Genomic DNA, 101,931 nt, shown 5'->3' with positions numbered 1-101,931 from the left:
GCAGATACCCCCAACTTATGCACATCGAGAGTGCAGCTCTCGGGCTTCCCTGGTGGCGCAGTGGTTGAGAGTCCGCCTGCCGATGCAGGGGACACGGGTTCGTGCCCCAGTCTGGGAGGATCCCACATGCCGTGGAGCGGCTGGGCCCGTGAGCCATGGCCGCTGAGCCTGCGCGTCCGGAGCCTGTGCTCCGCAACGGGAGAGGCCACAGTGGTGAGAGGCCCGCGTACCGCAAAAAAAAAAAAGAGTGCAGCTCTCCCCTCCAAGATCCACCCCGGCTAAAGTTCCCCACATGTGCTCTGCTTCTGCCAGTCCCAGAATTGGATTGAATCTGGGGAATCCAATCACCTGATCACAACAGAGCACCAGAAGGCCTGTGGCAGCATCAACACAACGTGATTTCTACCCAGAGATCTGAGTGTCAAAAGGAAAATTTTCCTGAAGTTCAAGGAAGTGGCTGTAGTAACAGTGATGAAGACAACGCCTGGTCACCTACCTAGTGGTCATGACGGTGGACAAGGTTGTCCCACCCTTATGTTACTAGCTGACCATCAGTGGTCAGCTTTTCCCACTGAGTAACTTATTTTCAGGAAAACCATTTTGTAAGGGAGTGGCCAAGATGGCGGAGTAGGAAGACCCTGAGCTCACCTCCTCCAACAGGCACACCAAATAGAGCGACTATCAATGAGAATGACCTGCAGACTAGCAGAAAAGGTCTTCCACAGCTAAGATACAGAGAAGGAAACACAATATGAGAGGACGGACAGAGAAGACCCACACCCCCTTTGTAGGTGACCCACAAATGGGAGGATAATCACAGTTGAAGAGGTTCTCCCCAAGGAGTGAGGAGTCTGAGCCCCGTATCAGGCCCCCCAACCTGGGGAATCTGCACGAGGAAGACCAGCCCCCAGAATCTCTGGCTTTGAAGGCCAGCATACAGGAGAGCTGGAGGGCTGTGGGAAAGGGTGCACATAAAATATCACATACTCCTAGACCCAGCACAGAGGCAGTAACTTGAAAGGAGCCTGGATCTGACCCACTAGCTAATCTTGGAGAGCCTCCTGAAGAGGCAGGAGGCAACAGGGATTCCCCTACAGAAAAAGATGACAGCGTAAGCCATTTACGGGAGCTTGTTCTACCACAAGGACCCGGGCGCTGGCAAGTGCCGTTTTGGAGCACTTCCTCTAGTCTATTAGCACTGAATCTTAACTGGCCCCTAGTCCAAGGACCCCCTAGGCTGAGCCGCCAGCCACTCTGGGACATAGCCCTGACCATCAGCAGGCCGAGGACCCAGCCTCACCCACCAACAGGACAGCACCAGCCATGAAACCACCCAGCCTCAGCAGCCAGCCACACTAGCACATGGCCCTGCCACCAATGGGCTGGGACCAGCCCTGGGACGGCTCTGCCCCCAGGACCCACTGGCAGCCACCGGGGCCAGGGACCAGCCCCACCTACCCGTGGACTCACAGTAGTTGGCCCTGCCAAAATAGAAGGACCCATGCACCCACCACAGGTGGCACCACTAGAGCCTATAATTTTGGTGATCAGAGGGGAGTGTGCTGCTGGGCCCCATAGGACAACCCCTACATGAGGCCACTCCTCCAAGATTGGGAAATGTAACGGACCTATCCAATACACAGAAATAAAAACTGAGTTAGGCAAAATAAGGCAATGGAAAAATATGTCACAATGAAGGAACAAGATAAAACCCTGGAAGAAGAACTAAGCAAAGTGGAGACAAGCAATCTACTCAATAAAGACTTCAAGGTAATGAATATAAAGATGCTCAACAAACTCAGGAGAGGAATGGATGAACACAGTGAGAAGTATAACAAAGAGTTAGAAAATATAAAGAAAAGCAGAACTGAAGAATATAATAACTGAAATTAAAAATACCCTAGAAGGAATCAGCAGTAAAATAGGTGATACAGAGGAACAAATCAGTGAACCGCAGGACAGAGCAGTGGGGCTCATTGAAGCACAACAGGAAAAAAAAAGAATTAAAAAAAATTACAATAGTTTTAAAGACCTCTGGGACAGCATCAAGTATACTAACATTTGCAATACAGGGGTCCCAGAAGGAAAAGAGAGAGAGAAAGGGGCAGAAAACTTATTTGAAGAAATGATAGCTGAAAACTTTCCTAACATGGGAAAGGAAACAGACATCCGGGTCTAGGAAGTACAGAGTGTCCCAAACAAGATCAAATCAAAGTGGTCCACACCAAGACACACTGTAATTAAAATTGCAAAAGTTAATGATAGAGACTATTAAAAGCACCAAGGATAAAGCAACTAGTTATGTACAAGGAAATTTCCATAAGTCTATCAGCTGACTTTTCAGCAGAAACTCTGCATGCCAGAAGGGAGTGGCATGATATATTTAACGTCATGAAAGGAAGAACCTACAGTCAAGAATACTCTACCTGGCAAGGCTATCATTCAGGTTTGAAGGCAAGACAAAGAGTTTTATAGATAAGCAAAACCTAAAAGAGTTCAGCACCAGAAAACTGGCTTTACAATAAATGCTAAAGGGACTTCTCTAAGAAGAAATGAAAAGACCACAGCTAGAGATATAAAAATTACAAAAGAAAAAATCTCACTGCTAAAGGTAAATATATACTCACAGTAGTAGATCAGCTCCTCCACAACAAAGGGTCACATTGAGATGGGTAGGAGAGGCAGAGTTGCAGTCTTCCCCAAACCCCATCCCCAGTATGGTGGCCCACAAGCAGGAGGGATCTCACAAATGTACTGCTTATCCCTGAGGCGTCAGGGGTTTGTGCCCCACATCAGGCATGCTAACTCTTGGGACCTGCACTGGAGAGACAGCTCCCAGGATGCCTGGTTTTGAAAACCAACAGGGCTTATGTTCAGGAGAACCACAGGCCTATAGGGAATGGAGATTTCTTTCTTTAAGAGCTTGTACACAGACTCATTTGCCCTGGGACCAAGCACAAAAGCAGCAGTTTGAAAACTGCCTAGACCATATGTGAAGAAGATTTATTTGTTAATCCTAAAGCATCTGCTGGAGGGGCAGGAACCTATTAGGACACTCTCTGGGGACACCGGCACTGGTGGGCACCCTTTCTGCTTCTCCTTCTACCTTGCTAGCACGGGCTTGGCAGACACCTTTTTTGCACTCTCCCTCTGACCTGTTAGCACCAGGGGGCATGTCTGGCATCTGAGACTCTCCCTTGGCCCCAATCAAAGCTGGCCAAGCAAGTACCTCAGCCCTACCACTTCTACAGCTCCACCAAAGCCAGTTGGGTGAGTGCCCTGCACCTGTACTGTTCCCACGGTCTCACCAAACCTGACCAGGCAAATACACTGCCCCTGCATTACTCCTGTGGCCCCACCAAAGCCAGCACACACATGCAGCCCATAATGGGGATACCCACTGAGTGGTTCACTCTGGTGGCAAGGGGTATTATATTTCTGGATCCCAGGGATCCAAAAAAATCAGAAAGTTCTTGACACCCTCAAAAACTGGGACCTAGCTAGAAAAAATCAGGCTGCTTAGACAATCACAAATGATTAAGAGATGACCAAGAGCTAGGTCAAGGTTAATGATAAGTCTTGATCTCCTACTCAAGTCTGCTCCTTCAAGACTGTTTTGCCTAATACATAGAAACAAACACAGAGAGCCAAGCAAAATGAGGAGACAGAAGAATATTTTCCAAATGAAAGAATAAGATAAAACCCCAGAAAAAACCTTAATGAAACAGAGATGGGTAATTTACCTGATAAAAATGTAGAAGTAATGATCATGAAGATGCTCATGAAACTTGGGAGAGGATGGATGAACACAGCAGAACTTCAACAAAGAGTAAATAGGAGAAAGTACCACACAAATCACAGAGCTGCAGAATACAATAACTGAACTGAAAAATACACTGGAGGGGTTCAACAGCAGAATAGAAGAAGCACTGAAAAGAATCAGTGATCTGGAAGACAGGGCAGTGGAACTCAACAAAACAGAGCAGCAAAGAGAAAAAGAGAACTTTAAAAAGTGAAGATAGGGGCTTCCCTGGTGGCTTGAGTTGAGAGTCCGCCTGCTGATGCGGGGGACACGGGTTTGTGCCCCGGTCTGGGAAGATCCCACATGCTGCAGAGCGGCTGGGCCCGTGAGCCACGGCCACTGGGCCTGCGTGTCTGGAGCCTGCGCTCCGCAACGGGAGAGGCCACAACAGTGAGAGCCTCGTGTACCATAAAAACATTAAAAAATTAAAAAAAGTGAAGATAACTTAAGGGACCTATAGGACAACAGCATGCATAATAACATCCACATTATAGGGGTGAAGAGAAAAAGAGACTCACTTCACATCTAAAGATGCACACAGACTGAAAGTGAGGAGATGGGCAATCTCTGTATTTTTTGGTTTCCCACCACATGGAGATCAGCTCGGTGCTTTGTGACTGCCTGGAGGGGTGGGATAGGGAGAGTGGGAGGGAGGGAGATGCAAGAGGGAAGAGATATGGGGACATATGTGTATGTATAAGTGATTCACTTTGTTATAAAGCAGAAACTAACACACCATTGTAAAGCAATTATACTCTAATAAAGATGTTTAAAAAAAAGTTATATTTACATCTTACAACAGTCTATTAAGTCTTCAATAGCATTATGTCTAGAAAACCAATGTATATACCTTAATTTAAAAATGCTTTATTGCTAAAAATGCACTAACAATCATCTGAGCCTTCAGCAAGTCATAACCTTTTTGCTGGTGGAGCGTCTTCCCTCGATGTTGATGGCTGCTGACTGATCAGGGTGGTGGTTGCTGAACGCTGGATTGACTACAGCAATTTTTAAAGATAAGACAACAATGCAGTCTGTGTACTGACTGATCGAATGATTTCTCTGTAGCGTGCAATTCTGTTTGATGGCATTTTACCCACAGTTTGACTTCTTTCAAAATTGGAGTCAATTCTCCTAAACCCTGCTGCTGCTTTACCAATTAAATTTATGTACAATAGTATCATAAATCCTTGTTGTCATTTTAACAGTCTTCACAACATCTTTACCAGGAGTAGAGTCCATCTCAAGAAGTCACTCTTTTGCTCATCCATAAGAAGCAACTCCTCATCTGTTAAAGTTCTATCACGAGATGGCAGCAATTCAGTCACATCTTAAGTCTTCACTTCTAATTCTAGCTTCTTGCTATTTCCATCACATCTGCAGTTACTTCCTCCAGTGAAGTCTTGAGCCCTTCAAAGTCATCCATGAGGGCTGGAATCAACTTCTAAACTGTTGCTGGTGTTGATATTTTGACCTCTTCCCATGAATCATGAATGTTCTTAATGGCATCTAGAATGATGAATACTTTCCAGAAGGTTTTCAAGGTGCTTTGCCCAGATCCATCAGAGGAATCACCACTATCTGTGGCAGCTATAGCCTTATGAAATGTATTTCTTAAATAACAAGACCTGAAAGTTGAAATTAGTCCTTGATCCATGGGCTGCAGAATGGATGTTGTGTTAGCAGCATGAAAACAGTAACAATCTTGTACATCTCCATCAGAGCTCTTGGGTGACCAGGTGCACTGTCAATGAGCAGTAATGTTTTGAAAGGAATCTTTTTTTCCTGAGCAATAGGTCTGAACAATGGGCTTAAAATATTCAGCAAACCATGTTGCAAACAAATGTGTTGTCATCCAGGCCTTGTTGTTCCATTTATAGAGCACAGGCAGAGTAGATTTAGAATAATCCTTAAGGGCCCTAGGATTTTCAGTATGGTAAATGAGCATTGACTTCAGCTGAAAGTCACCAGCTGCTTTAGCCCCTAACAAGAGAGTCAGCCTGTCCTTTGAAGCTTTGAAGCCAGACATTGACTTCTCCTCTCTATCTATGAAAATTCTAGAATGGCATCTTCTTCCAATATAAGGCTGTTTAATCGACATTGAAAATCTGTTGTTTAGTGTAGCCACCTTCACTAATGATTTTAGCTAGATAATCTGGATGATTTGCTGCAGTTTCTACTTTGGCACTTGCTGTATCACCTTGTACTTCTATGTTATGGTGACAGCTTCTTTCCTTAAACCTCATGAACCAAGCTCAGCTAGCTTCAAACTTTTCTTCTGCAGCTTCCTCACCTCTCTCAGCTGTCACAGAATTAAAGGAAGTCAGGGCCTTGCTCTAGATTAGATTTTATTTTATTTTTTGCAGTACGTGGGCCTCTCACTGTTGTGGTCTCTCCCATTGCAGAGTACAGGCTCCAGACGCGCAGGCTCAGCGGCCATGGCTCACGGGCCTAGCTGCCCCGTGGCATGTGGGATCTTCCCGGACCGGGGCACGAACCCATGTCCCCTGCATCGGCAGGCGGACTCTCAACCACTGCGCCACCAGGGAAGCCCTAGACTAGATTTTGGCTTAAGAGAATGTTGTGACTGGTTTGATCTTCTATCTGACCACTAAAACTTTCTCCATATCAGCAATAAGGCTGTTTTGCTTTCTTATCATTAGTGTGTTCGCTGGAGCAGCACTTCTAATTTCCTTCAAGAACTTTCCCTTTGCACTCACAATGAGGCTAACCGTTTGGCACAAGAGGCCTAAGCTTTCAGTCTATCTCAGCTTTCAACATGCCTTCCTTAGTAAGCTTACTCATTTCTAGCTTTTGATTTGAAATAAGGGACGTGCAACTCTTTCTTTCTCTCGAATATTGAGAGGCCATTGTAGGGTTTTTAACTGGCCAAATTTCAATATAGTTTTGTCCTGGGGAATAGGGAGGCCTGAGGAGACGGAGAGTCAGAGGGGAATGGTCCATAGATGGAGTAGTCAGAACACACAAAACATTTATTAAGTTTGCCATCTTATATGAGCATGATTTCTGGCACCACAAAACAATTACAATAGATCAAAGATCACTCATCACAGATCACCATAACACATATAATAATGAAGAATGTTTGAAATATTGTGAGAATTACCAAAATGTGACATAGAGACACAAAGTGAGCAAATTCTTTTGGAAAAATAGCACCGATAGTTTTGCTCCACACAGGGTTGCCACAGACTTTTAATTTGTAAAAAATGCCATATCTGTAAAGCATAATAAAGTCAAGTGAAATAAAATGAGGTATGCCTATAAAGGAGCCCAGATAGATAGATAGATAGATAGATATAGATGATAGATAGTGGATGAATGGATGGATGGGTAGATAAATTCACCTCTTATCAATCATCCCACTTTAAACAAAGAAATCTGTTTCCTAAAGGTCAAGGTATAAAAGCTGTTCCCTAAGCCTCAAAGTTGTGCTCTAGCAACTGTGACAATACCAGCCATGCTGCCGACTGGGCTGGCCCTCTCCCGGCCCTGCACATTTTTTTTTTTTTACATCTTTATTGGAGTATAATTGCTTTACAATGGTGTGTTAGTTTCTGCTTTATAACAAAGTGAATCAGTTATACATATACATATGTTCCCATATCTCTTCCCTCTTACATCTCTCTCCCTCCCACCCTCCCTATCCCACCCCTCTAGGTGGTCACAAAGCACCGAGCTGATCTCCCTGTGCTATGCGGCTGCTTCCCACTAGCTATCTATTTTACGTTTGGTAGTGTATATATGTCCGCCCTGCACATTTATGGTCGAGCTTCCACACACCTTTGCTGGCCTTTATCCCCCCATCCATTCTTTAGGTCCCAATTTGAGACCCAACCCATCCATGGAGCACAGCAACTTCTTTGCCCAGGAATTCCTTTGTATTTGGACATAATCAAGTGACAGGTTTTTCTCTCCCCACTCCTCCCTTCCCAGGGAATAAAATGAGGTGCACACTTACAAACTTTTAGCAGAGCAGAAGGGCTATGGCAGGCTGGGTCAGTCTCAGCTGTGGGAAGGGGGTTCATCTTGTAGATTTGTTACCTGGGGCAGTGCCAGGCATGGCAGCTTCCCAGGTACAGGTCCTGAGCCCACCTTGCACCTTGTTCCACCTCTGCCAGGAGGGAAAACCCGTGACTTTCAGCCAAGACCAGAGGCTGAGAGGGAGAAGAATCGGGCTTTGAGGGTCACGCAGAAAGGTCCAGAGCCCAAAGGGCCACTGAGGCAAGAGTAGAAAGAACAGGTACACACAGGGGAAGGAACTACTTTCTGCCCATCTGAGGCAGGCTCCTAGGGACTTGATGGGAAAGTAGAAAAAACAGGAAAGAAAAAAACTGCTGGCCCCAAACTCTTTTCCGCCTGTGAGTCATTTCAGTCTTTTGAGGTAATGAACTGTACTTTTCCCCTTTCCAAATCTTACAGGGAAAAGGGACAATGATTAATGGTATAGGTTTGTAACTTAACTATTTTGTATGGTTTTCTTTTCCTTCTAAGTTCTAGGGTATCATATCACCTGCATCCCAGGATCCCTGAGGGAAGGGAATTTTTTTTCCCCTTTTACATTACTGACCTCTGCTGGATGAGAGGAAATTCACAGGCGAAGGCTGATTTGTCTCTAAAGTTTTGTTTGGGTTTGATTTAATTCAAATTCAAGATTGTTTGAAAAAAATAAAGGATTTTTCTGTAAATAAATAATTTTTAAAATTTACAACAAGAAAGTGTTAAATATTTTATGTTTTTACAATGATGAAAAAGCAGAAGTGATTGTGAAATACATGTACCTGTATTGTTGATGAGTGTGAAGTGATGTGACCCTATGGAATTGAATTTGTAGAACGTAAGGAGAGTAATTTTAAAAGGGCCCTTGGGGTGTCCCTGGTGGCGCAGTGGTTAAGAATCTGCCTGCCAATGCAGGGGACACAGGTTCGAGACCTGGTCCGGGAAGATCCCACATGCCATGGAGCAACTAAACCCTGTGCGCCACAACAACTCAGCCTGTGCTCTGGAGCCTGCGATCCACAACTACTGAAGCCCACGTGCCTAGAGTCCGTGCTCTGCAATAAGAGAAGCCACCGCAGTGAAAAGCCCACCCACTGCAATGAAGAGCAGCCCCCGCTCTCCGTAACTAGAGAAAGCCCAGGCACAGCAACGAAGACCCAACGCAGCCCAAAATAAATAAATTTATAAAAAATTAAAAAATCAAATCAAATCAAAGGGCCTTTGATCCAGTTGATCTTCTGCAAATCCAGAAGCCATAAGTAATTTTAAAAAGTAAAAGTACTCACCTTTTGGCCGGAACTGCCATCTTCCAGTAATTCTCCAAAATGACCAACACAAAGGGAAAGAGGAGGAACACCTGCTACGTGTTCTCTAGGCCTTTTAGAAAACATGGAGTTGTTCCTTTGGCCACATACATGCGAATCTACAAGAAAGGTGATACTGTAGATATCAAGGGAATGGGCACTGTTCAAAAAGGAATGCCCCACAAACGTTACCATGGTAAAACTGAGAGAGTCTACAATGTTACCCAGCATGCTGTTGGCATCATTATAAACAAACAAGTTAAGGGCAAGATTCTTACCAAGAGAATTAATGTGCCTATCGAGCATATTAAGCACTCTAAGAGCCGAGATAGCTTCCTGAAACCGGTGAAGGAAAATGGTCAGAAAAAGAAGGAAGCCAAAGAGAAAGGTACTTGGGGTCAACTGAAGCGCCAGCCTGCTCCACCCAGAGAAGCACACTTCATGAGAACCAACGGAAAGGAGCCTGAACTGTTGCAGCCCATTCCCTATGAATTCATGGCATGATGGGTGTGAAGAAAATAAAAGACCTGGACTGTAAAAAAAAAAAAAAAAGTAAAAAAGTAAAAGTACTCATTCCCAAAGTTACTCATCAAATTATGCCCATAAATATCCAGGAGCACACTATTGGCTAAAGAGATTGTGATATACCCACATCAGTCAGATATGAAAGCTGATTTTTTTCTTCTAGTTTTGTTGAGATACAATTGACATATAGCACTGCGTAAGTTGAAGGTGTACAGCATAATGATTTGACTTATATGTACCATGAAATGATGACCACAGTAAGTTTAGTGAACAGCCATCATCTCATACAGATACAAAATTAAAGAAACAGAAAACCTTTTTCTCCTTGTGATGAAAACTCTTAGAATTTACTCTCCTAACAACTTTCTTTGTAACATATGGCAGTGTTAATTATAGTTATTATGCTGTACATTATATCTCTAGTACTTATTTATCTGATAACTGGAAGTTTGTACCTTTTGACAACATTCATACAATTTCCCCTCCCTCACCCCTGCCTCTAGTAACCACAAATACAATCTCTTTTTATATAAGTTTGCTAGTTTTTGTTCACTCGTTTGTTTGTTTTTGAAGTATAATTGCCCTGCAACACTGTTAGCTCCTGTTACACAACATAGTGATCTGTTATCTCTATATATTTCAAAAAAAGCACCATGATAAGTCTAGTTACCATCTCTCACCATACAATAACACATAATTATTGACTATATTCCACACACTGGGTATTTCACATCATGACTCATTTTTTTACAGCTGGAAGTTTGTATTTCTTAATCTCCCTCCCCTATTTTTCTCTTCTCCCCAACCCCCTCTCCTCTGACAACCACCTGTTTGTTCTCTGCATCTACGACTATGTTCCTGTTTCATTGTTTGTTCATTTGTTTTGTGTTTTAGATTCCACATATAAGTGAAATCATGATATTTGTCTTTCTTTGTCTGACTTATTTTGCTTAGCGTAATAACCTCTAGGTCCATCCATATTGTCAAAAATGGCAAGATTTTATTCTTTTTTTATGGCTGAGTGTGTGTGTGTATATATATATATATATATATATATATATATATATATATATATATACACACACACACTCAGCCATACACACACACACACACACACACCCCCCACATCTTCTATGTCCATCTATTGATGGGCACTTAGATTGCTTCCATATCTTACCTATTGTAAATAATTCTGCAATGGACATAGGGATACATATACCTTTTCAAATTAATGTTTAGGTCTCCTTTGGAAAAATACCCAGGAGTAAAACTGGTGGATCATATGGCAGTTCTATTTTCATTTTTTTGAGAATTCTCCATACTGTTTTGCATAGTAACTGCACCAAATTTACATTCCCACCAACAATGCCAAGGGTTCCCTTTCCTCCACATCCCCAACACTTGCTATTTGTTGTCTTTTTGATGACAGCCATTCTAACAGGTGTGAGTGATATCTCATTGTGGTTTTGATTTTCATTTCCCTGATGATTAGTGATGCTGAACATCTTTTCATGTGCCTGTTGGCCTTTGTATATCTTCTTTGGAAAAATGTCTGTTCAGGTCCTCTGACCATTTTAAAATCAGGTTGTTTGTTTTATCGATGTTGAGTTCTGAGTTCTTTGTATATTTTGGATGTTAACCCCTTATCATATATATCATTTGCAAATATCTTCGCCCATTCAATAGATGGCCTTTTTGTTTTGTTGATAGCGTCCTTTGCTGTGTAAAACCTTTTTAGTTTGATGTAGCCCCATTTGTTTGTTTTGGCTTTTGTTTCCCTTACCTGGGGAGACAGATCCAAGAAAAAATATTGCTAAGACTGATGTCAAATACTGTACTGGCTATGTTTTCTTCTACAAATTTTATGGTTTCAGGTCCTACATTCAAGTCTTTAATCCATTTTGAATGTATTTTTGTATATGGTGTGAGAAAGCAGTCGTTTGATTCTTTTGCATGTTGCTGTCCAGTTTTCCCAGCACCATTTATTGAAGAGGCTGTCTTTACCCCATTAGATACTCTTGCTAACTTTGTCCTACATTAATTGGCCATATAAGTGTGAGTTCACTTCTGGACTCTCTCTTCTATTCCACTGATCTATGTGTCTTTGTGTGTGTGTGTGTGCGTGTGTGTATGCCAGTATCATACTGTTTCGATTACTGTGGCTTTGTACCAGAGTTTGAAATCAAGAAACATGATACCTCCAGTTTTGTTCTTCTTTCTCAATATTGTTTTGGCTATTCTGGGTCTTTTGTATTTCCATACAAATTTTGGAAATACTAGTTCTAGTTCTGTGAAAAATTCCATAGGTATATTGATAGGAATTGTGTTGAATCTGTAGATTGCCTTGGGTAGTAGGGTCATTTTAACAATGTCAATTTTTCCAATCCATGAACATGGTATATCTTTCCATTTGTTTGTGTAATGTTCAATTTTTTCATCAGTGTCTTACAGTTTTCTGAGTACACGTCTTTTATCACCTTAGTTAGACTTATTTCTAGGTATTTTATTCTTTTTGATGTGATTGTGAATGGAATCGTTTTCTAAATTTCTCTTTCTGGTAGCTCATTGCTAGTGTATAAAAACACAACAGATTTCTGTATATTAATTTTGTATCCTGCAATTTTACTGAATTCATTGATGAGTTCTAATTTTTTTTCAGTGGTGTCTTTAGGATTTTCTATATATAGTATCATGTCATCTGCAAACAGTAACAGTTTTACTTCTTTCTTCCAATCTGGATTCCTTTAATTTCTTTTTCTTTTCAAAGTTCTGTGGCTAAGACTTCCAGTACTAAGTTGAATAAAAGTGGTGAAAGTGGGCATCCTTATCTTGTTCCTGACCTTAGAGGAAATGCTTTCAGCTTTTCACTATTGAGTATGATGTTACCTGTGGGTTTGTCATATATGGCCTATATTATGTTGAGATTTGTTCCCTCTACATCCACTTTTTTGAGAGTTTTTATCATAAATGGATGTCCAAATTTGTCAAAAGATTTTTCTATATCTATTGAGATTATCATATGATTTTTAGTCTTCAATTTGTTGATGTGGTGTTTCACAGTGATCAATTTGCAGATATTGAACTATCCTTGCATGTCTGGCATAAATTCTGCTTGATCATGGTATATGTTCCTTTTAATGCATTGTTGAATTCAATTTGCTAATATTTTGTTAAGGAATTTGCACCTATGTTCATTAGTGATATTGACCTGCGATTTTCTTTTTTGTGATATCTTTGCCTGGTTTCAGTATCAGGGTGATGTTTGCCTTCTGTAATGAGTCTGACCCAGGTCATTTCAAATTCCTCCTTCTGCCCTGGTTCTCCAAGCATGTGAAATTTTGTGTGTGCCCTTAAGAACGGAGACTCTATTTTCTACAGCCCTCTGTCTCTCATGAAAGTTAGACCCACTGGCCTTCCAAGCCAAATGTTCTGGGGGCTCATCTTCCCAGTGCAGGACCCCTGGACTGGGGAGCCCAGTGTGGGGCTTTGACCCCTCCCTCTTGAGGGGAACCTCTGCAATTGTAATTATAATCCTGTTTGTGGGTTGCCTATGCAGGGGTATGGATCTTGACTATATGACATCTCTGCGCCTCCTACCCATCTCATTGTAGTTCCTTTTAAAATTATTATCTTTAATTATACAAGATCTTTTCTGCTAGTCTTCAGGACATTCTCATTGATAGTTTGTCTGTAAATAGGTGTAATTTAGGTGTGCCCATGAAAATAGGTGAAATTGGGATCTTCCTACTCTGCCATCTTGGCCATGCCCCATAAAAGCTGATTTTTTAAAGACCCTCTGGCAACTTGGAAAATACATATGACACATGCTTAAGGCTCAGCAGTTCTTATTCAGGGTGTGCACTGAACACGTAAAAACTGAAAATACAGAGTCCCAAGTCCTAGCCAAGAAGATTATGCCTAAGTTGGACTGGGTGTGGAAGGGCACTGGATTTTGGAAAAACCCTCCAAGTGTATCTTCTACTTATACCCCATATAAAATTCTAAATTAAATGAAAAAAACCTGGATGTCAACTGTCATTTTTTTTTTTTTTTTTTTTTTTGCGGTACATGGGCCTCTCACTGTTGTGGCCTCTCCCGTTGTGGAGCACAGGCTCCAGACGCACAGGCTCAGCGGCCATGGCTCACGGGCTTAGCCGCTCCATGGCATGTGGGATCTTCCCGGACCAGGGCATGAATCCGTGTCCTCTGCATCGGCAGGCAGACTCTCAACCATTGCGCCACCAGGGAAGCCCTCCAACTGTCATTTATATTTCAACTTTAATTTGATAAAACATTTAATTGCATGTGGACAGGAACAAGGAAGGAAGAGGGCCCTGTATCTGGATGAAGTGGATATATGCTCCCTCCTGCAAGGTACCAACCAAAATAAGAACCATATTTGATGACACTAGGACTGCAAGCAGTATATAAATAATGTGTAATTTCATTTAATATAATAATATTTAAAAATATGAGTTGAGTGATATTTTTCTAGCTGTTAGTTTTGCCAAATACCAATGTAGAAATTAGCCTTCTGCAGCTGCAGAGGCAACTGAATTTCCAGCTTGCTTGTATGCGGCTCAGTCCCTCTTTTAACAACCATAAAATGACCCGAACATCACTGACCCACAACTCTCAAAATCACCTAAACTAGAGATAATCCAACAGCTTTGGACCATCTGCTGAGGGAGGCAGGCAGCATGGCAGGAAGAGTCTTGTGCTGGAGAGACAAGAGACTCAAGGCCTGGTGTTGACTTGCTGCTAACTCACAAGTCATCTTGGGTGAGTCCCTTCCCCCTTGCAGATTACTGTAAAATGAGAGGTAAGGGGTCCAAACTTAAACACCTTCAGGGGGCAGGTAATACCAGTGAGTGAAATGGGCCAGGACAAAGACAATGGAGAATAGTGAAGACTGGGGAAAGTTGAGAGTTCATGCCTTTGTAAAGGGATAGCCACTCCTCAGCTCCTGCAGATTGTTTTATCAGGGTTGCTGAGAACAGTTATGAAGGTTGTGCACTGCACAAGGACACTATTTCAGAGGACATGTCATTCATATCATAGATGTAGATATTTTCTGTAGAGGGTTTTGAGGAAAGGATACCTTATAATTTGCACGAAGGTGTTATATGGGCTTTCAGAAGCCCTAGTTACCATGTGGGAATACAGTTCTAATGTTGCCGGATCTGTTGTTGTTGTTTTTGAGAAGCTGGAAATATGGCTTTTAATGTAAAATGTCCCTAATTTAAAATTAGGTGGAAACTAATTCCAAAACATATTTGACATTGTGTGAGCTAACCAAAACTCTTCTGGAGGTCAGATTCAGGCTATAAGTTGAAGATCTCTGACCCAGAAGAACTGTAAGTTACTGACACTTCAGAGACCCTCCTATTCTATGTACCTCGTGTAATTTTGAAGGAATCAGAAATAAATAGTAATTACCTGGGTAAATTGTATGGATGTAACAGGAATTATATGGATATAAAAAGTAAAAGTGCATCCTTTGAATGATGGTATGTATAACATTCTCCCTACTTATCATCTGGTTAACTTTAATTCATCCTTTCTTATTACAAATGTTATTTCTCCAGAGAGAGCTTCCTAAGACTTTCACCTCAATGAGGTTCCCCTCTTACACTTTCTTAAAACACCTTCCTTTACTAAATGAATTCTTCAACTTTGTATCTTAAGATAGTCACTTGTGTGAATGTTTGCTTACTGTCTGTTTGCTCACCATTTGATGGAGAGTATGTCTTTGTTAACTGTTGTAACCCCAGTAGGGCTATTGCTGTTACATATCAGGCACCCAATGTAGATTTATTGAATGATGGATTAGTCTCCACCCCATCAGTAAAACATCCCTTCTTCTTGGAAATCTCTGACTGAACTTGCTGCCTGGTGTTTGACTTCTGCATTCCAGAAATGGAGGACGTCTGTTTTCCATTTCTGAGCAGGGTCTCTGGTGTGTCCCTCTCCCCGACATAACTCCTGAGCCAGAGAAGAGAGCCAGTTCAAGGCAGTGATGTTCAGGACATCCATGCTTGGTTCGTGGCTAAAACCCACCTAGATGGGGGTTGGAGGACACATAATTCAGGTAACACACACCAAGACATGTTAGAAAGTTCACTTCATCTTGGATGCTGGGGTAGAGGGGGAGAGTTTTCAGCCCATAATTAAATTCTGCTCCCTGTACATATTTTGCATTCTTATTTTATTTTATATGAGTAACAAGATCATTATGATGCCAACTAATAGGCCAGCCCTCCTGCAGATTTATTGAAGAAATCTGGTAGCTTTCCAAGGCAAATTGCGTTGTTTTTTTTTTTTTGGGCCTCTCAGTGTTGTGGCCTCTCCCGTTGTGGAGCACAGGCTCCGGATGCGCAGGCTCAGCGGCCATGGCTCACGGGCTCAGCCGCTCCGCGGCATGTGGGATCTTCCCGGACCGGGGCATGAACCCATGTACCCTGCATAGGCAGGCGGACTCTCAACCACTGCGCCACAGGGAAGCCCCAAATTGCATTTTTTGACGTTGAAAATAATTCTTTAAGGATCATCCCCAAGTTCCCAAAACATCAGCTAAAGCAGTTGACTCCGTAAAGTAGCTAAACACAGATGAAGCTAATGATTGTGGGAGAAACCGCAGAAGGAGAAGGAAAACCAGAATCACACAAAGATAGGAGCAAAAGAGAAAATGAAAGGCAGGAGCAGAGAAAGGAAGGTTAAGAAAGAAAGAGAAGCAAGGAGCGTTCTGGAAGAGGACATCATCAGGGGGAGGGTGTCCGTCCAAAACTCCAGCTCCAGCTCTTTCAGTCTCTGTCCCACGCTCATGTTCAAGTCCAGCTGTAAGTATTCCTCGGTCTGATCGTAGGCCGGCCACAGGGGCAGGCCTTCCCCATTAGGATTCCTGGAAGTGAGAGATTTTCAGCCTCAAACACCTGGTTACGGAGGATGCTGGGAGGTTCACTTACCCATTCTGAGCAAAGTTAGCCCAATATAGCATCATGTTCCTGCTCAGCTGTTTCACCGCACTCATTGCGTATTTGCAGATACTGACTTGCCTGAAGAATCATGGTTCCAAATGGTGGAGGCTGAACACACATCTTCCCTGACCATCCAACACTCTTCCTGCCCTTTCCACGGCACTGCAAGTTCCTTGGGGACAGAGACACCTCTCTCTCTCGATCAATCAATCAATTATTGTACTTCTTTATTTGAAAATGTAACACTGCTTAAAGCACAAAGTTCAAAATGCAGGAAGTATATCTAATGAAAGTAAGTTTCTCCATCTCTTCCCTCTAGTCACCCAGTTACCAGCCTCAGAGGCAACCATTGTTACCACATTCTTGAGGGAACTTCCGAAGGAGTCTAGACGTGCATGAGGGTTTAAGCAGACACTTTTAACACACTTGATGCTACAGTGGACACACATTATACATCTTTCTCTTTCACTAAAATTGTATCCAGGAGTTAGTTCCATATTGCTGCCTATAAACCTTCCATTTACTGTTCTTTGTTGCTCTATAAATATACAATACATAAATATATATATGTAAGTATATAATTCATGTATCCAGTACTGTATTGATGGGTCTTGACATTTTTTTCAATCTTTTGCTCGTAAAAGCAATGTTTTAGTGTGTGTTTGTGTGTGTATATTTTTGCACATGTGGAAGTCTAATTGCATAAAAAATTCCAGAAGTTGAATTGCTGGGCTAAAAACTACACGCATTTTAAATTTTGATAGAGTTTTCCATTGACATATGAGGTTATCAATTTTCCCCCACCTGCTCAAATACATTATGTAAAATGTTCTTCTCAACCTTGATCTATGAAAAATGAGTCCTTGGTCAAGGTTAGTTTTTAATCCTCTTTGCTCTGAGCGAGGTTGAATGGATTTTTATGTTTAAAAGCCACATGTTTCCCTTTCCATAAACTATTTATATCTGTTAACCAGTTTTTGACTGGGTTGTGTTTTTCTCATTGATTTTATGAGTTCTTTAGATACCAAGGAATTTAACCCTTTGATACATACATATGTTGTTCATTTTTTCCATTTTTGAGAGTCCATGTGCCCATCACATAGTACAGGTTCAGTGATGGTTACTGAGTAATAATAATAGTAATATTTCTTAAGCACTCACCATATGATTTATGAGAATTGTTTCATTTAATCCTTATGACAACCTAGGAGGTAGTTCTGTTAGTATTGGCATTATAAGATAAGAAAGAATAAATAAAACAATGAACAAACCGCACTGCACAGACACACTCTAGAGGAGAGGTTCTGTCCTTTTCACGGAGAGGCTAGCATGAACTGGTTAAGAGCCTACACTGTGCAATTTTTTAACTAAATAGTTTAGTCATAACTCCTGTGTGTAGTTCTTATGGTTTTTTAAATTTTGATCACCTCATCTGATTGGCTTATTATTTTAGGCACTGAACAGGTCATAAATTCAGGAATAAATGAGCTAACCTCACCAGAAACAGTTCACAAGCATTTACATTAGATCACCTGGATCCAGACAACTTTCAGCTGCAATTATGAAAAATGTGGTTCTTGCCTTTGAAAGCCCTGAGTGGTAGCCTCACGGGAGCTCTGGGAAGGGCAGGGAGGGTGAGACCAGATGTCAAAGAGAAGGAAGTAAGTGGGTTTTTTTTTTTTTCAAAAAAAATCAGATTGCATGAGTGCCCCCAAGTGCCCACCCCTATAGGCTTTAGTCCAGAGAAAAACACTCATCAAGCAAATGTTGGCCCCTCTTTTTCATGGCCTCTTTTTCTAAAACTACGAGTGGAGACATTCTCCAGCGAAAGGTTGTGTCTGTAAACCACCATGCCGGTCCTCCCAGCCCCTGCATAGTGTTGCGGTTGGTGAGGCTTCGCGCTAACAATGGAGATTCTCATCTTCTCCCCAACTCGTCCCAAGCTCGTGCTCCTGCAAGAGCAGGAGCCCCTGAAGCCAGTTTCTTACCAGACATGACAATGTCGCCCTTCAGGAAGGCACGTCCAAAGACAAAGCGGATTTCATCAGTGTGATCAGCTTTGACAAAAGGTGGCTTCTTATCCTTTAAGCACTGGGGCCGATGCTGAAACTCATAGAAGTAGACAGGTGCACCAGCATCTGCAGAAAGGTAGGAAGGGTTTGTGGCAGGCATGCATGCAGGGGGCAGTAGGGGCTGGCCCTGCATTTCCGTCCATCTAGTCTGGGATCCACAGACTCGTGGGTGGAACAGCCCAGAGACAATGTGAGGCTAGTGTTTCCTGCTACAGTGGCCCTCGTGCCCCTGGAGACAGAACTCACTACCCCTCAGGGTGGCCTGAGAGGGCAACAGTACTACATCTCAAAAAAAAACCCTTTATACTGATCCGAGATCTACCTCCTTGTGACTTCCTTTGTTTGACCCTGGTTCAACTGTCTGGGGAAAACAGAACAAAATTATTTCCTGCTACCAAGATGCTCTGCTGCATCCTATGTTTCTTCACCTCTCTTCTAAAGGTCTTTGCTCTGTAATTTCCCCTCTTTCTCTGCATCATCAGTTTTTCTCTATTGGATCATCACCATCAGTAGCAAACATGCTTACAAAGTCTCTCATTAAAGCACACACACGTGTGCACACACATATGCACACACATATGGGCACACACACACAGAAGCACACACAAACATATCAATACATACTCTTGGTCTCAACTTCCCCTCCAGTTACTGCCTTATTTCTCTAAATTCCTTCTAGCAAGCCTTACAGTGAAGTTGCCTTATTATCTCTGCTTCCTTTCCTCTCATTTTCTCTTTTAATAGAAGTATCATGTATGGACCATAAAAAGCACAGATTTTAAGTGTACATTTTGATGAGTTTTTACAAATGCATGCACGTTCATGTAAACACCACCCCAAGCAGGATACAGAGCATTTCCATCACCCCAGAAGTTCCCTTGTATCTCCTTCTAGTCACTCTACCAAGAGAAAACCAAAGTTTTTATTCCTATCACAATTGATTAATTTTGCTTGTTCTTGAACTCTGTATGGAATAACACAAAATGTACTCTTTTGTATCCGGCTTCTTTTGCTCAGCATAATGCTTTTGAGGTTCATCCATGTTTTGCCTGTATCAGTAATTGACTCCTAATCACCAAGTAGTAAGCTACTGCATGAATATACCATAAATTACTTATCCATTCATCTGACGATAGACATTTTGGGCTCTTTCCAATTTTGGGCTATTAGGATTAAAGCTGCTGTGGATATCCATATACAAGTCTTTTCTGTGGTTGAGTAACAGGGTAGGTCTATAAGAAACTTACAGTTTTCCAGGGTGATTGTAACCACTTCACATTCCCACCAGAAGTTCTGAACATTCCACATCCTTGGCAATACTTTTTGGTATATGGTTTGAGTTTTTAATATTAGCCATTTTAGCAGGTGTAAATGGTTGCCTCATTTTGGTTTCATTTTGCATTTCCCTGATGACAATGTCAAGCACCTTTTCATGTGCATTTTGCTTTCATTCATCCTCTTTAGTGAAGTGTCTTTTCAAGCCTTTTACACATTTGTAATTGGATTATTTGTCTTTTCACTACTGAACTGTAAGAGTTCTTCTATTCTGGATATGATTTTTTGGTCAGATTTGTATTGTGAATATTTTCTTCCAGTTTGTGGCTTGCTTTTGCATTTTCTTCACAGTAATTTTTAAAAATCCACCAACATAAAAGTCAGCATTTTAACAATTTCAAAGTGTATAATTCAGTGGCTTTTAGTACGTGCAGAATTTTGTGCAACCATCACCACTATCTAGGTCCAGAACATTTTCATCACCTCAGACAGAAACCCAGACCCATTCAAGCAGTCATTCCCTCACTCACCCCTCCCCTTACCCTTGGGAATTTTATGGTGCTATAGATTTGCCTACTCTGGACATTTCACATAAATAGAATCACACAACATATAGCCTTTTATGGGCTTCTTCCACTTAGCAGTTTTTCCAGGGTTCATCCGTATTGTAGCACGTATCAATATTTCATGGCTAAATTATAATCCATTGTATATATATATACCACCTTTTGTTTATCTATTCACCAATTATGGACATTTGGGTTGTTACTTCTTTTTGGTTACAATAAGGCTGCTATGAACACTCATGTAAGATTTTTGTTTGACCACCTATTTTAAAAAAATTTTTATTGGAGTATAGTTGCTTAGGAGTGTATTTGCTGGGTTGTTGATACTTCTACGTTTAACTTTTTGAGGAACAGCCGAACTGTTTTCTACAACGGGTGCACCATTTTACATTCCCATCAGCAGTATATGAGTGTTCCAATTTCTCCACATTCTCAACAACATGTTATTTTCTGGATTTGTTGTTGTTGATTTTTGTTTGTTTGCTTATTGTAGCTACTCTAGTGGATGTGAAGTGGTATCTCGTAGTTATGATGTTCATTTCTTTAATAACAAATGATGTTGATCATCTTTTCATGTGCTTATTAGCCATTTGTATATCTTCTTTGGAAAAATGTCCATTCAATCCTTTGCCCACTTTTTATTTGAGTTGTTTGGGCCTTTTGTTTGTTTGTTTGTTTACTTGTAAGAGTTCTTTATATATTCTGAATAATAGACCCTTATCAGATATATGATTTGCAAATATTTTCTCCCATTCTGTGGGTTGTCTTTTCACTTTCTTTATATTGTCCTTTAATGCACAATAATTTTTAATTTTGATAAAGTCCAATTTTTTTCTTTTTTGTTTATATTTTTGGTGTTATATCTAAGAATCCATTGCCAAATCTGAGGTCATAGAAATGTACCCTGTTTTCTTCTAAGAGGTTTACAGTTTCACCTCTTACATTTAGGTCTCTGATCCATTTTGAGTTAATTATTTTTTTAACATCTTTATTGGAGTATAATTGCTTTACAATGGTGTGTTAGTTTCTGCTTTATAACAAAGTGAATCAGCTATACATACACATATATTCCCATATCTCCTTCCTCTTGTGTCTCCCTCCCACCCTCCCTATCCCACCGTTCTAGATGGTCACAAAGCACCGAGCTGATCTCCCTGTGCTATGCTGCTGCTTCCCACTAGCTATCTATTTTACATTTTGTAGTATATATAAGTCCATGCCATACTCTCACTTCGTCCCAGCTTACCCTTCCCCCTCCCCATGTCCTCAAGTCCATTCTCTATGTCTGTGTCTTTATTCCTGTCCTGCCCCTAGGTTCTTCAGAACCATTTTTTTTAGATTCCATATATATGTTTTAGCATACGGTATTTGTTTTTCTCTTTCTGACTTAACTTCACTCTGTATGACAGTCTCTACGTCCATCCACCTCACTACAAATAACCATTTTGAGTTAATTTTTGATTATGGTGTGAGGGTAGGGTTCAATTTCCTTCTTTTGCATGTGTTATTCAGTTGTCCCAGCAGAATTTGTTGAAAAGACTATTTTTTCCCCATTGAATAGTCTTGGCAGCCTTGTGTAAATCAATTGACCATAGATATATATAGGTTTATTTCTGGACATTGATCTGTTTGTCTATTCTTATGCCAGTAGCACACCACCTTGACTACCATTGCCTTGTAGTGAGTTTTAAAATCAGTAAATATGAGTCTTCCAGCTTTGTTCTTTTTCTAGATTATTTTGGCTATTCTGGGTCCCCTGAAATTCCATATGAATTTTAGGATCAGCTTGTCCATTTCTGCAAAAAAGGAAGTCAGAATTTTGATGGGAATTGCATTAAATTTGGGAGTATTGCCATCTTAAATCTAAATCTTCCAAACCATTTATTCTTTCATTTCTTTCAGCAATGTTTTATAATTTTCAGTGCATGTATCTTGTACCTCCTTGGTTATATTAATTTCTAAGTAATTTATTCTTTTTGATGCTAATGCTATTCTAAATGAAGTTGTTCTCTTAATTTCATTTTTTGATTGTTCACTGCTAGTGTGTAGAAATAAAACTGACTTTTGTATGCTGATCTTGTATCCTGAAACTTTGAATTTATTAACTCTCATGTTTTTTTGTAGATTCTTTAGAATTTTCTACACATAATATCATGCCATCTGTGAATAGAGACAGTTTTGCTTCTTTCTTTCCAATTTAGATTCCTTTTAATTTGTCCTCGCTAGAACTTGAATAGAAATGGTGGGAGGAAACATCTTTATCTTGTTCCTGATCTTAGGGAAAGATTTCAGTCTTTCACCATTAAGTAAGATATCAGCTGTGGGTTTTTCACATAAGTCCTTTATCAGTTTGAACAAGGTCCTGTGTATTCTTAGTTTGTTGAGTGTCTTTATCATGAATTTGTGTTGAATTTTGTCAAATGCTTTTTCTGCATCTAATAAGATAATTGTGTGTTTTTTCCTGTATTCTATTAATAAGGTATATTATATTGATTGATTTTCATATATTGAACCATGCTTATATTCCTGGGATAAATCCCAATTGATTATGGTATACAATCCTTTTAATATGCTAGATTCAGTAGCTAGGATTTTGTTGAGGATTTTTGCAACTAGGCTCATATGGGATATTGGTCTATAGTTTTCTTTTCTTGTGATGTCTTTGTCTGGCTTTACTATCAGGGTACTACTGGTCTCACAGGACGAGTTACGAAGTATTCCCTCCTCTTTCACTTTTTTGAAAGGGTTGAGAAGGATTGGTTTTAATTCTTCTTTAAATGTTTGCTAGAATTCACCAGTGAAGACAACTGGTCCTGGGATTTCCTTTGTTGGTAGGGTTTTGCTTACTGATTCAATAATTTCTTTTGTCATAGGTATATTCAGACTTTCTATTTCTTCTTGAATTGGTTTTTGTAGTTTTTGTGTTTCTAGGAATTTCTCAATTTCATCTACCTAATTTGTTGCCATACACCTGTTCATAATAATCCTTTTTATTTCTGTAACGTCTGTAGTAATGCATCCACTTTCATTTCTAATTTGAGTCTTCTTTCTTTCTTGGTCAGTCTGATTAAAAGTTTGTCAATTTCGTTGTTTTTCTTTTTTTTCAGTAAACACTCTTTTATTCTTATTTTTTAAATTAATTAACTTACTTTTATCTTTGGCTACATTGGGTCTTTATTGCTGCACGCAGGCTTTCTCTAGCTGTGGCAGCGAGCAAGGGATACTCTTCGTTGTGGTGCGTGGGCTTTTCATTGTGGTGGCTTCTCATTGCAGAGCATGGGCTCCAGGTGTGCAGGCTTCAGTAGTTGTGGCACATGGGCTTAGCTGCTCCACAGCACGTGGGATCTTCCTGGACCAGGGATCAAACCTGTGTCCCCTGCATTGGCAGGCAGATTCTTAACCACTGTGCCACCAGGGAAGTCTCTGTTGTTTTTCAAAGAACCAAATTTTATATTCATCCATTCTCTCTATTGATTTTATACTCTATTTCATTTATCTCTGCTCTTATCTTTATTATATTCTTCCTTCTGGTTGGATTTACTTTGCTCTTATTTTTCTAGTTACTTAAGTTGGAAGGTTGGGTTATTGATTTGAGATCGTTTTTGCTTTTTTTTTTTTTTAAGATGTTAGGGGTAGGAGTTTATTATTTATTTATTTTTATTTTTGCAGTGTTGGGTCTTCATTTCTGTGCGAGGGCTATCTCTAGTTGTGGCAAGCGGGGGCCACTCTTCATCGTGGTGCGCAGGCCTCTCACTATCGTGGCCTCTCTTGTTGGGGAGCACAGGCTCCAGACACGCAGGCTCAGTAGTTGTGGCTCATGGGCCCAGTTGCTCCATGGCACGTGGGATCCTCCCAGACCAGGGCTCGAACCCGTGTCCCCTGCATTAGCAGGCATATTCTCAACCACTGTGCCACCAGGGAACCCCTTTTTTGCTTTTTAATGTATGCACTTACAGCTATAAATTTCTCTCTAAGCACTGCTTTCACCATGCCCCATAAGTTTCAGAATCTTGTGGTTTTGTTTTCATTCATCTCAAAGTATGTTCTGATTTTCCCTGTGATTTCTTCTTTGACCTATTGATTATTTAAGAGTTTGTTGTTTAAAAACTATTTTGTAGCAAAGCACACTATCAACAAAATAATAAGGCAATCCACAGAATGGGAGAAAATGTTTGCAAATCATTTATCTGATAAAAGATTAATATATCTAGAGTATGTAAAGAACTCCTAAAACTCAGTAACAACAACACAAAAACCAGCTAAATTCAAAAATAGGCAAAGAACTTGAATAAACATTTCTCCAAAGAATATATACAAATGGGTAATAAGCACATTAAAAGATATTCGATATCAACATCACTAATTCTTAGGGAAATGCAAATCATAACCACAATAAGATACCATTTCACACCTATTACAATGGCTATTACTTAAAAATGATAATAACAAGTGTTGGTAAAAATGTGGAAAACTTGGAACCCTGTGCATTATAAATGCACAATGTAAAATGGTGCAGCCACTGTGGAAAACAATAGGACAGTTCCTCAAAAAATTAAACATAGAATAACCATATGATCCAGCAATTACACCTCTGGGTATGCACCCCAAGAAGTGAAAGCCACAACTTGAACAGATATTTGTATACCAATGTTCATGGAAGCATTATTCACAACAACCAAAGGTGGAAACAGCCCAAATGTCCATTGATGGCCAATGGATAAACAAAATGTGTTATATACATACCATAAATATTATTCAGTCTTAGAAAAGAATGAAATTCTGATACATGATACAACATGGATGAACTTTAAAGGCATTACGCCAAGTGAATTAAGCCAGATACAGAAGGACAAATATTATATGATTCAACTTATATGAAGTGCCTAGAATAGTCAAATTCATAGAGACAGAAGGAGTGGGGAGTTATTTTTTAATGGGTACAGAGTTTCAATTTGGGATGATGAAAATGTTCTGGAGATGGATGGACAGTGGTATGGTTGCACAATAATGTGAATGAACTTTAATTCCACTGAACTGTACACTTAAAAATTATTAAAATGGTAAAAATTTTTGTTATGCATATTTTGCCACAATTTTCTAAACTATAAAAAAGTGCCGTTTAATTTATAAACATTTGTGAATTTTCCAGATTTCCTTTCGTTATTGATTTCTAACTTCATTCCACTGTGGTTGGAAAAGACACTCTGTATGATTTACATCTTTTTAAAAGTTACTGAGACTTGTTTTGTGGTCCAGTATATGGTCTATAGCTGAGGATGTTCCATGTGTGCTTGAGAAGAATATGCAATCTGCTGTTGTTAGGTGAAGTGTTCTTTATGTTTCTGTTTGATGTAGTTGGTTTATAGTATTGTTCAAGTTTTCTATTTCCTTGCCTATCTTTTGTATAGTTGTTCTCGTATTGAAAGTAGGGTTGAAGTCTCCAACTATTAATGTAAAACTGTCTGTTTCTCCCTTTGATTCTGTCATTTTTTGCTTCATATATTTTGGGGCTCTGTTGTAAGGTACATCTGGGTTTTTAATTGCTATATCTTCTTGATGGATTCACTATTTTATCCTTATATAATGTGCTTCTCTGTCTCTTTTAGTCTGTAACAATTTCTCTGTAACTATTTAGCCTTAAAGTCTATTTTGTCTGATTTAAGTATTGCCACTACAACTCTCTTTTGGTTACTGTTTGCATGGAATGTATCTTTTGCCATCCTTTCACTTCCAACCTATTTGTATCTTTGATTCTAAAGTGAGTGTCTTGTAGAAAGCATACAGTTGGATTACTTTTTTTTAATCCATTCGTTCTGCAATCCCTGCATTCTGAGATCTTAAAGACAGTCTCTTCAGCAAGTGGCATTGAGAAAGCTGGACAGCCACACGTAAATCAAAGAAGTTAGAACACACCCTCACACCATACAAAAAAATAAACTCAAAATGCCTTAAAGATTTAAATATAAGACATGACACCATAAAACTTCTAGAAGACAACACAGGCAAAACATTCTCTGACATAAATTGAAACAATGTTTTCTTAGGTCAGTCTCCCAAGGGAATGGAAATAAAAGCAAAAATAAATGAATGGGACCTAATCAAACTTACAAGCTTTTGTACAGCAAAGGAAACCATAAACAAAACAAGAAGACAACCTATGGACTTGGATAAAATGTTTGCAAATGATGCGACTGACAAGGGCTTAATTTCCAAAATAAACAAACAGTTAATATAACTCAACAACAACAACAACAAAAACAAACAACCCAATCAAAAAATGGGCAGAAGACCTAAATAGACATTTCTCCAAAAAGACATACTCATGGCCAACAGGCACATGAAAAGATGCTCAGCATCACTAATTATTAGAGAAATGCAAATCAAAACTACAATTGGATACCATTTCACACCGGTCAGAATGGCCATCATTAAAAAGTCTACAAATAACAAATGCTGGAGACGGTGTGGAGAAAAGGGAACCCTCCTACACTGTTGGTGAGAATATAAGTTGGTGCAGCCACTATGGAAAACAGTATGGAATTTCCTCAAAAAACTAAAAATAGGTCTTCCCTGGTGGCGCAGTGGTTGAGAGTCCGCCTGCCGATGCAGGGGACGCAGGTTCGTGTTCCGGTCCAGGAGGATCCCACATGCCATGAAGCGGGTGGGCCCGTGAACCATGGCTGCTGAGCCTGCGCGTCCGGAGCCTGTGCTCCACAACGGGAGAGGCCACAACAGTGAGAGGCACGTGTACCGCAACAAAACAAAACAAAACAAAACCTAAAAATAAAGTTGGCATATGATCCAGCAATCCCACACCTGGGCTTATATCTGGACAAAACTATAATTCAAACAGATACATGCACCCCTATGTTCATAGCAGCACTATTCACAATAGCCAAAACATGGAAACAACCTAAATGTCCATCGACAGATGAATGGATAAACAAGATGTAGGGTGTGTATATATATATATATATTATTCAGCCATAAAAAGAATGAAATAATGCCATTTTCAGCAACATGAATGGACCTAGATATTATCATACTAAGTGAAGAAAGTCAGAAAGAGAAAGACAAATACCATATGAGATTCTACTTATATGTGGTATCTAAAATATGACAACAAATGAACTTATCTATGAAACAGACTCAGACATAGAGAATAGACATGTGGTTGCCAAGCGGGAGGTGGGTGGGGAGGGATGGAGTGGGAGTTTGGGGTTAGCAGATGCAAACTATTATATATAGAATAGATAAACAACAAGGTCCTACTGTATAGCACAGGGAAGTATATTCAATACCCTGTGATAAACCATAATGGAAGAGAATATTAAAAAGAATATATATATACACATATATATATCCGAATATACAGCAGAAATTTGCTGTACAGCAGAAATTTGCACAACTTTGTAAATCAACTACACTTCAATTTAAAAAATAAATAAAAATAAAAATTGTTTAAAAAGAAAGAAGGGCAGGTTTGCTTCCCCACGAGTAATCTTCTCTTTCTGATTGCTCCACTACTGCTTAGAGTTAAGATATTTGGGAAGACACTTCCGAAGAGGAAGGAAAGTGGGGTCCAGGCCCCAGAAAATATGGAGGGGTAGAACTTTTCTACATGGTCCTGAAGAAGGGGAAGGAATATAAACAACCAGGACTGATCAACATTCCTGAACTCTGAAAGGCAGGGGAACTGCAAAGGTCAGCATGCAGGGCTATATCCCAGACAGCCTTGGGAACTCCCTCTCATCAAAGGAACAGAAGGGCAGAGCAGGTAGACAGTCAGCAGGCAACAGGGATCCCTGCAGCCACCAGCCTTGCAGGAGGAGCGGTGCTAGGAGACTCACCTCTGTGATATTGAGCTGTGACCAGCTCAGGGATCACAAAGAACACATCTCCAAGCAAAACCAGGAAGCGATTTCGTATATCAATCAGAGAGTGTTTGTTGTAGAAATATTCATTAGCCACAAGGTATAAATACTGGACAGGGATGTGCTGTAAAACATCATGGTTGCAAGAGATCTAGGTCAACAGCAACAGCCAACACACAGTAACAACAGTCAAACATTTGCCTTTGCAGGCAAAATTCTAAGTGCTTTACATGCATTGTCTCATTTAATCCATGCAGTGACCCTATGATGCAAGTATCAAAATCAGCCCCATTTGACAGGTGAGGGAACTGAGGTTTAGAGAGGTTAAGTGGTTTGTCCAAAGTGGTGGAACCATGATTCCTTCACAAGTCTATCTGCATCCAAATCTCATTCTCTAATCACAGTATGCACGCCTCTCTGAAATATTTCAGAAACAGCCACCCCTGGGCAGATCTGGCTAAGTTGTTTGTGCGGCCCAGTGCAAAGTGAAAAATGTGAGGTCCTTGTTCAAAAACTCTAAGAATTTCAAGGTAGTGACAACAGAACATTCAACCAAGTATAGGACTCTTCTAAGCATGAGGCCCTTTGAACTACACAGGTTGCACACTCCTGAGGCTGGCCCTGCTCCTGGTACCAGCACTGTCTCCAGACCTTTACTCTTTGATCTAAGTGAGTTGGTCTCTTGGAGTTACCTCTTCTATGAAAAAAAAAATTGTTGTTTATTTATTGTTGTTGTTGTTCAACAACAATTGTTGTTCAGAGGATCACACAAGATACAAAAAGAAAAGCATGCTGCCTGGCACAGAGCAGGCCTTCAGTTCTGTTCTGAAACCCATTGCCAAGTCCTTTAACAGAGCATCCCATGCTTTTTTTTTTTTTTTTGCGGTACGTGGGCTTCTCACCATTGTGGCCTCTCCCGTTGCGGAGCACAGGCTCCAGACGCGCAGGCTCAGTGGCCATGGCTCACGGGCCCAGCCGCTCCGCGGCATGTGGGTGGGATCTTCCCGGACCGGGGCACGAACCCACGTCCCCTGCATCGGCAGGTGGACTCTCAACCACTGCGCGACCAGGGAAGCCCCATCCCATGCTTTTTTGACCTGACACCAGGCTGCCTCCCAGTCTTCAGTCCTTCAATGTGGCCCCAGCACAAATGCCAGAGGATGGAAGGGAAACATCATAAAGGTTCAAGGTCTGCCACATTGGTGATGTTCTTGGGAGTCTGGTGCTCTGGGGAACACTGGGAAAAGTTACTGCACCTCAATCCCCTAACACTAAGACAGAGGCACAGCCCTTCGTAGGTTTCTTTGGGATTTGGAGGCAGCGTATACCACGCCAGGGAATGCTGCTGGGACACATTCACTGGGTCCTCTGAAGGCCGACTGCTTTTAATCAGGCCCAGAGCAAGTGAGGGCTCTGCAGCAGGTCCAGGTTCTGGTGCAAGTTCCCCTGCGTGGCCCATAGGACCAGCAGACACCTTGGTGCTTGAGGTATCCAAGGGGGGTACATATGCCATGTGGAGCCTCTGGCGAGCCCCACCTGGGCAGTCACAGTGCAGACCCCTAGGGTTCTGGAGCAAAACTATGGCTTCTGCATGAGAAAACTACTTACCATTTGGAAAGTACTTCCTGCCTTGCTACTGGGAGGAAGAGAGACTGCGTGCCCTTCTGGTCCTCCTGCAGCTTCCCACACACCCTACTTCCCACCTGCTGGGACCTAGCTCAAGATACCTTCTCCTCTTGAAATGCCCTCCTGCTCAAATGTTCCCCTTCGCTAAGGCCCAAATCAATGGCCTCCTCCTCCATGAGGCCATCTCCAATCCAGCCTGAGAAATTCCTCTGTCTAACATATTTTAAATATCTGAAATCTTCATCTCAACTCTCATCACCAGACAACCAAGACTCACCAAACATCCCCTCTAAGTCTTAGTACCTGATGGATCCCTTGCCTTCAGTCTGGGCCACTCTGCAGCCATAGGGCTATTTCTAAAGTGGAAGTCAAAGCATGCTTCTCTTTTTCTGTTCCCAGCCCCCAGAATAAACTTTCTATTCCTTCCATAGCATGAAACAGCTGCCAGCATCCTCCCCTGCTGCAGCCAGCCTCTTCCACTGATCTCCTTACACTTCTCTGCTCCTAACTGGTCCTCTCAGCTTCTCTGGCTCCCCTCAGTCCTGCTCCTCCATTAACCAGACAAACTTAATTCATCCTCCAAAGCCTTCCTCCCCGAGGAAGCCACCTGCTCCCTCCTGCGGACACCACAGGGCCTCGAACACATCTCTGCTCTGGTGTGTACAGTACCGTACCAAAGTGCCTGGTCATGTCCATCCACCGCAACAGTCTCTAAGTCCCTCAAGTGCAGGGGGAGTGCCTGCTTATCACTGCACCCAGTGCCTCGGGAAGTTCTGGGGCATGTGGATGCATAAGAAACATTTGTTCAATAAAAAATGAATGAAATGAATCTGCCACAAAATACACACTGAATAAATGTTTATGGAAAGAAGAAAGGAAGGAAGGAAAGAAATCCATCTCTATATCCTAATGTCTAGGATAAATATATCTCTATATCCCTAGTGCAGGGAGTGAGTGAGTAATGGTCCTTGGTATTGCTAGAACCTAGTACAGTGCCTGGCTGGTATGCAGGTATGTAGTGAATATGGGTCCCTAGTCCCAGGTGGTTTTCAGAATTCAGAGCTTTTCCGTTCGTAGACAGATAATTCAGTACATATGCTGCATACTATGTGATATGTTCAGGGGTGGGGGGACGGGGCAGCACCCCAGCCCCCACATTAATATGCCCACAGAGAAACATATGGTGGGATAAAGTGAATGAACGTATAGCAACAATAAAGACCAATGGCTACGTATCCGTCTAGGTCAATTTTGGCTGCCATGTGAGTTACAAGAAACCTTTGGGTTGTCAGCGCGATTTGGATGTTGAGATTGTGGATAAGGGATTGCAGAACTCTGCTTAGTAAAGATCTACTAAATGAACGAATGAGGAAGATCTGTACCCGCAGAGCTACCCCCGTGTGTGACCCAAGGAGGTTTGTGAAATGAATGGATCTTGGAGAGTCAGGCTCACTTACCAGGATTGAGTGTATCAACTGCAGGGCGAGGGACTTGTTGGAGCCCCCGAGGATCTCAGGAAACTCCTTCTGTGGAAAGAAGCAGGTGCCCCCTCTGTGAGCACAGCAGGTCATCAGAAGGGAAACTGGTCTCCCTGAGGGCCCAGACACCCGCCTTTCAGAGGGGAGGCTGGCAAGAGCAGGAACCCTTTCAGCCCCCAGGGGTCCATGTGTAAGGAGCAGCCTCAGTGGGTTGGTTGAGCAGCGAAGTTTCTTCTCCTCACATTTGATAAGAGGCAGCCATTCCCTGTCATACCTGCAGTCTTGTGGGAGCTGAGTGGCTGCCCTGTGGAAGGCCATGTTATGGACTGAGTGCGTCCCCTACCAAATTCCTATGTTGAACACCCAGAATGTGACTGTATATGGAGAGAGGGTCTTTAAAGAGGTCTTTAAGCTAAAATGAGGACGGTAGGGTAGGCCCTAATCCAGTCCGATTGATGTCCTTATAAGAAGAGGAAATTTGGACGTGCAGAGACTCCAGGGCTGAGCACGCATAGGAAAGACCTTGTGAGGACACAGCAAGAAGGCGGCCACCCGCAAGCCAAGGAGGGCGGCCTCAGAGGAAACCAAACCTGCTAGCACCTTGATCTTGGACTTCTAGCCTCTAGAACATTGAGAAAATAAATTTCTGTCATTTAAGCCACTAGTCTGTGTTATTTTGTTATGGCAGCCCTAGGAAACTAATACAGGCCACCACTTGGCTTCAATAGCAAGTTAAAAGAGAGGTTGAAAATCTCAAAACTAGTGGTTTATTTATTGCTCTCTTTCTAAAGACCTCTGTCATTAGAGTCTCAGAAGCCAGCAGTTGTCAGGGGCAGGCAGCTTAGTGAGGCTGCAGAGAGGATGGTTAAAACCACAGGGGCTGCTTGGTACAGAGTAAGAGCTACGAGCAATTGTTTTTAAAATGACCCTTCCCTAGCCAATATCACAGCTTAAAAACATGAGGGGGTAGAAGTAGTATTCACTTGTCAAATGAATTTCTCTGGTATATTTTCTGCTGAAAATCTTGGGGTAACGAGTCATGACAGATATTTAAACATATCTGTCTTCTCCCAGAGTCACTGAAATAATCCACAAGTACATTTTAACTACAAGAACCCTCTATGTACGTTCAGGAGCTAGGATTGGTTTTTGGAGATTTCCTATGGTCTCAAACAACCAGCAATGGTCACACAGAATGACAGTACCCATGCAGCCTCTTGTGCATGCAGACCTGGGCACCAAGTTCTGGTCTCCCACTTGAATAATTCCAATATCTAACATTTACTGAGCACTTAGACTATATGCCAGGCTACCTGATGTGTACCTGTGAGGTGGGTAATAACATTAGCCCTATTTCATAGATGAGGGAACAGAGGTTTAGAGAGGTTAGGGAGCTCCCTAAAGGTCACACAGCAGATAAACAGAGAACTCAGCATTTACAGGCAGAGCCTAAATACACAAAATCTATACACTGCTGTCTCCTCTCTAGCTAAGAGTCACATTAGTCTCAGTTTCTTTAGCTGCAAAATGGGGATAATAATGCCTGTTTGCAAGTTGCACAGACAACATGCACTTGGCTTATGGAAGGCACTCAGTCACAGTGGTTATGGTGGCGTGGCTATTATCAGTAGCAGCTGCCTTCCTTTTTCTAGCACAGATCCAGAAAGCATTAAAAGACCTAACTTAAGCCACAGCCTGTGACTCAGTTGCCTCATTTACAACAAGGGAAAAAATCCCCAACCCTATTTACCCCAAAACATTGCTCTATGTGTCAAATTAATAATTACCAGAACATGCCTTTAACAGCTCAGTGAACTCAGGGTTCTGATTCTGATTCTAACGTGTTACCAACTAGCCTTGTAACTCGACAAACTTCTGTATTTCATAACCGCACTTCCCCCAGCTTGCAAGGTAGAGGTTGGTCTGCAGAAATGAGCTTTGATATATTAAGAATTGAGCACTCTGCTCTTCTGAGGACAGATGAAAAGCTTATTTTGAAAGGGGAGGGTCTTCTCAAACTACAGGGTCAAGAAATCATGGCTCCTACTCAGCATTCAGGCCTCAGCTCAAATGATCCCTCCTCAGAGAAGCCTTTCCTGACCCCTGCTTCCCCCTAAAGAAGCCTCCTCTTCCCAGTCTATGTCCTTCCTAGCACTTAGACTCTCTGAAACCAACCTTTCAATCTTACATGTCACCCGTCTCTCCCCTTGAGAATGTAAGCTGGAAAAAAGCAGGAACCATGTGACTTGCTCACTGCCGAATGCTGGTTTTTTATGAGTGCAGGGCACACAGTAAATGCTTGGTTCATACTTGTTGAATGAATGAAACAATTCAATAATTTTGCAACTTGCACTGTCTTAGAGAGCGTTCTTGGAAATCAAATACCAGAACCAAGGTTGGACATGAGAGTGTAAAGGACTGAAGTTTTCTAAACCTGTATGAGTTTCACCTTTGAGGTAGTAGCAGTGCTTATTTGAAATAATCATTTGTAAGGTTTTGAACAAAGTTCAAATGGGTCCAATCCTCTCTTATTTTTTTGTAGAGTTGTTTCTTTAAACCTATACGAGGAGCAGGGTGGACACTTGCTACGGCTGCCCCCAATCCACAGTTCTCTTCCTTCAGAGAGAGGAAAGATGAGAAGGACACCCAAGCTGCGTACTTGGGTGATGGGCTCCAGCCCTCATAACTGGGTGAAATCTCTGGGAGTACCCAGTGTGAAGCAAACAGCTGCCTCACTGCTGAGGGAGCAGAAGGAGGCACAGCAGGAATTCTTACCATGGGCAGCAGGAAGCCACACTCGGGGTTATTGACTCCGATGATAGAAGGAACTGGCTTAAATGATTTTTGAGCCAATAGGTCTAAAGGGTCATGAGGAAAGAAAAAGCCATCAACCACTCGAGTGAAAGACTTGGTTTTCTGAAATAAGGAAGAAGAGAAAAATCGGCAGCTGTTTCTCTTCACGAAATCTGCTATCCCCAAACCCTAGCCTAGCTGGGCCAACCCACCATAGCAAAGGGCATTAAGAAGGGAAAAATAAGCCACTCTTGGCCCATCCCAACGCATCAGTGCTGCCTGGCCAGCTCTGCTATTCATTTAGGCAAAGGGGCTCACCTTTTCTGGGCCTTAATTTCCTCATCTGCTAAATAGGGATAATAACAGTAATAACCTAAGAAATGTAACACCCCTGCACAACGGTTCTCAGAGCATGGCTCCTGGACCAGCAGCGTCAGCATCTCCTGGGAACTTGTTAGAAATGCAAATTCTCATGCCCCATCCCAGACCTGCTGAATACAAAACTCTGGGGGGTGCAGCCCAGCAAACAGCCCTCCAGGAGAGTCTGATGCATGCTCAAGTGTGGAACCACGGGCCAAATGCAATGGGCAGAGTGGTGAGGGGAGGGGATGGCCAGGGTAGTGTGGGTTGGTGTGAGCATCTTCCTGAGGCGTCTTCCTCAGCCCTGGGCCTTGGATCTGGATGGATATTTCTTGGGTCTTAGGAAGCAACACCTGGCTCTATTCATGATTTCTTTTTAGGTCTCTGTTCTGGGACTGGGGGTAGAAGGGAGCACACAAGAGAGCTTTCACACTACACTGGGTCAAGAACTTATTACCCATTTCCTGGACCCTAGTAAAACTCACAGCAGATTCTCAATCCATGCCAAATAACTATCTAACAAATGTTAGAATCGAACAGGTAAGGACCTCATTCTCTCAAGGACTACCAGAGGGTCTCAAGATTGGAAGATTAGACATAAAAGATCATCCAGTCCAATGAATCATCCAGTGATTGAAATTTGTCAGCAGTCATGGAGACCCTGCTTGCGTACCTACAGAGGTGGGTATCTCACTGCCTTCTAAAGGAGCCGGTCCTTTTTCAGACAGCTGAGTTTTTAGAAAGTTCTTGGTCATCTCAAGCCAAAATGGCTTCCCAGCTTCCAGCTCTTGATCTGGACTTTAGTTTCTAGTGGCCTGTGGAGCAACTGTGGTCTCTCTTCCCAGTGAGATGCCTTCAATGATATAGAGACCACCTTTGTATTTTGTTGGGTCTTATCCAAGCTAAGCAGCACCCTGGCTTGTCAATGTCCTTAAATTACCTATAAGGATTCTATATGCCACATTGCTTTTTTACAGCCGTTATTATGAATCCCCATCTGTCCAAAGTCCCAAATCAAAATAAATAAGAGAGTGGTAGGATTTGTCTACCACTCCATTCAAAGGGTAACACTGTCCCCAAACTCTCCCCTCCCTCTTCACCTGGTTGATGCTCAGCAACTCCTTGGAGGATTTTGCCCACAGGCACTGTAGCAGGGCCACGGAGTCTGACACGTTGCAAGCACAAATATCTGCAACCATCTGCAACTATTTCCAGAGAAGGAACAGGTCAGCGCACAGGACTGAAAGCCTCCAGGAAAATGAAAGTTGGAAAATGTCCTCAATCCAGCCCCAGGCTGGTGCTTTCTATATGAAGTCCAGCCTGCTGCCTCTCCCCACCCCCATGTGCCCATAATGGAATGCACACACTGAGGACAGGTTGGCACTGCATCATCCTTATGCTCTTGCCTGACCCTCCTTGTCATCTTTAGCAATCACCAGAGCTGGATGGATCTCAGCTTATCAGCTCTGCTCCAGCCCCACCCCAGCCTGGAACATCTGAACATGCCCTGAGCATCCTTTTTCTATCTCTACACCAATCCCATTCATTCTTTGAGGCCCAAGTCCCATCTTTTCCAGGATATTCTTTTAGACGATTGCAGCCCCCATGAGCCCCTTCCTCTTCTAATCTCCTGTTACTCCAAGTGTCCTCACCTCCTCTACCCAGCTCTTCGCTAAACTCCTTCTTGCCCTGTCATTGGACTTCCCACATGTGTAGAGCTTGTCCCTTGAGAGTGGTGGTCCTTACTCTTCTGGGAGTCACGGATGCTCTGAGAATCCAATGGAAGCTACAGACCTTCTCTCTGGAAAATGCACAAACATAGAGTCTCCATACAACTGTAGGAGTTCTAGGACCACCTCTCCAACTCTCCATGGATTCCAGGTTAAAAATCCTTGCCATAAAAAGATTATAGTCTTCTCAAGTTAGTATATGTCTTCTCCACTTATAAACCCATGGGTCTTAAAATAGAGCAGGGAAAACAATGAACACTCAATATGTGTGTGGCGAATGCACAAACTAAAAAAAGCTTGATATATCATGTTACCAAAATCAATATTCCCTGTGTTTTGAGGGTATTTTTTTTTTTACCATATTATAACTCCATGTTCCCACTCTTGGTGTAAGTTGTTATTTTCTACAAGGTGTTTAAGAAAATGCACCACTAAAGTGAATAATACCCAGGAGATGGCTCCACAGTCCAGGGCTTAATTAATATTCATTGAATGAATCAGCTCATTCGTGAACTCATTCATTCAGCAAACATTTATAATCACCTAATATACACCAGACATTATGCTGGGACATGAAAGATATAGAGACCTTGGTCTCTAGGTCCTCTTATCTGGTACAGCACTAAGACAAGATGATAGATGACAAATATCTAGGGCATATGCCTCACTTCCCCCTCACAATCTCATGCCAGACAGCATTTATCAGTCACAGCATTATTTCACACTGAGCTGGAAACAACCTCAGAATCTTTCTTAACATAGTACTCTAGGTGGAGTAGATTTAGTACAGGAGAAAAGCCGTACATAATACAGAGGACTGAATTATATATCACAAGCAAAGAGTAATGGATAAGATGTAAGAACTATTACACATATGCTTATACACACACACATGCACACACACATACACACTCATGCACACCAGCAGTAGTGAATTGCGTACCTGGACCCATTTCCTATTGAACCAGCCCTTCCATGGAGCAACAAGGGTCACCTTGGGCCAACATCAGATCCTTTGGTCATGGTCAGTAAGGACAGCCAAGCACATGGTCTATGGACACCTGAGCACATTTCTCTCCTGACCAAGGAGAGGAAGCTGGAGAAGAGTTAACAATATACCTACTTCATCATTCCTCTCGTAATCAGGGGGCTTCAGGTAAGGGATGATGGCCACCCCACTCTCCATGATGGCTCTGTGGAATAAGCCTTTGGCCATGGGGGACAGAATTTGGAGAGAGAACACAGGAGACCCAGGAAAAGTTATTCAGGGGGCTCCCCACCTATCACACACAAAACCCAGCCCTTCTTTAAAGAAAACTTCACAGGAAGCCTTCTTAAGAGCTCTAAACTTAGAGGGGAAAAAGTCCTGGTTTGGGGGTTTCAAGGACTAGCTGCGAATGTTTGGGCAAGTTTTCTAACCTCTCCGAGCCCCAGGTTCCTCATGAACTTGGAGGTCAAGCATTCTGCCATGGGAGTGCTAGCTCCTTTGTGCCCCCGTCCTTGAAATGAGACTGAGCCCCTAACTCACGATGTATTTGTGAGCCTCGAGGGAGGCAATGTGTTTATAAGTGTTTGTTCAACATGAAAGCAGCCATTAGATGTGAATGACTCATTGTCCTCATTTTTGTCACCTCAAAAATGAGGTGACACCAAGGTTCCTTCAAGTCCCAAAGAGAAGAACTCACAAGGCTGGAAACACTTATAGCTCCTGCTGACTCGCCGAACATGGTCACGCAGTGTGGGTCCCCACCAAAGAACCCGATGTTCTCCTGGACCCAGGTCAGGGCAGCCACCTGGTCCATGAAGGCCCAGTTCCTCGGTGTGTGCTGTGGACAAGAGGCAGGGTGAGAATGCTCAGTTGGCTGCTGTCTGCTTCTCACAGCCCAGGGAGTGGGTTGCAGAGGCCGTGGGCTGGTGTCAGGGCATCGCCACCTCAGCTGGAAAGGAGCTGAGAGTCAGAGGCCTGGGGCAGCTGGGAAAACCAGGCTTAATTCTCACCCTCTGCTGGGATTTGGGTTTCTTTGAGAATCTGATGATAGCTCCACACCCCAGAAAAATGCACAGACGATCTTATATGTGCAATTCAGGGTAGTCATAGGCTCCCCTGAATCCATGGATTCCAGAAAAGTCCTGCTCCTGAGAGTTGGTCTGCACCAGGAAGCAAGACCTCCCTGGGCACAGGGGTTCCAATGAATGACTAAATGAATAATAATGATAATAAGAGCAGCTGCTGCAGCATCGTGCACAATGCTGTCCCAAGGGCTTTACAGCTGATGCTCCTATAATCCTCCCACACTGTGAGGTAGGTGGTGCTGGTCTTTCTCTTTTATCCCTCTGGGTCCTCTCTTCACCCTTCTCCACGCTGTTCTCAAAAGACTGACCTTTATGAACTGCAGCCAGTGGGAGACACCAGCGGGGGTTCAGGGTGGGATACGGAGGGACTGGGAAGTTTATTCTGGCACCCCATGCCCCACCACCCTCTGCTGGGAAGTGGTTTGGGCACTGGCTGCATTTCTCTGCAGCCACAGCTCACGTCACTCCCACACCCATCAATGATATCTGCAAGCATGTTCTAAGGATATTGATGGATTCATCGTTTCCTTCTCACAGACAGGAAATGAGGCACAGAGAGGTTAAATCCCTTGCCCAGGAGCTAGAAAGTTGCAGATTTGGACCATGCTCCTAACCATGTTCCATGCTGCTGTCCCTGCAGAATAGCCTGTTTCCCAGGATGAGTGGACAATTAATGGGGAAACAGGGGAAAAACACAGAATCAAAGAAACGCCTAGACCAAAACATTTGTGTGGTACCCACCATGTATGAGAGTAACCCCGGGATCATAGTCTACTCCTCCTCTGTCCTCCAGTCCCCCACACCGCTCCTCCCCTTGGTTCTCTTCCTCTGTCCATGACCCCTGGGCTGGCCCTAACTCCGCCTTCTCTCTCCCACAGCCTCTGCATCTGCTCCGCATCTGGTCAGGAGCCACGTATGCCCTGCCAATTTTACCTCCATTCCATCATAGGCCCCACATTGGTCCCCATTCCTCCATTTCTGTTTATCCTGATTCATAATCTGGTCACTTACGATCTGGGTGACCTTGAGCAAGTCACTTAACTTGCTCTGCCTCAATGTTCTCATGTCTGAATGGGGCTAATAACGGTGCCTGCTTCACACGGTTGTGAAGACTGACGGTGCAGGCACACAGCAAGTGCCATGTACATGTTAGCAATCCTCCGGCCTGCTTCACCCCATGACCCGCACCTATGCTGTACAGCAGCCTCCCTACCGGACTCCCCATCTGAAGGCCAGGCGCCCCTAGCCCAGCCTGCGCTCTGCTCTGGAGTGACCTTCCTATTATACTGCTCTGCAGGGCACTCCTGGGTCCCTCCTTCTTTAAAAAAGTTTTTTTTTAATTTATTTATTTATTTATTTTTGGCTGCGTTGGGTCTTCATTGCTGCACGTGGGCTTTCTTTAGTTGCAGCAAGCGGGGGCTACTGTTCGCTGTGGTGCGCGGGCTTCTCATTGTGGTGGCTTCTCTTGTTGCAGCGCATGGGCTCTAGGAATGTAGGCTTCAGTAGTTATGGCACGTGGGCTCAGCAGTTGTGGCGCACGGGCTTAGTTGCTCCGCGGCATGTGGGATCTTCCCGGACCAGGGCTCGAACCCATCTCCCCTGCACTGGCAGGCAGATTCTTAACCACTGTGCCACCAGGGAAGTCGCTTGTCCCTCCTTCTTTATCCAATAAAAACCAGTCACTGTGCACAACCGAATATTCAAGGTCTTTCCCAATCAGGCCTGTCCCTACCTTTTCACATCCATCTCCGGTTATATCCTCACCTACCTGTCTACTAGAACCCAGACGTTATAAGCAATTTTTGGAAAACTTTCTGTCGAAGGAATCTTAGGCAGAATCCCAATGTACAGACCTGCTAAAAGTGCAATCAGGGCACCCCTCTCAGGCCTTCTTGCCTCCACCGCAGCCCCATAGCCACCTCCCCGTTCTATGTGCTCAAAGCCCAGTTTGCAAATATTGCTCCAGGCCCAGGTGCTGCTAAATTTCTTTCCAACTTCCCAGCCTTTGCTCAGACAGCTCCTTTTGCCAAGTGTGCTTTCTCCCAACCCCTCCTCCCCAAACCCAACCTCATCTTTAAGGTGCAATTCAAATTCCACCTCTCTCAGGAAGCCTTGCTGGTTTCTGGCAGCTCCCTCTGTTTGTACAGCTCCGTCGCCTCTCACCCTCAGAGCATTACTCATGTCCTGCCTGGTAGGGTATTTGTGTCCCTGTGTTATCTCCCCCATGACACTGAGAGTCTCTTGAGGGTAGGATTCACGGTGGACTCCTTGCCACCTTCCCCGTAGTTTCTGACCGTGGCCTCTCACTACTCCTTTGGCTCACACTGCATCCTGGCCAGGGCTTAGGTTCTGCCATGTTCTAAGTAGGATAATGAAAGTAGCCAAGAGCCCCAGCTCTATTCTGTGACCTCTGGGAAGTTGCTTCACCTCTCTGTGCCTCTATTTTTCAACTGTAAAATGGGAATAACAACAGTATGTTTCTCATAGAATTATTCTGAGGGTGAGCTATAATGGATGCATAGCAAGTGCACAACACCATGACTGGCTCGTAGTGAGCACCTGAAACGTGTTCGATGTTACTGGGGGAAGGGAAGCCATGCAATGGAGTGATTACTCACGGGTGAGCACCTGAGGAGCCTTGATATGGGCCCTACGGCAGAGACTACGAACTGCTCACACACCCTGTTTCCTCACCTTCTAGGGCACACATCCCCCTTGCAGTTGGGTGTGGCTATTATGACTGAGTTCTACCAGTTGTATGTGAACACAGTGATAATCGCCACCTCCAGGCTGGCCCAGAAAGACCATCCTCTTCATGCTCTTTCTCCATCTGCTGTCCAAGTACAGCAGATCCAAGAGGATCTGGGGCCCTTGAGGAGGGCAGAGCCACAAGATGGAAGGAGCCTGGGTCCCTGACTGACCACACAGAAGAACATCTGTCAGTCAGAAACATTTGATTGGATTTTAGTTGAGTAAGAAGGAGATTTTTATTGTTTTAAGCCACTAAGACTTGGGGGTTTACATGTTATAGCCGCTAACATTACCTAACTAATTTGGGCCAAATTTGTTCAATGTCATTAAAGGTTCGTTTCTCCTTAGGTTGCTGGGTACTGAACCCCCTGTGGCTGCTATCCAGCTGCCCCTTGAGGATCAGGGGTGTCAATCACTTGGGGAGACTCACTTGAAGAAGCCGAATATTCCTAGCCGGTACTGGATAGCCACAACAAGCACGTCCTTGTAGGAAGCCAGGGCAGACCCAGCGAAGATGGATGCTGAGCCAGTCTCGAAGGCACCCCCAGGGAGCCACACCATGACCTAAGGAGGGGAGAGGAGCTCTCCAGTCAGCCCACCAGGCACCCATATCCGCTCCCCATGCATTTGGGACATTCTTTCTTTAGGGAAATATGAATGTCTCACTTTCCTTTCCAAACAGCATCAGAGGTTTTTGTCTTTTGAAGAAGGCCCAGGATTAAGCATGTGGCTTCTGGCATACGAGTGCCTGGGTTTGATTCCCAGCTCTGCCACTGACTAGCTGTGTGACTTTGAGCAGCTTCCTTAACCTCTCTGAGGTTTGTTTTTCTCATCTGTAAGATGTGAAGAATGAAAGTATCTCGTTTATGAGGTTATCATTAGGTTTAAATAAAATTCTTCATCCAAAGTCCATAGAACAATGTTGGTATATTTCAAGTGCTCAGAAAATGTTAACTAAATGTCTTTGAACTTGTTGACCCACAGGAGGATGGAAATCACTGTAAGCCATATATGAGAGGAAAAGCTGCTTTTCTAAGACTTTTCCCTACTTACAGAGAAAAGAGAAGAGAGGAGGGAAAAATGGGAAGAGAAGTATGGAAGCTTTACTATACTGATTAGAAAAACTGGGACCAGGAAACATCAAACATTCAAATGGTATTATCACAATTTATATACTTAATAATAAATCCCTCCCCTTCTCTTTTTTAAGGTCATATTAGTGACTACAACTCTTGGGGCAGGAAAAGAGAAGAAAGCCACGGAGGAAAAAGGAGAGCTGGACAAAGCATTGGCTTTGACACCCGGATCTGCCACTTACTGTGTATATAACATGGACCAAGTCACTTATGCCCTTCCTGTGCCTCAGCTTCTTCATCTGTAGAATAGGTCCAATAATCCTCACCCACTGGGTTATTGTGGGGGTTAGATGAGATAATGAACTGTGCCTGGCACATAGTCAGCCCTCAATAGGTGTTGCTGTTACGATACAATAGAGCGAGTCTCCATTGCAGTGGCAAGGGGAGAGAGGGTGATAGAGGTTGTGGTTCAAAATTAGATGGTAGAATTACCTTCTCCACACTTGTACAGTGATCTTTCACATTCTTAAGTGAAACATTTCACATTCTTACCTGACTTTCTTCATTGAAAACAGAAAATTTGAAAAAGGCGTTTCTCCTCTTTAAAAGAGGATTTCCCAAGCTGAAAAATCAGAGTCCTTTGAAGCAGAGTCTTTTCTACATGTTTACAGACCATTAAATACCCAACAGAGGGGAAAAACAAAACAAAACAAAATCAAAGATCAAGTCACTGCCAATAAGGAAGCAATCAGAAAAGGAGATAAAGTAAATCTGTCATTAGAATGATTTTTTAAGAAAGTTATTGACATGTCAAGTGATTGCATTTCCCTTTTACCCAGTGGGGGCCTAGATCTGATTCCAGACATCCTGCCACTCTGCCTGGGTCCCAGGCCCAGAACCTGCCAACTGGAGCCCCCAGCAAGGCAGGTCTCCTTACAGGGAACTTGGAGCCAGTGTCCGCATGGGCCAGTGCATAGATGTTAAGGTACAGGCAGTCTTCCGACACGCTGAGTTTGGGATAATGCACCTTGAGAATGTGTTGATCTGAGAACAGCCACGCTGAGTTCTGGAGGCACCTTGAAAAAGGGAAGGAGAAACCCCCAGAGTTGCTGTCAGCAAACTTCCCTGGGAGGGACCAGTTCTTGTGACACACATCAGATTTACCTTTTACCATCAATGACCAGCTTAGAGCCTGACAGAGCAAGTCTTTAATAAATGTTAAGTTTAAAATTATGAATGTGCTTTTCTATCTAATTTGATAGTTAAAGGGGAGTTTTACTCAAATGTGGCCTGGAATAATCCAAACCCAGAAGAAATATTTGAAGTGATATTGGTTGAAAAACTGATGAAAAACATCAACCCACATATCTAAGAATCCCAACATATCCAAAACAGGATAAACACATGCACAAAAATTACACCTTAGCACATCACAATCAATTGCTAAAAACCAAAGCTTAAAAAAATCTTGCCAGCAGCCAAAGAATAAAATACATATTGGATTCCAGATGAAAACAATAAGAATGATGGCTAGTTTCATCAGAAAGAATGGAAGGCAAAAGATAACAAAATGATGGAAAAAAAAGCATTGTCACTGTAAAATTCTTTACATAGGGAAAATATCCTTCAAGAATGAAGAAGAAATAAGTACATATTCAGGAGAGAATACGCTACTGGCAGACCCACACTGCAAGAAGGACTGAAGGATGTTCTTCAGGAGATATGGAGTGACATCAGAGAAAACGGACTAGGGAATTCCAAGGGCCCATCCCTTAACAAAAAACATATATAGCAAATTCTACGTAACACAGCAGAATGCACATTCTTCTCAAGTGCCCATGGTACATTCTCCAAGGTATACCATTTGTTAGGCCACAAAACAAGTCTCAATAAAATAAAAAGGTTTGAAGTCATACAAAGTATCTTCTCCTACCACAATGAAATGAACGTAGAAATCAATAACAAAAGGAAATTCAGAAAATTCACAAATATGTGAAATCTAAACAAGATACTCTTAAACAACCAATAGGTCAAAGAAGAAATCACAAGGGAATTAAAAAATATTTTGAGATGAATGAAACCAAAGTACAACATATCACAACTTATAGGGTGCAGTGAAAGCAGTTTTCAGAGGGAAATTTATAGCTATAAATGCCTACATCAAAAAAGAAGAAAGATCCAAAATAGATCATTTAATATTCCACTTTAAGGGACTAGAAAAAGAAGAGCAAACTAAATCTAAAGCAAGCAGAGGAAGAAAGTAACAAATATCAGGGTGGAGATAAACAAAATAGAGAATAGAAAAGCAATAAAGAGAATCAATGAAACCAAAAGCTAGTTGTTTGAAAAGACCAAGCAAATTGAAAACTAATAAACAAAACAAAACAAGAAAAACCTTTTCCTAGATTAATCAAGACAAAAAGAGAAAAGACTCAAAATACTAAAATTGGTAATGAAAGTGGAAACATTACTACCAACCTTACAGTATATTATTCAGGCTGAAAGAAATGGATAAATCAAATATAATGCAAATGTATTATGGAGTTCTAAGAGGTACAAAAGTAAAAGATGTGACAAAATAGCACAAATGGGGGAGGTAAAGATAATTATGTTATATTAAGTTTCTTATACAGTGTAGTTAAAAAACTCAATAGCAGAGACCAAATAAATAAATAAATAAATAAGAATCATAGAAAATACTCAATTAATCTAAAAGAAAATAGGAAAGGGGAAACCACAAAAACAGCAAAAGAACTGATAGGAAAAAAATATATAGAAAACCAATAGTCAGATGATAGACTTCAGCCTACCCATATTAGTAAACATGCTTAATGAAAAGAGACTAAGCACTGCAATTTAAGACTGATTTTCAGTACATTCAGTACAGTAGATTTCAAGATGAGAATATCACCAGAGATAAAGAATATCATTTTTTTAGTGGATGAAAAAAAAAATACAGTGATCAGAAAGATATAAAAATCCTAATTGTGTATGTACCTAACAACAGAGTCTCAACATACATAAAGAAAAAATTGAACTAAAGGAAGAAATGGAAAAATGTTACAATCATAATTAGAAGTTTTAACACAGCTCTATCTATATAATTAATAAAATAATCAGAAAAAATCAGTAAAGATATAGATTTGAACAACAGTATTAAGCAATTTGACCTAATTGACATATATTAGATGGACAACCACAGATTATTATTTTCAGGTGCACATGGAACATTTACCAACATAGACCACATGCTGGGCCCAAAAGCAAGTCTTAATAAATTGCAAAGTGTTAAAATAATACAGAATACATTCCCTGACCATAATGCAGAAATCAATAACAAAAATATAATTAGAAAATTCCCAAACACTTGGAAATCAAGGAATACACTTCCAAATTACCCATGGGTCAAAAGAAAAAATCACAAGGACCAATTAGACAATGGAGCTCAGGGGTTGGTGGGTTTTAGATAACATAAGTGTATTGACATCATCTATAGGAGCATGCTTACTTGAGTGAGACTGTTGCTGATTGGTTGGCACTCAGAAGTGTGTTTATTAAAGTAAGTTTGCCCCTGATGGGCTGATTTTCAGAAGCTAGGAGCTAACAACAATTTGTTGATTTGCAAAAGCACGTTCCCTGAAGCAAGTTGTCATTGATCAATTGAACAAGTTTAAAACCAGTTCTGGTGGTGACTTGTTACCATAGCTACACAAAAATCAGTCTGTTAGTAAGTCTGTTAGAACATGTTCATTTTCAATATGAAAAATCAATCTTTTTCTACTAATGAAAATCAGAAAATGAAAACTTAAAATGCTAATTATAATAGCATCAAAAAAATCAAATACTCAAGAATATATTTAATGGAAGATTTGAAAGACATCTGACTTAAAACTACAAAACATTGCTAAGAGGAATTAAAGATTTAAAGAAATGGAGAGGTAAATCATATTCATGAATTCAAGGATTCAATATTATTAAGATGTCATTTCTCCCCAAACTGATCTATAGAGTGAATTCAATCTAAGTGAAAACTCCAGCAGTCTTTTTTTTTTTTTTTTTTGGTGTAAATTGAAAAGCTAATTCTAAAACTTATATGTAAAACCAAAGGACCTTTAAAAATGTTGGAGGACTTACACTACTAGAAATCAAGACTTACTATAAAGTTAACTTGGTCCCTACCTCATCACACACAAAAATTAATTTAGGACAGATCAAAACGTAAATGTGAAAACTAAACTATAAAGCTTCTAGAAGAAAATGTAGGAGAATAGTCTTATGGTCTTAGAATAGGCAAAACGTTCCTGAGAGAGGATACAAAAAGGTACACATCAGAAAAGAAAAAAGTGGACAAATTGGACTTCATCAAAATTTAAAACTTCTGCTCATCAAGAGATACCATTAAGAAAGTGAGAAGACAACCCACAGACTGGAAGAAAATATTCACTATATATATCTGACAAAGAAATAATATCTGGAATGTATAAAAATTCCCACACCTCAATGAGAAAAAGAAAGATTACCTAATTAAAAATAGACAAAAGACTTGAACAGTCTTCTTCTTTCATTTCATGAAAGAATCTATCCAGATAGTTAATAAGCACATGAAAGGGCACTCAATATCATTAGCCATCAGAGTAATGTGATTAAAACCACAGTATCATTACTTACCACCAAAAAGGTTAAAAATAAAAAATCCAACTATACAAAGTATTGGCAAGAATGCCAAGTATACATTGCTGGGAGGAGTTAAAATGGTAAAAACCATTTTGTAAAACTGCATGGCAGTTTCTAATAAAGTTAAATGATTGTACTCATAGTTGTTGGACCAATGGCTTCAACAGGGAAGGGAGCAGGGAGCTCGCAGCCCCTAGTCTGATATTCCCCTAGCCTTGAGAGTGGGTACTTTCCGTCTTATGCTCCCACTTTGAGCTTCAAACCATGACATCTAACCCCAGGAAGTTGCAGAGCCATGTCAAGGGAGAATAAGTGTTTCAGCCCCTATCAGAAGGAGGGGGTAAGGATCAGGAAGGAGCCCTTGGTAGATTTTGTCCATACCTACCTATATCCACAACTTTGGCATTAACTGTTCTTCTACAGTGAATCGGAACTTGGCAATGTGATTTGCTTTGGGCAACGAAACAACAGCAAATATAACACAAGCAGAGATTTGAAAAGTGTTTATATATTGGGATTTTCCTTTTCTTGCTGCCCTTTGAGACCCTGCCATCCCCATGTGTGAAACAGTCAGGCTAGCCTGCTGGACAATAAGCCTCACAGGCCCAGAGTCCCCATTGCGCCAACTGACAGCCACCCAACCCACACAGTCAGAGTCTCCTAGATGACTGGCAGTTGAACACAGATGCATGAGTTACGTCTAGCTAAAACCAGCAGAACTGCCTCAGTAAGCCCAGCCCAAATTGCTGACCCACAGAAACACGAGCTGAAAAAATGGTTATTTTTTTAAGCCACTATGTTCTGGGATGGTTTGTCACACAAAAATATATAACTGAGACATAAGTTTTTATGTAGAAGTTGGAGGCTACCATAACCAAAACCTAAAATTCATGAGACAGAATGTTGTGTCATTAGCATGCTCTTATTGTGTATGATAAGATAAAGGAAGTATGTGGCAAGGCAGAAAAAGAATCGATTCCTGCCAAGCATTTCAGTTCCAGACTATTGTTTCCAGAAGGCCAGGCCTCAGAGGAAGCAGAGAAGAGTGGAGAAGAGTGGAGAGGAGAAATCTATAAGTCCTAAACAGAGGGGGTCTGCATCGTGCTTCCCAGCTGGAGGCAGTGACTTGGGCCCCAAGGTGGAATGGTAATGTGCACCCAGGCACAAGACCCCACAAACCGAATCCCATGCCCCAAATATAACCCACAGAGGTCATGGATCTTCTGGGCCTGTAGGGCCACTGGATGATGGATGTTGAACCCTATGTGAACCAATGATTGAGAAGTAGATGGCCCTGCAAGTCTCTTACCGCAACCCATTCCCTGGCACTGAATTCCAGGGATTATCACCCAATCTCCAGAACTGGGTAGGGGGTTAGGGAACCGAGAAACAGTTCAGGCTAAATTCTCTCACCATTTGTGTAGAGTAAGGTCTCTGCATGCTAACTTAGCATTATAAACAATAAAGAACATTATATTTTTGTACTAAGTGTGAGGTAGTTACATAGCAACATTCTCTTTTACTCTCAATGACTGCTGTGGAAGTCAAACTTTAGAAGTTCAGCTTCTTGCCACTGGAGGAAATTAATTATTCAAATTATTTATCAGTGATCATATTAATATTATACAACCATTATGTAATATTTACTGGTTTTGTTATTATCATGGCTTTCACTGTGTAAAGTGTTTTACATACATTGCTTTATTTAATATTCCTACAATTATATGAAATGGGTATTATTACTTCCATTTTATACAGGAGAGAATTAAGGCTTAGGGGAGCTAAGTATTTAGTTCCCTGACTTCTAAGCCTGGGTTTCACCCCCTATCTTACATTGCAATTTGGTTTTGGAGGCAATGACTATGGCTGCACAGATTCCAAGAGAATTACAACTAGAAGGGATCTAGAGATGACCAAAGCCAACCTTCTCAACAGAGCAATGGGGCCACACAGGATTATAGGGGGTAGGCTGAGACCAGAACCCAGGTTCCTGACTGCTGACCACTGTTCTCCATGCAGATCCAGGGTGCCAATCTTACAATATGCAAGCACTGTGGACCAAAAGGGTGGCATGCATTGTCTCATTTAATACTCACGACAACCCTGGGAGATAGGGTTTATCTTCATTTTAAATCTGACAAAACTGTGGTTTCAAAAAGTTATTATCTTGCCCAAGGTCCTGGATGCTGAATGGCAGAGCCAGCATTTGAAAGTAAAACTCTATTCGAAAGCTTGTGTTTCAATTCCTAATCTGCCTGCCCAGGGTGGGTGGTACCCATCCCAAGGGATGGATTCACAGAGGTGGGTTTTCTGTGGGTTGGGGTCACGGGAGCATTCCCACATCCCTGTGTAAGGCCCGGCCTGCTCACTCATGTGCAAAGAGCTCTCATTCTGCTCTTCTCCAGCTTGTGTCTCCAGGGGACTGCTAAGTGTTCTGCTTGTCTGAAGCCCATGCCGAGAGCATCTACCTGCCACAGACTACTCCCTGCTGTCCTCTGTGGGAAACAAAGCACTTTGCTTGGAAGCAGGGGAGGGGAGAACCAGCAGGAAGTGGGACACAGAGGAAGTGATCTCTTCTTTATTCTGACCAAAGGCCAAGACACCTCCAAGGCTGGGGGGGGGGCAGGAGTTTTCAGGGAAGCGGAAGAAATGGTCCTGGGACCCTTTAGGTGACTCAGGGTCTTAGAGGGGGTCCAAGATGAAGGTTTGCTTTGTCTTTCTTAGGAGATGTCCATCAACACTCAAACTGAAGGGATGTGTCCTATGGAAGCCAGCTGTGATGATTAATTTTACGTGTCAGCTTGCCTGGGGTAAAGGATACCCGGATAAGCTGGTAAGACATTATTTCTGGGTGTGTCTGTGAGGGTGTTTCTGGAAGAGATTAGCATATGCATCGGTAGACTAAGTAGAGATGATCACCCTCACCAGTGTGGGTGGGCATCTTAGAAGTGGAGAAAGGTCAAATTTACTTTTTGTATGAGCTAAGACATCCATTTTCTCTTGCCCTCAGACATCTGAGCTTCTGGCCTTTGGACTAGAACTGGGACTTATGCCATCAGCTCCCCTGGTTCTCAGACCTTCAGACCCAGACTGAATTACACCACCAGCAGACAGCAGATCGTGGGACTTCTTGTCCTCCATAACCATGTGAACCAATTCTTACAATTACTCTCCTCTTATATATCTCTCTACATCTATCCTATTGTTTCTGTTTCTTTGGAGAACTGTGACTAATACATCTGCCTTAAACTGAAGAGGGACCAGGCAGGTCTTGGATGTAGCGATGCGCTCCCGGAATCCTCTCATTTCCCTGATGGAAGGATCCTAACAGAGCATTTCCTCTGAGCCTCTCAATGTACAACAGGGGAATCAAGACCCAGCATGGGGTAGTTACCTCTGTGTTTCCTTTTGGTTTAAGAGGTACTTACAGATGATAATGTGTCTTTACCATTAGGCTTTAGAAAGTTAATTTACTGTGCATAGCAGCATTATTTGTAAAAGTAAAAAGCTGAAATCAACTCAAAATTCTGACATGAGTAGAATAAATAAATGTATTAGTAGGATAAATAAATGTGGTCTAGCCATACAATGGAATACCATACAGCAATAAAAAAGAGTGAACTGCTACTATATGCCACGAAATAAATCTCTCCCAATGTCAAACTTAAAAAGTCAGACACAAAAGATTACACACTGCAGTAGTCCCATGATGTAAAGTTCAAATACAGTCAAGCTAATCAATCTATGGTGGCAGAAGTCAGAATAGTGGTTGCCTTGGTGAGATGGGCAATGACTGCAAGGCTTTGGGGTGCTAGGGATGCTCTATATTTTGATCTGTGTGATGTGGTTGCATGAGCAAAAATTTGTCAAAGTTTGATTTGTATACTTAGGATTTGTGCACTTTTCCACATACATGTTATAGGTTATACGTCAATAAAAATGTAAAAGCAAATAGTGGATATTTCCTGAGTGCATGCATGTAAAATCATGTGTAGATACATCCAGGAACTCTGAAAGGTGGGCCACAAGATGTTGAAAGTGGGTAGACCTTCAAAACAGGAATTGGAGTAGTTTTTATTCATACTTTTCTGTATTGTTTGAAACTTTATTTGTAATGAGCAGGTAGTATTTTTATAATCAGAAAAAAATGGTTATTTTTATTTGGGGAAAGACATAATTGAAGCAAAATAATGGCAAATAACACTTGAGAATAAAGGAAGAAGCCTCCAAATAAAGTATAATGGCTCATGGTAAACACTCAAAAAAAAAAAATCAGTGGAATGAATGTATAACCCCAGGAGGTTGTTTCAATAGACCAGCAAATTGAAATTCAGTGAGAAGTTCTCTGAAGCCTCGTCTCTAATTATGGAGGAAAGGTTTTACCCTCATAATGAGATATGTCCTTGGGGGGTACCCAGGGCCCAGGAGCCCCTGCCCCAGTCTAGCCAGGTCTCCACCACCATGGGAGAGGCTGGGGGCTTCCTGGGAAGAGGGTCTGAGCAAAGAGACTGGGGGCAGGGTGCCAACACTGAAATCGTCACACTCATAACCACGTTCCAAGAGAACACTGTGCACCTGGCACTGTGTAGGTACTTAAGTAGGTAATCTAATTTCCTCTTCTCAGCCATCCTGTAAGGACATCTTAATGGCTGCATTTTGTAAATGAGGAAGTAGAGGTTTGACCAAGGTCCCATAACTGGTGTGACAGAACCAGATGAAGGCTGAGACGGAGGTTCTGTGGTGAGGGCCTTGGAGGCACCTCATATGACTCAGTGTGGATCCAAATACACCAGATTTACTTCCTGCCAAGCCCCAAGGCTGGTCAAGCACAGAACAGGCTTGGCCTGCCTTTCTGAAGATCCTCATACTCAAGTACCCGCCCTAGGTCCAGACGCCAGCATCTCAAAGAGCCTGAGCGCCTGAGCCTGTTGTAGGGAAAAGACCGCTCAGTTAGGCGGAACAGAATAGGCAGGTCCTTTTCAGAACAGATACAGGAGTTGAGAGTATGTTCTTTCGTTGGCATTATGATGGAAGGTTTCCTGGAGAAGGTGTCCAAATGAGGATGCCTAGAAAAAGCAGCTTGTACTGCTACACATCCTTATGAAATGGGAGCTGGGAGCACTGAGAAAGTTGCTGACTAGCCCCCTCCTCTGCCTTTCCAATTAAAAATCTGACTTGGAAAGGGGACCCTGGACTCACATAGTGGTTTTGAGCTAAGAGACAATCAGGACTCTGAGTCTGTAAGTTTTTAAACTGTGTCTCCTGAAACACTGGTGTGTCAGAAGAGCCTCTGGGGCCACAGAGAATGTATCTATGTCACACTCCCTCCCATTCCCCTTCAACAGAGACTCTCACTTTTTAATTGTTTTATTAGATTAAAGCAGTGGGTCTCAACCAGGGGCAATTCTGCCCCTCTCCCCAGGGGACATGTGAAAATATCTGAAGAGGTTTTTGGTGGTCACAACTTGAGGAGTGCTACTGGCATCCGGTGAGTAGAGGCCAGTGATGCTGCTATCCAACCTGCAAGACAGCCTCACACAATTATCCTCCCCCAAGGTCAATAGTGTGGAGGTTGAGAAAGCCTGAACCAAACCACATGATATAGCCTATAGCGATTTCACATGATTCATATTGGGTTTCTATAGATTTAAATTTAAGAGAGAATTCCAAAGTATTCTTAAGTATTGCAAATCATTAATCAAATCCAAACTCCTGATTGCACAGATGGCAAGAATGTGGCCCAGAGAGGATAAGGGGATTTTCCAAGGTCACACAGCAAGTAAGCATGGATCCAGACCTGAAACACAGACCCCCTGCGTCCCTATAACCTTTCCTGTCAACACAGGAGCCTCCAACCAGACTCATTTCTCCAACCACAGGAAATGGCTTCTTTCCTATTTACTGCTCTAATGCCCTGCTCCAGGAGAATGTTTTAGAGAGAGCTGCTTCCCACCGAAAACTTGGAATGACATTCATCCAGAACTCAAAAGAAAATCTGTTTGCTTAAAAAGAAAGAAAAGGGGGAAAAAAAATAACCTTATTACCAACCTAAATGTCCACTGACAGATGAATGGATAAAGAAGATGTGGCACATATATACAGTGGAATACTACTCAGCCATAAAAAGAAACGATATTGAGTTATTTGTAGTGAGGTGGATGGACCTAGAGTCTGTCATACAGAGTGAAGTAGGTCAGAAAGAGAAAAACAAATACTGTATGCTAATGCATATATATGGAATCTAAAAAAAAAAAAATGGTACTGATGCACCTAGTTGCAGGGCAGGAATAAAGATGCAGACATAGAGAATGGACTTGAGGACACAGGGTGGGAGGGGGAAGCTGGGGAGAAGTGAGAATAGCATCAACATATATACACTACCGAATGTAAAATAGCTAGTGGGAAGCAGCAGCGTAGCACAGGGAGATCAGCTCAGTGCTTTGTGACCACCTAGAGGGGTGGGATAGGGAGGGTGGGAGGGAGGCACAAGAGGGAGGGGATATGGGGACACATGTATGCACATGGCTGATTCGCTTTGGTGCACAACAGAAACGAACACAGTATTGTGAAGCAATTATACTCCAATAAAGATCTATTTAAAAAATTTAAAAAAGAGCCTTATTCCCAAACAGCCATGCAAAGTAAGGCCAGCTGCAGGGAATTAAGTGAGATTAATACTCACTCACATTGATCAAGAGAGAAAAGGCGGATACGAAGCACATTGGGAGGGACAAGGCTTTGCTCTTAAGGAATAAGAACGTTGCCTCAGATGGACAAGGAGGCTTTCACTCTGAAAGAAGGAGCCCAGCGCCATTCCATAATAAAGCCTGTGCAGCGGTCTGCAATAGTCCAGGGGAACTTGTCCTCCAGGAAAAATGAAATTGCAATGCCACAGCTACCTCTGAGGGCTGAGGACACATAGCCTACAGCAGCGCTCTCCCTGTCAGAGCTGGGAAGAACCTTGGAGAACATCCAGGGGGGAAGAAGCAAGCCAAGTTGTGCAGATTTGGGGTGAGGAACAGGAGTCAAGCTTGCCCTCACTCTGCAGCCAAAAGCCGAGGCAGTTTGCACGCCAACTTGAATTTAACCTGCACACAGTCATCTTAGTACTAGGACACTTAAATCCCATCCGCCCAATACCTCACCCAAGTTTTGTTCAAACACTTCTCTAAAAAGTGCATCTGGGAAGTGCTCATTTAATCTCACATCCTCACTGTGTGATGGGGAAATTGAGGCACAAAGAAAGGAAGGGGTTTGCTTGAGTCAGGGGAAGTGCTGCTCACCTCTCCATCCAGGCAGGGAGGGAAATAAAGCCAGCAAGCAAATACCTTGTGGGCACCCTATTCAAAGTTTTGTTAAAAAAAAAAAAAAAAAAGCTTCACCACAGAGCTAAAATAAACTCCTACAGACACAAAATACACAAAGTTGCTGACCATACAGTTTGGAAAGCAGATTCCCCATCCTCAGTGAGGAAGCCTTCCCCTTACAAAATACATTGAGCCTAGGCTCTGGCCTCTCCAGATTTCCTATTTACTGAGGCCTCAGTTATTTCCCCTGGTGTGCTGTGTGCCAGCAACAACGGCTGCAATCACCTGCCAAGACCTGGATTCCCTCAGCTTCCCTCTGATGGTTTCCATGGCAAACACTTCCACCACCCATTTTATATGTAGGATTTAGGCCAACCCAAGGGCTTTCGGAATTGGTTCTTCTGACCCCACTAGTGTTGACCCTGTTTTCCTCTTATAAATCAATGGATTTTATTTTAATTTCAAGGCTTACAATGACATTGCAGCTGTTCCAGGATTGTCTGTCAGCACGTGGCTTCAGCAGCCAGCCGCAGCCCAAATTCCTCATCCTTGTTCCTTGCGGCAGAGGACGATAGGAGCCTTGGTGAGGACTGTAATGAGGAACAGGAGAGTTCACTTTCAGATGCAGCCCGTGCCCTTTGATCTTAACCTTTTTGATTGTGCCTGTGGCTGCCAAGCACCACTTTGATCCTTCACCTGCCAGAAGCCATGGAAGATTTTCAACATCCTCTGCTCTATTTAGAATGAAACAGAAGCTTCATCACCTGGCAGGCCAGGGCACCAGTGGCAGGGAATGAGAAATGTGAGCTCTACAATGGTGACTGGACACTTTGGGAGGTGAGGATCAACGGGACATGGAATGGGCAGTAGAAAATTTTCTTACATGCTGCCTTCTGTCCAGTTTGGCCAAGTCCCCAGGGGGGCTGTCTTCCACCCTCAGGTGGGAAGTGATGGCACAACTTCACTGGCCATCAGAACTGACCTCCTGAGGAACTTTCCATAGGACACATGAAGGCAAATGAAAGAAGAGATCACTTTGGTTTTACCTCTTAGTTCTGACTAACATCCTATGAAATCATTGTTTATTTAAACCTTCCTGAGAAGATATTCACAATGGAGTGGGGTTATCAGAGGCACCATCCACAGATGTCAGAGGCCTGGACTCAGTGGGGTTTGAAGGGGACTCAGGAGAAAAAAGTGTGGTCCTTGCCAGATACAACCTCACACCCTCTGATTTACAGGAAAACATAGAGGGCATCAACCAAAACTCCATCTTTACCTGTTCCTGAAATGCCACCCTTGGTGATTCCTTCTTTACAACACAAATGTGCCAGAGAGGGTAAGCGGTGGTAAAGCTCAAGACCCGCAGATGAGGAGACAGGTTTTTCAGACCAGAAGAATCCAGGTCAAGATGGAAGTAGTGGGAGGAGAGGGAAAGATGGGAGAGGAGCGATGAAAGAAAGATAAGGAAGAGAATGCAACAAAGACTAACTCTGCCTCTTTCACAATTATGACAGGGTCAGCCTGGGGAAGGGTCATTTTACATCTATCTAGTCATCAGTCTGAACTAAGACCCCTTAGGACACAGAGCCCTAGACCAGGACCTGTTTTAAAGGTACACAGAGAAGTTGCAGACCTACTGTACTTTCAGACCTGAAGCAAGAACCAAGTTCAACTCCTGAAGCCTAGAAGGGTCAGTGAACTCCTCATGCAGGTAGGAGACCAAAGTCAGGCTCCCAGACCTGAATCTGAGCTAAGGAAAGCTGTTCTCCTGTCTGGGGCTGTGGCCCATCCTAAACTGCTTATCTGAGATGGGTCTGGACAGGCATGGGACACTCTGGCAACCAGGACTTGTGATCTGCTAACTCAGTCACTTAAATTTGCAATATCCATACAGAATGAAACTTCACACAGACACAGACAAACATAAGGTCCGGATATGAACTGGGGGCCCAGGGAGCTGAATAAAAGCAGCACATACACACATACACAGACACACGTCAACTAAAGAGTGATGAGCACAGAGAGAAAAAAACCAAAAACTCACACACACACAAACAGCATCACAGAAAGGTAGCCAACAACCTCACCAAATCTGAGAATACATATTAACAGAAGAAAGAAGAAGGGGAGAACAAAGAAAACACTGACAATCAAACCAAAGGCAGTAAAAGAGGGGGAAAAAGGAAAAGCATGTAAAGTAGGAAATATAAAATAAGACTGCAGAAATAAAACCAATTTAACAGTAATCTTAATAAATGGAAATGGCTTAAACCCACTTATTAAAAGTTGGGGGTTATCAGATTGGACTTAAATCTAGCTATATGTAGTTTATAAAAGACATGCCTGAAACAAAATTTTAAAAGAATGAAAATGAAAGTGTAGAGAAATATGGCATTTATGCTGAAAACCATGAAAGGGATAAGGATGGATGCTCTATGATTAAAAAATCCAGCAAGAAGTTAATGTAACCATGAACTTGTACACACCCAATAACATAGCTTCAAAATATATAAAGTACAACCTGACAGAAAAATCAGGGGGAAACAAGTTTTCTGATAGAAAACTATGGGGAAATTGAAAAATCTATACTCATAGTGAGATGATTTGAACACAGCACCTGCTAAATAAGGAACCCAGACTCACTCACCCCAGAGTGAGGCCTCTCATGGCTGAGACTGAGGAGAATTAAAAAAACAAAACAAACCCTGGAGAATAGGAGGTTTCGGTCTTTAATTTCTCTATGGAGATGAAGGATTGACTTGATCATGAGAAGGGTCCAATCCAACTCACTGTGGTTTCATTGAAATTTGAAGCCAAAGTCCAAGCTAGCAATGAAATGTGGCTGTGCTTGTGTTTTCTCTCTGTTAACCTATTTCCTACCAGTCCTGGAAGAGGAAGGGCACCAGGATGAGTGAAGAACTGAATTGGAGTCTGGTAGAACCAGTCTTTCCTGATGGCAGAGTGGGGAGGGAATTTATGAGCTTTGTAGAAGATGTGAGAAGGCCAAGAGACGAGGATCACAAAGCACCAAGTGTATATTCACTCTGAGATGATAACTCCTCCATTCCCAGGCCTCTTAGAGTAAATTAATTATGCTCTCACCACCAACAGCTACTAGAGGATTACACAGGCACTGTGTAAGTGTGCTATATGCATTGTCTCTCTTAATCTTCACAAAAAACCATTTCAAGTAGAAGTTTTTATCACTATTCCTATTATACAGAAAAGGAAACTGAGGCTCAGAAAAATTCAGTGACTTTCCTACAGTAACACAGCTAATAAGTGACAGAGTTGGGATTGAACCCAGGTATGTCTGACTGTCCTTAACCATTACATGACACTCTCTTGGCTGTTAAAGTGAAAATACTCACCTGACACAACATAATAGCAACAAATCCCTCATCCTTCAAGTCTCAAGTCAGGCCTCCCTTTGGTCCTAAGCGGAAGTTAGCACCCCATGTTTCTAGTTCATACCTCCCCATACATCATTCTAGAAACAGTGAGCACTGCAAGAGTGGCAATTTATCTTGTCCTTCCCTGGATCCCCACTGCTACCACTACATCTGACCTAAAGAGGGATATTTTATTAAACTGAATTGAATGGACTGGCCAAAAACGCCAAATTCTATCATACCTAAGCTCCACGCAAATGGAGGCACCTGGTCACTTGAGTCTGAAGTTTCATAAGCTTTCTTTCTAAACAGTTTGCCAAGTGAGCCAGTTGCCCTGGACAAGAAGTTCTTCTTACTACAGCAGCAAAGTTCTGCCCTGCCCATGCATGGCAGTCCCCAAGCCCCGCATCCAGGCCTCCATCACACAGGCAACTTCCCCTGCAGACAAATCATGGATGGTTCCCAAGGTGGTGTCATAAAGCAAGGGGAGTTTTGTGGTTGGGGGCTTCTAATTCCCACTTTTCCTTTTCTCCAGGATACCTTAGTGCCCCACAAAAGATCTGAAAATCTGATGTTAAATGTGATTCTTCCTCCTGTGCCCAGACCAAGCCTCAATTCTCCAGGAAAGCTTCTCTATACTGGTTCCTCTGTGCTCTGCAAGAGGCTTCAAACTGTAGGTAAGGTTGGGATTTACCATCTAGCTGCTGATACAAAGCTTTGTGATTACAAACTATACCCTCAATACAGAGGAGAGAACGCAACAATTAATTGAGAAGTAAGAGGAAAGGGAAGTTTTTATATATTAATTGCCTGGGAAATCTTTTGACACTTTAAATGTGCTATTTCATTTAATCATTGCAACAACACCCCCGAGAAGTATTATTGATTCCATGTGACCTATGAGAACATTGAAATTCAGTGAAGTTAAGACCCTTGTCCAAGTTCACAGAGAGAAGAAGTGACAGTCTGGATTTGAATTCAGGACTGTCTGCCTCTAGGGGCGTACAGCCTCAGACTATACAGACTCTGTTATAGACGGTCAATGGTGGGGTCCCTCCAAGGATCACACACTCCCTAGGCACCAAAAAAGACACTTGGGCTTAAACAAGACAGCGTCTTACTGAGATCATTCTTGTTTCCTCGTGAGAGCATTTGAGGAGAGATATGTTGATTGATGCAGTTGTAGTAATACTTATTTGTCTATAGTTGCTCCTTGAATTCCAGCCAAAATGGGACACACTGAGCTGCAACTGTACAAGATGTCTGGATTCTCCCACACAGCAAAGAGTCGGGAAGTGGGTGGTCCGGAAAAAGGCTGAGTGGGGCCAGAAAGACATCTCCATTTAATGAATATTAATTGCACCTCTGCTCCATACCAGACCTGGGGGGGTGGGAGGGGAGGAAGAGGAAAGGCATGAAGTTGAACAAAATGTATTTCCTTTAGTTCCTCTGTATGTCAATTAAACGTTTCCTTAAAAATGCAAACATTTTTAAAAAGAGTAGTCTCTTCCTTTGAGGGAAATAACAGGCACATGAACAAAAACCAGAAGCATGATTTGATTGACATCATAATCAGGGTGTGCTGGGGAGGCCTAGAGAAAATTGCTCCCCAGGGAGCTGGAGAAGAGTTTCCACAGAGGTGACTTTTAAGCTAGGTCTTGCAGGTAGGTCTTGTGTGGCTGTCCATCAGGTGCAGAGAAGCTGAGGGGTGGGGAGGCAGTCCAGGCCGGGCGGGACAGCCTGGGGAAAGGCTGCTGGGCACGGGCAAGCATGGAACACAAGAAGTTCGGTGTCTGATGCCTCCACTGTCCAGCCACATGCTGGTGGAGAGACCTTAGGTCAAGTCATTTCTTTGTGCCTCATCTGCCTCTTCTGTGAGATGGACAGAATAATAGTTTCTACCCAGATGGTTGTGGAAAAGATGAAATGTTATTACATTTTTAATGCCTAGAAGAACTCCTGGCACATATAGATGCTTAATAAAAGCTAGTTAATTTTAATTACTCATGTGATGATGACAACAATGATGATACAGAACAATGATGAGAAATGAGAATAGGATATTAGGTCAGGGCCAAGTTATTGAGAGCTTCAAATGCTATGGGAAGGAATGGAGAATTCCATCCCGTGGGCAAGAGGTAATTCTGTTTCAGAATGAAACTGCAGGAGACAGAAGATTTCTGCACAAAGTGCTTTCACAATTGTTACTTTCAGGTGAGGCTGCTGCCATCACTTTGACAAGGACACTCCCCCGGAATGTGGCAAGGCTGGCTCGTTCATCCCATGGATTCCTAGGGTGGGGGCAGGGGGAGAGATGACACGACAAGCCTCCCTCCCTGCCCCTGCCATCTAGCCCTGTTCTTCATGGATGTGCTGTGTAGAAGGTCTGCGGGATTTGTGAGGACATCTCCAGGCCTCCTGGGGTTTGAGATATATCACACTCCACAAGAACTGCCCCTCCTCCCTCTTTCTGCTCCACTCACTGAGCATCCCCACCCACCATCCCCGAACAGCTCTTGGAAAATGGTCACGGATGTTCCACTGTCCCATGAAACCTTCCCAGGTCATCAGAGGTCTGGTGCTGACTAGCTGGCCTCCTGTCTGGACTTGGCTTTGGATAAACGTCCCTCCTTCACCCTGCCCTGCCTGGTTCTTTGCCAGTTTGCCCCCTCCCACAGCCCTTGTCCATCTACCCCTGAAATTACCCTAACTCTCCAGCCTTGTTCCTACTCCTTCAAGCACGGGGCCCCTGCTTTCTTCCCCTTTCCCCCTGAACACTGGCGCTTCCCGTTCCTGCTTCTCTTCTCATCTTGCCCAAATCCTATCTGTCAGCCTCCCATTGGAGACTTCTTGTTCCAATAATGCCCTCTCTAACTACTAGAGTCCACACTGATCTTTCCCTTCTTGCTATGTGTATATTCAGGATGCCCCCCCCCATACACACACACACAGTTTAGTCCATCTTATATCTTGTATTGGCCATAAGCACCTTGACTTGTAGTCTGATTTCCCCAAATCCACAGGGCGCCCCACAGAGGCCTCTCCACCTCCCCACCCACATGGGGCACAGGCACTTAGCACTGGCTACAGAGAGATTCCCCTTCTCCCTTGAGGGACGAAGGCTACACCCGTTCTTCTCTTTCTCTCCATTCCAGACACAAACTGCTCAAAGAGAACAAAGAAAGATGCTCATATTTTCCCAAAGCGAATGAAATGCAAAGAGAATCTAGAACAGGGAAAAAAATGTTCCACATTTATAGATATGAGGAGGGAGGAGAGGTGATGGGATTTGTAACAAAGCAGCAAAGGGCGATTTTCATTTGCCTGGGTTTGGGTCAAGGCTGTATAGCCCACTGCCCTCTGAAGGACACTGCATTCACTCTTCCCTCCAGAGCCTTGGGGTTGACTAGGACTTGGGGAGTCTGGGTAGACAGTCTCATTCTCATGTACTTGTCCTCAATCCATGGGGGTGGGGGGTGGAGGGCTGGAGCCTTCCCTCCACCCCCTTTCCCATAGAAATAGGACAGAGAATGAGGGCGAATTCACTGATTCCAACCCACTCCTCACCGTCATAATGCATAATGCAGCAAAGCCAACCTGTATCTAGAGGTTAAAATAAATCAAACCAAATGTGAAACAGGAATGACTGCAGTAAGACACCAGGGAGAACTGGCAGACCACTGTGGTGGAACACACAGAGGTGGCAGAGAGGAGCTCTGGTGTCTGAAGGGCAGAGAAAGGTGACCTCAAGCCAGCTGCTATAGCTGAGGATGCACACATGCCTGGAGACTGAGGGACCTGATCTGATCATCTCTTGAGTTCTCTTCTAGTTCTGAGATTCATGAATAAGTAAAAGGGTCTTACAGGTGGAGCAAATGGCTCAGAGGTGGCTGGCAGCAGATTTGAGGCATGCACCCTCTATCTTTATGTCAGCTGCATTCCCCCATCCTGGGAAGTCAAGAAATCTGGATTCAGGTTACTCTGCTGGCCTTGGAAGTTCATTCCCTTCTCTGGGCTCAGTGCCATCATCCTCAAAATGAGAGGCTACAATAGATGATCTCTAAGGGGCCCCCAGCTCTGCCTTCCAAGACAGTTTGAGGGCTTGCTGTGTGCTGAGATGGTGGGACACGCTGCCCACATGAGTGCCCAGCCTCCGCTGGTCACCCAGTGCACTACAGGACCCTCACATCTGCTCCCTCACTGTGGGCAGGCCACAGCCTCAGTGAGCTCTGACACACCAGCTGGACAGCAGTGGCATCAGGCGTGGGATGGGGGGCACCTGCCACCAGCTTCCCCACCTCAGAATACAGGGAGCAATAGCCATGTGCCCTGCAGCTGGGCCCCCTCTACCAAGTCACTCTCAGCTAAAAGGCACCCTGCAGCCCACTCCTCTAAATGCACAATGCAACTAAATCCAACATCTACCAGCCCAAGACCACACACTACAGTCACGTGAGCCAAGGTACCTGCTTACCCCACACCTGCCAGAGGAGCTACCCCATGCCTCAGTGAGGAAGCCCTCCACCTCATCTCTCCAAGTCGTCTCTGGCAGATAAAGTTTCAGCTTCTCTGACTATGCCTGTCCACACTCATCTGTCCCTTCTCTGAGGGCCTACACCATGTAGTACCTGAGCCCCAGAAATACCAAGTGATGTATGCTCTGTCGAGACACGTCTGCTCCTTAGCATGAACTTTGTTTCCTCAACCATGACATAACCTCCATGAGTATCACATGGAGTCCAGGAGCTTGGAGAGATTACATAAAACCAAAACTTCCCATATACATAGCATTCAGAAATTAAATTAGGGTAAAAGTTATGCTGCAAAAGAATCCTCAATATATAGTGACTTGAAGAACACAGGAGTTTATTTCTCTTTCTGAAGAACCATAGCTGATGCTGCTGGTGCTGGGCTCACATTCCCTCAGGTCCCTTTACCGGGCCCATGCCCAACAGCTTGGCTTCCAATGCCAGCACCTGCATCTTTGACAGAGGGCTGCTTTCGGGCTGCTGACATTCACTCTACCCACCAACACAGAGAAGACTGGGAAGTGCCTGGGAACTAATCCCCCCCTCTCCACCACCCTGAGACTGAGGTGTGGGGATAAACATTGTCCAGTTCCCTTACGCTTGGCTAGCTCTGAAGGCTGAGTTTTACACTGTTCTTCAGAACTTCCCCATGGAATTAAGCCCTGGTCATCCACTGTGGTAGTTGGCCTTTATTGGCTGCCTTCTCTTCCCTTTGTCACCTCCCTACTCACCTGCAGTGCTCTGAGCCCTCCGAAGCAAACCACATGCATTCAGTCCTATTCTTAACACAGGGATCCAGGTTCCTTCCAATTTATTGTTCTGCCACCCCTCCCCAACCCCAGCATGTTGTCCTGCTCTGCATAGTCAAAGAGGTGTCACGGGCATATCCATGCCCTGGCTTGTAGGAAGGAAAAGAGAGGACAACCAGGGAAGCAATTTGCTACAAGTGAGTGAGGTAGAAGTTGTACCCATCCCTTCTTTTCATGTGTCCTTAGTGACAACTTAGCTGCAAGGGAGGCTGGAAATGTGCCCAGTTTAAAATATTACTCTGGATAGGAGAAATGGTTGCAGTGGGCACCTTATATAGTCTCTGCTACAGAAATGAAAAAATACCTAACCATTTACTGGACTCCAAAATAAAGGTGCTCTGCTTATCTTCCATGTGCTGCTTTGTTGAATCTGTACAATACAATGAGTGTCACTGTTGTCATTTACAGATTGAGAAACTGAGGAGTTCAGTATCTTACCTGAAGTCACACAGGAGCAGTAAGGGGCAAAGTCAGGATCTGAACCCAGGTCTGACTGGCTTTTTTCTCCTCTGTGGTTATTCTGCTTTTTATCCCTAGAAATGCATTTTATTTGGTTCCATATCATTACTTTGAAGGTGACAAAATTGGGGGCCAGAAAAAGGCAGAGACCACAAATCACCTAGAGAGCAAAAAGCAGAATTGAGCCAGAACCAAGGGGTCCTGGCTACCAGCTGGCTGCCTTATCCATAGAGCCTGCTCTGGGCTGGCAACTTCCAAACAGCTCCTGCTCTGATTCAGACCAGTGCCTATGGGGCTGCTGGGGAGAGGGATGTGTATCCTTTGGACTCACTGAGTCCAGAGCCCAGCCTTAAACCACAGTAGTATCTAAAGTTTCTAAATAGAAAATTTACCAATCAAGGTGGCAGTGATGGCCCAGTATCCCTTGTTACATGAACAGCATCCTCTGTGCTCAACTCACAGGCCTTAAACCAGCTCCCTGCCCTCTCCCAGAAGGAGGGATGCTGGTTCCCTTGGGTCTCGCTGTCGGCATGCAGGAATTAGACAGTGGAGAGGGATTGGGCCATAAGGGTCCCCAGATCCTCCATGAAGTCATCCCCTTGCTGTCGTCAGTATCAGTTGCCTAGCAACTGCCTTTGGCAGATGGTGGCACTGAGAGCATGCCAATCTCTCCCACAGCTAAAAATACATTCCGACGACAACGGGTCTATTTTAAAAGATACAATGTGCTCCCAACATCTTCCCTTGTCTGCAAAGAACTGTGCTGTGCTGGGTCTCTCTGGGCTTCTGATTTGGTCTGACGGTGTGGAAGGGAGTATTCTAGGAAGGAACTCAAGGCCAGGCACCACAGGGGTGCTTAGAAAATTGTCATGGAGGAGGATGAGGGAGAGGAAGAAGAGGAGCACGAGGAAATAGTGGTGTGGGAGGTAGATACCATAGTTGAGAGCAAACCCTGTAATTTGGTCATATTCTTTCCCTGCTCAGGAGGGTGGAGTTAGGAAGAAAAACCATAGAATCACAGAAGCTTAGCGCTGCAAGGGACCCAATCCCATTTCCCAGTTGGGAAGGCAGAGGCCCTGAGAGATTGAAATGAGAAGAGTTGGCTCTTTGCCCTTGCTCGGGGTGCAAGGGCTGGGGTTCCCAGGTGTGGACATGAGACCTCGGACCCTCGAACTCCTCTTGCATTCCTGTTGGCAAGTTTGTCACCCCACCCCTCACCAGCTTAGCCTTTCCATTTAATCACCATCATTTGCAGCTTTCTTTTGTACAAAGAGAGTAGTAAGTGCATTTGTGCATTCATTAATTCAACAAATATTTATTAAGCACCTACTGCCATATTGTGCCAAGCCCTGTAGATAAGCAGGGGACCTATACACATGGTCCCCACCTCCTGTTGCTTGTGGTCCAGCAGGTGAGGCTGGCACCGAGCAGGTAGGCACAGGGTATGCCATGCTACAGACATCGAGGCAGATTTGGGTCGAGGCCTACTTACCAGCTCTGCAACCAAAGCATATCACTTAGGGTTGCAAGATAAAATACAGGGGACCCAGTGAAATACGAATTTCAGATGAACAATAATTATTTTTTAAGATTAGTGTGTCACCGGTATTGTATTATCTGAGGTTCAACTTTAACTGGGCCTCCTATAATTTTATGTGCTATACCTGGCAACCCTACACTGAATATCACTAGTGTTAAGTTTTCTCATCTATACAATGGGAAAAATAGTATCTACTTACAGGGGTTATTTTGCAAATTAAATGAGAAAACATATATACATCTGTGACTGACAGATAAAAGTTATTTCCTCTCCTCTCCAAGCAGGGCTTCCCTGGGGTTTTGCCCTGGCCAGCTTATTAGCCCAGCTCTCCTCCCCCTCAGGATCTGGCAATAAGTGATGGGTAGGGGTAACCCTGCTCTGTCCTAGGGCTGAGCTGGGATGAGGGAAACCTGCTGGTGGACAATGACTTGCCAAAGAACTAGGAACCCACCCGGCTTTGCTTGGAGTGCTGGTCAGGGCCAGCAGTTCTCCATTGCCTGGGGTGCTTGTTAAAAATACAGATGCCAGGGTTCTACCCAAGTTTTACTGAATCAAGATTCTAGGGAAGAATGTGCCTTTTAAGCAAAATCCCTGGTAACACTCTGGACTCTAAAGTTTGAGAACCACTGGTCTGGGGTGTGGGGAGAGATGCTGTCCCTGTAGAGGCAAGGCCACAGCAGCCTGTTTTGCGATTGGGATCCTTGATTGGATCCTAGAACAGAAAAAGGACATTAGTAGGAAATTGGCTGAAATCCGAAAAACATCAGTAGTTTAGTTAATGGTATTGTACCCATGTTAATTTCTTAGTTTTGATCATTATACCATAGTTACATAAGATGTTAACATTAGGGAAATCTCAGTGAAGGGTATATGGGAACTCTCTGTACTATCGTCACAACTCCTGTGTAAATCTCAAATTATTTCCAAATAAAAGGTTAAAAAAAAACTGCTTTAGCTCAAAGCCTGCTGTGGACTCTTCCCCAGACCGGTGGTGCAGCAGAAGGCCCAGCCCGCATGCTAAACCGGCTCGAGTTAAGCAAGTGCAGGTAGCTGAGAGCCCCTACCCCAAGGTTCTGGGAGAGCACTGCTTTTCTTCCCTGCCATTCACACTGGGGCTTAAATGTCAACCTCAATGAATTACATTTTAATCTGTCTCTGTTATCAACCTGGCCAGGTCCTAATTGGATGCCAGGCACACTGCTGAAGGGCATGCATAATTCATCAGCTGGGAGGCCAGGAAGGCCTTTCATCATGGGCCAGGGAAGGAGGAGGGGGAGAAGGCAAGAAAGAGGGGAAGGGGGAGGAGTTAGAAAAGGAAAGAGAGCAAGTAGGGCTGGAGGGGAGGAGAGAGAAGGGACCTGGCACACTACTAGCCACTCAGTCTTTCAGGCTCTGCTTCAGGGCCACCTCCTCCAGGAGGTCTTCATTTGCAAGACTCAGGCCCTCCTTCCCTTGGTTGCCCATAGCACAGGACACATCTCTGTTACACTTAACTAATTGGAAGGTCCTATGATGTTTACTTAAAAGTCTGCCTCCCCTAGACCTTGAATCCTCTCCCTTTGGGGTGATATCTGACCTGATGACAGGTCACCCCAGTCTGGCAGAGTCCTGGCACACAGTGAGTGTTTGTTGAATGACTGAAAGGTAGATTCTAGCTCAGGACATACAAAGAAACTGTCTTAACTTGAGCTCCTTGGCTCTGCCACCAAACTTGCCCCAGCCGTGTCCTGTTCCCGAAAGCCACCCTTCATTCTGTCCGGCCTCCTTCTCCTGCCAGCCACCTCCGAAGGCCAGGGACCACATAGAAAAGCAAACACTGTTATACTGGAACTGAAAGGGAAAGTCCGTATTTCTCTGGGCATGCCTCACGCTACACAGTCAAGCGCACAAATCACCTCCCCTCCACGCTTTCCTCAGTCCTCTCCAGGTGGGCTTCCACTTGGCTCAAACTGCTCTTGTCCAGGTCACCAACCAACTCCATGTGGTCAAAGCCAAAGGGCACTCCTATCTTCACCCTGACTGACCTATCAGCAGCCTTGACCCCAACCACCCCCTTGACACATGACCTTATCTTGACTCTCAACACCACACACTTCTGCCTTTCCTCTTTCACCTTAGCCACTTTGTGCCCACTTGCTTTGCTGAATCTCTCTCATTTACTCAACCTCTGAATGTTGGGAAGCCCCAAGGTTCACTCTTCAGAACTTTGCTCTTCTCGGGCTACTGTTTCTACTTAAATAATATTACTCAGTTCCATGGCTTCAAATGCCATCAAACGCTAATGGTTCCTAAATATATATGTCCACCCTTGACCTCTCCCTTAAGCTCTAAGCACAAGTATCCACTTGAGTGTATTAGTTCTCTATTGCCAAGTAACAAACCTATCCCCAAATTTAGCAGCATAAAACAATAAAGATGTATTGCCTCAGAGTTTCTGTGAGTGAGGAATCCGTGTGCCACTTATCTGGGTGCCTCTGGCTCGGGTTCTCTCATGAGGTTGTAGTCAGGCTGTTGGCTGGGGCTGTGGTCTCATCTGAAGGTGTGATTAAGAGAGGATCTTCTTCCAAGCTCACTCTTGTGGCTGTGGGCAGGATTCAGTTCCTTGCAGGTCACTGGACTGAGAGCCCCTGTCTCTCACTGGCTGTTGACCAGGTGTCTCCCTCAGTTCCTTGCCATGAGAACCTCTCTGTAGACTGCCCACAGCACGGTGGCTGCCTTGCTTCACAGAAAGTGAGCAGGAGAATAAGAAAGAGTACCCAACACAGAAACCATGGTCTTTTTGTAATCAATCACAGAAGGGACCTTCCACCACCTCTCCCCAATTCTGTTTGCTGGAAGTGAGTCACTAAATTCAGACCACACTCAAGGGGAAAGGATTACTCAGGGCATGAACAGAAGGACACAGGAATATTGGGGGCCATTTTAAACAGGCATCTCAAATTAAACATGTCCATGAGAGAACTCCTGATTTTTCCCATCCCAAACTTTCTCATCTCCAGGTTTTCTCTATCTTGTAACGAGTGCAGCAGCATTGGAATGGAATGTACTATCAACTGGGATAAGCTGGGACTACATCTCCCAGAATCTCCCTATTGCATGGTTCTGGGAAAGAGTTGGCCAGACTGGGAGCTTGAACCAGATGTGGAAGGAGGAAATGAAGCATCAGCCATTATTTTCAAAAGATCATGGCAGTCAGATATGCTGATGGGCAGACACAGAGGTAGCTGGAGCATCCCAGGTTGTCCTCACTCTGCTCTCTGTCCAGATTATCTTCCCAACTGCTGGCCTTGCTGACCAACAGCTACCCAAGGCCCACCTCCAGATGTGTGGCTGCAAGCCCAGAGAGGCAGAAGAGGAACAGAGACAACAGTACCTCAAAGCCCTCTCCATGAACTCCCCTCATGGCCTCACCTTGCTTGTTGGATGTGCTTGATTTCTTGGGTGTGCTTCAACTTATCCACCTACACCAGGCCTGCAGGACTGTTACTGGCTCTTTCTCTGATCCTCCAACTCCCCTTCCCCTTCCAGACTTCACTTCCCTGGTTCCTCTCACTATAAGACTACAATGAATTCCTGTAATGAATCCCTTATCCCTTAATGCTCATAATGCTGCCTCCCTTTTATCTCAATTGAAGTATCACCTCCTCAGAGGGGACCTTCCTGAATTCACCACCCTGTCCATGTTAATCCCCTTAGACCTTTAGGTTCTAAATGAACTAATAAGCAATAATAATAAAAGTAATAATCTTTACTTCCTTCCTATGTCCCATGTACTGCTCTATGTATCAATACTTTAATTGTGCTACCATGGATCATTTTAACATCAGTCCTTCAAAAAAGGTGTATTTATCCCTATCTTTTGATAAGGAAATGAATGCACAAAGAGGTGATTTGCCCATGATCTCACAGAGAACTAACAAAACACATAGTACGAGGGGAATCGGAACCCAGTTCTGCTTGACTTTCAGTCTGTTCTCTCCTTCACCTCTCCTTACCTGAAGCCAGAGTTGGGAGTTTCTCCATCTCTCAATCTCAGTATCTTCGTTTATAATCCACAGATCATACTTCAGAGACTGACTGTGAGCACTAAAGATATCTAGGAAACTTTTATCCCTTCCCACTTCCCCTGCTACAGATCTCAAAAGCCAAGGTCAGTCTCTACCCCAGAGTGGATTCCCAGAGTGGAATCAAGGATGCCCAGGATTCCAAGACAAGGTGGAAGACTTCATTCTGGAGCCTTGGCAGCACCCTGCCGGAGCCCCTTCCTACCCCACTCTTACCTCAGCTAATGGTCTCTGTTGGACTGGTAGCTCAACTCTCAGCCACACACAGAATCAATAACAGAAGTCCCCAGACCTCGAATCAAATGTCCCACTGGGCTGTGTTTATCTGCAGAGGCTGAGTGACTCCCAGGTGGCAGGGCTCCCCTCCTTCATGGCCTTTGCCAGCTTCCGGCAATTCCACCCTGTGTTCCCCTACAGAGGATCTGGGCTGTATCAGGCTTTCAAGCCCCACTTGGAGCTCTTCTGAGGTTTGTTCAACAAGTGAAGCCACAGAGTTGGAGAAACAGTCTTGTACTCCAGCAGGTCAAAGGGCTACAGAGAAGCCAGTGTCACTATTTGTTTCATCATGGACAAAGCTCAGAGTGGTTTTATCTGGGCTCTGTCTTCAGCCAGGACTCCCTGCCCAACTGCTCTGATCCTCCCTCTCCCTGTAAGACAAGGCCCTTTTGACCCTTTGACTCTCAGCTCAGAGCACTGCCCCCTCTTGGTGACCTCACTTTGCCTCTTCACCTGGTGTACAGGTCAAAACCAACCAACTACTAACCACACGCAGTTGAAACAACCCCTGTGAATGGCTTTATTTAAAATTTGGAAAAATCACTACTTTTTCATTAATTTAAACATTCCCAAAATGTTTTCTCATCTGTTGTCTCATTCTGTCTATCAGAAGTTATTAGGTGGGTTTAACATACAGCAGCCCCACTGTAGAATTGTGGAAATAATCATAGCTGGTGCATTTTGAGCCCTTCCTCTTTGCCAAGCACTTTCCATGAGTTAAATACACTGATTTCCTTTCAAAAGCAGTGGGAGGTAGTTACTGTTATTACCCCTGTTCTCCAGAAGAGAAACTGAGGCTCAGAGATATTTAAAAACACAACTGTCATTACCCTTCCACTCGTAAGTAATGAAGCCAGAATTTGAACCCTGGTCCCAACTCCAGTCAACTGCTAACCTGTACCCAGTCACAAAGGAGGGGGTGGGGGAGGCTTGTCCTGATCCCCAACACAAATGCTTCTCAAATTTTAATGTACAAATGAAGAGAGCTCTAGTTAAAATGTATGAAAATGAATAGTTTGATTCTGAAGATCTGGGGGCGGGGGCCCAAGATTCTGCATCTCTAATAAGCCTCTAAGTGATGCTAATACTGCTGATGCAAAGACCACACTTTGAGCAGCAAGGCTCCGCATCACACTGTGCCCGGGAAGTACCTGCCACCCTCCCTCCCACGTGAGATCCTCTTGGGTAGGCAAGCTCTTATATTAAGCCCAGCCCACTCATGCTGTTGCAAGTGGCAGAAAACCCAATTTGAATGTTGGTTTAAAACAAAAAAGGAATTTATTGATTCATGTAACTGAGAAGGCATGGCTTCGAGTATGGCTGCATCTAGGGGTTCTGATGATATTTCAGGACCTGGTCCCTTAAAGTTTCTCAGTTTTGTACTTGCTGTTGGCTTCATTCCCAAGCTCCACAGTGTGATACAAAGACTGCCAGGGGAATGAAGGCACAGCGGCATGGTCTTAACAAGCTGAAGCTCAGGCTGGTGAGCTCACATCCCTGCTGGAATAAACAAAAGAGCCAGTTAAAGGCAGCTGCTGAGTCCCTCTTAGTGCTCTCGCCAATATGGGAAGCTCCAAGGACCCCATCACCCCACACCTGACCTGGGTGTCCTTGAAGTCTGAGCTGGCTAGTGATGCCAGTGCCACTGGGCAGATTGGAGACTCACAGCTAAGGAGCAGGTAGAGGTGGACTGGCCACACCCTGATGTGTAGCACCTTTTCATATTCCCTGGGTTACTCTTGTCTTCCCCAACTGTGCCAGGTGGATTATTGGTCGCAATCCTTCACTCTCCTGTGGTAGTATTATACATCCACACCTTTGCCATAGCTGGGTGGGTAAGTAAACTTCCCTACCTCTTGATTTGGGGATTGGCCATGTGACTTGCTTTGGTCAATGGACATTAGAAGATGTGAATTGAGCAGAGGCTGGATACCTGCTTGCCCAGTTTGGCTTACTGTCTGTGTCATGGTGACCATGGAGTACCTGCTGGCCCATGGAGGAGGAGAGTTACGTGGAATAAACCTGTACCCAACCTGCAGCCTAGAGTCCAGGGTCCAGCTAGCCCAGCTGAGTGGCAGCTGACCTGCAGAACTGAGAGCATGAGGATAAATAACTGTTGTGTTAAGGCACTGAGGCTGAGCGTGGGGTGGACTTGTCACACAGCATCATTGTGGTGATAGCTGATATACCAGCTTAATGATTTACCCTCAAGAACAGGACCATAAATTCCTCTTGAGCTCCCCCACAGTACCTAGTACATGCTCAGGTAACAGAAACACCGGGGCCCCTCTAGTCTAATTTCCTAATCTGTCAGACCGGGAAGCTGAGGCTCAAAGAGACAAAAGGATTAGTTTAAGGTCACACTAAGTAGGTAGCCCAGCAGCCAGTACTAGAACCCAGGTATGCTGACTTCTGAGCCAGTGCCTTTCCCCCATACCCTCTGCCCCTCTTATTTCTTTATTCAGAGCCTGAGACAACATGGTCCTGACCTGACAATGTCTTGACAATCATGTCTCAAGACTCAGAGGTCCCACTTGACTACAACTTTACATCATGGGATGGCCTTAGAGCTTGAGGCCCTTAATGGATATCCAGGATCTACTTCCCAGCCACAGCCTGCAGAAGCACAGAGGTAGGTTATGATCAAGGTCTGGGCACAATCTGAGACATAAGTGACACAGGCAGGCCAACAAGCTCATGGGGTCAGTCTCAGGTCATGTGGCTGGTGGTCTCTGTACAGACCACACGAGAGAAATCACAGCTGGGACCAGGGCTCACGGAGGTTGTAATTGAAGAGGGGAGTGGCTCAGAGTGGGCACTGGAAGGGAGCAGATAGGGGTCCATCAACTCCTGGGGACCATCGTGGATCAGACCCAAAGCAAGGCCTAGTTCAACCGTAAGTTACTTTCCACCTCCTGGGAAAATGGTTTTCCAGCAGACTCACTGAGGGAAGTGGGTGCCTAGCCCATAAGCCTGGTTGGTAGGCATGTAGGACAGATGGGCTGCTGACAGCATCCCCCTCTTGCCCCCTCCTCAGAATACTCCGAAGGGGGAGTGAGCAGCAGGCCTGCCCGCACATCTCCTCCGGCCCACATTCACACAATCTGGCTGCATCTCTCACGTGAACCCCACCTCAACTCATCTCCCCCACCCACCCTAGCCCTACAGGCCTCCACTCCCCACAAGCCCAAGTTATCACCTCAAAGTCAGGGCTGGGACTAGGGTGAGGCAGGTGAGGCACAATATTTATGGCGGCATCAAAATTACTCAGCAATCAAGATAAATAATACTTTTGTGTGATATTTTTAAAAATCCAAATTAATGCAAAAAAAGTCCACAATGAGCAAAATATCAAAAATTTACATAAAGACAGTCTCTGACAGGGCGAGGATTGGACTGAGGTGAAGGAAGTCACATTGTATAAATACAGCGTTAGATGTCTTTATTAACAATTTTGGTATTTCATGTACAGTAGATATTTTGCATTACCTTTAAATTTTAAAATATTGCATTATTAGTTACCTTAGTTACTGATTTTTGGCCTCCACTTAAATTCTGTGCCCATGGCAATGCCTCACTACCCTCACCCAGGTCCTGGTAAAACCCACTTGTGTCCTGTCCCTCAGCCCCAGCAGTGGCTCCCCAATATTGTCAGGATGCAAGCAAAACTCTCTGTGTGCCCTCTAAGTCCTCCTGGTTGGGCCCCTGCCTGTCTCCACCCTAACCCTGTAGTCAGCTGGAACATACCTGCATGGCCATAAAGCTTGTTTAAATATTGGAATACTTCCTCATCCCGAGCACCAGCATCCGCACCCCAAGCGTCCCCTGCCATCCTGGCTCCTCCCCCAGGACACTATCAGAATTCCCCACAATCCAGCAACCAAAGGACCAATGTCTGACCAACTGGGGTCCCCCAGATCCTGCCCAAGCAATGTTTTCAATAGTCGCCTCTCCAGCCTCATCCTACACCAAGCTCTCCTGTGCTCGGCTCCAGACACACTGCCTTCTCCCTGTCTCTCTGCACGTGTGTTCCCTCTGCCTGGCACCTGCTACCCTCCCTTCTTTGCCCATTTCTCTCTGACACATCCTTCAGGTCTCACCCCAAGTGTCACTTCTGCAGGGAAGCTGTCCCAGACCTTTCTGACCCCCTACAACAGACTCTCTTCATGCTGTGTGTTACTTCCATGGACTTATTCAAGATATATTTTGGAGAGTGATCCAACTTGCTGATGGATCACATATAGGGTTTGGGGGTGGTAAGGGAATGGGAGGAGTCAGGGATAATTCCCGGGTTTCTGGCATTGGCAACTGTAGATTTAACTGGCATTGGCAACTGTAGATTTAACACATCCCAAACTAAACTACTGCTCTCCCTCCACTGTAATAGATGCCAATTCCATGTTTCCAGTTGCCCAGTTCAAAAACCTTGTCTTTCTTGAATCGTACACTTTAAATGGGTAAATTAAATGGTATATGAATTATATTGATATCTCAATAAACCTGTTTATATACATATATTACCTATACACTTATGGGATATAGACATATATCAAGAATCTGATCATTTCCTTCACCTCCACTGCTACTACCCTGGTCCAAGCCACCACCATGTCTCACCTGAACCACTGCAACACAGCGGCCAGAGGGATTCTGTTACAATGTCAAGCAGATTAGGTGATTCTTCTGCTCAAAGCCCCGCAAGGGCTCCTATCTCCTCATTAAAACCACATTCTTTCTTTCTTTCTTTTCTTTCTTTCTTTCTTCCTTCCTTCCTTCCTTCCTTTCTTTTTGTCTGCGTTGGGTCTTCGTTGCTGCGCGCGGGCTTTCTCTAGCTGCGGCGAGCGGCGGCTACTCTTCGTTGCGGTGCGTGGGCTTCTCACTGTGGTGGCTTCTCTTGTTGCAGAGCATGGGCTCTAGGTGCATGGGTTTCAGTAGTTGTGGCTCACGGGCTCTAGAGCGCAGGCTCAGTAGTTGTGGTGCACTGGCTTAGTTGCTCCGCGGCTTGTGGGATCTTCCCAGACCAGGGCTCGAACTCGTGTCCTCTGCATTGGCAGGCAGATTCTTAACCACTGCACCACCAGGGAAGCCCAAAACCACATTCTTTTGATCAGAGTATTTAGTCCATTGACAGTTAAAGTAATTATTGATAGGTATGTACTTATTGCCATTTTAATCCTCATTTTCCAGTTGTTTTTCTGGCTCTTCTTTGTTCCTATCCTCTTTTTTTGGTTTTTCCTTTGGTGGTTTGGTGATTTTCTTTTGTAGTATTCTTGAGTGTCTTTCTTTTTGGGTTTTGTGAATCTATTGTAAGTTTTTGATTTGTAAAGCTACATTCTTTACAATGGCTACAAAGCCCTACACACTCTGACCTCTCCTTCTTTACCCTTGGCCTCACCACCTCTACCCTCCTCCTCACTCACTCGTAGCCAGCCATACCAGCCTCCTTACCATTCTTCACATGTACCAGACATGTTCTCACCTCAGGGCCTTTGCACTAGCTACTCCTCCTGCCTGGTTTGTAATCCGTCAGATATCTGCAGGGCTCACTCCTTCACCAGGCATCACTGACTATCCTATGTAAAATTGCAGACTAACCCCAGTATGTTTAATCCTTTTTTCAATATTCAACATTTTATAGCATTTATCATCTTCTAATATACTATATTACTCACTTATTTGCCATATCTATTGTTTATTGTTCTGCCTCACCCCCTACTAAAAAGTAAATTTCAAGAGGATATGAATCATTATTTTGTTCTCTGATGTGTTCCAAGCATTTAGTGGACACTAAGTAAATATTTGTTGATTAAATAAGTGAATATGCAAAATGTGTCATTATTACGTGGTATGGAGAAAACTCTCGCCCCATAGTAGGTGCTCAATAAATATTTGTGAATTAAATATTGGTACCATATTGATCCACAGGCCAGACTTAGAAATGTGTCCCAGAGCATGAGCTTAGTGCTTAAATGAGATCAAGTAGAAACTGACCAGCACTGTGCTTGAGCCATAGTAGAGTCTGAATAAATATTCATTTACTACAATTTTGCTTCAAAAATTATGTTCCCCATCTGGGAATACCATCCCTTCTCTTTCCATACATCCAAAGAAAATCCATCCATCCTTCAAGGCTCAGTCAAGAATCACCTCTTCCTAGAAGTCTTCCAGTTCACTGTCTCCCAGCTCTGAATTCTACACCAGTATTTTTTTTTAAAAATCAGGCAGCCTCAGGTTCTCTCTGAATAGATGTCTGTGTGTAGCTGCTGTGTCAGTGCATCTTCCCATGTACTCTCCTAGTAATCTGTTTCAACGATTAATGCCTTTTCTTGGTATATCCTCCCTTCCATACACACTCCACCTAGTCCTCCTGTGACCACATGAAATATGAGACAGGCATGCCTGCCAATGCTCTCACCACAAAGTTATCGGGAATAGAACTTAATAAACAGGACGCAACATATAAAAACACTGAGTCAGAGAAATGACACACAAATGCTGAAACTGCCTTTGCTGCCAAAATTCTAGCCTGTAGATGGTCCTTTACGGTTGGCGATGAGGAGAGCCCACGTTCTTGGGTCTTCTTTACTCCTGACTTCAGTCAGCATTCTCTGATGTAGCACTTCAACTCTCATGCCTCCTTGGGGCCTCTGTCATCTCTAGTCTTCCAGAACCTCTGGTACCTGGGCTGTTACTTCTGGACCAGGCGCTGTAGCATGCCTAACTTCCTGTGATATTTGGAAATCTACATCCTGTGCCTCAAAGAACCAAGAGAAGAGAATAGGAAAGGAGAGACCTGGCGTTTGCTTTCACAATGTCATCTTTGCAGCTCTGCAGGCCAATGTCTTCCCTTTCTTAGTGGGTTTGTTTGCAGTACTTGCTGAGAATCCATTTGAGAATCTGCTGGGGTCTATCTGCCAAATCAGATAACTCCCCCACACCCACCTTCCTGGCAGTGATGCTATGTGAAAGCACCTGCAAGCCGGAAAGCAGGGCTGTCCCATGGTGTCTCTTTACAGTTGCATCCAAACACATGTTGTGTTTCTCCAACTGGTCTCAAAGTCAGAGAGCCAGGCAGGCCTGGGAGATCTTCTTTTGTGTCTCTTTGACTTTTAGTGGTAGGTGTTCCTTCAATCTTGGCTGATCACAGAGTGACATCAATATGGATCAGAGAATTAACAAATTCAAGGAACAGATGCCTTTTGAGAATAGGCATGAGGCTACGAGAGGCTCTCAACAGTTAGAATATAGTTTTTATTTTAGATAAGGGGTTACTTGAAGTTAAAGAGCACTTTAATGTAGGAAATATTTTTGAGCATGTATTATATATAAAGTATTGTACTTTAACTTTTACTGAGTACTTACCATGCACAGAGCACTCTCCATATGCTTCATACATATTCATATCTGTTAAACAATTTAATCCTCAATTTAAGGGAGCGGTGTTATTACACTCACTTTACAGATGAGGAAACTGCGGCACAGAGATGTTAAGTATGGCAGCAAATGGTCTGCAGGAGTCCAAGCAGACACGAGTGGTATCAAGAAGGGCAGAGTAAGATAAACGCCACAAGAGAGGAAAACGGAGAGGGCAGTTCCCTTGCTAGAATCCCCTCTTGTGCCTTTCCTTCCTGGAGAACTTGACATGTTCCTCAAGATTCAGCCCTAGGTGTGCACTCTTTGGTAAAGCCTTCTCTAACCCTTACCGCCAAAAGAGATGAACACGCGCTTAGCTGATGCATCCTGCCTGGGTCACAGCATTGCCCAGCCTGATCACCCCACGTGACGACTGCTTCCATACCTTCTCCCCGCCCAGGCTGTGAGCTCCTGGAGGGCAGGGGCAGACTGCGCTCCCAGGGCCTCCCCAGCACAAAGCATGGCACAGAATAAATTCTGTTGAATGATACGGCAGTGAGTCAGGCTTACTTAAAGGCCCCCATCCTGAAGTGACCCATGTCACTTCCACTCACATTCCATGGCCCAAAGCAAGTTACACGCTTCTGGCTGCACTTTCCACACCTCAGGCCTTGCCTGGCCGAATTCAGCTGTGCCAAACAGACCTCCACAGGGACTGCCAGATGGATCAGTGCCAGACAGGTGGAGAGTGGCCAAACCAAGTCAACATATCCACACCTTGGGAACCCCCTTCACAAAAGGGGCACTTCTGGAAATGTGGGAAAGTTGCAAATGAGGTTGGTATGAAGGGAAGGATTCTGGACACAGATGGAGGAGCCTACACAAGGGCATATTCCTATCCTGCTGTTAATTCTCTGTATGACCTTGGGCACAGCCCTTTCCCTCAAGGGTCCTCTTCCTCTCCATCAGTATAATCTTGGGCTACAAGTTCATGGTCTCCATGGTTATAAGGTTACATGATCCTGACAACCAAGGAATATGCCTCATCGACATGCCCAAAATATTATCTATCCCATAGTTCGGGAGCCTGATGGATTTTAGCAAATGCAGCAAAACACTGCAGAGAAACAGATATTTCTTTCCCATCTTTAAAAAGGCTGTCTTTTTTCCGACCCTCACCTATTTTGTTTCCTTCTTGAAGATTGAGTCCCAGGGGTGAATAAGTTTTGTCATCTCCAAATTCAGAGAAATTTAGATTTCATGGGGTGAGGGAAAGGAAGGATGAAGCATCTCTTCCTTGTCATCACAGGAAACTGCAGCACATTTCAAAAGTAAGACTGGCTTCTGATTATTAACAATAAACTCTGGCCCACAGCCTACCTTGCACATTAATCTTACCAACAGATGCAGACTTGCACACACAGTCTCTGGCTCTGTGCTGAGCCCCAGCTTCTCTGGCCAGTTCTCATGCTGAGATTCTCTAAGGACAGCCATTTCTGTTTGGGCAACTATGAAATCATCCATTTGTCCTCTCAAGGAAACGTTGCTACCCTAGGGTTTAAGGGGGCAATGGGTCCCTAAAATCTTGACTAAGGAACTTAAGAGATTTGAAAGGAAACTTAAGGTATGTACTAACATTCTTTTAGTATTAAGTGACAGAAACACTAGCTGATACTGACTAAAGCAGAAAAGGTATTTTTTTTTTTTCTCATGTACCTGAACAGTCCAGAATGTGGGGGGTGCCTACTAGCTTCGGGAATGACTGGATCTAGGTGCTTGAGCAAGATCATTTGGAGCTTCTCTCTCTCCCTCTCTAACCTACTTTCCTCAATGCACCCTTTCACTCTCAGGCAAACTCTTTCCAAGCTTGACAAGATTCTATCCTAGCAGTTCGGTTAAACAACCTCCGTGAAAAGAGATTCTGCTTGCCACTGGTTCCAACTAAAGTCTCAGAAATGACTCGTTGCATAATTTGAATCACACGCCCTTTTCTCAACCAGTCACTGTAGCCACCCCATTCACATTGCACAAACTGAGTACAAAGGTATAGTTTCCCGAAGAAAAGACAACTTCAAGACCTGGACAGAATGCATGGAGCATTCAGAGGACTCTGTAAAATAAATAGTAACAGGTGGATAGGAGAATAAGACTGGTTCAGTACTACTGAACCAGTTGTGAATTACCTTTTTTTCCCCTCTGGTATTCCTGCACCTGAACACAGTTCAGCCTGAAACCCAAGTGGGCACCATGAACAGAGAGCTCTAGGAGAACTCTATAATTCTGGCTCAAGGAATAGAAAGGAAAACTCCGAATTCTCAGATACAGATGAACTGAACACCACCAAAACCAAATTACATCTTATTGACGTTTATCGATTCCCTGTCTTTCCCAATCAAAAGCAGCATACACATTCTTTTCAAGGGAACATTAAATATTTACCAAGATAGACCATATCCTGGACATAAAACAAACTTTAACAAATTTAAAGTAATTGAAATCATATGAAGTATGTTCTCAAGCTATAATGGAATTAAACTGTAAAACAATAAGATAAAGATAAGAGGAGGGCTTCCCTGGTGGCGCAGTGGTTGCGAGTCCGCCTGCCGATGCAGGGGACACGGGTTTGTGCCCCGGTCCGGGAGGATCCCGCATGCCGCGGGGCGGCTGGGCCTGTGAGCCATGGCCGCTGAGCCTGCGCGTCCGGAGCCTGTGCTCTGCAACGGGAGAGGCCACAGCGGTGAGAGGCCCACGTACCGCCGGAAAAAAAAAAAAAAAAAAAAGATAAGAGGAAAATCTCCAAGCACTAGCATATGAAACAATACACTTTTAAATAATACATGGGTCAAAGAATAAGTCTCAAGAGAAATAAGAAAATATTTAAACTGAATGAAAATGAAAATACAACTTATCAAAAATTGTGGGATGCATGTAAAGCAGGGCTTAGAGAGAAATTTATGTTAAGTGCTTACATTAGTAAAGAAGAAAAGTCTCATATCAGCAGTCTAAACTTCCACAAGAAACTAGAGAAGGAAGAGCAAAATAAAACCAAAGCAACCAGAAGAAAGAAAACAATAAAGGTGATGCAGAGTGAAGAAAATTGAAAAGAGAAAAATAATAGAAAAAACGAATCAAGCCCAAAGTTGCTCTTTTCTTAGATGACTGATAAAATTGAAATGTGTCTAGGAAGATTCACAAGGAAAAAAGACAGGAGACACAAATATTAGTATCAGGAATGAAAGAGGGGATATCACTACAGTACATTAAAAGAGTAATAAGGAAATACTATAAACATGTCAATTCACATAAATTCAACAATTTAGATAAAATTAAACAATTCCTGGAAAACCACAAACAACCAAAAATCACTCAAGATAAAACAGACAACCTAAATAGTCTTATAAATATTAAAGAAATTGAATCTGTAGTTAAAAACCTTCCAAAAAAGAAATTTCCAGGCTCAGTGGTTTCACTGGCAGATTCTAAAAAATATTCAAAGAAGAAATAACACTAATTCTACACAATCTCTTCCAGAAAATTGGACTGAAGGGAACATATCCCCTTTCATTTTATGAGGCCAGCATCACCCCGATATCAAAAGCATACAAAGATGGTGACAAAAAGAAAACTACAGATAATATCCTTCATGAATATAGAAGCAAAATTTCTCAACAAAATAATAGCAAGCAAATCTAGCAATATATTAAAAAGAATAAAACACATAACCAAGTGAGATTTAGAGCAGAAATATAAACCTGGTTCAATATTAGAAAATCAATCAATGTTATCACCATATAAAAACTTTAAAGGGAATTACACACTATCAATTACACACTACCATGTAATTGATTCAAAAAAAGGATTTAACAAAATTCAACTCCAATTCATGATAAAACTCTCAGTAAGACTGAAATAGAAGGGAATTTTCTCAATCTGATAAATGACATGTATTAAAAAAAACAAAACAAAACCCTACAGCTAACATTACATTTAATGGTGAAGGTCTAAGTACATTTCCCTCAGATCAGGAACAAGGCATGGATGCCCCACAGATGGTTATAATCAAAAGAGACTGACAATACAGAATGTTGAGTCAATGGACCACCTGGAACTCGCATGCACTGCTGTTGGGAATATAAAACGGTACAACCATTTTGGATATGTGTTTGGCAATTTCTAATAAAGTTAAACATACGTCTTTCATGTGCTCCAACATGCCACTTCCAATTCAACAGAAATGCATACATATGTGCATCTAAAATATGTACAAGATTACTCACTGAAACCTTAATCATAATAACCAAAATCCAAAAATAACTCAAATTTTTTCAAAAAGAAAACAGATAAACAAACAATGATATGTTCATACAATAGGATACTAGTTGGCAGTAAAGGAAAGAACAACCTAGATGAATTTCAGTAACATTATGGCAGGCCAAAGAAGCCTGGCACAAAATAGTACACACTGTGTGATTTCATCTACGCAAAGTTCTAGAGCAGGCAAAACTAAACTAAGATGATAGAAATCAGAACAGCAGTTGCCTGGGGGGTGAAAAGGCTGACTAGAAATGGGCCCAAGGGAATTTTCTGGAGTGATGGAAATGCTTTATATTTTGTTTGGGGGTCCTGATTTCACAGCTGATTACAATTGTCCAAACTTATAGAACCGAACATTTAAAAGTCGTGCATTTCTACTGTATATAAATTACCTCAATTTAGTAAGAAGAAAAGAAACCCTTTAAGAGTATAGCACTTAACTTTCTATGAAACATTTTCACCCCCATTCCCCTATGCCCTCCATTTGAGCTTCCCAACAACCTTAGGAAGTAGGAAGATTGGCTTGTTTTATGGATGAGGAAACTAGGAGAGGATCAGAGTGAGGAAGTGTGTTCCAGGAGCATACAGCATGTGCCAGAGCAAGGAGCAGAGCCCAGGTGCTAGGACTCCACGTCCAGTGCTCCTTATGCAATGCCTTGGTTTTCAATCTCTGTTCTCCCTTGCTCTCAAGCATTGCAGAGACGACCACGGACAGGTGACTGTCAGCCTCCACAACTCTCACCACTTTCATCCCTTCTTTTGCTTTAGATTTCATCTGAAAAGTTTGAGAATTGCTGATATTATAGATGCTAAAACAACCGTAAATGTCCAGGGGCTCCCCACTTCCTTGGCAGCCTCTGTGGTATGACTTGCAAGACACTAGAATCTGATTTTCACTCTGGGCTAAAACAGTGATATCTGCCTGAAATAGTGCAGCCTCCAGGCACCAGCTATTACATCAGAGTGTATAAAACAGAAAGACCAGCTGGAGAAGAAAGTCTTTAACCATGGTTCTGCCACTGTGTGCTGTCAGCCCAGTCACCCACTCCCGAGTCTTGGTTTCCCAATCTTTAATACAAGAGACCTGGACTAGGTAAGTTCTAAGTAAGTATCCTATCCTAGGGTCTAGAGCTGGAAGGGTAGTATTCATCTTACTCCAAAACCTCCCACATGAACACTCTCAGTCCAGACACCGCACCTGAGGATTTTCATTCCAGAGAAAAATCTCACAAGTCATTAAGCTGAGATGGACCCTCCTCCATGTACAGCAGTACAGGAGCTCCAGGTTAAATCATCTCCCATTCCCTCGCCCAGGGAAATTTCAAAGGACCTGACACCTTCTATGTGTCATTTCTGGGCCAAGAAATTGGTATTATGAGCACTTGGGTCGCAGTCCTAGTTCCATTAATAGTTGACAATGCAACTCTTAAGCAAGACCCCTCCCCTTGTTGCCTCACCAATAAAATGGAGTTTATGGCCCCAGCTTACCTCCCTGGGTAATTGAAAGGACCTAAGAAAGTAAAATAGACAGGCATACTTTGAGAAGAATAAAACTCCCTACCAAGACAAGGGGCTCTTATCTTTGGGGGAGGAAAGCTAGAGCCATTTTACCTTCTAAATCCATGTAGTCCGGAATCAATCCTTTTTTCCCCCGTGCCTGTGTAGCGCCACTATGACCACTAGATGGCGGTAGCTATCACTTGCAGATTCAGAAGGAAGGGTGTGGGAGAGCCAGGGGACCGCCTGCTTTAAGAAAACTAGGCCAAAGCAGGCTCGTTACATCACTTCTAATGGAAGCAGCCAGTTCAGTCTGGATCTTTCTTTATTGCAGGCAACAGTGCAGAGAAACTTCCTGGTTCCTGCGCATTTCAATGCTAATTATTTGGGCTGAAATCACTCTTTATCTCCCAGGGATAGGTCCAAGTCTCTGCCCCACCTTCCCTGGGTACAGGCCTTTCTCCTCGAAGGTCTCTTGTCCCCCTCTCCATCTGCCCCATGCCCCACTCTCAGCCCCATGTCCCACTCTCAGCCCCATGCTTGAAGTGCATTTCTGTCCTGCCTTTAAATCTCAATTTAGTTCTTTGAGCACTCAACGTCTACTTATAGCTGGGGCCACACAGAGTAAGTGCGACCCAGACCCTGACCTCAAAGGAAAAAAGGAGAGCTACAGACAGCTTGAGTTCAAATCCACCTTTGCCCCTCACTTGCTAAATGCATGATTTTGAACACGTCATTCTAATTCTGTTCTTCACTTTCCTTAATTTTAAAATGGGATTAATAATAGTCTTTTTAAAATCACTAATCCTGGTTTTTACAGCTCTTGGAATAGGATTTGGCACGTGTAGGCAATAATAATGATTCATTGAGCACCTATTGGGTACATTATCTGATTTAATGCCCATATCAATGGCTCAGAGAAGTTAAACAATTTGCCTAAGGTTGCACAGCAACTCTGAAGTAAAGACAGGATTTGAACCAGGTTCTATCTGACTCCAGGAGCCCTGCCTTCTGCTGCTCTTAAAGGGAGAAAACAAGCAGCCAAACATAGTAAATGGAGAGATGAGTGAATCAGCAAACTACACTGTCAGTCCCAGGGTACCCGCAAATCAGCCATCCTGAAATGTGCCATTCAGGTCTCAGAGATCTTGTCTGGATCATCCCTAGCACTCCCTGGGGCTTTGAGAACTGGGGCAAGACCCCTCTTTGGGCTGCAAATTTTTTCATCTATAAAACAAGGCAGCTTGATAGATCACTTTTCTGCACGTGCCTAGTTGTCAAAATCACCTGGGGTCCTTCTTAAAAGTATGGATTTTTGGACCCCACTTCACAGATGCTAAAATAGAATCTCCAGGGGAGGGATCTGAACTTCTGTATTTTTAACAAGTGACTCATGATTCTCAGGACCAGGGAAGTTAGAAAAAAAATCCTAGGTCCAGATGATCTTAGAAGTTCTCCCAGCTCTGTCCATATTGCTTCACTACTACTCATTTGGGCTCCTGATCTGTCACCACGAACACCACAGACCCTCTCCCTTTGCCCTACCATCCAGTTCCCTGAGCATCCCACCCTGCATGGATTTGACTACTCCTTCCTTCCTGTAAGGCACCCAGCTTCTCAAGGGAGCTGAAGCTGTATAAATAATAAATGGAATTTACAGTAGCATTTGGAATTCACTTAAGCACTGGAAACACAGTTGCAGTGACGTCTCCTCAAAAATCTTTTCATTGGGTAAGAAGGAATAAAGATAGCTTCTCTCTTGACTTTCCTAACATGCAAATCAGGATATTTTGACAAGACTTGATTCTAAATGTCCGCAATGTCCCTTGGAAGGTGTCATTTCCACTGCCAGAACAGCAATACCCTGCTGCCGCAGACTGATATACCTGGGAGCCCTAGGCCAGACAACATTTTAGGCCAAGGACAGGGTTACTAGCCCCATGTCCTGGTCGAAGGCCTTGTGGAAAGACTGAGAAAGATGCATAAAGCCAACCCCAGCCTCATAAAACCAGATTCTGCTGTAAATCCCTTCAGTCCTTGCTATTCCTGTTTGCAGAGTCTTCAAATGGTACAGTTGAGCAATACTGGCTTCTCGTTTTTCCTTCTTTCTGCTACAGTCCCTATCTCAGTCTCCACAAAACACTGATACCACTGACTTAAAACATACCCGAAATTCTTACTGTTAGGCCAAGTCTATGAGTTAAGGAAATGTTCTCTGGGAGAGTGAGTACCTTGGGCTGGGTTTCAGAAGACTGGTGTATCAGTCAGCTGTGGCCATGATAGTGCCATGTAACAAGCCACCCCAACACTCAGTGGTTTAAAACAATCATTTATTCTCACTCATGCATGTGTGTGTTGCCTGGACAGCTCTGCTGATCTCATTCAGTTGATCTCAGCTCAGTGGAGTTTGGCTCTGGCCTTGGGTTTAGTCCAGGTCTGTTCCAGGTATCCCTCAATTCTTCTAGGACCAGAAGGCTAACTGGGGCATGTTTCTCTCATGGTGATGGCAGAAGTCCAAGAAGGCAAGTCCACAGCTCAAGCTAACCTCAAGCCACTGCTGGCATCACAGTGGCTCACATCCCATTGAGCAGAGCAAAAGGTAAGGACATACAGTCTGCTCAACATGAGGCCAGAGTGAGTCAGAACACAGGCAGGGTGTCAGAAGGTAAAAATGGAAGAAAAATGTTGAGTACGCAGGGGTTACTCCCTGCAGGTGAAACGACACAGGAGAGGGATCCTGGAGAAGCTGGAACCAATCTTTATGTGGAATTCACTCAAGCAATAAAGGCATGGCTGTAGTAATGTCTCCATGGGGAGAGGGGTGGTAAGGAAGGAGAAAATGTAAAGCAAAAAAAAACCCAAAAAATAAAACAACAATCTCCAAGTATGCAACACACCACTGCCTGGACTCTGACTTTCTCAGTGCCTTTTCTCCCCATCTCCCAGGGCAAAAACCCACATGAGAGGTGCCTGACCTCTTCTTTGTCACAATTGGTTGTTTGCTTTAGACAAATCACTTTATAAAAGATCAGGCTGGGAAGGTACTCTGGATAACCATCTTATCCCACCCCCTCAGCTTCCAGAGAGGAAAAGCGCCCTGTGGAAGGTCATTAGGCAAGAAAGAAGCAGAGTGAGGATCACTGCCTGTGCTTGAGCAATTTTCCCACTCGATACACCTCCAAACAGCCAGGTGATTAAGATTTCATGAATTCAACAAACACTTACTTAGCACCTACTCTGTGCCAAGCACTGTTCTAGGTGTTAGGGATAAAGAAGTGAACAAAACACTTCTCCTGAGGCTTCCATTCTACTGAGGGAGGGGGCACAGACAATTAATAGGTAAAAAGTAAATCCACTGTGCGGTGATAAGTGTGATGATAACAATAAGCAGAGTAAGGGGATTTAAGTGTCAACACTGGTGTTGTAGTGAGAGGAGGCTGGTGTCTTATACTGGTGGTTAAGGAAGTTCTCGTAAATGAGATGACATTTGATAAGTGCTATGGTCTGAATGTGTCCCCCCAAAATTTATATGCTGAAATCCTAATCTTTAAGGTAATAGTATTAAGAGGTGTGGCCTTTGGAGGTGATTAGGTCATGCGGTGGAGCCCTCAAGATTGGGATTGGTGCCCTTAAAAAGGGACCCCACAGCATCTCCTCACCTCTTCTGCCATGTGAGGATACAATGAGAAGTCTGCAACCTGGAAGAGGGCCCTCACCTGACCATGCCAGCACCCTGATCTTGGACTTCCAGCCTCCAGAACTGTGAAAAATAAATTTTTGCTGTTTATAAGATACCCAGTCTGTGGTGTTTTGTTATAGCAGCCTGAACAGACTAAGACAATCAGGGAGTTGAAAGAAGCAAGGAGGCAGTTGAGAAAATATCTGGGCCTTTTCAGCAGAGGGATCCACAAGTGCAAAGAGTCAGGAATGAGCTTGGCATGGAGCAAGGTGAGCAAGGGGAAGTAGTGGTCAAAAAGGTCAGCAAGACAGCAATGGGGGTAGGACCAGGTCACAGAGGGCCTTGGGGGCTGTGATGGTTAATTTATGTGTCAACTTGATTGGACTACGGGATGCCCAGATAGCAGGTAAAACATTATTTCTGGTGCATCTGTGAGGGTATTTCTGGAAAAGATTCGCATTTGATTCAGTAGACTAAGTAAGGAAGATTCGCAGTCACCAATGGGGGTGAGCATCAGCCAATCTCTTAAGGGACCAAATAGAATAAAAAGGAAAAGAAAGGCAAATTCCCTCTCTCTTTTCTTGAACTGAGACCTCCGTCTTCTCTTACTCCGTCTTCTCGGACACTGGTGCTCCTGTTCTCAGGCCTTCGGGACTTACACCAGTGGCCCACCAACCCTGTGACCTTCAGCCTTGGACTAAATCATACTACTGCTTTTCTGGTTCTCCAGCTTGCAGACATCAGACTGCAGACTTCTCAGCCTCCATAACCACATAAGCCAATTCCTATAATAAATCTCCTCTTTATTTCCATATCTCTGTCTCTGTCTATCTCTATCTCTATATCTATATCCACCTGTATCCTATTGGTTCTGGTTCTCTGGAGAACCCTGACAGGAGCCATAAAAGCACTGAAGACTTTGCTCCAAACAGGATAGAAAGCACTGGAGGGTTCCCAGCCAAGGAGACACATGATTGGACTTTAGTTTTAAAAGATCACTTTGGCTGCTGTGTCAAGAACAGATTGTAAGGGTGGAGGCTAAGAGTCTGACTGGGTGGAAATTTCAGTAATCCAAGCCAGCAGTGGTAGTAGTGGCTGGGACCAGGGGTTGGCATTCTTGGCGATGAGAAAGGGTCATATTTGGGATTATTTTGGTGGTGAAGCTGAGAGGATTTCCTGACAGATCAGAAGTGTAGTATTAGAGATCAAGGTCAGAAAAGACTCCAAGATTTTTATGGTGAGCAACTGGAAATGGTAGTCACCATTTTCTGAGTTGGGGAAAGTTGCAGGAGAAGCAGACTTGAGTAGACAAATCCGAATGCATGTAGAAAAGGCAGTTACTTCCTTTGCTTTCTGATTGCCTGTGTTTGGCCTTACACAACTCAGCTACCCATACCCAGGGCAGTTTAAAGGGTTTCTGTAGCCAAATACACCCACGGTCGCACTTTCCTCTGATAGATGTTGTGATTTCCAGTAAATTCTTGGTCCAGTTTGGGATCTCCAGGAAGCAGACTCTGAGATGAAGTTTAGCATGCAGAGGTTTTTTTTAGAAAGTACTCTTGGGATCAATACCTGTGGAATGAAGGGAAGGAAGCAGATTGGGCAGAGGAAGATGTTGAGCTGAGATGCAGTGTCAATGGAAGTGTGGGGAGTTCTGAAAATGAGAAAATCCTTCAGAAGTGCCAGAGCTGGGTGAGAAGCCCACTCTGAGAAAAAGTCACTCTCTTCATCGAGGCAACCCTAAAAGGGCTGTTGCTGACATCTGTATTCCCAAGACATGGCCAGCAGCTGGGGAAATACATTCTTTATTCCGGAAAGAGGATCTGGCCGGTGAATCAAAATGTCCACCACATTTCCTCATGTCAAACACAAGGAGGCAAGCTAGTTTCTTTACGTCCAGTTCTTCGGTACTAACTCCTGGCTGGTGAGCAAGTGGCAAACCCATCTGAGTTCACAGACTTTCCAACCGGTGGTGAAACAGGAGAGTATCTTAACAATGGAAATGAACTCAGAGGGAATTCCTGGTGGAAGGATGCCACCGTGGAGCTATGGGCTATCATGCAGCTGTCAACCCAGACCCCTGGTAACATCTAGTCACATCTTTTGGAGTCTTGATTTAAAACATCAGTTTTTAGTATGTGAAAAACTCAGGAAGTTAGGTAAAAATTGTGAACCAAGCACAATCTCCATATTGTCCTTCTTATCCTAAACGCTTAGAAAAAAAAAACATTAAAAGAATCATAAACATTGATGATTATATAAACAAATAAAATACAATATAAATAGACTATATACATGTTTAAAAATATATTCGCATATAATAAAAATCCATAACAGTATTGGAAAAAAGAAGGGGTGCCCCCAATGGACCAAAAAGTGTTAGGAATCCCTGAAAGGACAAAGTAAGATAGGGAGGACTGAAACAGGAAACCATACCTCAGTTGTACAAAGGAGAAACCTTCTGCAAAAAGTGGGGGAAGCAGCGCTAGAGGCACCAAAGTCAGAGGCAGCAGGAGGGCTCATGGATGATCAATGGGGTGACCGTTACAGAAGCAAATCAATACCATAAAATACTAAATTTAACAATCTGAAGAGCTAAATTTAAGATGAAGAACTAAAGTCAACAAACTGAAGAATTAAAAACCCATGGAAGGAATCAATAAAGTGAATGAAAAGAGATTTTAGAAAAGTCTAATTGGTATTCTCATGTGAGGGAATATTGCATATATACAAAGTAATCAACTAGAAGTCTTAGAAATAACAAATTTGAGTATTGAAATAAAAAACTCAACATATGGGCTGAATATCAGAATAGATAAAAGTAAAGAGCAAATTACTAAACTAGGATATGGAAGCAAGGATTTCTCCCAGAACAAAGCATGGAAAGCAACATAGATAGAAAGTAAGAAAAAAGTAGAGAAATGGAGAATGAATCCAACAGCAACAAAATCCATCTAATAAGAGTTCTAGAAAGAGGGACTAGTTAGAATGAAGACGTATTCAAATAAGAAGTGAGGGGGAAATGCTGGAAAAAAAAAAAAAAGGAAGTCTCCAGATTGACAGGGCCATCAAGTGCTGAGCAAGTTAAATTTGAAAAAGATCTACATCTAGGTATCTTATGGACATTTTTACAAGATGAGAAAAATTCTCCATACAGACAAAACTGATTCCTTACAAAGGAATGAGAATCAAGTGTCATCAAAATTCTTACTGGCACCACTGAATGCAACAGGCAATAGAACAGTAGTCCCAGAGATCTAAGGGAATTTACTTTTAACCTAGAATTTGATGTTCAGTAGAACTATCTTTGAAGTAAAAGGGGAAAATAGAGATATTGTCAAACATGCCCCAAAGAATTCTTAGACAGGATGGAACCATATAAAATTAAAAAAAGGAATCAAAGAGGGATTACCATATATTGTATCCAAATATGGGATTCAAGTCATGTTAAAAAAAGGAACCCCCCCCCAAAAAAAGGAACCCAAAGAAATTAACAAATTTTACTAATTGAAATACATGATGATGTTAAAACAAAATGATTAATATTTTGTAACTAAAATCCCAAACTATATCAACATGGTAGTTTTGGGGAAGAGAAAAGAAAGAATAGTAGGAGAAGGGAAGTAGTAAAAGGTTTTAGTATTTTTCACTGAAAGGATGGTAGGTAGTGATTAATTCCAGATGTCATTAGGCCTCTCAAAAATGCACCCAATCTATTACAACTGATTGAAAGTATACAAATGGGATGAATAACTTCCAAACATTACAGAAGAAAAAATAAAATTAAAATGTATTCAATAATTTTTTTAAAAAGGACAGGAGAGATAGGGATTAAAAAAAAACCAAGAATTTATGATAAATAAAAAGCACAAAAAAAGTCAGGAATAAGCTCAAATATATCAGTAATATCAATAAGTATGAGTGGTTTAAATGCCTACTGGATGACAGAGACTGTTAAATTAAATTTAAAAAATAAAAGCCTATATGCTGCTTGTAAAATACACCTAAAGCAAAATGACAGGGGGAGATTAAAAGTTAAAGGATGAAAATAGCTATGGCATGCAAATACCAATAAAAACAAAGTAGGCAGAGTTGTAATAATATCAAACAAAATAGAGCTCAAGGGAAAAAAATAAGAAAATGAACTAGGGGGAAGAGATAATTCATATTGATAAAATATAACATTTACAGAAAAGATATATCAAAAAATATATGATATATCTACAAAAATATATTTGTAGATTGATATATCAGCCATGAACTTTATGCATCCAATAATATAGTTTCAATACATAAAGGAAAAATAAAAGTTATACAAGGAAAAAGTGATAATCAACTTTCATGGTAAGAGGCTTTGTTACTCACCTCTCAGAAATCACCAGATCAAGAAGCTGTAGATCAAGTACAGATAAAGAGGATCTGAATAACATATATTATAATTTGAAGTGTGGTTTAACAGATAAGATGTTAATTAAAAGAGACTGCTCATTATATCAGTTATGCAGGGAACATTCAAGAAAAGGAACTCATGTATTAGGTCACAAAGGAAATCTCAACGAATCCCACAAGAAGGAAGTCAGACAGGTTACCTTCTAGTTAAAATGCAATAAAATTAGAAATTAATAACAAAGAAATGGCCAAAAAGTTCTATGTATCTGAAAAATGTTAAATATCTTTTAAATAATTCTTAGGTTAACAAAGAAAAGGTAATATTATTATTTAGAAATGAATGACAAGGAGAGGCCATATATCAAAACCTGAGGTATATACCTAACTCTGGAAAATTTAGTCTTAAAATGAAGTTCTCAGAAAAGAGAAAAAAAGGAAAACAAAATAACTAAGCTTTTCAACTCAAGAAGTTAGAAGAAGAAAAACAAAATAAATACAATGACATTTGAGGAAGATATTAATAGAGACAAAATGCAAACATTAATAAACTAGAAAACAAATCAACAGTATAGATTAATAAAACTAAAAGCTGGCTCTTTGAAAAGACCAATGAACTAGAATAATCTATGGCAAGACTGAGACTTGTGGGTAGGGTAGGGAAGAATGACAGAAAAGTACATCAAGAGTGAGAAAAGAAACATACTAGACAAAGCATATTTTAAATTAAAGAGAAAGTATATGCTAATTTACACCAAAGCATTTGAAAATCCAGATGAATAGGATAATTTTCTGGAAAACAATACATCACAAAAATTGGCTCAAAAAGAAAAAAAAATCATGAAAGACCAATAATCATAGAAGAAATGGAATAGTCATTAAAACTTTACCCTTTTAAAGTGCACCAAAGTGAGAAAGTTTACAGTTTTGAATGTCCTACAAAACATTCAAGAAACCCAGAATTCCATGCAATTCTATTCTATAACCCAATTCCAAAACTGGACAGGGAAAACAAATACAGAAGGGGAAAAACCAGAAGCCAATATCATTTATGAGTGAAGATGCAAAAATCCTAAACAAAATATTATAATATCAAAACCAGAATTGCATTGTGAGCAGGTATATAAGAATGAAACACTAGAACATCATCCATGTTTCTGACTAGACTGAAATCATCTCAACAGATCATTTCAATTGATGCTGAAATTTAATAAAATTTAGCATCCATTTCTGATTAATTAAAAAAAAAACCTGACTTAATAATGTTTTCTACTATAGACCCACAGCACACATCAAAGTTAATGATAAATTACCAGAAACAATCCCATTACAGTCAGGATCAAGGCAAGGATGCCCATAATCTCTGCTACTTTTCAGTACTGTACCGAGGGCTTGCTTGTGGAGAAAGACAAGAAGAAAAGGAAATAAATATACTGCTGAACAGAAAGAGACAAAATGGTTAGTATTTTCAGTCAATATAACCATCTACCTGGGAAATCCACAAGAACCAAAAGCCTATTTATAATCAAATATGAATTCATCAAGGTGACAGATATAAACACACAAAATTAATAACTTTCATATTCCATAGCAATAACTAATTAGAATATGCACTTTATAACCCTATTCACAAAAGGGAAAAAAAGAACCTGAAAAATGTCTCAGACAAACTTAATTAAAAATACCAGCAGAAGAAAGGTATAAAGCTTTAGGACATGAAGGAAAACCTGAATAAATATGAAGCCTGCAATATTGCTAGGTAGAGTAGATCTTAAACACCTGTCTTTTAAAGCCCCACTTCTCTAACACTAGGACCAGACTCATACAGCAAAGGCCAAAACCAAAAACTTGCCTTTTAAGTCAAGCGTGCAGGGCTTTGTAGATTGAAGACTTTGTTAGCAATTGGGGAAATTAAGAAAATGTCTTTTCAGGAAGCAAAATGAGGGTGTGCACTGAGAACAGAAGGGAGCAGAAAGAAAGACTGGGGGACATGGAAAATAAAACTTGCAGAATTAATAAAGTTCACCATTGTGGGCCCTGACCAAGGTGAGACCCAGGAGTGGGAGAGGGGGAGGTCTCTGTCCCCACATATACCCCACAAAGCCGTGGTGGCCAAACAGATGGCACAGCACATTTTTAAACCACTTTTTAACACAGTCACTTTTTTTGCCTGCTTGCTCTTTATTCCTCTAGTCAAAAGTTCCACCAGCTGTCACTGTCTCAAAGAAAATGTCAGGGGTTTGTGGCTGCCTGTGCCTCTCCTCAGCTCAGTAGGGGAGAGGGTCCCAGGGACCTCAGCTCGCTGTCGTCCTGGCTGCAGAACTTGTGAAGCGGCTGAGGGGTGGGCCCCTCACCAAAATGAACCCACCAAGGAGGTCCATAGCCAATCCTTCCCCCACAGTAGCCCTTTCCAGGTAGAAACATATGTACTTCCCAAAGCACTTTCCCTCTATTTCCTTGTCTCCTTCCAGACACCCCTGTGAGGTCAATATTATTTCCATTTCAAAGGGAGAACAATGGGGAAGCCTGGCTTCCAGGCTTTCAAGCTGTGTGACCTTAGAAAATGCCCTTTCCCTCTCTGGGCCTCAGCTTCCCCACTGCAAAATGGAATCGACCAAAGGTCCTCCAAAGTCCTTCCAACTCTATGGCTCTAGACCACCGCTTAGTATCAGGAAGACAGCACTTATCCTTCTCTCTGAATGACAGCTCCTGCTGCCTCTCTGAATCCTTCTGCTCCAGAGAGCCCACTTACACACCAAGGAAATCAGAACCTGGGAACTGGAGGAAGCTACCAAACTAGGTTCTGTTGCTTTAGCATTTTTTTCCGTCTCCAAACACCCATCAGTAACCTCTTTAAATGACAGCCAAATAGGGCAGTTGGTTTCTTGCTGAATCAAAATAAGGAAGAAAAAAAAAAAAAACTTGATGAGTAATTTGCTGAAACGAATCTCTGCTCCACCCCAAACCTTTTGAAATTACACATTTAAACTGATTTAGAGAACTTTAAAGATGCATTTAAAATTTCTTTCCCCCTTGTTTAACTATATAATTGTTTTCACTCACAGTAATCGTCTCTCGGAGACGTATGCTTGACTTATTTAATAAATCCTTCACATTTGAACTCATCCATTAGCAATAAGGAGCCTGACACTCCATTACCCACAATAAATTTCACTGCCATTAAATAGCCACATACCACATGGAGGAAAGGAGACACTTGGATGTCCTTGCCGAGCCAGGGCAGCGTTGGAGCTCAGCCCCAGAGCCTGCTCCAAGCCTGCCTCTGGGTTCCTTATTCCATCTCTGGATTCTCTGGGAGTCAAGGTATTGATCTAGCCAACCTGGAGGCTGACCCAGAAAGACAAAGTGGGATGGGTACACACATCTGCTCTAAGGCTCATCTTTGTCATTCCAGAAGGTTTGGGGCTGGGGTCCAGGCAATAGGAGCCTGTGGCTAGTGACCACCCTGGGGCCAAGGAAGGGAGCAGGCAAACAGAGCAGTGGCCAGGACTGCCCTTGGGCTTAATACAAGGCCTCAGCCACCCAGCTGGCCTTGACACAGATCCCCAGTCCTCCAGCACATCGTGCACACGGCACAGCTGATAAAGAAAAGTCAAATGTGTTTACCACTTTCCTCCACCGTTGCCAGCTGGCTGCATTCTCAGGGGGCACTGAAGCTTAGCTTACAAGCCGATGGCACCTCTGCTCATTACCAAAGGGCGGCTCCAGCATGGGAGGAAGAAGAGAATCATTGATTGGGGAACCTTGGAGTCAGAGCTGAAAGAGACTTCAGAGGCCATTGATTCCAGGAGTTCTCAAGCTCTGCTGTGTGTCGGCATCACCTTGAGAGATATCTGAATCTTCAAGGAATACCCAGGTAATGCTAATGCAACCAGAGGTGATCTGGTTTACTGGTTCTCAACATTGTCTATACAATATAATGACCTGGGAAGTTTTAAAAGTACCAATTCCTGGGCCTCACCCCATACCAGTTAAATCAGAACTTCTGGCTATAGGCCCGGGACATCAGAATTATTGAAAAGCTCCCCAGGTGATTATAATGGGCCATCAGGATTGAAAACGACTGATCTGGGCATCTTACAGAAAAGATACTATGGCCCAGAGAGTGGTTAAAACTTGCCCCACATCCCACAGCAAGTAAGAGAGAGAGCTGTATAGAATCCAGGCGTTTGCCAGTCTATCGTGAGCTCTCTGTGCATCCTGTGATACGTGAGGGTAAGGAATATGGCCAGTGTCGCCCAGGAAAGCTCGATGCCCTGAAATGACAGCCACCCTGCAGGAGATGATCCTTCAGAAGATCATGCACCTAAATGGTGTCAGTGCTGCTGATCTGGAAACCACACTTTTTGAGTCCAGACCCCTTTTATAATGCCTCCTCCTTCCTTTTGAATCTCAGCGCTCACCCATCAGACATCAACCCCTAGCTCTCGTCAGTCTCTGCACAGAATGAAGCCATGGAAATAAGCACACTGTCTTCTGCACCTTAGCAAGGGGTCCTAAGTGTCATAAGTAAATGGTAGATTCAGTAAATCTGTTTCCTGCCCAGGCTGTGAGTGCTTTGAGCGCAGCTCTGAGTCCCCTTCTCCTGTATTCCTTGGTTTGGGGCTAAGGACCGCCAGATAGAAAAGGCTCCACGTGGCCTTGGGCAAGTCACTTCCTTGCATGAGTCTCATCTGTAAAATCTGAATGCTAACACTCACTTCCTAGGACATCATTTAGATTCCGTGAAACACAAGAAGTAAAGTGCCAAGCCCAGAAGGGATGTATGAAATGTAGTTGACTATCTCAATTTCTATACAGAGATGGCACATCAAGGGAGATGCTGAACTTGGATAGCCTGGGTTCCAATTCAGTCTGTACCACTTCTTAGACCTTAACCTTTCTGACCTTGACTTCCTCTTCTGTATGATAACAGCAAGTGCCACAAAGGATTGTTGTGAAGGTTAAATTAGAAAGTACATCTAGAGCACTTAGCACATGGTAAGCACTCAATAAGCATTAGCTATTATTATTACTGCTGACCCCAGCCTCCTTCACAGTTAGCACAGCAAATGCTGGGAGTCCTATCCCCAGTGGTGGAGGACCTTACATGGAACTCTCCACCTTAGCAAAGAGGCACACACTCATTTGGCTGGGTGAGGATTACAAAGTGTGGCCGTGAGCGAGAGAGAAGCCAGCTGGATTTACACCAACCCTAGCAGGTGGCCCAAGTCCTCAGGGCAGCTGGGACACAGCGCCCTTCCCATAACAGGGGGGCACCTCCTCTGTTACCCCATGGAGGCTGTCCATGCCTCTAGCAGGATGCTCATGACATTCAAGTCAATCACTGTCTTATCCTCTGACCAAAACCCCAGAGGCCAGGCCTTTTTCTTACATGTGTCCCTTTTGAATCCTGGGATACGGTAGGCTCTCAATAATATTCACCAGGTAAATGAATGAATGAATAAATGAATTCATGCTAGAAAAATCTGTTGAACTCAGTAGTCCTAGGGATGTTGGGTTGAGCCATGAGGTTCTTGGGAACACAACAGAGGGAACACAGGACAGGAATCCCGCTAACAAAGGGCAGGGACCCACTCATCTCAGGACAGCCAGCCCTGTCTGGGACAGGGGCACTTAGGGAAAGGAAGGAGCCACATGATAGAGGATTTTGCTGACAAAATTCTCTAACTCTATGTCTGGACCAAGGAACTTTCTCCAGGGCTCTTAGAACAGGGTATGTAAACTGTGGAGAAGGGTTCCTGGAAGGAAAGTCAGGGGAGGGCTTAGGAAGGTTGACTCTTCCCAGACTGACTGCCTGAACTGGGAGCCTCCAGGCCCCAGAGTGCCTGGTTAGAGCTTAAGGGGCAGAATGAATGCTGCCATTTTACTCTGTTGGTCATTTCCTGTCATATGAAATCTTGAATTTCCACTAAACTGCAGTTTAATATTTTAATGTGGTAGCTCCTCCACCATAGCAGTGGTGCTGAGTTCCAATCCACCTATTTCCCCACGTGGGCAACATAAGGTCCCTCCTACCACTTCAGGTGGTCCCAGCACTCCACAGATCAGGAGAGCAACCAAGAGAAGCCTTACACCAGGAGGATGGATGGGTTGGAATGCAATGCTTTGGAGTGATTTCAGAGTACACTAGGTTGCAAATGAACAGAAACACGTGACTCTTGAATGAACAGGTCTCCTTTCTTAGTAAAAGATTATTTTGTCTACCTCCTTATCTCCTCCTTTAGAAGAACAGAAGGTCATATAGATCCATAAAAGCCAAAGACTTGTAGGTAATCAGAAGAAATGTGGTCAACTGGTTTTCTCTACTGTGCACTGAGCATGAGGCAGGAGCAAAATAAATGGATTCAGGAAAGGTCTAGATGGAAGGAGACATCTCTCTGACCCTAAGGGCTGCTGGGGATTTATGAAAGAGAGGGGGCCTTGAAATGAGCTCTATCTCTGCCCAGGCTCCTTGGGGTCAGGACCATGTCATCTTCAGGTTCTTATCACCGGCAGTTTATGTAAACTTGTTCCCTGACCCATAGCAGGTGCTCAATACTTGTTGGATGAGTATCCAGAATGGTCTAGAAATGACTCATAATTGAAAGAGTGTCTTGAAGAAGAGGTAGACACTTTGCCAGGGACAGGCAAACTACAAACTGTAGGCCAAATCAGTCCCCATCTGTTTCTGCACAGCCCACAAGGTAAAAATGATTTTTACACTTTTAAATAGTTGGGGAAAAATCAGAAGAATAATATTTTGTGCAAAGTAAAATATCAGATGAAATTCAAATTTCTGTATCCATAAATAAAGTGTTCTTGGAACACAGCTACATCCATTCATTTATGTATTGTTGATAGCTGCTTTTGCATGTCCCAGTGGAAGAGCTGAGTAGTAGTGACAGAGACCATATGGCCCACAAAGCCTAAAATATTTATTATTAAGCCCTTTACAGAAAACGTTTGCTAGCTCCTGTTCTAAACCTTTAAAATATGTAAAGAGCTGAGAGGGAGTGAGAGAAAGAGAAGGAGGGAGAGAGAAAAAGGGAGTAGCTTGGTAGAAGAGCAAACTACGGCTCACCTGAGTGTGTCTTAGTCCATTTGGGCAGCTATAACTAACTGCCATTGACTGGGTGGTTTAAACAAAAACATTTATTTCTCACAGTTCTGGAGGCTGAACAGTCCAATATCAAGGTGTTGACAGATCTGGTGTGTGGTTTGCAGATGGCCATCTTCCTACTGTATCCACACACGGCAGAGAGCAGAGAGGGAGAACCAGCTCTCTCCTGTCTCTACTTATTGGGGCGCTAATCCCACCATGAAGACCCCACTCTCAGGACCTCATGTAAACCTAGTTACCCCTCAAAGGCCCCATTTCCAAATACCATCATACTGGGGATTAGGGCTTCAATATAAATTTGGGGGGAACACAAACATTCAGTCTATTGCACAGAGTTATCCAAAGAGGATATATGTGGCCTTGAAAAGGGACATTTGTTCTCACTCCGATGGATACCTACTTCTGAGATATTTTTAGGGATTTCAAGCATTAGGACAGGGAGTTAGCAGATGATCTTTAAGCCCCTTCTACCCCTGAGATGCCCTCAAGGCCAGAGAATTCCAAGGTGACTCTGGTCCAGGGGTCTCTGATGCCTTCAGGCTCTCACATTACATTCTCTCTGCACCACCAGTTCTGTGGGAAGCTTTTCTGGTGCCAATAAGCTAGAGAACCCACTGATGAATGCATCTATCCATCAAGTAAGCTTAGCTAGATACACATGAGGCTGAAGATTCAAATTTTATTCTTTAAACCAATAGCTGACGGCAATTACTGACAAGAAAAGTTATTTCTGATTCACCAAGTCTCAAAGCTTTTGTTATGAGTCACTCTTCCAAAAAAAAGTGATGCTGCAGTTATATATGATCTTCTGTGGCCTTTTTCTATTGAACCATATTGATCTATTTCTCATCTGAAGTCATAAGGGCCTGATATACCTGCAGTCTTACCTTGCATCTTAAAAGGTCCTACTAGCCATCTTAACTTGAAAGCTCTCGTTTTGGTATAAACATGGGCCTGCTTCTGATTGAGGCACTGTCCTGGGTACAGGCACCGAGTCTGCTCTTTAAAATTATTCTACCTAGGAAAGGTTCTTTCAGGTGAACAAATAAAGTAAAGCCACAGGCGGAGCAAACAGAAGCCCCAGCAGGCTTAGAATAACCTCAGGGAATCAAAATAGCTGGAGAACAGGTTGATGTGATTAACAAAATTTTCTGTCATCTCAGAAGGTATGAGTCAGGTTTTACTGTAATAATGCCATGTAACAAACAATCCCAAAATCTTAGCGCCTTACAACAATAAGCATTCATTTCCTAATCATGGGTCAACTGTCGTTGGCCATTCTCAGCTAGGCTTAGTGGGGTCTAATAAACTAGATTGGACTCATGCTTTGGGATGTTTCAGATCTACTCTCTGCATCTTCCATTAGGGCTGGGGCATGTTATTCTCATAATGCAGAACAGAAGCTCCAAGAGGGCTGCAGAAACTCACTAAGCCTCTTTAAGTCTCAGCTTGGAACTTGCACAATACCTCCTCGTACATCTCGTTGGTCAAAGCAAGTCATATGACCAAGCCCAAAATCAATGGGACGTGGAGGTATATCAGAGCCATGGAGAAGCCATGGAGAAGCCATGGCCAGCACATAAAGGGAAGGAAGAATTATGGACAAATAACACAACCTAACACAGGGGGTGACCTGAAGTGCCTTTACTTCCCGAGCTTTGCTGAAACTATAAGAAAGTCAAGAGCCATTTTCTTTCTCACTTAGAGCTCGAGGACTGTGCAGGAATCTTGGTTTGATGATGGAGGACATGGGTGGTGTGGACCATTGTCTGAGTACCATGGGTCCCATCTACCCCTGGAGATAGGGAGGTTTATGGAAGGTGAAGCTGAGTCCTCTAAAACTTAAAGAAAAACCATCAAGCCCACATGAATACATTTTCTCCTATCTCCACCTTCTTGCAGGATTCTGTTTAACTGGTTAACTCTGGTTAATTGGCTTCCAGTTCACCGAGATTATATCTTTTTTTAACATATTTATTAATTATTTATTTATTTTATTTATTTTTGGCTGCATCAGGTCTTGGTTTTGGCACGCAGGTTTTTCATTGAGGCACGCAGGATCTTTCGTTGCAGCATGAGGGCTCTTTGTTATGGTGCGCAGGCTTCTCTCTAGTTGTGGCATGCGGGTTTTCTCTTTTCTAGTTGTGGCGCACAGGCTCCGGGGCACGTGGGCTCTGTAGTTTGTGGCATGCAGGCTCTAGTTGAGGCGTGCGAGCTCAGTAATTGTGGCATGCAGGCTTAGTTGCCCCACGGCATGTGGGATCTTAGTTCCCGACCAGGGATCAAACCCGGGTCCCCTGCATTGTAAGGCGGATTCTTTACCATTGGACCACCAGGGAAGTCCCCAGAGATTATATCTTGTGTTTTTACCACCCACTTAGCAAGTGGTGTTACTTCTGAATAGCCAGGATAATGATAAAATAAACAAAAGGCTATAGTCCTGTTCACGTGCTTACTTCTTGACTGTTTACAAAATGTTTATACTCACATTAGCTCCTTTGACACAATCAACCATCCTGTGAAGTGAGAACAAAGACAAGATAAGACCTACTTTAAAAGTGCTGATATGGGGCTTCCCTGGTGGTGCAGTGGTTGGGAGTCCGCCTGCCGATGCAGGGGACACAGGTTCGTGCCCCGGTCTGGGAGGATGCCACATGCGGAGCGGCTGGGCCCGTGAGCCATGGCCGCTGAGCCTGCGCGAGAGGCCACAACAGTGAGAGGCCCACGTACCGCAAAAAAAAAAAAAAAAAAAGTGCTGATATGAAGGCTCAGAAATGGTGGGTGATGTGACCAAGTTCAAAGGCCAAGTATTAAAGAGCTGGAACAGACTTAAGATTTTCTAACTCCTTGCCCAGTACTCCCTCCCCTCCCCTCTGAGGAAGAACAAAGGAAGCACTGAGAGTGGGAAGCCATTGATTCTCTCCTGGCCAATCCAGGAAGACCTCAGGGAAGAGGTAGGTGTCAAAAGCTATTGGAAGGAAGCTGTCAGAATGGCACAGGGGAAATGTTTTTATACCTTCACACAAAACAAGATCATCCAAAAACCTTACAACTACCTCTACTCATCTAGCCACTAGCCCACAGAATGCCTTAAGCAGCCTCCTAGGCTGATGCTCCATTTCCCGTCTTGCCCCCAGAGGTCTCTTCTCCATGCAATAGCCAGAGAGTCTGCACAAAACCCTCCAATGGCCCCCCAACTTGCTCACAATAAGGCTCTCTGGCCTAGCCATATGCTTTCTCTCTGTCGCCCCTCCTACTGCCTCTCTCCTCTCCAGCCTCACCCACCTCTGTGCTTCTCCTTGAGCACAGCAAGCATCCTTCTCTCACAGGGTCTTTGCACTTTCAATTCCCTCTACTTAGAATGCCACGCCTCCCAATATACCTACGGTTCACCTTCTCACCTGATCCAGTTCTCCGCCTGATCGTGCCCTCTTTGGAGGTGAATGAAAACCCCACCTAAAATTCCACATCTCATCACTCTCTATATTTTCACTGTATTTTGCTTTTCTTCATTGCATCTATCACTTTGTGATAATATACTGTACATGAAGATGTTTGCTTCCTTACTGTCTGTCTCTCCTGGAACAGAAGCTCCATGAGAGCAGGGAACTTGTCTGTTCACTGCCTTATCTAGCAGCTCCCGGAAGCATGAATGGTATATGGCAAATGTTCAGTAAATATTTGTTGAACAGATGAATCAAATAAATTAATGAACTGGTTAGCTCTTTCTCCTCCAGCTACAACCCACTTCACCACCTCACCTGTGGGAGGTACGAAACTTTCCTAGGACTGTTCATGGGCTCATGCATCCTTCAAGAAGAGCTGAGCCCCAAGACACCATCAACAATGGCCTGGCACCATTTCATACCCTCTCAGTGGCTGCTCTGACAACCTTGTATGATCACAAGCCTGGAACAGAGGCTTGACGGTGCCAAACCGGGGATCAGGAGGAGGCGCCATCTTGTGTCCCTGGAGCAGAGGTCTTGGGACAAAGCCCTGAAAACTGGCATCTAGTCCAGGAGCATGAAACAGATTGGATTCCTCATGATGCTCCGGGGCCTCCTTCATGGGGATGGCTTCCTTGAACCAGTGTCCTACTTGGTATGGGTCCCCTACAGTCTCTTGCTAAGGGACCCTGTTAACCCTGAGAGTTTCCCTGAGAACAGAAATACATGGCTTTGCATTGTCCCAGGCCCATCTTATTGAGAGCAGATGAAGACTCAT

The 101,931-nt window shown here is 43.3% G+C and overlaps 2 protein-coding genes across 2 annotated transcripts; one reads left to right on the top strand and one right to left on the bottom strand.

Annotated features, from left to right (window-relative positions):
* The first annotated feature begins 9,125 nt into the window (after positions 1-9,125).
* Positions 9,126-9,645, top strand: LOC132509605 (large ribosomal subunit protein eL21-like). The gene has a single exon (XM_060130804.1). It carries the CDS (start codon positions 9,148-9,150, stop codon positions 9,628-9,630), a length of 483 nt encoding a protein of 160 aa, XP_059986787.1. The 5' UTR covers positions 9,126-9,147; the 3' UTR covers positions 9,631-9,645.
* A 5,850-nt stretch (positions 9,646-15,495) lies between these two features.
* CES5A (carboxylesterase 5A) lies at positions 15,496-101,667 on the bottom strand. Its single transcript, XM_060129795.1, is given in 14 exon segments — positions 15,496-15,711; positions 16,330-16,552; positions 16,617-16,663; positions 18,606-18,766; positions 28,392-28,539; positions 31,499-31,567; positions 34,295-34,435; positions 35,773-35,877; positions 37,526-37,629; positions 38,087-38,228; positions 41,157-41,169; positions 41,657-41,790; positions 43,240-43,378; positions 101,576-101,667. Coding segments are annotated over 14 exon segments (1,734 nt in total).
* Positions 101,668-101,931: the final 264 nt, after the last annotated feature.

Source organism: Lagenorhynchus albirostris, chromosome 19, assembly GCF_949774975.1.
Source record: "Lagenorhynchus albirostris chromosome 19, mLagAlb1.1, whole genome shotgun sequence".
Taxonomy (NCBI): domain Eukaryota; kingdom Metazoa; phylum Chordata; class Mammalia; order Artiodactyla; family Delphinidae; genus Lagenorhynchus; species Lagenorhynchus albirostris.
This window is presented reverse-complemented; position numbering and strand designations above follow the sequence as displayed.

Bases quoted from the DNA above. Each gene is read 5' to 3' on its own strand.
- LOC132509605 (XM_060130804.1), top strand. From the start codon at position 9,148: ATGACCAACACAAAGGGAAAGAGGAGGAACACCTGCTACGTGTTCTCT.